At 44.0% G+C, this 144,179-nt stretch overlaps 2 protein-coding genes across 3 annotated transcripts; one reads left to right on the plus strand and one right to left on the minus strand.

Annotated features, from left to right (window-relative positions):
* Nucleotides 1-32,996: 32,996 nt before the first annotated feature.
* LOC132889864 (lithostathine-1-beta-like) lies at nt 32,997-92,466 on the minus strand. The gene is made up of 5 exons (XM_060926690.1): nt 92,414-92,466; nt 91,921-91,967; nt 55,831-56,226; nt 33,094-33,240; nt 32,997-33,001 (listed from the first exon to the last, which is right to left on the minus strand). Exons 2-5 carry the CDS (start codon nt 91,955-91,957, stop codon nt 32,997-32,999), a joined length of 585 nt encoding a protein of 194 aa, XP_060782673.1. The 5' UTR covers nt 91,958-91,967; nt 92,414-92,466.
* Nucleotides 65,936-71,483, plus strand: LOC132890504 (protein NYNRIN-like). Of its 2 annotated transcripts, none has more exons than XM_060927415.1 (2): nt 65,936-65,974; nt 68,486-71,483. In XM_060927415.1, exon 2 carries the CDS (start codon nt 69,481-69,483, stop codon nt 71,434-71,436), a length of 1,956 nt encoding a protein of 651 aa, XP_060783398.1. In that variant the 5' UTR covers nt 65,936-65,974; nt 68,486-69,480; the 3' UTR covers nt 71,437-71,483. The 2 variants fall into 2 exon arrangements, with proteins under 2 accessions (XP_060783398.1, XP_060783399.1); XM_060927416.1 differs by having other exon boundaries at nt 65,937-65,974; nt 68,752-71,483.
* Nucleotides 92,467-144,179: the final 51,713 nt, after the last annotated feature.

A 144,179-nucleotide genomic window follows, 5' to 3' on the forward strand; every position in this document is an offset into this window, starting at 1 on the left:
ACTGTCAAGTCCAAGTCAAGTCTCGAGTCAACAGCGTGCAAGTCCGAGTCGAGTTGCAAGTCATTCCTCATCTAGGGATTTCAAGTCTCAAGTCATCAAAATGGTGACTCGAGTCTGACTCGAGTCCAAGTCACATGACTCGAGTCCACATGTCTGCTATATACAATCCAGGGCAAAACAAAAAAAAACAAAAACAAAGAGTATAATTCAAAAAGAAAAAGGCAAAAATGCAAGAGCTCAGAAGATCCACAAAACACAGTACAAAGGAAACTGGAGATAAACATAACAGCACAAAGACTCCGTGACAAGAGGACTGAACTCAGGGGTATAAATACACAAACTAATTAAGGACACAGGTGAAGATAATTAGGACTAACAGGCAATTAACAAGAACACAAAACACAGGAACAGTGGCGACCTCTAGAGGCCAAAATAAACAAGACACGAAAAGGAAATAACAGCGGCCTCTAGAGGCCAAAACAGTCCAAGTCCTAACACTTAATTTACAATGCAGTGTCGTTTTGCTTAAATATTTCATAAGTTACCTTGGTTGCCAGTGAAAATAAGATGAGTAAAGAATGTAATTTTGGTCTGCAAAGAGCTCAGTGAATTTGTAGGTCCACTATACAGCTAGTGCACCAGCTAGGTTAAGATGCATGCTAATAATCAGCTTGTTCACTCATGAGGTCTGCCCTCAACATGCACAAATGCAGCTTCAGGATTAGTAAACCCTCCTTTAACCCCCTTCCCAGTTGAAACAGAAGGAGGTGAGCAGTATTTTGTTGATAATATTGTTGATAAGAGCAATCTGTGAATACAGGGCTTTGGGGTTAAGGCTCATGCAGACCAATTTTTAGTATTTATGCTGGATTAACCATGTAAGCAGCTAGCTATAGCAAGCAAGTACAATTTTAGCTAGCTAAAATTATATGAGAATGTTCATATAGACATTCCAGTAATGAAATGTACAACTGGCATATGAAATAGACAAAAACTGGCTAAAAAGATTGTTAGATAGCTTGACTTAAAATGTAAAGGGAATAATGCCATTGCCACTTTTAAGATTACCCTTTTAAGATATTTGCTTCCCTTTATGATCAAATAATGTTACTAACCAAGCATGCAGCTCATTCCATCCAAATGTTAGTAATACATTCACATAGTTCTCACAACACACTGCGTTAGTACGATTATATGACAGATTCTGAATTATGTACCTTATGGATTGGTGGTTATGGATTATGGATATGATGGTTATGGATACTTTAGAGCCAGAGCCCTCTTCAAGCCATGATGCAGCCAGAGAGAATACCCTTTTCTGTTTTGGATGCATCCATTTGCAGGCAATTTGACCAATTTGTTGAAAATTCATTATTATGTTAAAAAAAAAAAATGTTCCCCTCTGTTGCACAACAAAGCCCATAAGTCACTTTAAAACTGTATGTAGAGTATGTACAGTGGTTAACTAGCTCATTTGGGGCTGTTGAACATTGAGATGCTAAATATTTGAGGTTGAATTTATTCTCTACCATTTGACCTCTTTGCATGTTTAGATGTTTTGCCATTGCTCGCATTTATATTTGTTGTTATTGTTCAAGTCTTTATTCAATAAGTTGATGAATGTTGAGTTTTTTCCTCTGGATTGCTGATTACTGTATTTACTGTGTTTTCTATTAAACTGGCATAGCCAAAAAAGAAAAAGGAAAAAAGAACACTCAGTGAATTTCTTGCAGCACACCATGTAATCTTCTCATCTCATCTCATTATCTCTAGCTGCTTTATCCTGTTCAACAGGGTCGCAGGCAAGCTGGAGCCTATCCCAGCTGACTACGGGCGAAAGGCAGGGTACACCCTGGACAAGTCGCCAGGTTATCACAGTGCTGACACATAGACACAAACAACCATTCACACTCACATTCACACCTACGGTCAATTTAGAGTCACCAGTTAACCTAACCTGCATGTCTTTGGACTGTGGGGGAAACCAGAGCACCCGGAGGAAACCCACGCGGACACGGGGAGAACATGCAAACTCCACACAGAAAGGCCCTCACCGGCCATGGGGCTCGAACCTGGACCTTCTTGCTGTGAGGCGACAGCGCTAACCACTACACCACCGTGCCGCCCATCAATGTAATCTTCTAATATATAGATTTAGGCACTGCCTAAAAGCAGAGCTCCCGTCTGTTTCTGGGTTGTAGAATTTTCTTATATCATAGCCAGTCTCTTTTGTTTTATTTCTTTACTGGCTAGCACTGGCCACTAGGTGGTGTGTATGACTGGTAATTACTAACACTGACCACTAGGCGGTGTGTATGAGTGGTGGTACACGGACAAACCACAAAAAATCGACTCGATGGGTTTACCATTTTTTCTTAGGTATGGTGCTCCGCGGGAGCTCCGCTATCAATTAAATATTTTATTCATCAAGCTAGAAATTTAACTGCATATAATGAGTCAGGGGGCGGCACGGTGGTGTAGTGGTTAGCGCTGTCGCCTCACAGTAAGAAGGTCCGGGTTTGAGCCCCGTGGCCGGCAAGGGCCTTTCTGTGTGGAGTTTGCATGTTCTCCCCGTGTCCGCGTGGGTTTCCTCCGGGTGCTCCGGTTTCCCCCACAGTCCAAAGACATGCAGGTTAGGTTAACTGGTGACTCTAAATTGACCGTAGGTGTGAATGTGAGTGTGAATGGTTGTTTGTGTCTATGTGTCAGCCCTGTGATGACCTGGCGACTTGTCCAGGGTGTACCCCGCCTTTCGCCCGTAGTCAGCTGGGATAGGCTCCAGCTTGCCTGCGACCCTGTAGAAGGATAAAGCGGCTAGAGATAATGAGATGAGATGAGATAATGAGTCAGTACATGAAGGAGACATAAGAATGAATTTGGAAGTCTGTTTGTGACAGCAAGGCCAGTCTACACTAAGTTTGTATTTATCTACAAGTTTATCTACTAGCTACAGCCTGGGTAGGTCTAAATACTGACACCTAGTGGTGAAAAGTAATATCAGCGTATAAACAAGGTCTGTGTCTACTATGATCAGTTCAGTAGAGGTTTTCACATCCAGTGGGTCATTACTAGTGTTTGACAAACTCAGACTTTTGAATTAATGTGTTTTTTTGTTAGAAAATTACATAACCCTTCCTTTGGATAAACTAAGGGTCTTTTTTTTTGGGAGGTGGGGTGGGGTGATTATATTCTTTCAGAGGGCCCAAAATTTCTAGCGGCACCCCTGCCATTATACACTGTTCAGCCATAACATTATGACCACTGACAGGTGAAGTGAATAACATTGGGACCTGTCAAGGGTTGGGATATATTAGGCAGCAAGAGAATAGTCAGTTCTTGAAGTTGATGTGTTGGAAGCAGAAAAAATGGGCAAGCATAAGGATCTGAGTGACTTTGACAAAGACCAAATTGTGATGGCTAGAATCAGTGTTTCTCAACCAGTGGGCCATGGCCCATTAGTGTGCCGCGAAGTGCCATCTAGTGGGCCATGAATTTTTTTCCAATTTGAAGCCAAATACTAAATAGTTCTGGATGTCGTTGTGTCTCGAATCTGGTAGCTGGTTTGCCATATACTTTTCATGTGGAATAAATAAATTTGTGGGTAAATTAAGACGAGCAAGCCCTTATTTTGTCACATTCCTCCTCTACATTTAACCTGCACGTGCACACACACACAGTGCACACGTGCGTGTACACCACATAGAGAGAGAGAGAGAGAGAGAGAGAGAATAAATACGTTTTTGGGTAAATTATATGGATCTGTGATGCCTGCTGGAAGAGAATAGCAGGGAGGATTGGGAATCAAGTGGCTGTCGTTTGTTTACACCCAATACCAAAACTTGTAGCGTCCTACCAACCATCACAAAGACGCGGACAAAAAGCCCAGAAACTCCTATTTACCCGGGCAGAAACAATACAGGATTTATCTTGTAGTCTCCTGATCCCCAGATCTTTAACCCAGCCTCATATAAAAAGTTGTACTCCTCCGTGCTCTTCCAGGTTTTCATTTGTGTGTCCGTGTAGAATGATGTCTGCAGCACCAGGTAGTCTGAGATGTCGGGGAACTCAACGGATGGATAATTTTCCAACTCATAATGAATGAATAACTTTTAAACATGATAAGTTGATCAGCAGACCTGGTGGGGTCATGCATGTACTGTACATATACAAAAGACTAAAAATATACACAATCTTTAGAAAAAAATTAAAATCTGTTGACTGTCAATTATCTTCAGATTAAGTTAATTAATAGTATGCATAACTATTGTCTTTATATTTAGTTATGGCTACACTAGGATCAATTTTTATTCTACTAATGTCAAATTTAACTAGTAATTTTTTCTTTCATAGGAAAAATCCTTGTGGGATCTAATCCCACTGAGTGGTTTCTATATCCACTTCTTCTGAGTGTACTTCTTGGTTTTAATAACTTGCTTGTTTGCTGGACACAAACATGGCAATAAATTCTTGTGTTAATTGCCCAGAGTCCACTTTTGGATCATTAATCCCTTTTGACTGAGAATGTCCTGCATGCATGGTTTGGCTTCTGGCCCCGCCGTACAGTTTTAAATACAATACCTACAATCTAAAAATTTTTTTTATTGTGTTTATTTAATTCCCATCTGTAACAGGGAATAATGTTGCATCCCATGAATACACTTTACAGTAGATTATTAGATTCTAATAAAATAGATGAGCCAAAATAATTGGGGATCTTTTTTAATGGGCCCCGACTCGGTACAAGTATGAATAGGTGGGCTTCAAAGCAGAAAAGGTTGAGAACTCCTGCCTTACACCATATCATTCAACCAACCTTAACTGTAGAGGTTTGAAGTCTTGAGATATTTGCAACGGCTTACTCTGACCACGTTATTGCTAGCAACTAGTTACATAAGCAGTGTCCGTTAGCCCAGTTCAACAAAAGTCCACTTCAGAAACGTTGTTGAAAATAAAAAGATCTCCATTTTATTTTTCGGTTTCAGACTTACAAAAATGAGTGTGAGCTGGCTAATACACTTGTTCTAATGGCTAAGCAAAAAAGTAGGAATAGTAGCAGTAGCAGGTAAGAAAACCGTTTGCTTCCACAGCTCTCAAGATAGAACTCAGCTCTGAAAATCAACTTAACGTAGCTGGCATGAGCCTGTTCTGAAAGGGGCAGTACATCCCTTCACCAATATGTACCAAATCACATCACACATGAATTCTAGTATGGTTTAACTATTAATGAACTTCTAAATGAAATTATTTATCTTTTTAACACATTTTTAAATCACAGTGACGAACACTATGAATTGTACTTTGGCCTCTACATACCCGGTCCCTAATTGCTTTCTATCCTAGAAACAATTACAACTTTATCTGGTGAATGTCTTTCATCTTAAACGTCTTTCTTCTGAGTAAAACTCGGATCACTAACAGTCCTTCTCATACTGCTTCTTGAAGTAAGCAGAGTTTGGTTATCGGCCTCTCAAGTTCATTCGTCTTTGTCTTGACTCGAACCTTGCGGACCATTCCATGCTCGTCCTCCATAGTCTTAACAATTCTTCCCATCAGCCATGATCCCCTGCGTGCCGATTCATCGACAATCAAGACTACATCTCCTGGGATGAAGTTCCGTGATGGATGGTTCCATTTCTGTCTTTGCTGGAGTTGAGGCAGATACTCCTTGACCCAGTGCTTCCAGAATAGATCACTCATGTACTGGACTTGCCTCCATCTTTTACATGTGTGAGTATCATCCTTCCGGACGAGCCCTGGTGGTAAGTTGGGGTTAGTCTTGAGTAGCAGCAAGTGCTGTGGGGTGAGGGCTTCCAGATCATTAATATCATTGGAAGGCATGATAATAGGCCTGCTGTTCAGAATTGCCTCACATTTGCAGAAGAATGTCTGCAGACCTTCCTCATCTAAGCTTTGTTCTCTCAGTGTAGCACCCATGATTTTCCTGATGGAGCGAATGATTCTCTCCCACACCCCTCCATGGTGGGATCCGGATGGTGGATTGAATATCCATTTGATGTCACGTTGGAGCAAGCTGTTCTCAATCTGTGAAGTATTCCACTCCTTTATAGCCTTTCTGAGCTCACAATCAGCTCCAACAAAGTTGGTCCCATTATTGGATCGCATTTCCTTTACTTGACCTCTTCTTGCAATGAAGCGTTGCAGAGCGTAAATAAAGGAGTCTGTTTCCAAAGACGTTGCCATTTCTATGTGGACCGCACAACTTGCGAGGCAGGTAAATATCACACCATACCTTTTTACAGATGATCTTCCACATTTTATGTTGAATGGCCCAAATAGGTCCACTCCGGTTCTAGTGAATGGTGGTTCATCCGGCAAGACTCTGTTTCTTGGTAAGTCCGCCATCACTTGTGTGCCTGACGCGCCATGTTGTCTTCGACAGATAGTACACCGAGACAGCATTTTTCTGATTGAAGAGGGAGCGTTGATAATCCAGTACCTTTGACGTACATGAGACAAGACATGATTACATCCACTGTGTCCCAGCCACTCATGTACATCTTGGAGAATCAGATCAGCCAGTCCCCCCAGGATTTCGCGGGCTTTTTTCGTGATTGTTGCGGGCTAAAATGTTTGATGTTGCGGGGGATTTTCCAAAAAATTGTGATGAAAGTTGCAGTGTTTTTTTAGGTTTTTGTTGCAATTACATTGCGGGAGGAAGTGAAAGTTGCGAGAAATTGTTGCGATTTTCTCTTTTTGTGATTAAAATTGAGTGATATGTTAAATATTAAGTTATTACTGAAAAACTATTGATTAAAAAAAACAGACACTGAGAAATGGTCCTGTAAACAACTTTACCAATATAAAAGATTACCAGGACTACAAAAATGCAGAAAAAATAGGCTTTACTTATCCAAATGCATCTGTTGGTTCAAAAGTTAAAGTGCATAGAACCTCACAGCACAACATGACATTACCTTAAAATATAATATAAATGCCTCAGCTTTTATGTAAGAAAAAAAAAACTATTAATACTAGTACTGTGTGCAGGCAGTCTCTCCTGAAGACTAAATTAAACAATAATTATAAACTAATAAAATAAATGGCTCAGGCTTCATAGAAGGAAAAAAAACAATTTGAACAGAATCTCACAGTATGATGCTGAAGCTGCCTAAACAATGGAAAATAAAATACCATTTTGGCAAAAATGTTGGCATCCATTAATTTCTTGTATTAAGAAAAAAAAAAAGTAAAGTGCACACAGTCCTTCACTGTAAACATAACACACTTTCAGTAACAGAATTTAAGCCTACATAAACAATGACTTGCACATGCAGTGTTGCCAGATACTGCTGACGTTTTCCAGCCAAAATATGTTCAAAACCCGTCAAAAAGCACTTAAAACCGCCCAATTGGGTGGTAAACCGCCCAATCTGGCAACACTGCGCACATGCTACTTTTCTTGAACGTATACACAGAAGTAAGGCGGAAGGTCACCTCAAGACGACGCCAACGATTGGTCAAATTTGCGGGAAAGTTGCAGTGATTGGATATAATTGCAACACCGCCCTGAATTCGCGGGGCTTGGTTGAATTTGCGTTGAGGTTGCAAATCGCAACATCGCAAAATCCTGGAGGGTCTGATCAGCCACATGATGGTATTTAGGGAGGATCATCGGGTGCTTGGCTTCGGCTGGCATGGATGCTCGACTGAGCCTCCCTCCAACATGAAGGATTCCCTCTTGAAGTTGCGGATTCAGTCTGAAGATATGACTACTCTTCTTGATGGGGTCCTCTCGCTGAAGAGCAGAAATTTCCTCCTGGAAGCTCCTTTGCTGACAGTGGCTGATGATATCCAACTCAGCTCGTCGCAGATAGTCCACAGTCAGGTAAGTCTGTTTGAGACTCTTTTTGTAGCTCAACATCTCCATGTTCACCCGTTGTTGGTCTCCGTACAATCCATTAATCTCCTTTCTCTTCCTTAACAGGTCCACCAGGGCTCCCTTGATTCGAGTGAGCCATGCCACCGCCTTCTTGAGATGCATCCATGAAGAGTAGTATTGGATTAGTTGTTGCATTGCATCAGTGCTTTCTTCTACTATTGTAGCATTAATGAGTATGCCTTTCTTGACCTCAGGATCTTCCGCCATAAGCTCCTCCAGATGATCATGCTTCTCTGGCCATTCCTTTTCTGGTTTGCTAAGGAATACAGGCCCTGCGATCCAGACTTTGTTCTTCATGAAAACGCTCACCCTTTGCCCCCTGGAAGCATAATCAGCTGGATTCAACTGTGTATTGACATAACTCCATTGCTGCACCTTTGACGCTTGTAAGTCAAGTCAAGTCAACTTTATTGTCAAATATGCTATACATGCTCAACATACAGCACAGATGAAATTTCAGTCCTCTCTGACCCACGGTGCAAACAGGCAATGCAATAAATAAAAATAAAAATAGAATAATTGAAAAAACAAACAATATAAACAGTATAAACACACTAGATAGGAACTAGACATAAACTAAACACTCAGACAAACAATATAAACAGTATAAATAAACAGTGTAATCCTGTTCGCCACAAATGTCTTAAACCTGATGTTCTCATTTGCTATGTACTTTAGCACGGCGGTGCTGTCTGTCCAAAACTTGGAGTCTGACAGTGGCAACTGTAGTTCTTTCTGCAGCATGACATCCACCTTCACAGCTAAGGCAGCCGCCGTCAGCTCCAATCGTGGGATAGTTGTGGGCTTGAGAGGGGCAACCCTTGCCTTTCCCAGGATGAATGAGCAGTGTATTTGGTTGTTGCTGTTCTCCTGGACTAGGTAAGTGACAGTACCATAGCCTGTTTCGCTCGCGTCACAGAAGTGATGCAGCCGAGCCTGCACTGCTTTTCCAAACTCTGGTGGCTTGAAGCACCGATCCACTCCAAAGTTGGTGAGCTGTTGAAGCTCTTCCATCCACCCAGTCCATTGTTGTGCAAGATGTTCTGGCACAGCATCGTTCCAGCCTGTTCTTAATCTACACAGTTCTTGCAGGATGTTTCTGATGGGCAGTATAACTGGTGACAACATCCCCAGTGGGTCATAGACAGAACTCATAGTTGACAGGATTCCTCTTCTGGTGAGAGGCTTCTGCTGTATGTTCACTTGGAACTTGAACTGATCTGACCGGATACACCACTGTACTCCCAAAGCTCTCTTGATGGCGAGTGAATTCTGGTCAAGGTCAAGATCTTTGACTTCTGTTGCCCAGTTCTCTTGTGTAATGTTTAATAACACCTCTCGGTTGTTAGTCGTCCATTTTGTCAGTCTAAAGCCTCCTGTTTGACAGATGGCCTTCAAGTCGTGGTGTAGTTTGATTGCTTCTTGTTCAGAGGCAACTGATCTCAAACAGTCGTCAACATAAAAGTTATTTAAGACTGTATCCACTGCTGCTGCATCAAACATGTTCCTGTTGTCTTTGGCACACCTTCTCAACGCATAGCTAGCGCAGCTTGGTGAGGAGGTGGCTCCAAATAAGTGTACCTCCATTCTGTACTCTTGCAGCTCTTGTGAGACATTGCCATCCAGCCACCACAAAAACTTGAGGAGGTCAGCATCTTCTAGTGGAACTTTCACCTGGTGGAACATTGATTCCATGTCCGCCATGACTGCGACCCACTCTTGACGGAATCTTGTTAAGACACCAACCAGACTGCTTGTCATGTTCGGCCCCTGCAGTAATTGTTCGTTGAGTGTGGTTCCTTGGTATGAAGCACCACAGTCGAATACCACACGTATTTTCTGCTTCTTAGGGTGGTAGACGCCGTGATGCGGAATATACCACACTTTTCCATCACTCCGGTTTAGTTCTTGATCTGGGACTCTTACAGCGTAGCCCTTGTTTATCACATCATTCATGAAGCTGACGTAGTCCTCCCTGAATGTCTGATTTCTCAGAAGCTTCTTTTTTATGTTGAGCGCTTGCTGTTTTGTCACTGCTCTGTTGTTGGGCACTTTCACATCCTTGTTCTTTAACGGCAAACCAATAGAGTAGTGGCCGTTGACCAGCTTTGCTGATTCTGAGACTCTGTCCATAAACAGTTGGTATTCCTTAGACATTTCTGACTGCTCTCCTTGAGCATTCTCAGAAAAGTCATACTTGAATTGCTGAGTCCACAATTCTTCAAGTCGAGCCACTGAGATCCGATTTGTCTGCATTTGCAGGTACCCATTCTTTGTCCAACTTCTGATGTTCTCACGCAGTGGTCCATTTACTGTCCATCCCAAAGCTGTGCATACTGCATACGGCCCATCCTTAACACTTCGGATTACCTCTTCTGGCTCCAAAGCCTTTGCCACATCTGTCCCAATCAGAAGACCGATATCTGCATTGATTGATGGGATTCGTACGCCTTGTAGATGTGGCCACCTATCCACGTCTTCTTAAGTTGGAATGTTCTCTTTACTCGCAGGGATAGCCCTTTGTGTGAAAACCCCTGTGAGCTCAATAAAGTCATCACCTTCTAGGCTACTCACTTCTAGGTCTGGTATAGCATTGCAGGAGACTGTCCTTTGGTCTCCCATAGTGGTGAGTAGGATGTTCACATTTTTTCCTTGCAGGTGAAGGTCATTTGCCAGCTTGTTCGTGCAGAAGGAGGTGTTACTCCCTGGATCCAGGAATGCATAACAGGTCAATACCCAGTCCCCCCAAGATTTCGCGGGCCTTTTTTGTGATTGTTGCGGGCTAAAATGTCTGATGTTGTGGGGGGGGGGGGGGGGGGGGGGTTTCCAAAAAAGTTGCGATGAAAGTTGTGGTGTTTTTTAGGTTTTTGTTGCGATTACATTGCAGGAGGAAGTGAAAGTTGTGAGAAATTGTTGCGATTTTCTCTTTTTGTGATTAAAATTGAGTGATATGTTAAATATTAAGTTATTACTGAAAAACTATTGATTAAAAAAACAAAGACACTGAGAAATGGTTCTATTAACAACTTTACCAATATAAAAGATTACCAGGACTACAAAAATGCAGAAAAATAGGCTTTACTTATCCAAATGCACCTGTTGGTTCAAAAGTTGAAGTGCATAGAACCTCACAGCACAACATGAAGTTACCTTAAAATATAATATAAATGCCTCAGCTTTCATGAAAGAAAAAAAAAACTATTAATACTAGTACTGTGTGCAGGCAGTCTCTCCTGAAGACTAAATTAAACAATAATTATAAACTAATAAAATAAATGGCTCAGGCTTCATAGAAGAAAAAAAACAATTTGAACAGAATCTCACAGTATGATGCTGAAGCTGCCTAAACAATGGAAAATAAAATACCATTTTGGCAAAAATGTTGGCATCCATTAATTTCTTGTATTAAGTAAAAAAAAAAAATGTAAAGTGCACACAGTCCTTCACTGTAAACATAACACACTTTCAGTAACAGAATTTAAGCCTACATAAACACTGACTCGCACATGCAGTGTTGCCAGATACTGCTGACATTTTCCAGCCCAAAATATGTTCAAAACCCGCCAAAATGCACTTGAAACCACCCAATTGAGCAGGAAACCGCCCAATCTGGCAACACTGGAAGTAAGGCGGAAGGTAGTTTGTTGACGTCACCTCAAGACGACGCCAACGATTGGTCAAATTTGCGGGAAAGTTGCGGTGATTGGATATAATTGCAACACCGCCCTGAATTCTCAGGGATTGGTTGAATTTGCATTGAAGTTGCAAATTGCAACATCGCGAAATCCTGGAGAGTCTGAATACCTTGTTGCCTTTCTTTGCCTTTACTCTCACCAGAACGATGGCGAGGACACTACCTGTACCCCCGGCCCCAGTCTGCGAGCCTGCGTCCCCAGCATCCACGAATCCACTGACAACGGTTTGCTCTTCCCTTGGAGACTCCTCTTTTGGCTCTTCCTTTGAAGCCTCTTCATTTGGTAAGTCTTTAGGTTTCTGTCTTATGTGTAAGAGCGTCGGGTGTGTTGCTGAACATATCTGACAGCTCTTCTTTTCTTCACAGGCCTTACTCATATGTCCACCTTTAAGACAACTGAAGCAAAGTCCTTTGCTCTTAAGGAACTCAAGCTTTTCCTTGTGCAATGTTTTTTGAAGTTTCTTGCAGTGTTCCATGGTATGATCTCCCTGACAGAAGATACAGGGTTTTATGAAGGCCTTGTTCACGTTTGTTCCCTTCTCCTGAGCTTTCTTGTTCCCAGCACTAGCAGCACCTTTCTCGGCTTTCTGCGCTGTTACTTCGGTGGCTAGTGTTGTGATGTTTTTCTTTCCACTTGACTTTTCTGTCTGGCATTTTGTTTGCCCTGAGATTTCGCCGAACACAGGGTGTGATGCCATCTCAGCCTGTATGTTGACAAACGCCACTACATCTTTGAACCTCGTCCTACGATCTTGCTTTTTCTGAATGTCTATGGCGACACTCCTGAATCTCTCTCTCAGCCTGTATGGGAGCTTTGCGATGATCATGCGCATGTTAGCAGCATTTTCCATCTCTTCTAAGTACTCTAGATCTGCCATCGCATTATTACAGCTTGTTAGAAAGAGGGCGTAGGATTCAAGTGCCTTGGTGTCATCTGTTTTAATGGTGGGCCAGTTTAAAGCCTTGTCAAGGTATGCCATGGATATCTTATATTTATCACCAAATCGTTCCTTTAGAAGTCTCTTGGCTTCAGGGTAGCCCTGATCTGGGTCCATGTGAAAGCAGCTGTGCACTAAGTCATTAGGCTGTCCATTTGTGTGCTGTTCTAGGTAGTAAAGCCAGTCTTTGCTATTTTCAGTCTTGCTCTCTACACGGTGTTCGAAGGCTCTCATGAAGAGATGGAATTCTAATGGATCTCCCTTGAAAACAGGAATGTTCGGCGATGGCAATGTAGAGAGCCTTTGTTGCTTTATTAGGCTTTCAGTGATGTCATTTTGGCGTTGCATGATGATAACCAGATTCTCTGTATTCACAGAATTGTCTAATGAGTTGACGGGAGTGTTAGGGTTTTGCTGGGATTCGAACCTGGTTCGCTGGTGTGATAATCCAGCAAACCCCCACTAGGCCACCAGGGGGATGACTCAAATGCAGAGGCATGAGGCAGAAGTAGAAAAAGTATCAAAAGGTTTATTTACAATATATACAAAAATCCAAAAAGCCCAGAAGATGAAGGGGAAAAATAAGAAATATCCAAAGTACAAAAATAAAAGCCAAAAAACCAGAAAAGAAAAGGCAAAAATACCAATGCTCAGAAGATCCAAAAACACAGTAAATACTAGGTCCAAAAAGCAAAGCAAAGTGCAAAACCAAAAAGACAAGGAATACGGTACAGAGGAAACTGGAGCTAAACATAACAGCACAAAGACTCCGTGACAAGAGGACTGAACTCAGAGGTATAAATACACAAACTAAAATAGGACACAGGTGACACTAATGAGGACTAGGCGGGGCACAAGACACATGGAAAATAACAAACATAAAACACAGAAACAATGGCGGCCTCTAGAGGCCAAAACAAACATGACAAGAAAATGAAATAACAGCGGCCTCTAGAGGCCAAAACAGTCCCAGTCCTACAGGACCCCCCCCTCTAGGAGCATCTCCTGACGTTCCCAGGGCGATCCGGATGGGCCGAATGGAAGTCCCGACACAGTTCTTTATCTAAAACATCCTGAGCGGGAACCCAGCAGCGCTCCTCAGGACCATAGCCCTCCCAGTCCACAAGATATTGCAGCCCGCCGCGGACCCGGCAGGAGTCAAGCAGGCGATGCACGGTGAACACAGTCTGACCCTGGAAGATGTGGGGGGGGGGGGGTTCCTGGGGCAGGGGCATACGTGGACATCAGTACGGGCCGCAACAGGGAAACATGGAATGTGGGGTTGATCCTCAGAGTCCGGGGCAACTGGAGCCGGTAGGAGACAGGGTTCACCCTGCGCACCACCTTGAAGGGACCAATGTAGCGAGGAGCCAGCTTGTGGTTCTCCACCCGCAGCGGAAGGTCCTTAGTGGACAGCCAAACCCGCTGCCCAGGGCGGAAAGTGTATGCAGGTCTTCTATGGTTGTTGGCCTGAGTCTGGTTGGTTCTGGAGGTCTGGATGAGGGTCTTCCTGACCTTGCTCCAGGTCTTGTGACACCGTCTCACATATTGATTGACCGAGGGCACCCCCGCGTCCTCCTCCTGGTCCGGGAACAGAGGTGGCTGGAACCCGAATTGGCACTGGAATGGCGACAGCTTGGTGGCCGATGACTGCAGGGTGTTGTGGGCGTACTCTGCCCATGGCAGCCGGGTGCTCCACGATGTCAGGTTATCCATAGCCAGGCCTCGCAGGGTGGTTTCCAGGTCCTGGTTGAGCCTCTCCGTCTGGCTGTTGGACTGTGGGTGAAACCCAGAGGAGAGGCTGGCAGTGGCTCCGATGACCTTGCAGAACCCGTGCCACACTCGGGAGGAGAACTGGGGCCCTCGGTCTGAGACGATGTCCTGTGGGAGACCAAAGACTCAGAAGATATGATTAAAAATAAGTTTCGCTGTTTCAAGAGCAGAAGGGAGTTTGCACAGTGGTATGAAGCGGCAGGCCTTTGAGAATCTGTCGACTAAAACCAAAATGACAGTGTTACCTTGAGACTCAGGGAGACCCGTGATGAAGTCAACTGCCACGTGGGACCAGGGACGCCGGGGAATGGTCAGAGGATGCAGGAGACCCTGGGGACGCTGTCACGGGTTCTTGGTTCTGGTGCAGACCTCACAGGACAGGACAAATGACCTTACTTCCTTCTCCATGTTAGGCCACCAGAAGCGTCTTTTCAGGAAGTCCAGGGTCCTCCGAGCTCCCGGGTGGGTGGTGAGAGGGGAAGAGTGACCCCACTGGAGAACCTTGGCCCGGGCTTGATGTGGGACGTACAAGAGGCCCGGTGGCCCCGTCCCAGGACCGGGGTCCTGGCGTTGGGCTCGTCGGACGGCCTCCTCAATATCCCAGCGGACAGGGGCCACAATCCAGGACACAGGGATGATAGGCCCGACTTCACTCTCCCTGTTAGTGGCAGAGAACAGCCTGGACAGTGCATCAGGTTTGGTGTTCTTGGAGCCGGGGCGGTACGAGAGGGTGAAGTCAAACCGACTGAAAAACACGGCCCACCTAGCCTGTCATGGGTTCAGTCTTTTGGCTTGCTGGAGGTACTCCAGGTTCTTGTGGTCAGTCCAAACCAGGAATGGATGTTGCGCTCCCTCCAGCCAGTGCCTCCACTCCTCAAGGGCCAATTTGACCGCTAGCAGTTCTCGATCCCCCACATCGTACTGGGACTCCGCAGGACTCAGGCGGTGGGAGAAGTAAGCGCAGGGGTGCAGCTTTCCTTCCGAACGTTGAGAGAGCACCGCGCCGACACCACTGTCCGAGGCGTCCACCTCCACGATGAATGGTTGGGAGGTGTCCGGGAGGATCAGAATGGGTGCCATGCAGAAGCGATCCTTGAGGTCTTTGAATGCCTTTTCCGCCTGAGGAGACCAGACATATGATCCACCTGTCCCTTTGGTGAGGTCCGACATGGGTGCTGCTACAGAACTAAAGTTCCTGATAAACTTGCGGTAGAAGTTATCAAATCCTAAGAACCGCTGAACCTCTTTGACAGACTTGGGAGTGGGCCAGTCCCGAACGGCCAGGGTCTTGGCTGGGTCCATTTGCAGTTGGCCTGTCCGTACGATAAAACCCAGAAAGCAGACCTCGGGAACATGAAATTCGCATTTCTGGGCCTTGGCGAACAGATTGTTCTGTAGCAGCCTCTGGAGAACCTGGCGGACATGGTGGCAGTGCTCCTGCACGGTCTTGGAAAAGATAAGGATGTCATCGAGGTAGACAAAAATGTACAGGTTAATCATGTCCCCTCAAGACGTCGTTGATTAGGGCCTGAAAAACAGCTGGTGCGTTGGTGAGTCCGAAGGGCATCACCTGGTATTCATAGTGCCCAGATGGGGTGTTAAAGGCAGTCTTCCACTCGTCTCCCTGTCGGATACGGATGAGGTGGTATGCGTTCCGTAGGTCCAACTTGGTGAAGACGGTGGCGCCTTGGAGCAGGTCGAAGGCTGTGGACATCAGCGGAAGGGGATATCGGTTGCGCACAGTGATCTTGTTCAGGCCCCTGTAGTCAATACATGGTCGGAGCCCCCCATCCTTCTTGCCGACAAAGAAGAAGCCAGCACCAGCAGGTGAGGTGGAGGGTCGAATGAACCCAGAGACCAGGGCGTCTTTGAGGTATTCCTCCATGGCCTTGCGTTCTGGCTGAGAGAGGGAAAACAGTCTGCCACGAGGAGGGGTAGTCCCAGGGAGCAAGTCGATGGCACAGTCGTAGGCCTGGTGCGGAGGAAGAACAGCAGCCCTGCTCTTGCTGAATACCTCCTTGAGATCCCAGTACTCTGTGGGAACTTGAGATAACTCGGTGAGATCAGGGGGCTCGGCAGGAGACACAGGAGAGCTAGAGAGCAGACAAGAGGCATGGCATGCAGGGCCCCATTCCACAACCTGGCTTGTTACCCAGTCTATGTGAGGGTTGTGGCGAGTAAGCCAAGGAAGGCCTAGAATCACTGGGAACTCTGGTGAAGGAATCAGGTGCAGGGATATTTCTTCCTTGTGACCTTGAGACTGGAGGAAGACTGGAGAAGTTACTTGGGTGACTCTTCCATCACCTAAGGCTTGGCCATCAAGGGCAGACACAGACAGTGGGACTTCAAGAGGTGCAGTCGGGACATTGATACTTTGGGCGAAGTGAATATCCATAAAGTTCCCAGCCGCCCCTGAGTCTAACAAAGCTTGACAAGAGTGGACAGACTCACCCCAGGAGATGGAGACCGGGATGTAGATTCCTTGGCCAGGGAGTCCGGGAGAGAGGGTAGGCCCCGTCACAACCCTCCCTCGGCTGGACGGGGCGGTCCTTTTCCCAAGAGCTCGGGACATGATGCTCGGAAGTGACCAGGCTTGCCACAGTAGATGCAGCACTTGTCCCTCCTTCTGCGCTCCCTCTCAGATGCGGAGAGGCAAGTACGACCCACTTGCATGGGTTCTGGACAGTCACTGGAGGAGGTAGACGGGTTCCAGGTAGAGGTAGGGAGGCTGGGGGGGGCTCAGGACTTGGCGGCATTCTCTCATCCTGTTGTCCAGACGAGTAGAATGTGAGATGAGAGTTTCGAGGTCACTTGGGCATCCAATAGAGGCCAGGCCATCCTTGATGGGGTCAGACAGACCATGGTGGGAGGCTGACACCAGGGCAGTCTCGTTCCATCCACTTACTGCTGCGAGCGTCCAGAACGAGATGGCATAATCTGCGATGCTTCCTCCTTGCCAGATGGACATGAGCTTTCTGGCTGCGTCGGTACTGATGTCCGCCTGCTCGAAGACCCGAAGCATCTCCTCAGTAAATAGTTCAAAATCAGAGCACTCGGGTCCCCGTCTCTGCCAGATAGCTGTTGCCCAAGCTCGTGCCTTACCAGCTAACAAGGTTATCACAAAGGCGATCTTGCGGCGATCCGTAGTGTAGGTGGTAGGCTGTAGCTCAAAGGTGAGTTGGCACTGGGTAAGGAACTCCCGGCACTCACCGTGCTTGCCGTCATACCTCTGTGGTGCAGGAAGGCTGGGTTCACGAGGTGAAGGAGACAGTGTGGCGGGAGGCACTGGAGCAGGAACAGGAGTTGGATCAGGATGAGGAGATGCAGGCAGAGGTGTCAGCTGTGCTAGGGTTTTCCCAATTTGCTGAAGCAGTTCCTCGTGGCGAGCAAGGGCCTCACGTTGGCTGTTGAGCGTTCGTCCATGAGCTTCCATGGTCGCTCTGATGCGTGTCAAAGCTGCCATAATTCCCTGAAGGTTGGCTGGGTAGACAGTTGAATTAGACTCTGCTGAGTCGGTCATGACGGAGTCTTTCTGTTAGGGTTTTGCTGGGATTTGAACCTGGTTCACTGGTGTGATAATCCAGCAAACCTCCACTAGGCCACCAGGGGGATGACTCAAATGCAGAGGCGTGAGGCAGAAGTAGAAAAAGTATCAAAAGGTTTATTTACAATATATACAAAAATCCAAAAAGCTCAGAAGATGAAGGGAAAAAATAAGAAATATCCAAAGTACAAAAATAAAAGCCAAAAAACCAGAAAAGAAAAGGCAAAAATATCAACGCTCAGAAGATCCAAAAACACAGTAAATACTAGGTCCAAAAAGCAAAGCAAAGTGCAAAACCAAAAAGACAAGGAACACGGTACAGAGGAAACTGGAGCTAAACATAACAGCACAAAGACTCCGTGACAAGAGGACTGAACTCAGGGGTATAAATACACAAACTAAAATAGGACACAGGTGACACTAATGAGGACTAGGCGGGGCACAAGACACATGGAAAATAACAAACATAAAACACAGAAACAGTGGCGGCCTCTAGAGGCCAAAACAAACATGACAAGAAAATGAAATAACAGCGGCCTCTAGAGGCCAAAACAGTCCCAGTCCTAACAGGGAGCTTGTATCGCATCTGCATCTCTTCCACTAGTGTGGCTATGCTGAGTGCTACTACTGGCTACACCACTCTTACTGCGGCTGACATCACGCTTCCTTAGAGTAGACATTAGTACATCCACTCTACTGCTTCTGGTTCTGCCTGACACCTCTGAGGGCCCGTTTACACGAGGATGCTGTCGGGTAAAAACGACTAAATATTTTATCGGAAGTGCCTTTCGTCTACACGGGGACGGCGTTTCCGAGACTGAAAAACGGAAAAAATTGAAAACGCCTTCCAAAGTGGATAAGTTAAAAACGGCCCCCGTTGCATATCCGTCTAAACTACCCAATACGCGAAACTCTGCTCGGATCTGCTCACGTCGGGTACGCGTTTACGTCATACATATGTCATATACTGTACATGCCAGCCCGGGAAGTAAGAAAGTAAGTAAAAAAGTAAGAGCATGTCTGATTACATCGATCCAACGGACCTTCAAGCTGCTCTGGCAGCTTTAATAAACGTCCAGGAGTCCTTCGAACATCTATACCGAATCTGCACATATACCGTTAATGAACAGAGGCGGGTATAGTATGCTCTTACTTTTTTACTTACTTTCTTACTTACCATAGCCAGAGTAGTCAAAGTTTTCGCGGCGCAGATGTGCAGATCAGACAAGACGGAAGCCGTTGCGCATGCGTGCAGACATAGCGGAGGTCTTTCACAGCACCACCTGGCATGCACATCTGTGACAGAGCGCAATGCGTCTGTCACTAAACAGCGGTTCCTCCCGCTGGTCATGTTTCAATGGTCAAGTGCAATGGACTAAACCACAGTTGCAAAGACATTCCAAATACAATCTGTGTTGTATGTCTGTTGTGGGTTTGGTAATGGGGGCTTTACAAGTATGTTTTGTTACGGGTACATTTGTTACAACTTTTAGATATGTAAACCTGAAATGTTTGGTGCATGTGTTCATAGTAAAAGACGCAACACAGGTTTAAACAGCGCAAGCATTTATTAGTTTTCACTATAAACAATAGCGTGTAAAGATTCATTAAGTGTGCACGTTTAACATCTGAATCCTTTTCTGCTAGAGTTTATCTAACATCAGCCAGAAATGTTTGTAGCCATTTACCTGCTGTAGTCTTCCGGGTGCGGGACCAAACCAGAGTGCAGGTCTGAAAGCGCTTTTCCAGGTTTCTTCCGCGATGCGCGGGAAAGCAGCTCATTAGAGCGGAGAGAAATGGTCTAAAAATCTTACGCAAGTGTTTGTTGTAATATTTAAGGTCTGCACATTGTTGTAGGAGTGTAATGCATGCAGTGAAAATGTTTAGAACTGTTAAAATCTGTCTAGATGTGTTGATTGATTTTAATTGTGTTAAGACTGTGACGTAGTCTTTTAAATATGCGCTGCACTGTTCATTGGGGAGAGACGGCCTCTGCAGCGAGAGGACGCATGACTTGAGCTCTGTGTGAGTAATGCCAGAGTAGCCTCGCTTGCGTGGGCATTTTGTCCCAGAATTTTTTTTTGTTTGTTTGGTTTTGTCATCAGTGTTTTTTTTTTTGTTGTTGTTGTTTGTCCTGTTTGTGTTAACTGTCGGCTTAAGAATAAAAAGAAAACTATTTTTGTACAAGAATTTTCCTTGTTTTGCTCATCATTCTGACTGACTACTTCATCCACTCGGCACAGTCTATTACAACATCCAGTTGAATTCCACACATTTATGCGTCACCATATAGACGCAGATTTCCTCCTTGAAAACGGTCGTGTAGACGCGGAAAAAAGTGAGAACAAAAACGGACTTTTGCGTTTTTGTTTCAGACCGTCCCCGTGTAAAGTGGGCCTGAACCTCCATATTTTCTTAGCACAGCTAATTGTGCATCATTTGCAGCAAGCCCTGCTTGTAGCTCCAACTCTTCCTTTTCAACCTTGAGCTGTAGTTCGTGTTCTTCTAAAGTCTGTCTTCTTCTCAATGCAGCTGACTTGGCTAACAGAGCGGCTCTTTCTAATTCTACCTTTAAGCATTCGGCACGAGCTGACGATGTTGCAGAAGTAGTAGAGACAGACTGAAGGCCAATTTATGCTGACAACCCAGTCCTCGCAGATGGCATCTGCGAAGCCCCCCCCTTCGCAGACGCTCTGCGCGCACCTCCCAAAAATTGTGACCACCGCAGACAGCCTCGCAGACAGCCTCGCAGACAGTGTATCAGACAAGAGGGCTCTGATTGGTCCACTCTACATCCGCTGTACACGCACTTCCGCTTCCCTACTTTCCCGGTTTGGTTTGTTTTCACGACCGCCATTTTTAAAAACACGAGCGAAGATGGAGCAGCACGAAGAGCGGTTGATCGAGGAACTGAGGAAGTACGTACATCTATACAACTCCAGTTCTAGTCATTATAAGTAACCAGAGGATAAACACTCCACTAACCACACCCACCAACTACTCCTAGCGATTTCGCGACTTCACGCCCCCTTGCATTGTGGCAGTGAATAACATCACGCACGCCTATTACTCCCCGCTCAACGATAAATTACAACTGTCTGCGAAAAGCTATCTGCGAAAGCCTTGTCGCAAGAGCATGCAGAGCCCCTTAGACTTTCTATACTTCTTAGATGTGACTGACACACTATCTTCAGGATGTGTCTCATCACTAACCTTGTTAGCCTCTTCTCAGCGTAGTATTGCATCCTGTATCCATGTATTCACTTCTTGCACAAATTCTCTGTGCTCACTATTTCTTGGCACAAACCAATCCCTTTGATCTGTGTTCATGTTCTCTAGGCATTCAATCTGGCAGAAGAGGTCTTTAACGTGCTCATTTATTTTACTGAATTCCTTTATCAGTGTTTCATATTTGGCCAACAAGTCCCTTTCTATAATTTTCACATTTGCATCATCATCCATTAGAGCAGGGGTCACCAAACTTTTTTCTCTGGGGGCCACATTGTCGTTCCTGACTGTGATGGGGGTCGGGGTCGGGTCAGCTATATCACATAGAATTGTATAACCCAGACAAATATGACCACCAGCAGGCCTCATTGTGTAGTAGAGATTACTAGCCTGGCACAGCCATCCACACTACTATATCCATACTACTATATCAACACTTGATTCCTGGCACATATTTGTTTATCTTTACTAGTGGTTTGCAAAAGTAGTAATCAAGTCTTCACACTTTGTTTTAATTTGAAATACCACTGATATTCCATTTATTTATTTTCTAATAAAAATAATATCAAAGCTGTCAAGGTAAGAAACATCTGCCTATTTGAGGTGAGTGACACTGGCAAAGGTGAGTGGAAAATTATAAATTGTAGGTAGGCCTGTTGATATCATTAATAATATTAATAATAATTGTATGCAGCACTTAATAAAGGTCAAATAAATAGGCCTATAAAATAAATACATTTTAAAAAACAGTGAAATTATAATAATATGAGCAATAGATCAATAGATCACAGCAGTTGTGCTGTGTCCTGCACGTCATTGCTCTCATCCATGGCCAAAGCAAAAAAACTCGAATTCTGACGCTTTCTCATTCAGCTGGTCATACACGTTGTCCCCCAAATCTTCGGTTCGCCCAGTCATAGTAGGTGCAGAGAGACTCACCGCGTTGAGCGCATCCTTCTTGTCGGGACACACCTCCTCGGCCACAGCAAGCATGCATACTTTAACAAAGTCCCCATCAGTAAACGGCTTTCCATGGGTAGCTAGTAGGTGAGCTACCTTATAGCTAGCTCGGACAGCAGCCTGGTTGATCTGGGTTTGGTGAAGGAACACGTTCTGTTGTGCAGCCAGTCTGCATTTCATCCTCCGAATCCTGTCTTCTCTTGTTTGCCCTCGCAAACTAGCATACTCTTTGTGGCATAGTTCGAATTACGTGGGAGCCAATGGGAGCTGAGCTCCCATTCCCTCAGGCTCCCATGAAAGAAGCAAACTTAATTTTCTGTGGAAGTCTCTCAAATACGTCATATATCACCATAATAAGCTTGAATAGCCTATATCACCATATAAATATAAATAAAACTCATTTCATTTCCGATCACCATGCAGCCATAACTTTGTATTGAACGTGTTATTAAACCGCAACATGTACGGCTGTACTTCACCACCACACCACTATGCACGCAAACTGAAATTTGCAGCCTGCGAAATCAAATGTGAAGTTAAGTCCGAAGAAGACTTGTCCTCTATCTCACAACGATCTTCCTTTGTTTAACAATATATATAATTATATATATATACAATATATATATAATTTGTTTAACTATATATATATATATATATATATATATATATATATATATATATATATATATATATGCAACACCGTGTGTGTGTGTGTGTGCGTGCGTGCGTGCATGCGCGCGCCTGTGTGTGAAAGCTGTGCACTGCAGTGCGCAAAAGTGCGCTGGTCCAGGAGAGCGAGTATGCATTGCTTTTTCTTTTTAAATAGAGACCCCCATAGGGTCAAATTTATAATTCGAACCCTGCTTTGTGGCGGGTTTCATAGTGACGACGCAGATTATATTCTTTGAAAACCGGCACACTTTCTTTACATACAAGACAAACTGCACGGTCCTTACACTGAACGAAAAAATAATCGGTGGTCCACTGTTCTTTAAAAACTCTGCACTCTCTGTCAGCTTTTCGCTGACCGCTAGCCACTTTGCTGTCCTGAACACTGACAGTTCTCTGCGCGTGCGCTGCCCGTCACTGCTTGATCGCGAGCATATGACGAAAATTCGGAAAATATGAAGTTCATTTTATAACTAAATATCAATTTTAACTGATAAAATCAACAAAATACAAGATGCAGACATGTTATTATTTGCCAAAAAGCAATTTAAAAAAATAGGCCATGACCACTTTTGGGGATTGCCTCATAGGGCCGGTTCAAGTGATGGGGGGCAGAGGGGCTGGGGGGCCAGTCAAAGGGGGGTGGCGGGCCGGATCTGGCCCGCGGGCCGTAGTTTGGTGACCCCTGCATTAGAGCATGCATTTCGTTCTTTTTCTCAGTGAATTGGCCTAGTACTTCTCGAGCTTATTTTCATTTGCAGATTATGTTCCAGTGCTTTTCTTGTTGGTTTAACCATTCGCTTTTCCTCAGTTAGGCTTTCAGTTAGGTTTACCGTGGCTTCTGTTCCTGTCTCCATCATGATTGCTTTGATAGTCAGTCGTTCCGGTTTTTACGGGGTTCCACTTGCAACAGACACAAAGCAGTGAAGACGAGACTCGTTGGAATCGTTAGCTAACTATCCACCTGGTACTCACAAGCCACGAACACCGCGCCTAATCAGTCCCCCCAGGATTTCGCGGGCCTTTTTTGTGATTGTTACGGGCCAAAATGTCTGATGTTGTGGGGGGTTTTCCAAAAAATTGCGATGAAAGTTGCAGTGTTTTTTAGGTTTTTGTTGTGATTACATTGCAGGAGGAAGTGAAAGTTGTGAGAAACTGTTGCGATTTTCTCTTTTTGTGATTAAAATTGAGTGATATATTAAATATTAAGTTATTACTCAAAAACTATTGATTAAAAAACAAAGACACTGAGAAATGGTCCTATAAACAACTTTACCAATAAAAAAGATTACCAGGACTACAAAAATGCAGAAAAATAGGCTTTACTTATCCAAATGCACCTGTTGGTTCAAAAGTTAAAGTGCACAGAACCTCACAGCACAACATGAAGTTACCTTAAAATATAATATGAATGCCTCAGCTTTCATGTAAGAAAAAAAAACTATTAATACTAGTACTGTGTGCAGGCAGTCTCTCCTGAAGACTAAATTAAACAATAATTATAAACTAATAAAATAAATGGCTCAGGCTTCATAGAAGAAAAAAAAACAATTTGAACAGAATCTCACAGTATGATGCTGAAGCTGCCTAAACAATGGAAAATAAAATACCATTTTGGCAAAAATGTTGGCATCCATTAATTTCTTGTATAAAGTAAAAAAATAATGTAAAGTGCACACAGTCCTTCACTGTAAACATAACACATTTTCAGTAACAGAATTTAAGCCTACATAAACACTGACACGCACATGCAGTGTTGCCAGATACTGCTGACGTTTTCCAGCCCAAAATAAGTTCAAAACCCGCCAAAATACACTTAAAACTGCCCAATTGGGCGGGATACCGCCCAATCTGGCAACACTGCGCACATGCTGCTTCTCTTGAACGTATACAGGGAAGTAAGGCGGAAGGTAGTTTGTCGACGTCACCTCAAGACAACGCCAACGATTGGTCAAATTTGCGGGAAAGTTGCGGTGATTGGATATAATTGCAACACCGCCCTGAATTCGCGGGGACTGGTTGAATTTGCAAATCGCAACATCGCGAAATCCTGGAGGGTCTGACTAATAGGCTAATTGCGAAAGTCATTCAGGTCACTCGTTGAATCGTCGTTCATGTTCCACTTTCCACAAACCTCTCCAAAAGGGTTCTTGCCCAATGTCAAGCTGGTTTTCTTACTAATGTAGAGGTTTGAACTTTGAAGTTTTGAGATATTTGCAATGGCTTACTCTGACCATGTTACTGCTAGTTCCATAAGCAGTGTCCGTTAGCCCAGTTCAACAAAAGTCCACTTCAGAAACGTTGTTGAAAATAAAAAGATCTCTTTTTGATTTTTTGGTTTCAGACTTACAAAAATGAGTGTGAGCTGGCTAATACACTTGTTCTAATGGCTAAGCAAAAAAGTAGGAATAGTAGCAGTAGCAGGTAAGAAAACCGTTTGCTTCCACAGCTCTCAAGATAAAACTCAGCTCTGAAAATCAACTTAACGTAGCTGGCATGAGCCTGTTCTGAAAGGGGCAGTACATCCCTTCACCAATATGTACCAAGTCACATCACACATGAATTCTAGTATGGTTTAACTATTAATGAACTTCTAAATGAAATTATTTATCTTTTTAACACATTTTTAATCACATGGATGAACACTATGAATTGTACTTTGGCCTCTACATTAACCATCACTAACCTTACAGGTGTTGCTATTAAGTAGTTCCTGATCTAAATAAAGGAACAGAACACAAACTCCACATATACAGTATGCAGTATGTGCTGTAATTACCATTAATGAAATTATACCATCTCTTTATATGAAAATTAGATAATTCACAAAACAAATTACACACACACAAATCTCATCTTACATCATCTTGGCATGTGGTAATGTTGAAGTAATATCTGAATGTATTTTTGTATTGCTTCAATTAAAATGCTGCTTCAGTGTGTTTAGCATTTCTAGTATTTTGGTTTTAGAATTGTAAAAGCCAGATACTGATTGCATTATCGTGTATAATATTACAGATAGTGTGGGGATTTTGTCTTATAATTGATCTGAATAGAAAATGTTTTTGCCCACACCTGGTGAATGAGTGTCCCTCTCTGACCTTGAGTTAGGTATTTTTGGATATTGATGTTATGATTGGTGATTTGGATATTGATGTTATGATTGGTGATTTTGTGTTGCTATGAAGAGTTGTGACTCAGAGACTTTTGGTCTTGTGGCACTTGTTCCCAGAAGCCTGAGTAATCTTTCGAGACATGGTGTGTTCATACATTGACAAATGGAGCTCAGATGAACTGCTAGTAATATCTCTCTGGGTTCCCAACTGTCCCTCAACATGGTGCAAAGTCACATGGGACAGAACAGTAACTGGAAAACCAAGAGGAAGTGACAACATCATGAGCACTGGGACTGAGTTGGTCGAGTGCTTTATGCTGATGCATATCAACTGGATGAACTCAAATATTTGTACAGTTTTTGTTTCTTGGTGCACTGATTTTGTATTAACTATGCACACTTTTCACAGTATTATGATTTTGTATTTTGGGCACTGTGACATAGCTGTAGTCTGATTTGTCAGTCAGAAAGGGGCAATGTAAGATTGTTTTATACCTCAAACTTGCTGTTTAGAGCATCAGAATGTGTTAAGATTTCTGGTTCTTTTAGCCACAGGTATTTTAACAAGGATCAGTAGGTCAGACTCTGGAATGTACCTTTGTTAGGTCAGACTGGAATGTTGCTTTGTTAGCCAGTTTAGAAAGGCAATACTTTTACATTTCCATATTATATGGGCCTCACACACACACACACACACACACACACACACACACACACACACACACACACACACACACCTGCATTAGTTTGCTACAATTATTTTTATAAGCTCATTATTTAGCCTGAATTTATATTGTACTTAGTAGGTTTTCTGACACTAGGTTCCATTAAGCTGAGCCTAGGAGCAATTTATGAGTTTAAATGTTTAGAGAATCTTTGTGTGTGTGTGTGTGTGTGTGTGTGTGTGTGTGTGTGTGTGTGTGTGTGTGTGTGTGTAAAACAATCTTGTATTCTTCACCACTGATTGTTATCATTCTAAGGGCATTCGCATGACAAACACAGACTCATCATTAAGTTCTAAAACCTTAAAATGTCATATGGTAAGAAATATGAGCAGGTCTGTTTTCTTTTGAAGATAGTGGAAGGTATGTTTTAGCCAATGAGAAATCCACATTGGGTAGCCAGTCAGAAGTCTGTGTTCAAACAAAGAAATATCCTTTTACAATGATTTTAATAGGAGCCACCATTTTGTTTTGGGGCAGTTTTAGGGTTGGTCCCTGGTAGTGGGACAAAGGTTTAAAAACTGTTCATGGAAATTCAGAAGTCAGTCTGTTCCGGAATCACTCAGCGTCAGGATTGTTTCTATGCAATATAGGAGCTTTCAAGGTATCTTCTTTCAAGTTTGTATTTTTGGCTACTTTTGAGGTTCAGATCTCCACAACAGTTACCAAAAGTGATAAGCTTGTATATGAACCACCCCCTTGCTGGGAGGTGACTGTACTACCACCCAGGATAGGATCAGATTTGTCGATATTGATTAATTATGTAAATTACTAATTATCATTTAATTCATTTTAATTATCATTGATAATCTTATATTAATATGAAGAAAAATAAAACAGGAAAAATGAGGTGCTCCTGAATGGTGCAACAGAAAGTTGTTCACCCTATTGTTTGGCGATTCCAAGATGGGATTCTGAAGATGCCACAGTGGTTGGGAGCCCTAGAATGCAAAATTGTCTGTACTCTCAGTGTTCTGTCTACCCTGTCAATCAAAGCAACATGAGCTGATCTTGGGTGAGCAGAATTTGACACATGGCATACAGCTGTTCACCAGTGTCTATCAGTCTCCAAATCAAAGCATGTGAACCCTGAACAAATCAACAGATGACAAATTATTGCAATAAATCTTTTATTTCTTTAAATTCCCCATATTATGAGAAGATCAAGACACTAATATTAAGTCTTTTGACACAAAATAGATTGTATAGGTATTCTTTAAGTTCGTTTCTTAAGACAAGGATTTTTTAAGATGTTACCTTGTTGTTGACAGTTTCGGCGATAAACTTCCGCCTTCTTCAAAACAGTCACCAGATGTCGAGTGGTGACATGCCTTATCAGCTGATATTACTCTATGGAGGCGTGAACGTCCCGCCCAATTTGACAGGTAGTCCATGCCTCCTGCTGTCAGGTCGCTCCTCCAGGACTGCGCTCCAGGTGTGCGACAGCGCATACGCTCCCTCATCCCGGTTCAGTCCTCTGCGCCCGCTTGCGTATCTCCACTGCCTCTAAAATCCACCGCTGGTATCTATTTTCTTCAGCGCGAATGACTCTGGCCTCTTCCCAATTCGTTATATGATTTTGCCATTTACAGTGGTCTGAAATGGCTGATTTTAGGTTTTCTTGGTGTGCTTTTTCTTTTCGGATCTTGTGAGTCTTTTTGTTGTTTCTTTTTCACATTCTATTTGGTGTTCTTTTCTGCGAATATGGAAGCATCTGCCCGTTTCACCAATATAGATTTTATTACATGAACGGCAAGGGATTTCATATATAACGTTGCATTTATTGTCCAGTTGTATTTTGTCTTTGGGGTGAACTAGCAGCTGTCGGAGGTTCTTGTATGGTTTGACCGGGGTGTTGATATGGTATTTCCTCATGGATCGTTGGATGCGTTCTGTAACTCCTTTTATGTATGGTAGTGTGACAAAGCCCCGGTTTGTTTTTTCAGTGTTTTTTCTTGTTTGTTTGTTTTTTTCCTTTATTTGTGTCTGTAATTTCCCTTTTCGAATTGCCCACGGTGGATATTGGCAGTTTTTCAATGCCTGTTGGATGTGTTGTTCCTCCTCCTGTCTGTCTTTCTCCTCCGTGATGTTCTGTGTTCGGAACCGAAAAAACAAACCGGGGCTTTGTCACACTATCATACATAAAAGGAGTTACAGAACGCATCCAACGATCCATGAGGAAATACCACATCAACACCCCGGTCAAACCATACAAGAACCTCCGACAGCTGCTAGTTCACCCCAAAGACAAAATACAACTGGACAATAAATGCAATGTCATATATGAAATCCCTTGCCGTTCATGTAATAAAATCTATATTGGTGAAACGGGCAGATGCTTCCATATTCGCAGAAAAGAACACCAAATAGAATGTGAAAAAGAAACAACAAAAAGACTCACAAGATCCGAAAAAGAAAAAGCACACCAAGAAAACCTAAAATCAGCCATTTCAGACCACTGTAAATGGCAAAATCATATAATGAATTGGGAAGAGGCCAGAGTCATTCGCGCTGAAGAAAATAGATACCAGCGGTGGATTTTAGAGGCAGTGGAGATACGCAAGCGGGCGCAGAGGACTATGAACTGGGATGAGGGAGCGTATGCGCTGTCGCACACCTGGAGCGCAGTCCTGGAGGAGCGACCTGACAGTAGGAGGCGTGGACTACCTGTCAAATTGGGCGGGACGTTCACGCCTCCATAGAGTAATATCAGCTGATAAGGCACGTCACCACTCGACATCTGGTGACTGTTTTGAAGAAGGCGGAAGTTTATCGCCGAAACTGTCAACAACAAGGTAACATCTTAAAAATCCTTGTCTTAAGAAACGAACTTAAAGAATAGTTTGAATAGTTAGACATAATGAACTTTCACTACATAGATTGTATAGTTTTTTTTTTTTTTGTAGTTGAAACACTACTAGAGCATAGAAAATTTTTATTATTACCTAAATAACAACTACAAAGCTTGGACTTATTTGCCAAAAAGATAATGTTATATATTGAGTATTTATTACACTGTCATTGAAAGAATAACATTGGGCTATCAGTAATTAGTCCCTAATTAGTGCTAGAGCATTCAGAAGCAAACAAAGATTTTTGGCATTATTTAAATTTTTGATAACAAGCAACTTTTTTGAGACAAACACATTTAAAAGGACAGAATATATGAGGATGTTTGAAAAAAAGTGACAGCCTAAAATTAAATATGCAATTGCACACACAAAGGTAAATGTGAAGAAGCTACTATTTAACAGGTATTCACTGAACGTGACGTGAATATCAGTGAATAATAACCGAAACAAAGTCGAGGTTATTATTTACCGATATTCAGTGAGCCTGAGGTTTAGTATAAAAACACAGGTGATTATTAAAAAAAACATATTTAAAAAATCATTTATTTCACACTTAAAGCAACATGCAAATGTAATATACACAGACTTACAGCATGTGCGCAGACTTGTGTCACTTATCTATGCCAACTTATATAAAATACTTTGTTTGGAAATGGATAAAATAAATCACAATTCCACCTTACCTTTGAATAATTTTAGACCAAACTTTGTCGCATCTTTAGTGCTTTTAGGAACAGCATTTTCTTTCATAATTGTAATTCTTTCTCACTTATGGTGACAAAGTGATTGGCCACTATTTTGGCAAGTAACTCAAGGTGATTTTCAAGAAATAGTCCTAATTTCTCAACCAATCAGGACATGCAATTTTCTATAATCACCTGCATATTTATACTAAAATATAATATAGACATAATCAACAGGAGATAAATGATAGCCCATATTATTACCAAGAAATATTTAGTAATGAAAGAAATTCTATGATTTTCCCTTTTCCAGTGCCTCTGATACCTGATATTTATCAGAGTTTAAAGAGTGACAGATCCTTTTTTTTTCTGATGAAAAACTTGTCCATCTGACCGCACCCTCCAGGTCACGGTGGTGTTCTCCAGCATGCCATTTTCATCCAGCTTCTGCTTGATCTACAGGACAGGAACAGGATTTTTAAGCTTGTCTTGTTATCTTTATGAACAGTTCATTAACCCAGTGTTCCCACATGCTGTCATCATGATGTGAGGACGAATGACTAGCGATCTATTACACAACATTTTGGCCAATATTGGCTTTAATGTGTGTTTGGAAAATTGTCCCACTCTGTTCCCATTATCACATAGAGCCATTTTAGCCTGTAAGCTGTTTCCGGCTTTTGAATTAGGCTTTTGTGTGTGTGTGTGTGTGTGTGTGTGTGTGTGTGTGTGTGTGTGTGTGTGTGTGTGTGTAGATGACAAAGGGGGTGTTCTGCTCCCTCTAGCCAACGTCAACACTTCTCAAGTGCAAGCAGCTCCCTTCATAATTTCTTTCTGTGTGCATGAGTTATTTTGAGAAATATGCTAAGGGTTACATCTCAGCTGAGGAGCCTTGGTCCAGGAAGTCTATACCCCCACCCCTACTTCAGAAGTACCAAACTCTACTATGAATGGTAAACTTGGCTATGGGTCTTAGAATAGGTGAGGTGAGGTGAACCCTTGCTGAAAGGGCTTAACGCTGGTTGTGCCAGAGTTTCTATGAATCTCCCTTACCACTGTATTCACACTAGCATGTAAGAACATAACTATTCAATTTCTGTGCAAGTGAGCAACCAGCAATGCAATTTCAGTCGTAACAGCAAGCAACAAAGCAATGATATGACATGGACATTGGAAGTGAGATTGTCTCAGTTCATTGCATATTGGGTATGATACAGTAAAATACCAAACCCAAATGAATAATTAGATCAATTTGTCATGTGTGGGCCAACATTACTTCAAGTCCCCACTCCCAAACTTAGTTTCCACATGCAATTAATTCACATTTACTGTTTGAGTGGCGAAAATGAAAGAAGAATGCCTTCTCATCTTAACCTGTCATATACATATCACTGACAATATTCTTAAGGACAGCTGTACACCTGCTCATTCATGCAATTATCCAATTAGCCAATCTTGTAGCAGTAGTGCAATGCATAAAATCATGCAGATACAGGTCAGGAGCTTGATACTGATTTTAGTGGGTTTGGTCACAATTTCATCTGGAGTGAGAATGAAAACAGTCCCAAGTCCAGATCGATTACAGACTATTATTTTCATGCAGGTGTTGAACTTTACAAATACATAACCTAAATACTAAGCTATTAAATATATTTCAGCATATACATTATACACATTAGATCCACAACAATACCTAATCCTTCATTAGAAAGTCACACATCCCATTGATTCTTTGTAACCATAGCATTGTCATCGAAATACCATCAACATGTACTAATGTTTATAGCTAATTTAGTAAGGGAAAAACTCTATTAGAGGGTACAGGAATAGGACATGTAAATAACTATGTATATTAACAACTACATGAACTGTCTTTTATAAACATTTACTAATTTTCAAATTTGGAATAGGTTTTGTTCATATTTGTTACTGATCCACACAAAAATCTCAAAGAAGTCTCACTTATTAACATTTATTAATGTTAACATATTAACATTTCTTAAAACTTTAAATATTAACATCTTCATTTCTGATATGTAACATGGTTTAATGTTTTAGTTGACTTATTATTTGTTTATCACTCACGTTATTAGTTGATAGTGTATACACATCTGAACAAATGCATGAAGTGTCATTTATCTGCTATTGTTTAAATTCTAGTTAGTTAATAATTTGCTCGTTACTATTAAATGATTAATTCATGATATATGCACATGTTAAAAACAACATGAACTACCATTTATAAATGTTTATTAATTAGCAAATTCTGAACAACTAGTTATTGATCATTTGTGTATAATATGTATTCATGAAAATTATTATATTGTGCTACAAATTCTTGTTTTAAATCATGTAAAAATGTGGGCCTAAGTTTTGCTAGTGCTGCTGCTGGAATATTTCTGATATGTAACATGGCAAATTTTGGAAACTGTGTGACTCACCAGCTCTAAAATGGACAACTGCACATCAGAATCAAATATGCTCACGTCAGACTTCACTTGCAGTTTCATGATTTGCCTTTCCCTCACTGGATGTGCTATGGAAGCCACATACACACAAACACACCAAGAAACAGTGATAAGTGGGGGAAAAGTATCCCCTTCTTATTCTCACAAGTCACTTTTAAATCAATGTTAGAATTTATGGGTCAGTTGGTACAATGTTTATATAATTTTATTACTGTACAGTATTTGGATAACTATTGAGGAACTTAAATAATTAGTACAGGTAAGAGGAAAATTATTGTTGTCAAAATCAGTTCGAACAAATACTACTTAGTACAAAGTGCATTCTGATTTGTAAAAAGGAAAAAAAATGACTCACTGATGTGACAGATGAAATAGTGGAGCTCATTGCATTTTATGTCAGTGAACATTCCATTATCAAGAACAGCACAGTTTTCACCTCCATCAAGATTATCAGGCTGTCCAGAAAGCCATAGGAGGTTCGATGTGTTTGTCCCATCTGACCACTTCCATGTGTCCCTGTATGCGCCGATCCAACTTTTTCCGAGACCATATGCTATTTTCTGCATTTCGCTGTTTTCTGTTGTACTGGTTATAAGAGCCAAATCTGTATGAAACTCTCGGCAGTAAGCCTGAGCTGCATGCCAGCTTAATCGAGAATCGACACCGATATATCTGGCAGCATTTGTGCTATCAGCTGTGAAATAACAATAACTATGATTAGTATAGTAGAAATATCCTCTCAGAAATAAGGCATTTACTTGTTGTCTGGAGTAAATCAGACAAAACAAAAGGTACAAAACAAAAAAAAGCTTGCATGTTTTGTACCTTTATGTGCATGTACTGTACCGGAAACTTACTTTTAGATCAGTGGTCATTAAGGTCCAGTTACCGTATGTGTGTTATATTATTTTTAAATGTTTCTCTGTAAAATATACATAGTAAAGGTGCAAAACATGTTTCCTTGATCATAGCACCACCACAGCAAGGTAAAATACAGTTACAACTCAAAGTTTGTGTGCGTGTGCATGTGCGTGTGCGTTTGTTGGGGAGCGGGTATTGGCACCCATAAACAATAAAAATAAATGCAAACATATTTTCAAATTGATAACTTTTTTTTTTCAAATTGCTCTCACGCTCCAAGAAATATACTTTGACCATGAGGTTGCACACTCATACACTCAAAGAAATGAAACATGCATGTTGCTGGAGTTAAATAACTAGTTCATGTTAAATTTATTAAATATTGTCGTGTTTAACGATTAAATCAAGTGAGTTTTGTTTTAATAACCTAACAGTATTTGTTTTTATGATTATTAGACCTTATTGAGTTGGATTTATGTAATACAGCTGATTAAACTGCATTAAGGTTGTCCCAATGCGCTCCCCGTACTTTCTTGCACACGCTCAGTAAGGCAGACGGGGGAGCAACGGCCATTTTTGTAGAATTCCAGCGCATGGTTCGGCTTGATGCAGATCAGTGTGAAGACATAATGGTTTTCTTGGTTATATGCACTTAAAGATGCCCGTGCACTTTACAACAAAGGCGAAGGCTTTTTTTTTCTTTAAAGTAACTTGAATCACCTTTATTTTTTTGACATTGTAATCTGCCAAATGTTTAGTTTTTCAAATTGAAAGATGCACTTGGGCAAACAAATAAAACTGAGTTAAATAGTTATTTTGTGTTGTGTATGGTACTTTAAGTAGATATTGTTGGAACAAATGCAGACAGTACAGAACGCAGAAGTGTAAATTAAACACAAGTTTATTAAATAAATCCAACATAACGCTGTTCACCAAATGCAATGTGACGTTGTTAATTAAATCCAACATAACTCTGTTCACAAAATGCAGCATGATGTTGTTAATTAAATCCAACATAACTTTGTCAGCTAAATCCAACATGGCTTTATTTAATACCGTCCATGCAACTTTGTGTAGTAAATCTAACATAACTCTGTTGAATAAACTCAACATAACTGTATTCAATACATCTAAATTAACACAGTTTCGTGGGACCGGTTGCCATAACTCGGTTAAGTAAATCCAATGTTTTATTTTTTTGAGTAACCACTTTTAAACAGACTATCTATGTTAATCCTGCACAAGTCCAGTAATATATATATATAAAATAGACATAATCAGTTGAAATACAATTAAACATAATAAATGCCATAAAATGCTCATTTCAAATGACTGGGACAGTTGTAACCCATCAGACCCCAACTGCTAGACCAAACAAACTGTTTGGAAGGATAGTACATTGAAGCCTTTCCTGAGAGCATCACACACAATGCAGTGCCTAAACTTTACCAAGAATCACTGAAACCACATGTCATGATCCGCCCCGGACTTCCACTCCGGAGATTTACTATCTCCCAGTTCAGCACAATCCGGATCCAGGACGGGACTTCCATCTTGCTGGCATTCACTTCCTGGTCTGCTCTGCTGTGTATAAATAGGCTGTTCTCAGAAGGGGACTTTGCCAGAACATCTTGTCTGTTTCTCACGGTGTCTCTGTGCCATTTTGTGCTTCCTGGATTTTTGCTCTCCCTTTTGCCTAGTCTTAGCCACAGTTTTTTTGCACTCACGTTTTGTCAGTTTTTCATGTTTTTGCACTACATTTTTTGTCTCCAATTTTTGTCAGAACTATTTTTCATGTTTTTTCATATTAGCACTTTGTCTTTGTCTACCTCGTTGTTGTCTGGATTATTTTTGCCATTTTTGTTCATTGACTCTTTTTGGACTTTAATTAAATCTTTTTTTATTCATTGGATTTTCTGGTTTGTGTTCTGCTGTTGGATCCTAACTCGCCACATCTCACCACCCCTAACAGTATGTTCTGGCCAACGTGGATCCAGTGGAACTTAACCATCTGAGAATGGCTATGCAGCAGCAAGGAGCCCGCCTCGGGACCCACCAACAGGAACTCTGGCAGATCACTCAAAACCTGGCCAACCTGTCCGACTCACTCAACCTCCTAGCCACACAACTCCAGCACTCCTAAGCCGTGCCGACCCCTGCCCAGCCATCTCTTTCTTCACCTTCCGCCACCGCCACTCTCCACGAACTAAGACTCCCTTCGCCTCAGCCCTACAGTGGAGAACCAGGTACCTGCAGATCTTTTTTGTCAAAGTGTTCACTGATCTTGGAGCTTCAACCTCTGGCTTTCCCCACAGAACGTTCCCCGGGTAGCCTATACAATCACGCTCCTCACCAGCAAGGCCAGGGAATGGGGGATGGCAGTCTGGGATGCCAATGCACCCTGTTCGAGCTTCAAGGAATTCTCTGAGGAAATGAGGCAAACATTCAACTGTTCTCTGTCCAGCCGGGAAGCGGCAAGAGAGCTCATGGAGCTGCGGCAGGGGTCCCGATCTACCTCGGATTATGCCATCGAGTTCTGGATGTTGGCAGCGTCATGCGGTTTGAACGAGAGTGCCCTGGTTGATGCATTCCTACATTGCTTATCCGATGCCATCAAGGATGAACTCGTCTCGCGGGAACTGCTGTCGGACCTCTCTAGCCTGATGGACCTTGCCAATCATATTGACGTGTGGGTCCAACAACAGAGGAGCGAGAGGAGCCGCTGCAACTTCAACACCTCTCCACCACCTGCCTCGTCCATTGAACCCATGCAGGTAGATCGGGTACGGGTGTCAGCAGAGGAATAACTCCACCGATGGAGCATGGGGGCTTGTTTCTACTGTGGTCAGCAGGGACACATCTGCTGAGGCTGCCCGCTAAAAGGATGAGCCCACCAGTGAATCAAGGGGCCCTGGTGGGCAATGCTCGGAACCAGTCCCCTGCTGACTGACAGTTGCTCCCCATTATCATCACTCTTAACAATCGGCATCACCATCTTCAGGTGCTCATTGACTCAGGGGCAGACAGGAACCTGATCTGCTCCACCACCGCCAAGGATCTCGGAATCCCGTTACTCACCCTTGAGGTCCCGCTCACCATCCTGACACTCAATGGCACTGGCTTGACCACCATCACTCACCTCACCAATCACTCTGAAACTATACAACTTCACGTCATGAACAACCCTCACATTCCCATTATTCTTGGATTACCCTGGTTGATACAGCACAACCCCCACTTAAACTGGACTGACCACACCATCTTAGACTGGAGTCCTTCCTGCCTGGCCTCCTGCCTGAACTCTGCTCTGCCTCCCACCAAACCACCTCAGCCAGTGAGTTTCCTGACCTTTCTCTTGTGCCTCTGGAGTATCTGGACCTCAAGCCTGTCTTCAGTATGACCTGAGCAGTGTCCCTTCCCCCTCATAGGCCCTATGACTGCAGTATCAACCTCCTGCCAGGGATGGTGTCACCCAAGGGACGTCTCTACTCTCTTCCCCCACCGAGAGACAAGCCATGGAGAAATACATCACTGAGTCTCTGGCAGGTGGGATCATCTGCCCTTCCTCCTCCCCAGCAGGGGCAGGATTCTTCTTCGTGGAGAAGAAAGACAAGTCGCTCTGCCCCTGCATTGACTATCGAGGTCTCAATGCCATCACAGTCAAGAACCGCTACCCACTACTGCTCATGACTACAGCCTTCGAACTACTCCAGGGAGCTAAGGTGTTCACTAAACTGGACTTGCACAACGCCTATCACCTAGTTAGGATCAGGGAAGGGGATGAGTGGAAGACGGCCTTCAACACCACCACAGGCCACTATGAGTACCTTATAGTCCCTTTCGGCCTAACTAACACGCCCGTGGTATTCCAGGCATTGGTTATTGATGTCTTGAGGGACTTTCTTAACACCTTTGTCTTTGTTTACCTGGATGATATCTTGATTTTTTTTCTCACTCCCTGGAGGAACGTCGGGGTCACATCCGGCAGGTTCTTCAACGCCTGCTGGAGAATAAGCTGTTCGTTAAGGCAGAGAAGATCAAGTTCCACCAAGGCTCTGTCTTATTCCTGGGGTTCATCGTTTCACCAGCCAAGATCCAGATGGACCCCCTCAGGCTTGAGGCAGTCGCTGACTGGCCCACCCCTTCTTTGAGACGAGAGCTCCAGCGCTTCCTGGGGTTTGCCAACTTTTACAGGCACTTCATCCGCAACTTCAGCATGGTGGCCGGACCTCTCTCAGCCCTGACCTCGACCAAGACCAAGTTCAAGTGGGGGGAGGAAGCAGAGAAAGCCTTTTCCAGTCTCAAGCACAGGTTTACCACAGCACCCATTCTCACCATACCCAGTTCTACCAAGCAGTTTATTGTCGAGGTCAACGCCTCCGAGTCAGGGGTTGGAGCCATCCTATCCCAGAGGGCCAACGACAACAAGGTCCACCCTTGCTCCTTCTCCCACTGGCTATCCCCAGCCAAACGAAACTACGACATCGGCGACTGAGAACTACTGGCCGTGAAACTAGCCTTGGAGGAATGGAGGCACTGGCTCAAGGGGTTTGACCTCCTGTTCCTACTCTGGACTGACCATAAAAACCTGGAGTACCTCAAGTCTGCCAAACGGCTCGACTCTCGTCGAGCCTGTTGGTCTCTTTTCTTCTCCCGATTCAACTTCACGCTCTCCTACCACCCAGGCTCCAAGAACGGCAAACCTGACTCCCTGTCCAGGATGTTCTCTTCCCACCAAGAGGAGTCCAAGCCACCAGCGACTATCCTTCCTCCACGCTGTCTGGTGGGAGGCGCTATTCTAGAAGTTGAGATGCTCGTGCAGAAGGCCCTGGAGCAGGACCCCGGTGAAGGTAACTCCAACAATATTCCTTGTAACCATCTGTTTGTTCTCTGTCATGTGCAAACTCAGGTGCTGCAGTGGGGTCACGGTTCCAAGCTGGCCTGTCATCTGGGAGCTGCCCGAACCCTGGCTCTCATCCAGCAGCATTTTTGGTGGCCATCCATCAAGGAGGACATCCAGGAGTTCGTGGCAGCCTGCGACACATGCTCCTGGAACAAGACAGCCAATCAACCCCCTGCTGGCTTACTAAGACCCCTTCCTACTCTGCATCGACCTTGGTCTCACATCGCCCTGGACTTCATCACAGGACTCCCCAACTCAGGTGGCAATACATGCATCCTCACTGTCATTGACTGCTTTTCTAAGACTGTCCATTTCATTCCTCTGCCCAAGCTCCCCTCAGCCAAAGAGACCACAGAGCTACTCATCCACCACGTTTTCTGCCTACATAGTCTGCCTACTGACATAGTTTCTGACCGGGGTCCTCAGTTCACGGCACAGTTCTGGAGAGCCTTCTGCAAACTCATTGGGGCCACCTGTAGTCTCTCCTCAGGCTTCCACCCACAGACCAATGGCCAGGCAGAACGGGCTAACCAGGCTTCGGAGGTTGGCATGGCATCCAGGGATGCCAGTTCTTGGAGCAAGTACCTACCTTGGATTGAATACGCACATAACACTCTCCCTTCCTCTGCCACAGGTCTCTCTCCATTCCAGTGCTCACTAGGGTACCAATCACCACTGTTCCCCAGCCAGGAGGAGGTCACCGTACCATCAGCCCAGGCCTTTATACACCACTGCAGGAGAACGTGGGCATTGGCCCGGAGAAGACTCATTTGCTCCGCACTCGCATCCAAGAAGCAGGCCGACAAACGTCACTCCAAGGCACCCACCTACTGAGTGGGTCAACGAGTTATGCTCTCCACACGCCACCTGCCATTTAGGGCCACCTCTCACAAGCTGGCACCCAGGTTCCTTGGATGCTTCCTCATCAAGAAGGTAATCAACCCATGTTCTGTTAGACTGGCATTACCACTCACCATGTGACGTGTTCACCCTACCTTTCATGTATCACAGCTTAAACCTCTGGTTTCCAGTCCTTTGATCCACTCCGGAGATTTACTATCTCCCAGTTCAGCACAATCCGGATCAGGGACGGGACTTCTATCTTGCCGGCATTCACTTCCTGGTCTGCTCTGCTGTGTATAAATAGGCCATTCTCAGAAGGGGACTTTGCCAGAATGTCTTGTTTGTTTCTCACATTGTCTCTGTGCCATTTTTAAAAAAGTTGACACAGTTAAAGCATTTACCAATTTCTAATGTTGCCATTCCTTCTCACAACACTTATGTTTAGGGATGTTTAGGGACTAAGAACAACATTTGCTTGTGGGGACAGGTCAGTACTGAAGGCAGGCCAGTCCAGCACCCATACCCTCTTCTTCCATAGTATTTCATTTGGAATGTGGTTTTGTATTGCATTGTGTTGTTGAAATATGCATGGATGTCGCTGGAAAAGATGTCACCTTGAAGGCAGCATATGTTGCTCCAAAATCTGAATGTAGTTTTCCTCATTAAGGTTGCCATCACAGAAGTCTAAGTTACCTTTGCCAAGGGCACTGACACAGCCCCATACCATGACAGACCCTGGCGTTTGGACTTGTTGCTGGTAACAGTCTGGATGGTCCTTTTTGTCTTTGGTCTGGGTCACATGGAATCTATTTCTTACAAAAAAGACCTGAAATACTGATTTGTCTGACCACAATACATATTTCCAATGAGCCCTGCAAAGTCGATGGTGCTTCTGGACACTTTTAAAATAAGACTTCCTTTTTGCACAATATAGTTTAACTGGCATTATTTGTGGATGTAACTCCATATTGTTGTAGTGCTTGACAAAGGTTCGTCAAAGTAATTCAGAGCCCATGTTGTTATAGCAGCTATCGATGAATGACAGTTCTTGATGCAGTGCCTTCTGAGGGATCAGAAATCACGGGTGTTCAGCTTAGTCTTGTGTCCTTGCCTTTTATGCACCAGAATTCTTCTAAATTCCTTGAATTGTTTAATGATATTATGCACTGTAGAAGGTGAAATATCCAACTCTCTTTGTATTGTTCTTTGAGGAGCATTGGTTCACACACATGTATTGGCAAACTGGAGATCCTCGGTCCATCTTTGCTTCTCAAAGACTCGGCATTTCCTGGATACTGATTTTGTACCAAATCAAGATTACAGTAACCTGCTCTCATGAGCTGTTTTAAATCACATCATTATTCAATTGTTTTACCTCATTACTTGCCATAATTTGCCCCATCCATCCCTACTTTTTTTTTTTGGAATGTGTTACAGGCCTGAAATACAGGATTGGCTGTGTATTAATTAACAAATGACATGAAATATCTTGGTTTCATACTGGTTGCAATGAAAATACAAATCACTGTAAATTTAGAAATCATTGCTTCTATTTGCATTTTACATACCATCCCAACTATTTTCTGATTTGGGGTTGCTTATTTGAGCTTCAATATTTGTTTACTTTTATATATGTATTTTATATATTATTACATCTTTATAGCACCTGATGGACCATGCTGTTAGAGAAAAATAATACACACTTGGGTGGAATGATAGCATTACCACCTTATTTTCTTAAAAGAGTTTGGTCAGAAACATGTTATTTCTCTTATAACACAGTGATAAGCCAGTTATTACAGTGATGTTTACATTGTTAGTATTTGGTGCTGTTGCCTTTTAGTTGCTTAACTTCAAGATTTAAATTCTTGGAGAAGACTTTGACAAGGGTTTGTAGTCATTTAGCACAAGTCTTTTAGCACAAATCTAAACTTTAAATTTAAAACTCGCAGTGCTAGGACAATGTTAAAAATGTTCAGTATTTTCTATTTGTGGAGTAAAGCTATGGAACAGTTTGAATGTGGAGCTCATGAAATGTACAACTATAAACCAGTTCAAAAAAAGGTATAAGGAACAGACCTTTATGAGGTATAGGGAGGAGGAATTACAATAACATTCTATTGATAATACGTGTGTATATATGTGGCTATGGGTACGTACGGATATATATATTATATAAAATGTATGTATATATATGTGTGTGTGTGTGTGTGTATATATATATATATATATATATATATATATATATATATATATATATATATATATACACACAATTGTGTGTGTATATATCACGGGCGATTGGTCTAAGACAACGAGGGAGGCTCAGCCTCCTCTAAAAATGACGAACATCGTGTAGGATGAATTGCGCTAGGCTTATGTTATAGCCGACCTTATAACATTGCTATTTCAGATCCAGAATCATAGAAATATATGTGCTTGTGGCAGCGGGGGCGTGGTCAAGCGCCGGTCTGTGACAGGAGGGCGGAGTCAGGGAAGGTAAGTGGCAGAATCACTACACCTGACTGCAATTAACCTGTTTGCATGTGTCTTCCAAGTGACCGCGCCCTATTTAGGGAGGGAGAGTGAGAGCAGAGGAGCTCTCCCGAATCAGACACCTGATGTGTGTGTGCGCGTGTCTGGCTATATGTTTCTGAGAGACCACTGAAAAGTGTGTAAAATAAAAACTATTGTGAACCTGATCTCTGTCCTGCCGTCCTCTGTGCTCCACCCACTAACACTGAACTGCTACAGTGGTGCCGAAACCCGGGAGTGGAGCACCAACGCCGAACCACCCCATGGAGTCTTCCCCGTTCGCCGACCTGGTCCACGCCCTCGCCACGGCCCAGCAAAGCCAGCACCAGGCGCTAGTCATGCTCCGTAAGGAGCAGGAGCAGTGCTTCGAAGCCCTGGTGTTGGCCCAGCAAGAGGACCGACAGGCGTTCCGGCACCTCCTCGCGTTGGCGGTGACAACCGACATTTCCACCGCTGGCCCGTCCTCCCTCACCCTGACAAAGATGGGCCCGCAGGATGACCCCGAGGCTTTCATCACGCTCTTTGAGCAAGTTGCGGAGACCTCGGGGTGGCCGATGGATCAGCGCGCGGCGTGCCTCCTCCCTCTGCTAATGGGAGAGGCACAGCTGGCCCCACTACAGCTCCCTGCCGACCGCCGGCTGGCCTACGCGGACCTTCGCCGGGCCATCATCCAGCGTGTGGGGCGCACCCCCGAACAGCAGCGCCAGCGCTTCCGCGCTCTGTGCTTGGAGGAAGTCGGCCAGCCGTTCGCGTTTGGCCAGCAACTCCAGGACGCCTGCTGGCGGTGGCTGAGGGCCAACAACCGCGACGCCGAGGAGATCGTCGATCAGGTGGTGCTGGAGCAGTTCATCGCGCGCTTGCCGACAGGAACCGCGGAGTGGGTCCAGTGCCACCGCCCGGTGTCGCTGGATCAGGCCATTGAGCTGGCGGAGGACCATTTGGCGGCTGTTCCGGTGGCAGGACAGCAGACCGCCTCTTCTCTTCTCTCCTCTTCTCTCTCTCTCCCCCTCCTCCTGTGTCCCGTCCTTGCCCCATTCCCCCACCGCGGAGGCAGGGGCCGGCACCACCCCAGCCGGCCCGCCGCACCCGCGGTGCCCTCCCGTTTCTCCCTTCTGTGTCTGTCTCTCCCCCCCTCAGGTGAGTGAGCCCCAGAACACCGGTGCAGAGAGGAAGCCCGGGCCGGTTTGCTGGCGCTGTGGGGAACTGGGCCACCTCCAACAGCAGTGCACAGCAAGGGAGGTGGGCGCGGTGGTTCGGAGTTCGGATCCCCGATGCGCCAGAAGCCGCCCTCGATCGGGCCGGAGCGTATCGCATACCGGTGAGTATCCAAGGGGATACATATCAGGCGTTGGTGGATTCTGGTTGTAATCAGACCTCAATTCACCAAAGCCTGGTGCAACACGAGGCATTGGGGGGTGCACAGGGGGTGAAGGTGTTGTGTGTGCATGGGGACGTTTACAGCTACCCTTTGGTGTCAGTCCACATTTTTTTCCGAAGGGAAAAATTTATAGTGAAAGCGGTGGTTAATCCTCGCCTTACCCACTCTTTAATTTTGGGGACTGATTGGCCAGGATTTCGGGGTTTAATGACACGCTTAGTAGAGAGTGGGTCCTGCCATTTAACAGGGGGAGGTCCTGGTGTCGCTTTGGTGGGAGCAGCTGTCACAGAGCCATCTACGTCATCTCCGCATCAGAGTGAGGAGCCGCTGGCCCCTCCTCTCTCTATTGGGGAATCCCTCGCAGATTTCCCATTAGAGCAGTCGCGAGATGAGACTCTGCGACATGCGTTTGACCAAGTGAGAGTAATCGATGGTCAAATGCTCCAGCCGAACGCCACCCTGTCCTTCCCCTACTTTGCGATTATGAAGGATAGGTTATACCGAGTGACGCAGGACACTCAAACTAAAGAGCGAGTCACGCAGCTTTTAATTCCAAAGAGCCGCCGGGAATTGGTATTCCAGGTGGCTCACTTTAATCCCATGGCTGGACACCTAGGGCAGGATAAGACACTAGCCCGAATAATGGCCCGATTCTATTGGCCGGGGATTCACGGCGATGTCCGTAGGTGGTGTACGGCGTGCCGCGAATGCCAGTTAGTGAATCCAGCAGCCATTCCAAAAGCGGCTTTGCGCGCTATTCCATTAATCGAGACCCCGTTTGAAAGAGTTGGAATGGATCTCGTCGGGCCATTAGATCGGTCAGCACGAGGGTACCGCTTTATTTTAGTTCTGGTGGACTATGCAACGCGATACCTGGAAGCAGTGCCTCTGTGCAATATCTCAGCATGCAGTATTGCGGAGGCGCTCTTCCGCGTTATCTCCCGAGTTGGAATCCCGAAAGAGATTCTGACTGATCAAGGCACCACGTTTATGTCACGGACACTGCGTGAACTGTATGGGTTATTGGGGATTAAGCCGATCCACACCAGCGTGTATCACCCACAAACGGACGGTTTAGTGGAACGGTTCAATCGCACCCTCAAGAATATAACTAAAAAATTCGTAAGTGAGGACACACGTAATTGGGATAAGTGGCTCGAGCCCTTGCTGTTTTCAGTGCGAGAGGTCCCCCAAGCCTCCACGGGGTTCTCCCCGTTCGAATTATTTTATGTGCGTAAGCCGCGCGGCATTCTAGACGTGCTGCGGGAAAATTGGGAGGAGGGACCTTCACAAAGCAAAAATGAAATTCAATACGTTATGGACCTGCGCGCAAAACTCCACACCCTCACCCACCTAACCCAGGAGAATTTGCGGCAGGCCCAAGAATGGCAAGCCCGCCTGTACAACAAGGGTACGCACCTTAGAGAGTTCGCACCGGGAGATAAAGTACTCATACTGTTGCCCACATCGAGCTCCAAATTGGTCACCAAGTGGCAAGGGCCCTTTGAGGTCACACGGCGAGTCGGGGACGTCGACTACGAGGTGAGGCGAATGGACAGGGGTGGGGCGCTACAGATTTACCACCTCAACCTGCTTAAACTCTGGAATGAGGAGGTCCCCGTGGCGTTGGTGTCGGTGGTTCCAGAGAAGGCGGAGCTGGGGCTGGAGGTTCAAAAAAGGACATTGGCGTCAGGTATCCCTCCGGTCCCCTGTGGAGACCACCTCTCCCCGACCCAACTTGTGGAGGTCGCTCAGTTGCAGACCGAGTTTTCGGATGTATTCTCGCCCCTGCCCGGCCGCACTAACCTCATAGAGCACCACATAGAGACGCCCCCGGGGGTGGTAGTGCATAGCCACCCTTATAGGCTACCCGAACACAAAAAAAAGGTGGTTTGGGAAGAACTCGAGGCCATGCTCGAAATGGCCATTGTTGAGGAGTCCCACAGTGACTGGAGCAGCCCAGTGGGCTTGGTACCCAAGGCCGACGGGTCGGTCCGGTTCTGTGTGGACTATATAAAAGTCAACATGGTGTCTAAATTTGACGTGTACCCAATGCCTCGTATTGATGAGTTGCTCGATCGACTCAGCACTGCTCGCTTTTATTTGACGCTGGATTTGACGAAGGGATATTGGCAGATCCCCTTGACTCCACTATCCCGAGAAAAAACAGCCTTTTCCACACCGTTTGGTTTACACCAATTCGTCACACTTTCGTTTGGGCTGTTTGGGGCGCCCGCTACATTTCAGCGACTGATGGACAGGGTCCTCCGCCACCACGCCACCTATGCGGCCGCTTATCTCGACGACATTATCGTCAATAGCAATGACTGGCCGAGGCACCTCGAACATCTAAGGGCCGTCCTTAGGTCGCTGAGGCGAGCGGGTCTCACAGCCAACCAACCCCAAGAAGTGTGTGATTGGGCAGGTGGAAGTACGGTATCTGGGCTTCCACTTGGGCAACGGGCAGGTGCTGTTAGGACTAGGACTGTTTTGGCCTCTAGAGGCCGCTGTTATTTCCTTTTTGTGTCATGTTTATTTTGGCCTCTAGAGGCCACCACTGTTCCTGTGTTTTGTGTTTGTGTTAATTGCCTGTTTAGTCCTGATTATCTTCACCTGTGTTCAATTTAGTTTGTGTATTTATACCCCCTGAGTTCAGTCCTCTTGTCACGGAGTCTTTGTGCTGTTATGTTTATCTCCAGTTTCCTCTGTACTGTGTTCTTTGTTTTGCACTTTGCTTTGCTTTTGGATTTAGTAGTGACTGTGTTTTTGGATCTTCTGAGCTTTTGCATTTTTGCCTTTTCCTTTTTGGACTTTGAACTTTTGGATATTTTATTTTTCCCTTTGTCTTCCCAGTGTTGGATTATACTCTTTGGTTTTTTTTGTTTTTTGTTTTGCCCTGGATTGTATATAGTGTATATAGTGTAAATAAACCTTTTTGATACTTTTTCTACTTCCGCCTCATGCCTCTGCATTTGAGTCATCCCCCTGGTGGCCTAGTGGGGGTTTGCTGGATTATCACACCAACGAACCAGGTTCGAATCCCAGCAAAACCCTAACAGAAAGACTCCGTCTTGACCGACTCAGCAGAGGCTGCTTCAACTGTCTATCCGGCCAACCTTCAGGGAATTACGGCAGCTTTGACACGCTTCGGAGCGACCATGGACGCTCATGGACGTATGCTCACCAGCCAACGTGAGGCCCTTGCTCACCACGAGGAACTGCTTCAGCAAATCGGGAAAACACTGGCACAGCTGACATCTCTGCCTCCATCTCCTGATCCAGCTCCTGCTCCTGTGCCTCCTGCCATGCTGCCTTCTTCACCTCACGAACCCAGCCTTCCTGCACCACAGAGGTACGACGGCAAGCACAGTGAGTGCCGAGAGTTCCTTGCCCAGTGTCAACTCACCTTTGAGCTTCAGCCTACCACCTACACTACGGATCGCCGCAAGATTGCCTTTGTGATCACCTTATTAGCTGGTAAGGCGCGAGCCTGGGCTACTGCTATCTGGCAAAGACAGGGACCTGAGTGCCTTGATTTCCAGCTGTTTTCTGAAGAGATGCTTCGGGTCTTCGATCAGGCGGACATCAGTACCGACGCAGCCCGAAAGCTCATGTCCATCCGGCAAGGATGAAGCGTCGCAGATTACGCTATCTCGTTCCGAACGCTCGCAGCAGTAAGTGGATGGAACGAGACTGCCCTGGTGTCAGCCTTCCACCATGGTCTGTCTGACCCCACCAAGGACGGTCTGGCCTCTATTGGATGCCCAAGTGACCTCGAAACCCTCATCTCACATGTTATTCGTCTGGACAACAGGATGAGAGAACGCCACCAAGCCTTGAGCCCCCCCAGCCTCCCTACCTCTACCTGGAAACCGTCTACCTCCTTCAGTGACTGTCCAGAACCCATGCAAGTGGGTTGTACTCGCCTCTCCACATCTGAGAGGGAGCGCAGAAGGAGGGACAAGTGCTGCATCTACTGTGGCAAGCCTGGTCACTTCCGAGCATCATGTCCCAAACTCTTGGGAAAAGGACTGCCCCATCCAGCCGAGGGAGGGTTGTGACGGGGCCTACCCTCTCTCCCGGACTCCCTGGCCAAGGAATCTACATCCCGGTCTCCATCTCCTTGGGCGAGTCTGTCCACTCTTGTCAAGCTTTGTTAGACTCAGGGGCGGCTGGGAACTTTATGGACATTCACTTCGCCCAAAGCATCAATATTCCGACTGCACCTCTTGAAGTCCCACTGTCTGTGTCTGCCCTCGATGGCCAAGCGTTAGGTGATGGAAGAGTCACCCAAGTTACTTCTCCAGTCTTCCTCCAGTCTCAAGGTCACAAGGAAGAAATATCCCTGCACCTGATTCCTTCACCTGAGTTCCCAGTTATTCTAGGCCTTCCTTGGCTTATTCGCCACAACCCTCACATAGACTGGGTAACAAGCCAGGTTGTGGAATGGAGCCCTGCATGCCATGCCTCTTGTCTGCTCTCTAGCTCTCCTGTGTCTCCTGCCGAGCCCCCTGATCTCACTGAGTTATCTCAAGTTCCCACAGAGTACTGGGATCTCAAGGAGGTATTCAGCAAGAGCAGGGCTGCCGTTCTTCCTCCGCACCGGGCCTACGACTGTGCCATCGACTTGCTCCCTGGGACTACCCCTCCTCATGGCAGACTGTTTTCCCTCTCTCAGCCAGAACGCAAGGCCATGGAGGAATACCTCAAAGACGCCCTGGTCTCTGGGTTCATTCGACCCTCCACCTCACCTGCTGGTGTCGGCTTCTTCTTTGTCGGCAAGAAGGATGGGGGGCTCCGACCATGTATTGACTACAGGGGCCTGAACAAGATCACTATGCGCAACCGATATCCCCTTCCGCTGATGTCCACTGCTTTCGACCTGCTCCAAGGCGCCACCGTCTTCACCAAGTTGGACCTACGGAACGCATACCACCTCATCCGTATCCGACAGGGAGACGAGTGGAAGACTGCCTTTAACGCCCCGTCTGGGCACTACGAATACCAGGTGATGCCCTTCGGACTCACCAACGCACCAGCTGTTTTTCAGGCCCTAATCAATGACGTCTTAAGGGACATGATTAACCTGTACGTTTTTGTCTACCTCGACGACATCCTTATCTTTTCCAAGACCGTGCAGGAGCACCGCCACCATGTCCGCCAGGTTCTCCAGAGGCTGCTACAGAACAATCTGTTCGCCAAGGCCCAGAAATGCGAATTTCATGTTCCTGAGGTCTCCTTTCTGGGATTTATTGTACGGACAGGCCAACTCCAAATGGACCCTGCCAAGACCCTGGCCATCCGGGACTGGCCTACTCCCAAGTCCGTTAAGGAGGTTCAGCGGTTCTTAGGATTCGCTAACTTCTACCGCAAGTTCATCAGGAACTTCAGTTCTGTAGCAGCAGCCATGTCAGACCTCACCAAAGGGACAGGTGGATCTTATGGCTGGTCTCCTCAGGCGGAAAAGGCATTCAAAGACCTCAAGGACCGCTTCTGCACGGCACCCATTCTGGTCCTCCCGGACACCTCCCAACCATTCATCGTGGAGGTGGACGCCTCGGACAGTGGTGTCGGCGCAGTGCTCTCTCAACGTTCAGAAGGAAAGCTGCACCCCTGCGCTTACTTCTCCCACCGCCTGAGTCCTGCGGAGTCCCGGTATGATGTGGGGGATCGAGAACTGCTAGCGGTCAAACTGGCCCTTGCGGAGTGGAGGCACTGGCTGGAGGGAGCGCAACATCCATTCCTGGTTTGGACTGACCACAAGAACCTGGAGTGCCTCCAGCAAGCCAAGAGACTGAACCCTCGACAGGCTAGGTGGGCCCTGTTTTTCAGTCGGTTTGACTTCACCCTCTCGTACCGCCCCGGCTCCAAGAACACCAAACCTGACGCACTGTCCAGGCTGTTCTCTGCCACTAACAGGGAGAATGAAGTCGGGCCTATTATCCCTGTGTCCCGGATTGTGGCCCCTGTCCGCTGGGGTATTGAGGAGGCTGTCCGACGAGCCCAACGCCAGGACCCTGGTCCTGGTACGGGGCCACCGGGTCTCTTGTACGTCCCACATCAAGCCCAGGCCAAGGTTCTCCAGTGGGGTCACTCTTCCCCTCTCACCACCCACCCGGGAGCTCGGAGGACCCTGGACTTCCTGAAAAGATGCTTCTGGTGGCCTAACATGGAGAAGGAAGTAAGGTCATTTGTCCTGTCCTGTGAGGTTTGCACCAGAACCAAGAACCCATGACAGCGTCCCCAGGGTCTCCTGCATCCTCTGACCATTCCCCGGCGTCCCTGGTCCCATGTGGCAGTCGACTTCATCACGGGTCTCCCTGAGTCACAAGGTAACATGGTCATTTTGGTCATAGTTGACAGATTCTCCAAGGCCTGCCGCTTCATACCACTGTGCAAACTCCCCTCTGCTCTTGAAACAGCGAAACTTATGTTTAATCATGTCTTCCGAGTCTTTGGTCTTCCACAGGATATCGTCTCAGACCGAGGGCCCCAGTTCTCCTCCCGAGTGTGGCACGGGTTCTGCAAGGTCATTGGAGCCACTGCCAGCCTCTCCTCTGGGTTTCACCCACAGTCCAATGGTCAGACGGAGAGGCTCAACCAGGACCTGGAAACCACCCTGCGAGGCCTGGCTATGGATAACCTGACATCGTGGAGCACCTGGCTGCCATGGGCGGAGTACGCCCACAACACCCTGCAGTCATCGGCCACCAAGCTGTCGCCATTCCAGTGCCAATTCGGGTTCCAGCCACCTCTGTTCCCGGACCAGGAGGAGGACGCGGGAGTGCCCTCAGTCATCCAATATGTGAGACGGTGTCACAAGACCTGGAGCAAGGTCAGGAAGACCCTCATACAGACCTCCAGAACCAACCAGACTCAGGCCAACCGCCATAGAAGACCTGCCCACGCTTTCCGCCCTGGGCAGCGGGTTTGGCTGTCCACTAAGGACCTTCCGCTGCGGGTGGAGAACCGCAAGCTTGCTCCTCGCTACATTGGCCCCTTCAAGGTGGTGCGCAGGGTGAACCCTGTCTCCTACCGGCTCCAGTTGCCCCGGACTCTGAGGATCAACCCCACTTTCCATGTTTCCCTGTTGCGGCCCGTACTGACGTCTACGTATGCCCCTGCCCCTAGGAACCCCCCACCCCCCCATCTTCCAGGGGCAGACTGTGTTCACTGTGCATCACCTGCTTGACTCCCGCCGGGTCCGCGGCGGGTTGCAATATCTGGTGGACTGGGAGGGCTATGGTCCTGAGGAGCGCTGCTGGGTTCCTGCTCGGGATGTCCTAGATAAAGAACTGTGTCGGGACTTCCATTTGGCCCATCCGGATCGCCCTGGGAACGTCAGGAGACGCTCCTGGGGGGGGGGTCCTGTTAGGACTAGGACTGTTTTGGCCTCTAGAGGCCGCTGTTATTTCCTTTTCGTGTCATGTTTATTTTGGCCTCTAGAGGCCGCCACTGTTCCTGTGTTTTGTGTTTGTGTTAATTGCCTGTTTAGTTCTGATTATCTTCACCTGTGTTCAATTTAGTTTGTGTATTTATACCCCCTGAGTTCAGTCCTCTTGTCACGGAGTCTTTGTGCTGTTATGTTTATCTCCAGTTTCCTCTGTACTGTGTTCTTTGTTTTGCACTTTGCTTTTCTTTTGGATTTAGTAGTGACTGTGTTTTTGGATCTTCTGAGCTTTTGCATTTTTGCCTTTTCCTTTTTGGACTTTGAACTTTTGGATATTTTATTTTTCCCTTTGTCTTCCCAGTGTTGGATTATACTCTTTGGTTTTTTTTGTTTTTTGTTTTGCCCTGGATTGTATATAGTGTATATAGTGTAAATAAACCTTTTTGATACTTTTTCTACTTCCGCCTCATGCCTCTGCATTTGAGTCATCCTAGTGGGGGTTTGCTGGATTATCACACCAACGAACCAGGTTTGAATCCCAGCAAAACCCTAACAGGTGCGTCCCCAAATTAACAAGGCCGCAGCAATCGTGGCCTGCCCGAGGCCCAAGACCAAAAAGGGGGTGAGACAGTTCCTGGGGCTGGCTGGCTATTATCGTAGGTTTATACCTAATTATTCGGACGTCACCAGCCCGCTGACTGATCTCACTAAAAAGGGGGCACCAGATCCGGTCCAGTGGATGGAGCAATACCAGCGGGCTTTTTCTGAGGTAAAGGCTGCACTGTCTGGGGGGCCACTTTTACACTCCCCTGACTTTTCTCTCCCCTTTATGTTGCAGACCGATGCGTCGGACAGAGGGCTGGGGGCGGTTTTGTCCCAGGAGGTGGAGGGGGAGGACTGCCCCATCCTGTACATCAGCAGGAAGCTGTCGGTGCATGAGGGGCGCTACAGCACTATAGAGAGAGTGTCTGGCCATCAAGTGGGCAGTCCTCGCCCTCCGGTACTACCTGCTGGGGCGCCCTTTCACCCTCTGTTCAGACCACGCACCCCTCCAGTGACTCCACCGCATGAAAGATGCCAACGTGCGGATCACCCGTTGGTATCTGGCACTCCAACCCTTCAATTTTAAGGTGGTCCACAGGTCCACAGGCAGATGGTCGTGGCGGACTTCCTCTCCCGTCAAGGCGGGGGGGGAGTCGGCTGCAGGCCGGACGGCAGCCCGGTCTGAGTCGGGCAGTGGGGGTATGTGGCAGCGGGGGTGTGGTCAAGCGCCGGTCTGTGACAGGAGGGCAGAGTCAGGGAAGGTAAGTGGCAGAATCACTACACCTGACTGCAATTAACCTGTTTGCGTGTGTCTTCCCAGTGACCGAGCCCTATTTAGGGAGGGAGAGCGAGACCAGAGGAGCTCTCCCGAATCAGACACCTGATGTGTGTGTGTGTGTGTGTGTGTGTGTGCGTGTCTGGCTATATGTTTCTGAGAGACCACTGAAAAGTGTGTAAAATAAAAACTATTGTGAGCCTGATCTCTGTCCTGCCATCCTCTGTGCTCCACCCACCAACACTGAACCGCTACAGTGCTCAACCCAACTACAGTGCGAAATCATTCCATTATAACTTTCCCCAGTTCTCCTAATGTGTGCGTGAGTTTTTCCCCCTCGTGACAACGCGATGCAGCCCAGCCTCAGTGGACTTCAATGGCATTTGGGAGCTATGCGCTTTCAATATCAAAATACAAGATGATTATTGGACAAATACTGCGAAAACGCCCGCCCTATGGACTCCCAGCCTCAGTGGACTTCAATGGCATTTGGGAGCTATGCGCTTTCAATATCAAAATGCAAGATGATTATTGGACAAATACTGCGAAAGCACCCGCCCCACGGACTCCCAGCCTCAGTGGACTTCAATGGCATTTGGGAGCTATGCGCTTTCAATATCAAAATGCAAGACGATTATTGGACAAATACTGCGAAAACGCCCACCCCATGGACTTCCAGCCTCAGTGGACTTCAATGGCATTTGGGACCTATGCGCGTTTCAATATCAAAATGCAAGACGGTTATTGGACAAATACTGCGAAAATGCCCGCCCCACGGACTGTCAGTGGGAGGGACATGGCAAACCTTTCCGCGAGAAGACTGGTGATTGGTGAAAGCGGCCAGATATTTTCTTTGATTGACAGCTCGTTTCAAATATAGACAGGCAGCGGTGAATCTCAGTTCAGTCCCATGCAGATTTGCAAGTGCTGTGGTGTATTGTAAGAGATCGGCTTACATTTCGATTTCATTCATTACATACGGTTTCTACCAGCTTTTTTAGTTTGTATATATTTTCATTGTAAATAAAGTGTAAATATAGTGTTGTCAAGTTTGCTATCTTAGTTCCAGAAATTTCGTTTATTTGAGTGATTGAACTTGAGGGGGCTAGTCAGCTAGCAAGAAAGCTGCCAAGCATTGCTGATTTAATTTTGGCGAAGCCATTTACCAGTCTTCCTTTCGAGGAAAAAATTTAAATTAAAGAGCTGGGTAGACCAATGCCTCAAATTGACTTGGTGAAAAAGGTAGGGAATAATACTCGTTCCTTTCAGCTCTCCTGGTACGAGAAAGTGAATTGGCTAACAACAAGTGACCCACATCAACAACAGTAAATAGGCTACTTTAGTAATATGTCATGGATGGACCAAAAATATAGAATCTATTTAAAATGTTTATACTGAGTATATTACATTGGAATATATATATTTTTCTGGATATGAATTAAACACAGCTACAATTTGGAAAACATTTTTAAACAAAAACACAGCCGAGAACATTTCACACTACAGACCTAGAATAAAAGTGAAGGGTTATCAAAATTGTCAATAAAACATTTCTCAGTCAAAATAAGTAAAATATAGGGAAAGTGTCATCGAATGAAATGTGTGGCACCCAGCTCTATGTTTGGCTCCCCAAGGTCAGTGCTTGTGCCTATTCCAGAACACTCTGCTGTTACTGCTGAGGTTCCTGACAAAGAGCTGCTTTCAATAATAATACATTTTTAAACAACATGCCACAATTTTAAAATATAAAATGTTAAAATATACCCCCCCAACACCACCATCATGTATATTGGACAGTAGGCTAATGGGCCAAAAGAACCTGTTATTTCACAGTTTGTGACCCTGCCAACAATCACCCAGATCAGAGGCAAGAGTATGGGCAAAACTGATGTGTTTTTTTCTTTTTTCTTTTAAAATCTGGAAATATCATAACCGACCAGCCTCGCCTGTTTGAAAGACTACCAGCCGCCACTGAGATATATAATTGTATATAATATATATGCATAATTATGATATTATGGGTGTCTGTGTATGTATGGATATGTGTATAGTTATAGGTATGTGTATATGTATGTACGTATTGTATGTGTGTATATATGCATAACATATAAGTATCTGTACACATGATTTGATTTGGTCGATATTATACCATATTGGTATGTTGGTATGTTTTCTTTTTTGTTGTTGCTTTTGTTTTATTTTGTATATATAATTTATTATGGTGGAAAGTGACATTTGATTAGCGGTGGTATAGAGGGTTAGGATTTGATAAGTTATTTACTTCTTCCTAATCCTTTCCGAACATTATGTTACTGCCTTGTGGCTATGCTATTCTGTTTGTTTATGACGATGTTTTGATTATTGCATTTTTTTATTTGTTTTTTTTATATCTTCTTTACTGTTCAGAATCAATCAATCAGTAAACTCTTTTAGCATGTTCCAAAGTCTTTTAGCACAACTCTAATGTCCTTTTGCACAAGTTGTAAGAAAATATTTGATGTTTGATGGACTTTGGATTCTTGTCAGCTACTTTTCCTAACCTATAGACTCTTCAGCACTGCTTCACTTTGTGGCTTTATTCATCAAATACATACAAAAACAGTTATATGTGATATCAAATGAACTTTTAATAATTTTGAGTAGGTTTTCAGATTAGATTTCGCTCTTAGTCAGCAAAATGCACGTTGTCAAGTTGGGCAAGAGAAATAATCCCCCAGGGAGTTATTTGGGAAAAAACATGTAAAGTATTGACAGTCAGTGGAGTTTGTGATATGATCAGAAGTGACAGTGAAGTTATCTATGAAGGTGTGTACAATTCTAGGTGTCTTATGACTTAACTATGAGTATCTAAATGCACCAAAGAATTGGATTTTCAGTCCACGTTTCAGGAATAACTTGCCAACAACTGATCCATAACATGCAGAGAAGCAGAAAATGAAAGTTTAATATTTGACAGTAATTCCAGCTTCTCATCCCTAAACAGTCATAATAAACCCCTTGCTATATCTCATCTCATCTCTCATCTCATTATCTCTAGCCGCTTTATCCTTCTACAGGGTCGCAGGCAAGCTGGAGCCTATCCCAGCTGACTACGGGCGAAAGGCGGGGTACACCCTGGACAAGTCGCCAGGTCATCACAGGGCTGACACATAGACACAGACAACCATTCACGCTCACATTCACACCTACGGTCAATTTAGAGTCACCAGTTAACCTAACCTGCATGTCTTTGGACTGTGGGGGAAACCGGAGCACCCAGAGGAAACCCACGCGGACACGGGGAGAACATGCAAACTCTGCACAGAAAGGCCCTCACCGGCCACGGGGCTCGAACCCGGACCTTCTTGCTGTGAGGAGACAGCGCTAACCACTACACCACCGTGCCGCCCCCCTTGCTATATCAAGAAGAGTATTTTATTTCAATTATTGTGACCAGTTCACATGGAAATGAGAATTGTGCTAAATGACTTTAGATTTGTGCTAAAAGACTCTTCTGCTAAATGACCAGATACCTTGACAAGCTTCTCAAAATACTTTTTCAGCTCACTTCACAATTTTTCTACTGAATTCAGGTCAAAGCTTTGTGATGGCTACTCCAGTACTTTCACACTGGTGTCTTTAATCAATGTTGTTACAACTTTGAAGGAATGTCTCAGATAATTATCCTGCTGGAAGATCCATTTATGACCAATTTTAACTTTTATGACCAATTTCAATGCTGGCTGAAAATCACTTAGGTGTATGTAAAATTTAACCTACTGGATTTCTGCTAAAGTGAATTAAAGATTAAATAAATCTGTCTCTAATTGATTGTTTTAACATGGCCTCTGATGTAAACAAAGGAGATGGCAGAACTGACTTGCCCAATGAAATGTACATGAATTGTGTGGAATTGTGAAAAATGGGAATGAATATTTTTAGCCTCAGTGACATCTTGTCACAAACAATCCTTCAATATCTGGATTAATGGAGTGTTAGGAACAGTCTTTTTTAAAAGTCTGCTAAACCAACCAGCAAATAAAAACCAAGCCTCCAAAAAAACCACTGATAACTCACCATTGTAGCATATAAAGGGAAACAGATCAGTGCAGGGATCATCCCACCAATGTCCATATGGGCCCGTTGCACAACATGATTGATGCCCACCACTATTATCAGGCTGTCCCCCACCAGTGTTCCACTGATGAAATGTAGTTTTCAGTGGGAGGTCATTAGAGGACCAGCGCCAACTGTCGATATCATTGTACAAGCCGATCCAGGCAACATCTGTCAGACCTTCCCTTATCACTTCTGCCTTTAGACGTATCCAGTCGAGTTCATTTTCAATCGTAGCCAAGTCATCATATGTTTCCCTGCAGTAGTTTTGTGCATCTGGCCATGTCATCTGTGTCCTTATCAGATAATACTTGTGAGCAACAGGTCGCAGCAGAGATGGGATGGATGGAACAACACCTGTGGGAAATATTTTCTTTTATGATTCACAGTTATTACATTTTAAATCAAGGATAACATGTCTGTTTTGAGATCTTCTTAGATTTAACTAATGTTCAAAAGAAAATCTAGGGGCTCCCAGAAAAGCATTCACCCTATCACTGGAAGAAGGCAAATTCAAGTCCCAACAATGCTGTCACAGTCTGTAGCCCAGAGTCCAAGACAGCTGTGGTCACTGGGTGGTAGGGAGGATATGTGTCAGTAACAGCACCGAAAATCTGAGCAGCGTCCAAACATGGCTGCTACAGACTACATTTACCAAGTGCCACAGCAGAATATTAAGCACACACCTGTTTCCCATTCCGCCAGTAAACATCCCCTCTATATAAGTACAGCAAACACTCACACATGTTGTGAAGTATCACTCAGTGTTTAGTACCTGATCATACTGACCATTGTTTCTAGTTCCTGACTTCCCATGACTTTGACCCTGTTTTCTGTTGATTTCTGACTTTGAACTTTCTCCTGACCTCTGATAAACTCTTTGCACATCAACCAATGCTTGCTCATTCCTGACTTCATCTTTTGGCTCTCAATTTCGATTTGGCTTCAGTTTGTAACACACCCGCTCTCCCGTGCACCTGCATCCATAAGTGCCTGCACCCTGACAGGATACTTCACCATCATGGATGCAGCAGAGGAGACAAAACAAAATGCTCTCAGTGGTCAGAGATGATTGTTCACAACTAAGAGCTTTTGTCTTGCAGATCCTCCTGACACACCCCGCGTCCTCCATGAATGCAGCCACGATGGTACCTCGACCTGAGAAGCTCTCCAGGGAGGTTTCCAAGTGCAAGGGTTTTCTCCTCCAGGGTTCACTATACCTCCCAACTCTCATGGGCACTACAGAGGAACGGAAGATAGCACAATTGATCAGTCTTCTCACTGGCAAGGTTATGAAGTGGGTTAGTGCCATTTGGGATTGTGATAATGAGCACACTACTTCATATGATTATTTTATCAAACTGTTCAAATGAGTATTTGATCATCAGCCCAAGGTTGTTGAAGTAGGAGAGAGACTACTCATGAACCAGCAGGGAGAAAGGACAGTGGCCGAATCTGCCCTGGAGTTCCACATGCTAACAGCAGGCAGTGGATGGAATGAACCAGCACTAAAGGTGACCTTTCACCATGGATTAAGCCTAGATGTTCTTATGGAGCTGGCATGTCATGAAGAACAACTCGCCCTCGATTCCTTCATTGACTTTGCTATCAGATTAGATCTCTCCAAACAGCAGTCCCCAGTCTTTCCACAACCTCCACAGTCCCCTACGCCTATGGAGAGCTCCAAAACTTGTATTCCTTGTAAAACTGCTACCATTAATTTTAAAAAGTATTCAGTAAATGTAAAGCCATTGGTTTGCCCCCTCACTAACCCTAGGATTTTGCCATTGATCTCCTCCCAGGCACAACACATTCACAGAACTGCATCTATCCCCTTTCCATCACTGAACAAGTTGCCATGGAGGAATATGTCCAGAAAGCTCTGCAATCAGGATATATCCACCCACATCCCCAGCATCAGCAAGCTTCTTTTTTGTGGAAAAAAAGCCAAATACCAGATAAATGAAGGTGTTGTAAAAAGCAGTTTTAGAACTGTTTTGGAATGTGTGAAAAAACATTACCTTACCCATTGTGATTTGACCTGATGAGATTAAGAGTTGATATGATGGGATTAAGAGTTTACCTGATGGGATTAATTTCTCTACATTTATAATTTCATACATCAACTGCAGAGGACAAAATCAGATTACAGTCAAGTATCCTTACCTGCTTCCACTGGTACCCTCTGCTCTAGAACAATTAAGTTCCACCAGTATGTTCACAAAACTGGATCTTAGAAGTGTGCATAATCTGGTGAGAATTTGTGAGGACACAGCTGGAAGACAACTTTTAGTACTACTTCTGGTCATTTCGAATACCGTGTGATGCCATATGGACTTTCTTGTGCTCCCAGTGTCTTCCAATGCCTCATTAATGACATCCTCAGAGACATGCTGGAATGTTATGTTATAGGCTACATTGACAACATCTTGATTTACTCACCAGATGAGGCCACTCACCATGAGCATGTAAACTCGGTGCTGACCCGGTTCCTAGAGAAAAACCTTTATGTCAAGGTGGAAAAGTGTGAATTTCATGTGATTCATATTTCATTCTTTGGGTACATCATCAGTGCAGAGGGTGTAAGCATGGATGCCAGTGAAGTATCCACAGTTACCACCTGGCCCACATGCACCATCTGGGGTCTGAGGGTATTTTCTGGCACTCTAATGATTTTGGCATGCTCTGATTTTGTCAAGTTCAACAAATCTAAGCATTATTTTCAAAGTCATATGACTTTTTGGTATTCAGCACAAGTTCAGCTACAATAATATCTATGTAGTACATATGTCATGATTGTACTTAAAAAACAGATAAATGAAGATGTTGTAAAAAGCAGTTTTAGAACTGTGTTGGAATGTGTGAAAAAACATGACCTTACCCATTGTGACAAACCATTTTGGTCACTTGAGGTGATTCTGAGGAAGTCTTAGGAATGTATCAAGTACAAAAACTTAAATCTGCTCCATTGATTTGGACAATTAACTGTCCATCAAAAAATGTATGTCCTATTGTTTTGGGATAAAGGGTTGGCAGTGGGAAGGGTATTTGATGAGAAGGCTAAAAATTTTAATTTGATTCTATGAGAAGAGTGAAAAGCCCTCCCACTGCCATCTCTTAATCCCATCAGGTAAACTCTTAATCCCATCAGATCAACTCTTAATCCTATCAGGTCAAGTCACAATGGGTAAGGTAATGTTTTTTCACATATTCCAGCAAAGTTCTAAAACTGCTTTTTTACAACAAATTCATTTATCTGGTATTTTACTTTATTTTGGTGTTTGACTCTATTCAGTGTGTCTTGAAATTAACTCTTGTACTATTTTACTCAGTTAAAAGCCACAACCAAATCTGTTACTGTGTAATTTTGCTTCCACTCCAACTCCAAATTTTGCTCTCTAAACTCAAAATAGAGGAAAATTAACTATTTTTGAGGAAAATACTTTTAACTCTGGAAAAACTGCTCAGTCATTTTTCCTGTGTATGCACTACAGTGCACACATCAACCAATATGCTCATAACAAATAAAAGAAATATTTACACTTACTCAAGCTGATCTTTGGCTGGATTGAGTCGAAGTAAAAAAAAAAAGAAAGAAAGAAAAGGCACCGCTCATCATCAGTGTTGCAGTTCTCAAGATTGAACTGAATCACTGTCCTGAATCATGAATTGAATCATGAATTGATTCGCTGTCCTGAAATTGAATTGCTGTCCCAAATCACGAAATGAATCATGAATTGAATCACTGTCCTGAATCATCTGAAGTGCATAAAATCCATATGCCATCTCACAACAAGTTTTACCTCCAAATAATTTGAACTATGGCTGACAGATTTTATCCTGTTTACGATGGTTGTTCTCCCCATGAAAAAGAAATCAATTGAAACCCAAAGAGTGAAAGTGATTATCATGCGATTACCATGTGAATAGTCTTTTATGAATGCAGAAGTGTGTGGTCAGTGCTCTGACTCCAGTGTGACTGAGTAAGGGGATAAGTTTTGTTTCATCTAATGTAGGGAATTTAAAAGCTATAATATTATATGGCAGTGGGCACACAGCAAAGTGTAAAGTTTCTGTCAATATGTTTATCATGCTTTTATGATGAAAAACTTGAGAAAATATTTAGATTAGATTAGATTAGATTAGATTAGATTAGATTCACTTTATTCATCCCACATTGAGGAAATTCATGTGTTACAATAGCAAGAAAATGTCAAACAGATAACAAATAAAACTGAAATAAAAATTAGACAAACAAAGGATTAAATACAGAAGGCTATTTGCATTATCTACCATGAAAAAGTATAGAGAAATTGCCTTTTTGAGAGGCTCGGAAAAATTGCACATTACAGGTAGACTCTGTATATATACACACACACACACACACACACACACACACACACACACATATATATATATATATATATATATATATATATAAGTATGCATAAAAATAGTTTAAGGCCTATATTATTGCACATAATTGCATCAATGAGAGATGGCAGAGGTACTCGTGGTGAAGTAGTGCAAATATAACAACAAACAGGTTATTGGTGCTACATTACAAGTTGTGGGTGTTATACAGTCTGACAGCAGTAGGTATGAATGACCTGTGGTATCTCTCCTTCTTACACCGTGGGTGTAGCAGTCTACTACTAAAAGAGCTGCCTAAAGCCCCCACAGCCTCATGTAGGGGGTGAGAGGGCTTATCCATGATTGAGGTCAGCTTGGCTAACATCCTCCTCTCACCCACCACCTCAATGGAGTCCAGAGGACAGTCCAAGACTGAGCCAGCCCTTCTGACCAGTTTATTAAGTTTCGTCCTGTCCCTCTCTGAACTTCCACAGCCCCAGCAGACCACAGAGTAGAAAATCGCTGATGCTACCACAGAGTCATAAAAAGTCCTAAGCAGTGTCCTGCACACACCAAAAGACCTCAGTCTTCTCAAGAGGTGGAGACGACTTTGGCCCTTCTTGTACAGGACATCTGTGTTGTTAGTCCAGTCCAGTTTGTTGTTGAGGTGAACACCCAAGTATTTGTACTCCTCCATGATCTCAATATCCAAACCCTGGATGTTCACTGGTGTAATTTGAGGAACCATCCTTCTGAAATCGATCACCACCTTCTTTGTCTTGCTGGCGTTGATGCGCAGGTGGTTCATTTTGCACCAGGTGACAAAGTTGGTGATGACCTCTCTGTACTCCAGATCGTCCCCCTCTGACACATGTCCAACGATGGCTGTATCATCTGAGAACTTCTGGAGGTGGCAGCTGTCCATCTTGTAGCTGAAGTCAGATGTGTAAAGAGGAAAGGAGAGAGCACTGTACCCTGTGGAGCCCCTGTGCTGCAGACTACCACATCAGACACACAGTCACGGAGCCTCACATACTGCGGTCTGTTAATGAGGTAGTCGATGATCCATGCAGCCAGGTGGCAGTCGACACCAGCTCCCTACAGCTTCCCCCTAAGCAGTGATGGCTGGATTGTGATGAAAGCACTGGAGAAGTCAAAGAACATGATTCTCACAGTGCTCCCAGTGCCCTCCAGGTGCAAAAATGACCAGTGTAGCAGGTAAATGACAGCGTCATCCACACCAATGCCCGGTCGATATGTGAACTGCAGGGGGTCCACCTCGCTTTTCACCAGGTGTCGGAAGTGGGAGAGAACAATCCTCTCCATGATCTTCATTAGGTGAGATGTTAAAGCTACTGGCAAAAAGTGGTTGAGCTCCCTGGGGTGCGCAGTCTTGGGAACTGGAACCACACATGATGTTTTCCACAGAAGTGGAACTTTCTCCAGACTGAGGCTCAGGTTGAAAATGTACAGAAGAATTCCACAGAGCTGATCTGCACAGTCCTTAAGCAGTCTGGAGTTGATACCATCAGGGCCAGCAGCTTTCCTTGTCTTGATCCTCCTCAGCTCCTTCAATACTTGATCAGCTGTTATGGAGAGGCGAGGGGTGTAGCAGAGGTGTGAGTCCTGTAGAGTGAGGTCAGGGGTGGAGTGTGTGGATTGGTCTGGCAGGGATTGGAGGGGGGTGATGTGGTGTGAGGAGGGAGCTGTTGGTGTCAGAGGTATTATGAGGGGAGAGGGGTGGTGGTGGAGTGATATCACAGACCGGTCAGGACTATGGTGAGTGGGGGAGGGTGGGGTGGCACAGTCAAATCTGTTGTAAAAGAGATTCAACTCATTTGCCCAGTCTTGGCCCCCAGATACAGGGCCCCTCCCACTGTCCTTTGTGTGGCCAGAGATGGTTTTCAGGCCTCTCCATACCTCTCTGGTGTTGCTCCCTTTGAGGTACTCCTCCAGCTTTCTCCTGTAGCTGTCCTTGCCTCTCCTTATCCCCCTCTTCAGCTCCCTCTGCACTCTCATCTCCTCCTTGTTGCCAGATTTAAAAACCCTCTTCTTCTCATTTAATAGGGCTTTTAGTTCAGAGGTCACCCAGGGTTTATTGTTGGGAAAACACCATACCTTCCTGACTGGCACAGTGTTTTCAACACAGAAATTAATGTAATCCGTGATGCAGGTTGTCAGGCTATCAATGTCATCCCCGTGAGGTTCACACAACACATCCCGGTCCATGGTGTCAAAGCAGTCCCTCAGTGCCATACTGGTCTCCTCAGACCAGCTCCTTACATACCTCTTAGTGGGTGATTGTTTATTCACCATAGGTATGTATGTAGGGGACACGTGAACCAGATTGTGGTCAGAACGGCCCAGCGGGGGGAGGGGTGATGAACTATATGCGTCCTTGGTGTTCATATACATTAAATCCAAAGTTCTCTTGTCTCTGGTGTGGCATTTCACATACTGAGTGAAGGTTGGGAGAGTGGAGGACAGGGAAGCATGACTGAAGTCACCTGAGATTAGTAGCAGGGACTGGGGGTGCCATGTCTGAAGCTTTGACACTGTAGTGTGTAAGAGCTCACAGGCTGCAGCAGCATTGGCCGCTGGGGGGATGTACACAGTTATCGCAATAACGTGCGAGAATTCCCTCGGGAGGTAATATGGCCGAATGCTAACCGCTAGCAGTTCAATGTTTTTACTGCAATACTGCTCCTTTACCCTGATGTGCCCCGGGTTACACCATCTGTCATTCACAAACATCGCTATACCCCCTCCTTTCCTCTTACCGCTCTCCTTGGCTTTCCTGTCCACTCTCATGAGTTGAAATCCGTCCAGAGTGACGTGTGAGTCCGGTGAGAGTTCATTCAGCCAAGTCTCTGTGAAGCACATAAGGCTACACTCCTGGTACTCCCTCTGCAGCCTGGTTAGCGCTGTTAGCTCATCCATCTAATTAGGGAGAGCTCTTACGTTTCCCATGATGACAGATGGTATACATGGTTTATACCATATTTTCTTCTCCCAGCACTTCATTCCAGCTCTGCATCCCCTTCTCCTTTTCCTTAATTCCGCGGGGATCACCAGTCTTTCCACAGGGAGTACCTTGGTGTTGCGCAGTGCTAACAGCTGCTCCCGAGCGTAAACAATGGAGCCGTGGCTGAAAGGGTCCACTGATGCCGATTTAACTAGCCCCAGAAAGAAAAAGAGAAACATACAAATGCACAGTCTCACGAGTAGTACATCCCGAGGTGCACACTTCCGACTGAGACTAGTGCAGAAAGAAACACGAAAAAAGTACAAAAACATACCAAAACACATAAACATGCTCGGAGCTACTGCAACGAGCTGCCACTCTTGTGGCGCCATCTTGCACCATTATCTAAACACATGACTTACTCATTCTAAACCTGTCGAGCTTCACAGGCAAAGCTCTTGACCACAGAGGGTTAAGGAACTGCAAAACTTCTTAGGGTTCACCAATTTTTATCGCCGCTTCATCAAGGGGTTCAGCTCCATTGCCTCACCTCTCACTGTCCTGCTTAAGAATGGTCCCAAATGCCTCCAATAGAATCAGGCCATGGAGGAGGCCTTTGAAAAACTTAAAGTGACTTTCACGTCAGCACCCATTCTCAGACACCCAGATCTTCCCATACCCTTCACAGTTGAAGTAGATGCCTCAGAAACAGGAGAGGTAGGGGTGTTGTCACAGCGCTTTGGGGAGAAACCCAAACTACACCTGTTGCTTTTTTTTCTTTTATAAAAAACTCAAACCAGTGGAGCAGAATTATGACATCAGAAATTGGGAACTTCTTGCCATAAAACTGGCCCTTGAGGAGTGGAGACATTGGCTTGAGGAGGCAATGCATCCATTTACAATCCCCACTGACCATAAGAACCTTGAGTATTTGAAAACTGCGAAATGGCTAAACCCCCATCAAGCAAGGTGGGTGCTCTTCTTCACCTGGTTCTGATTCTCTATTTCCTACTGTCCAGGTTCCAAGAACACTAAGGCCAATGCCCTCTCCAGAATTCACACTGCCTCTAACAGTAACCAAGAACCCACTCCTATCATGCCACCCAAATGCTTCATCAATGTAATTACATGGGAAATTGACAAAGATATAGCTAAGGCTCAGCTATCCAACCCTCCTGAAGTTTGTCCTCCTAGTCTCATGTATATCCCTCCACAGCTCTGAGGCTGGGCGGCACGGTGGTGTAGTGGTTAGCGCTGTCGCCTCACAGCAAGAAGGTCCTGGGTTCGAGCCCCGGGGCCAGCGAGGGCCTTTCTGTGCGGAGTTTGCATGTTCTCCCCGTGTCCGCGTGGGTTTCCTCCGGGTGCTCCGGTTTCCCCCACAGTCCAAAGACATGCAGGTTAGGTTAACTGGTGACTCTAAATTGACCGTAGGTGTGAATGTGAGTGTGAATGGTTGTCTGTGTTTATGTGTCAGCCCTGTGATGACCTGGCGACTTGTCCAGGGTGTACCCCGCCTTTCGCCCGTAGTCAGCTGGGATAGGCTCCAGCTTGCCTGCGACCCTGTAGAACAGGATAAAGCAGCTAGAGATAATGAGATGAGATGAGATGAGCTCTGAGGCTGACTCATTACCTGGGCTCATTCATCCCTGGCCACAGGACACCCCAGTAGTCAATGCACCTATCAGCTCATCCGAAATAAGTATTGGTGGGAGAACATGGTCTCCAAGATTAACAAGTTTGTTTCCTCCTGCTCTACCTGTGCCCAAGCCAAAGTACCCTGGGCTCCACCCACCAGCAAGCTCTGGCCACTGCCTATACCACCCCAAAGACCCTGGTCACATATAGCCATAGATTTCATGATGGACCTACCCAAGTCTCAAGGCAATACAGTCATTCTGGTGGTAATTGATCGATTCTCAAAAGCATTAAAACTCATTCCCCTGCCCGGCCTGCCCACAGGTTTTGAAACAGCCAAGCTCCTTTTCACTAATGTCTTCTGATACTATGGGATCCCAGAGGACATTGTAAGTGATCGGGGTCCTCAATTCACATCCAGCAGGGTTTGGACCAAGTTCATGGACAAACTAGGGGTTTCAGTAAGCCTAACCTTGGCTTATCATCTTCAGTCCAACAGCCAAGTTGAACATGCCAATCAGGAGATTGGGTGTTTCCTCAGAGTGTTTTGCATGGATCAACAGAAGGATTTGGTGCAATACCTTCCTTGGGCAGGGTATGCCCAAAATTATTTGAAGTGCTTGCCCACCCAGTTAATACCGTTGCAGTGCATCCTTGGTTATCAGCCACCCCTATTCTCATTGGACGATTGTAAGAATATAATCCTGAATACTCCTAAACCTACTCTTGTAAATGCGCGGCCCAAGGGTGACTGTCGTTTAGTGTAGCAGTTTAGGGTTTACTTTAGGCCAGCTACAATACGTGCTGCTCTGTACATTTTGCACTTCCACATGTTCTGTTCCCGTTTCATATCCTGATTTTGTATATGTTTTCGTGTGAAACATCCTGTTAAAACTGTGCATAACTCTTGTGTGACCTTGACTGTGTGCAAAGCACATTCTGTAATTTTCCACTGCTGACACTCCCTGCGAGGAGTGTATATAAACGCCACGACGCAGCTGCGCATTGGGCACGGCTGAGAATAAACCAGATTGATTTAACTCGTGTGGTTTGCTCTCCTTTGTCCCAGGAGTACTCCTTTGGTAACGCATCTGAACAGCACACAGCACAATCCTAACAATTTGGTGACCTCGACGTGATACTCTCAATCAGGTAAGACATGTTTGATTGACTACCTGGTTGGCAGTAGCTCCGTAGCGCCCTAAGGAGGGCTTTGTTTTCCCTGGTTCGAGTCCAGGAAGAGCGCGCTATAGAAATTTGGATAAATATCTGCTGTTTGTTTCTGTTCAGATCCGTTTGCTTTACTGTACAATGGGGGGCTCGTATCCTAAACCTGAGGTCACAGACACCCCGGCGGAATGGATGAATAGGTGCGGTTTAGGCTATTACGTTACGCCGTGGCTGGACAATTTGGCTGGGTGGACGGAGGCAAATCCTCAGATTCCATCGTATCCCCGTGATGGGATGTTTAATCCAGGCTTCCTTGCTTCAGCGCACCGTATGATTTACGAAAGCTTAGGCGATCCGGATTGGGATCGCCCTTATATGCGCGCAGGGTATGGTAAATGGTTTGACATGAAGAAGGTATGGGATAAATCAAAGGGTGTTTACACCCCGAGACCTGTTTTAAAGGCTATTCCAAAACCAAGACCAACGCCTGTTACTAAAGAGGCGGTCCAGGCCGCCCTAGATAATGGCTGCTGTTCGACCACGACTAGTGCGCCCCCTGCTAAACCCCCTCCGTACGGTGAGCCCTTGATGGGCAGCACCTCAAAAATAAGGGCCATACCTAAGCTATATCCTTCTTTGGCGGCCGTCTCTTTACCCTCGTCGTCCGCCGATTTAGAAGCACAAACTAAAGTTCCGCCCGCCCCTGCCGTTTCCAAGAAAGGCAAGGGTCCCCAGGGGAATAATGGGGACGATCACAATGAGGAAGAGGGGGGCGACAATGACTGGGATGATCCTGATGACGTGGGCCCAGACGCGGGCTCCAGACCATTTCCCCCAGGCAACGTAGCATGTGTCTGGAAAGTGAAGCGCAGTGGCATTGATGTGGAGCCCCCATCGCCATCAGCCCTTAAAGATATAATTTCCCTGCTCCCTTCGCCCGACAAACCGCTTCTTTTTGTCGACATGTTAATTAAGGCATCCCGTAACTGTCAGTTAACTGGTGCTGACTATCGGTTTATATTACAGAATCAATTAGGGGACTCATATGATGAGGAGCGTTTGCTCGAAATAGTCGATGTGTTGCAACATAGAAATGACGTCGCTGTGAATATAAAGGAAGAAATAGTTCCGGCTCAGGAAGGTGGCCGTCCGCGTCAACGCACCGTGTCGACATTTTTTTGGAGGGACACACCGAATGCTTTGCAGCTCCTACGTGAGCAGTTAACTAGGTATTTACTGGCTATGAAACAAGCGAACCGTGATCTGTCGCAGGTTACTAACTGTAAACAGGAAAAGTCAGAAGTGACGTCGGCCTTTTGGAAACGTTTTGGTGAAGTTTGGCAGCACCTGGGTGGGTTAGAATTGGACATGACTCAACCCAATCCAATGTTCCTGTCCACCTTTTTATCTAACTGCCGCCCTGAGGTTCAGAACATTTTGAAACATCACTTGAGCGATAGGACTCATTTGGTCCTTCGCCAAGCGGGTGAACGGTTGAGGACAATGGAAAGTGATGGGTTGTTAGATTGTAAGACTAATAAAGCATGTTTATCCGTGGCCCCACAGGGCCCCGGGTTGTATCGTCATAATGATGACAAAACACGTACCGGGCCTCGCACACGGTCGGGTGGGAACCGGAAGAAAACAGGCAGGTGCCACTATTGTGGAAAGGAGGGCCACTGGATGAGGGAATGCCATGCGCGGCAGAGGGATGAGCAGAGTAGGACGGGAGAATCAGGGGATGTGTTGCACGGCCAGAATCCCGGACCTAAGGGCTATCGGCAGAATAACGGACAGGACCAGCGCTATCACGCCCCGCTATAGGGCTGCCCCCAGGGTACGGAATCCACAGCCGTTGCCATGTTAAATCTCTCTTTTAGCTCTCCTCGTAACACGGAGCTCCCTCTTGTGCCTCTGTGTCTGGCAGGAAGGGAGTATCCGTTTCTACTTGATACTGGGGCCACTATGTCCTCAGTAGGGAGGGATTATGAGGGTCCTTTATCTACACGGTTTGTTAGCTCTGTGGGGATAGAAGGGGTTCCTTTTGACTCTAGTTGTACACCACCCTTAACTGTCATCTGCACTCTGGACCCTTCATTGCGTTTTTCGCACTCTTTCATTTTTATGCCAGAGTGCCCCTTTAATCTTTTAGGTCGCGACCTCATGAGTCTCCTCGGACTCTCGATCTCCTTTAGCGGCTCACACATGATTGTTGATACCCCGGACGGTGCTCCGCCTGATGTTTTTGCCCTATCCAGTTCTGTGCTGCCACATAACATTCTGAACGCTGCTTGTACGTCCCAAGCTCCTTCCCCTGTTCTCTCTGCTCTTCCCAACACCCTGTGGGCGGATCATAAGGACGATGTGGGCTCTGTGAGCTGCTCTCCGTATGAAGCTGTTATTAAACACTCTACACCTGTTTATGTTAAACAATACCCTCTGTCTCCTAGTAAGCTCAATGGTATTGACAATATTCTAAAATCTCTTTTGCAGCAAGGTGTCGTGGTTCCTTGTGTCAGCCCGTATAACACCCCAGTGAACCCGGTCCCAAAACCGGATGGCACATGGCGCTTCACTCAAGACCTACATAAAATAAATGAACTCATCGTTCCCGTGGCTCCAGTGGTCCCTGACGTTCCTTCTCTTATGTCTTCTATTCCGTGTGACCATGCTTATTTCTCTGTGATTGATTTGTGCTCTGCCTTTTACAGTGTTCCTGTGGGCCATGAGACTCAGCCCCTGTTTGCTTTCACACACAGGGGAAGACAATACACGTGGACGCGGTTGCCACAGGGTTTCATTGACTCACCGGCGGTCTTCACTGCCGTATTGCGGGATGCGCTGGCTGATCTCTGTCTTCCCCGGGGCTCCACAGTGCTCCAGTACGCGGATGATCTCCTGGTAACGGCGGAGGATCAAGACGCTTGTGCTGCCGCCACATTGTCTCTCCTCACACTCCTGGCGCAGAAGGGTTTCAAGGTCTCCCGCATGAAGTTGCAGTTTTGCCTCACAACTGTTCACTACTTGGGACATGACCTCTCCCAGGGTTCCAGGAGGCTTAGCCCGGAACGCGTTCAAGTCATTATGGACACTCAGGTGCCTGCAACCAAGCACGCTCTCATGGCATTTCTGGGCCTCATCAATTACTGTCGTCAATGGATCCCTGACTGTTCAATCTATGACAAGTGTTTGCGTTCAGCTATAAGTCACTCAGATCCTTTGACTCAGCCCCTGGTCTGGACTGAGGACATGCTAACGGCCTTCAAGGCTCTGAAGCAAGCTTTGTGCTCCGCCCCTGCTCTCGGGCTGCCGAACTATCGTTTGCCGTTTCACCTGTATGTGTGCAATCAGAAGGGGACCGCCTCTGGGGTGCTGGCTCAGGAGCACGGGGGGGGGGCATACGACCTTGCGCGTTTCTGTCTAAAACTCTTGACGCTGTGGCACAAGGGCTTCCTGGCTGTCTTAGGGCTGTTGCTGCGTGTGCTCTCATGGTCACGGACGCTGAAAAACTTGTTTTGTCGCATCCGCTCATTTTACACACTTCACGTGACGTCGTGTACATTCTGCGGAATCTTAGCACTCAGCATTTGTCTGCTCAGCGTCGCTCTGGCTATGAGTTTATTCTTTTGGCCACAGAGCATCTCACTGTTAAGCCCTCCTCGTCGTTTGATTCTGTCGCCCACGCTCTTCAGCGTCTTCTTAACTCACAGGATGACGATGTAGCGTTTGACTCACATGACTGTCTTTCTAATATCGTTTTTGAGACTAGCATCCGCCCAGACTTACACTCCACCCCTCTTTCCACAGGCGATTCTCTTTTTGTAGATGGTTCCTGTTCCCGCCCTGCGGATGGTGTGTTCCTGTGTGGTTACTCTGTTTGTCGCCTCCCTGATGAAATTGTTGAAGCTCATTCTTTGCCTTTTTCTTCTGCTCAGGCTGCGGAGCTCTATGCTTTGACTCGCGTGTGTATTTTGGCTCAAGACACAGATGTTACTATTTACACCGACTCACGCTACGCTTTCGGCGTGGCGCACGACTTCGGCCGCATTTGGGCATCTCGGGGGTTTACGACAGCCGACGGTAAGCCCATTTCTCATTCTTCACTTGTTACTGATTTAATCACCGCCTGTCTCCTTCCGTGCACGTTGGCCATTGTTAAGACACGCGCGCACACAAGAGGGGACTCATTTGAAGTAAAGGGCAATTCATTCGCTGATCGAGTCGCTAAAGCTGCAGCCGCATCCGGTGTCCTGCCTCCAGGCTTTAACTGCGCTTTAGTTTCTACTGATCGCATGGTTAGCGCTGTCTTACCTGACATAGATCTCATTTCTATCCAGGCCTCGGCCTCTGTGGCAGATACGCAGTTCTGGGACGCCCAGGGCGCGACAGAGAAGAGTGGCGTTTTGCTTGACGCACAGGGCCGTCTTTGTTTACCTCGTCACTGTACTCCCTTTCTCGTCCGCGAGTTCCATGGTCCCACTCATCGCGGCCGAAGAGGGGTAGTGGAGGATATGAACAGAACATTCTGCATCAATAATTTGCACACAGACGCACACAACATTCTGGACAAGTGTTTAACGTGCGCCCAGAATAATCTATCTAAACCAGGCGCGGTACATCAGCACCTTCCCATACCCGACACGCCTTTCCAAGAATGGCAGATCGACTTCACTCACATGCCAAAGCAGGGCCCGTTCAAATACCTTTTGGTCATGATTGACAAATTTTCACGGTGGATTGAGGCTTTCCCGTGTAGCAAAGAGAACGCCCGAACAGCAGTGAACAAACTTACACAGGAAATTATCCCACGTTACGGTCTTCCGGTAGGAATTGACTCTGATAAGGGAACGCCGTTCACCTCTAAGGTAACGCAGGAGCTATGTAAAGACCTCAAGATCAATTGGCGTTTTCATATCCCATACCATCCACAGTCCTCTGGCATTGTGGAGCGCGCGAATAGAACAATTAAGGGTAAGTTGCGTAAGGCTATGCAAGACGCAGGCACGAAAAATTGGGTCCAAGTTTTACCGTTGGTCCTCGCTGATATGCGCATGACTGCTCAGGTCGCTCTCGACAATTTATCTCCGTACGAGCTCGTCATGGGACGCCCCTTTCCTGTCCCTTGGCGTAGAGGCATGCAGGTTATAGGAACGGGTGATCTTGAAGTACATCTCAGCGAGTACGCGGTGGGTCTCATGCGGGTGCTGGATGAGTATTGGGTGAGAGTAAATTCCAAAAAGCCTCCCATTCCAGAGGCACACACTCACCCCTTTGAGGTAGGGGACAGAGTTTTAGTAAAGAGATTTGCTAAACTAAACGCTCCCATGGAGGAGTCACCCTACAGTGGGCCCACCGATGTACTCGCTGTAACTCGCACGGCTGTGCTAACGGACCTTTTTCCACAGTGGATCCATGCCAGCAGAATAAAGAAGGCTCCAATGTAATAGAAATCTATATTGTTGATGCTTAACAGACTTTTGTGTTTCAGAAAGTTGCTGTGACAATAGCTGACGGCCTTTTCAGGGATCCCCTTCCAGCATCTGGAGCAATCCAGTTTTGGCTGATCTACAAAGAGGGGATGGTTGGTGAGTCTTGCAAAGTTCTGGGCTGAAGAGTCTGAAATGCATGGGAGCCTGTGACATTTTTCGCCGTCTGCACCCTGTGAGCATTAGAGAACAAAGTCAGTGACCAGTATGACTTTCTTCATCATCGTGCTGATCTCAACGCTTGGGGCAGGGTTACCCGCACAAGCAATACACCGGGACCCAAGGGATAACGAGTTTTGGAAATATGTAAACTTCACTGTAAAAACATCAATGAATATGAGTAAACCCTGCTATGTGTGTTCTTTGTTACCCCATGACAGCAGCGCTCCCTTTCCGGTCCGAATAGCCCCGTCTAACTACTCTGAGGTTAATATGACATGGCTCAGCCTGTGGCCCTCGTATAATCAAACTAAGGTTTTCCTGACAGACAATACAGACCCAGAGGTAAGGTTGTCAATACACTGGGATACCTCTATGAATTATTCAGTATGCTTTCATCGATATGAAGGTAACGGTACGGAAGTAGACCGAGAGGCGTTCAATCACTGTAGTCTTTCGAACCCAACCGTATGTATCCGGAAAAATGTTTCTTCCCCCTGGCAGAAAGGTCTACCTGGCTGCCGTTGTCAATATACCTTTAACCTGAAACAGGACACGGCGGGACGTACCATGTTTAATTCTGACCACCCGATCTGGCTACCAGATTGGTATTGGGATTGCGACCGGGGTAAGTTGTGGTCTTACCTTCCCTCTCTTCAACGCGGCCTGTGTGCCCTGGTTCAGGTCCAGCATGCATTTACTGTTGTGCCCGTCCCTGAGGTTCTCAATACGGGCCGAAGGCGGCGATCCGTAGACGACGATTTTTTCCCGCCTCGTGAACATCAATTAGAAAGCAAATGGAATAAATTTTGGCAATCGTTGGTCCCACAATACGGTCTAACACAGGTATGGAACCAACTAGAAGTAACTCACTATCGTCTTGCTACCTTTGTTAATGCTACTAACGCCGCTATGGAAGGCATCCGCGTCGAACTAACGGCGCTGCGCTTAATGACAACCCAGAATCGAATGGCTTTAGACATACTTCTCGCTAAAGAGGGCGGTGTTTGTGCAATGATAGGCGACTCTTGCTGTACCTTCGTTCCTAATAAGGACGACGAAAGCTTCGGGGAGATTGCAAAACAATTAGGAAAGATGCGACAGGTAGCTCACAATTTACATATGGACGAGCAAGCTAGCTCGCCCTGGGGATGGGGGTGGTTGCACGTTTTGTTCGGAGGTCTGGCTCCTTATATCTCTATGATCATTCCCGTTGTGTTTATTGGCCTTCTGGTGTGCCTGTGTGGCCCGTTTCTTTTCCGTTGTTGCATGGATCGTATATATAATATGATGATCTCGCACACAGGTTATGTCCCTGTGTCGGCCACGACTGGGGTGTGAATAATACTCTGGGCTTGCGTCAGAGTATTAAAGAGGGGATTGTAAGAATATAATCCTGAATACTCCTAAACCTACTCTTGTAAATGCGTGGCCCAAGGGTGACTGTCGTTTAGTGTAGCAGTTTAGGGTTTACTTTAGGCCAGCTACAATACGTGCTGCTCTGTACATTTTGCACTTCCACATGTTCTGTTCCCGTTTCATATCCTGATTTTGTATATGTTTTCGTGTGAAACATCCTGTTAAAACTGTGCATAACTCTTGTGTGACCTTGACTGTGTGCAAAGCACATTCTGTAATTTTCCACTGCTGACACTCCCTGCGAGGAGTGTATATAAACGCCCCGACGCAGCTGCGCGTTGGGCACGGCTGAGAATAAACCAGATTGATTTAACTCGTGTGGTTTGCTCTCCTTTGTCCCAGGAGTACTCCTTTGGTAACGCATCTGAACAGCACACAGCGCAATCCTAACAACGATTCACCCTCACAAATCCTGGCAGTAGACTCCTGGTTCAGAAGGAGTGAATAAGCATGGGAAGGTGTTCATCAAAGGCTAGAACAGGTAGCTGGCAGGTATAAGTGCTACGCTGACAAGTACAGAGAGGAAACACCCATACGCTCTCCTTGCGACAGAGTGTGGGTGTCTAGAAAGGAGCTACAAGACCCCAACTCATGCTGAAAACTCCATGCCAGATATGTTGGTCCCTTCAAGGTCCTCCACAAAATCAATGAGGTATCTTACAAACTAGAGCTCCCACCATATTGCCACATGCCACCAATGTTTCATGTGTCTTGCCTAAAACCTGCTATTCAAGGTCCCCTAGCCACCAACATGCCCAACAGTGGATCTCCCTCTACTTCTGGGGGAGAGGGAGATCCAGTCTATCAGGTTCACAAGATTCTCAACTCCCATCAGAAAGCCCCAGAAAGGAGATTTCTCCCAGAGTGAGTGCCTCAGGGGGTGGGGGGCCTGTCAATAACAGTGCCGAAATTTTGAGGTAGGAGCAGCATCCAAACATGGTCGCTACAGACTACATTTCCTAAGTGCCACAGCACCCCTCCTCTCTGGAATATTAAGGGTACACATTTCCCATTCTCCCAGTAATCAGCCCCTCTATATAAGCACAGCAAACACTCAAATACATTACAAAGTATTGCTCAGTGTTTAGTACCTGATCAAACCAAGCCGCTGTTTCTAGTTCCTGACTTCCCGTGAGTTTGAGCCTGTATTCTATTTATTTCTGCCTTTGAACTTTCACCTGACCATTGATAAACTGTTTGCACATCAACCAACCTTTCCAACCCTGACTTCATCTTTTGGCTCTCAATTTGGATTTCACTTCCAGTTTGCGATGCACCCGCTCTCCCCTGCACCTGCATCCATAAGTGCCTGCATCCTGACAGCATGACATTTACAATTACAGCATTTAGTATACACATTTATCCAGAGTGATTTACAGAACTGCTTTGTATTCCCAATCAAAAAAATGGATGGTCGATCTAGCCAATTCATGCCAGAGGTTCAAAGGAAGTGCAGTGCAGAATGGGATGTAATATGTACTTTAAGGTAGGTGGGCTGTGGTCCATTTTTGGCTTTGCTGGCAAACATTAGAGCTTTACATCTTATAATGAAGTAATAAGGTGGTATGGGAGAACTGGTCAAGGTTGAAAAGTCTTCCATCTACAAAGGTTGGATGGTGTTCAGAGGCAGAGTTGCTATAGTCCAATCTCAAGATGGCTGAGGACTGAACAAGCACCTAAGTGGCCTTTGTGAACAGGAAATGCTAGATCATCATGATGTTGTAAATGAGAAATCTGCATGACCAAGTCAGGTAAGCAGTGTAAGGCAAAAAGGATAATTGGCTGTGCAGAACAATCCCGAGGCTACATGCACTGTCAGATGGTGTGATCAAAATACTGTCCATAGAAATCACACGATCTTGACATGGAGATGAATTTCCAGGGATTTACAGCAGCTCCATATTGCTGGAATTTAGTTTCAGCTAGTGAGTTACACTCAATGATGAGATATCTACCAGACATCATGAGCTGTGGGCAAAAAAAGTGTTGAAGGGTGTGATGGATGAGTTAAGGGTCATTGGCATAACAGTAGTATAAAACCCATGTAAGGCATTCCAGCATAAGAACCTTATCCCATCTGTGAAACATGGTGGTGGTAGTATCATGGTTTGGGCCTGTTTTGCTGCATCTAGGCCAGGACAGCTTGCCATCATTGATGGAACAATGAATTCTGAATTATACCAGTGAATTCTAAAGGAAAATGTCCGGACAGCTGTCCATGAACTGAATCTCAAGAGAAGGTGGGTCATGCAGCAAGACAACGACCTTAAGCACACAAGCTGTTCTACCAAAGAATGGTTAAAGAAAAGTAAAGTTAATGTTTTGGAATGGCCAAGTCAAAGTCCTGACCTTAATCCAATCAAAATGTTGTGGAAGGATCTGAAATGAGCAGTTCATGTAAGGAAACCCACCAACATCCCAGAATTGAAGATGTTCTGTATGGAGGAATGGGCTAAAATTCCTCCAAGTTGGTGTGCAGGACTGATCAACAGTTACCGGAAACGTTTAGTTGCAGTTTTTGCTGCACAAGGGGGTCACACCAGATACTGAAAGCAAAGGTTCACATACTTTTGCCACTCATGGATATGTAATATTGGATCATTTTCCTCAATAAATAAATGACCAAGTATAATATTTTTGTCCCCTTTGTTTAACTGGGTTCTCTTTATCTACTTTTAGGACTTGTGTGAAAATCTGATGATGTTTTAGGTCATATTTATGCAGAAATATAGAAAATTCTAAAGGGTTCACAAACTTTCAAGCACCACTGTACATCCCAATTTACGCTATGCCTAAGGACCCTCCAGATCTACTCCTTTACCTAATAAAATTAACAAAAGGCTTGACTAAACAGATATGTTTTCAGCCGAGACTTAAATGCTATGGCTGTATCTGAGTCCCAAACACTACTTGGAAGGTTATTCCATAACTGTGGGGCTTTGTATGGTGGATATAAAAAAAGTGTACACACCCTGTGAAAATGATAGTTTTTTCTGATGTAAAAAAATGAGACCACAATAAATATTTTCAACACTTTTCCCACCTTTAATGTGACCTATAACCTGTACAATTCGATTGAAAAACAAACAAATCTGTTAGGGGGAAAAACAAAAAAAGTACAATAAGCTGGTTGCATAAGTGCGCACACCCTTAAACTAATACTTTGTTGAAGCACCTTTTGATTTAATTACAGCATTCAGTCTTTCTGGGTAGGAGTCTATCAGCCTGTCATATCTAGACTTAGCAATATTTGCCCACTCTTCCTTGCAAAAGCACTCCAAATCTGTCAGATTGCAAGGGCATCTCTTGTGCACAGCCCTCTTCAGGTCATCCTAGAGATTTTCAGTTGGATTTAGGTCTGGGCTCTAGGCCCAATTCTAGGCCATTCCAAAACTTTTTTTGGGGTCATTGTCAAGCTGAAAGATGAAATTCCTCTTCATCTTTCTAGCAGACACCTGAAGGTTTTGGGCCAAAATTGACTGGTATTTAGAACTGTTCATAATTCCCTCCATGTTAACTAAAGCCCCCGTTCCAGCTGAAGAAAAACAACCCCAAAACATTATGCTTCCATTGCCATGCTTCACCGTGGGTATGGTGTTCTTTTGGTGATGTGCAGTGGGTTTTTTTTTTTGCACCAAACATACCTTTTGGAATTGTGGCCAAAATGTTAAACCTTAGTTTCATCAGACCATAACTTTCATGGTACAGGCACTTACAGATCTAAATGCAGAAGAGCGTCGTAGAGAAGATGGTGACAAAGCCGAAACGTGAGACGAGAATCGGAGTCATAGAACAAACGAGGGTCGGGCAATTAGCAAACAACATTATAGGGAAGAGACAAAAGAGTAAACGAACAGGGAATCCAGAGTCAGAAGAACGAGGGTCAGTCAGAGAATTACAAGGCTCGGTATGTGCCGTGGAAGGCAGAACAATACTTCGCAATGAGATGAAGAGAGTGAGAGGCTTATATAGGCAGGGGGACTAATTGGAGTAATGATTGACAGCTGAGTCAGTAGTCAGGAGACAGAGGGTGCTGTGAATTGTGGGAGGTGTCCATATTTGTAGTTTGGGCAGGTTCAACGGGTTTACTGACAGACCCCCCCCAGGAGCTCCCACTGGGAGCTATAGTCTTTCTGGGACGCCCCATACCTCTGGGTGCAGGTTTGTCTGGATGTAGTGTGTGGAATTCTTGCTTGAGGAGTGGATCTAGGATGTCTTTGGCTGGATCCCTGCTCTGTTCCTCAGGTCCATAACCCTCCCAGGCTACCAGGTATTCGATCTGCCCTCTTTTACATCTAGAGTTGAGGATCTTGTTTACCTGGTAGATGGGTTCACCTTCCATGAGAGCTGGGTGTTCTTGATCAGGTAAGTTCTTGGAGAGGGGCCCTTGGATGGCAGGTTTGAGGTGTGATACATGAAACGTGGAAGATAGTCTACTGTGAGGGCGAAGTTCTAGTCTGTACGAGACTTCGTTGATATGGTCCAGTAACTTAAAGGACCCGATATAGTGTGGCTGAAGCTTTCTGCAAGAACTGGATTCCTTGAGATTCTTGGTTGCTATCCACACTCTGTCAACTGGGTTGAATGTAGGGGTTTCTGCCCGATGCATATCTGCATACTTCCTGTACTTTGTATTGACGGTCTCGATTTGTTGGTGGACCTCCTCCCATACGGCCTGGGTGTGAATGAACCACCCTTCAATGGCTGGAACCTGGCTGGGTGTGTTGTCCCAGGGGAACAAAGGCGACTGGTAGCTGAGTATGCACTGGAACGGTGTTAGTTGTGTTGCAGAGTGCTTGAGGGAGTTCTGTGCATACTCAGCCCATGACAGAAAGTGTGCCCAATCCCCCTGATTATGCATGAAAAAAATTCTCAAGAAGCAGCCTACTTCTTGGTTGGCTCTCTCAACTTGTCCATTGGATTGTGGGTGGTAACCAGAAGTGAGACTGAGAGATATCCCTAGTTTCTCCATGAAAACCCTCCAGAAGCGTGAGATGAACTGTCAACCTCTGTCACTTACAATGTCTTCGGGGAGACCATAATAACAAAAGATGTGTTGAAATAGTAGTTCTGCTATTTGTGCTGCGGTGGGAATGCCAGGTAAGGTAATCAACTTGAGGGCTTTTGAGAAGCAGTCAATGGTTACCATAATTGTTGTGTGATTTTGTGAGGGAGGAATGTCCGTGATGAAGTCTATGGCTATGTGGGACCATGGTCTTTGAGGCACCGGGAGGCGACAGAGCTTGCTGGCAGGTAGAGTTCTGGGTACCTTGGCTTGTGTGCAGCTTGAACATGATGCAATGAACTGGTTGATCTCAGTGAGCATGTTCTCCCACCAGTATTCATTTTGAAGCATCTGGTGGATGTGATGGCTGCCCGGGTGTCCAGTGGCGGGTGATACATGTGCCCACATGTTTGCTTCTAAACTGCTTCGGTACATAAAGTAGACATGGTGGAAGCTTCTTGGTAAGTTGTTGGGGCTGAGAGTTTCTTATTTCTCTGTCTAAGTCCCACGTGATAGACTGGATGAAGCACTGAGAAGTGATGGGGTGTGCAGAGGATTCCTGTTGAGGGGGAGCAAAGATGCATGAGAGATCATCAGCCTTTGTATTCTTTGAACCAGGGTGGAAGGAGATGGTGAAATTAGACCTCATGAAGAAGAGGGCCCATCTGGCCTGACGAGGGTTCAACCGCTTAGCCTTCCTGAGATATTCTAAGTTCTTATGGTCTGTGAAGATAATGAATGGGTAGTTGGCCCCTTCCAGCCAGTGGCACCACTCCTCGAGGGCCAGCTTGATCCCGTATAACTTTCGGTTTCCCACATCATAGTATCTTTCTGCTGGTGAGAGTTTCCTCAAAAAGAAGGGCACTGGATGAAGTTTTTGTTTTTCCTCGAGGCATTGGGAGAGAATCGCCCCCACTCCTGTGTCAGAGGCATCAACTTCCACTGTGAATGGTTTGGAAGGGTCGGGATGTTGTAGGATGGGTGCTGAAGTGAATGCTTTCTTAAGACAACAGAAGGACTCTTCTGCTGTGGGGTTCCATTGTAGTTGCTTGGGTCCCTTCTTGAGGAGTGCCATTAAAGGGGCAGTGATGGAACTGAAACCTCTGATAAACTGGCGATAGAAGTATGCAAAACCTAAAAAGCATTGAAGTTCTTTGACAGACGAGGGAGTGGGCCAAGATGCGATGGCAGAGACCTTCGATGCGTCCATACAAACCCCCTCAGCACCAGTGGTGGCTGGTAATCTTTCAAACAGGGGAGGCTGGTCGGTTACGATATTTCCAGATTTTAAAAGAAAAAACATCAATTTTGCCCATACTCTTGCCTCTGATTTGGCTGATTGTTGGCAGCATCACAAACTGTGAAATAACAGGTTCTATTGGCCCATTAGCCTACTGTCCAATATACATGATGGTGGTGTTGGGGGGGTATATTTTAATATTTTATATTTTAAAATTGTGGCATGTTGTTTAAAAATTGATCATTATTGAAAGCAGCTCTTTGTCAGGAACCTCAGCAGTAGAGCTGGGTGCCACACATTTCATTCAATGACACTTTCCCTATATTTTACTTATTTTGACTGAGAAATATTTTATTGACAATTTTAATAACCCTTCACTTTTAATCCAGGTCTGTAGTGTGAAATGTTCTCGGCTGTGTTTTTGTTTAAAAATGTTTTCCAAATTGTAGCTGTGTTTAATTCATATCCAGAAAAATATAAATTCCAATATAATATACTCAGCATAAACATTTTAAATAGATTCTATATTTTTGGTCCATCCATTACATATTACTAAAGTAGCCTATTTACTGTTGTTGATGTGGGTCACTTGCTGTTAGCCAATTCACTTTCTCGTACCAGGAGAGCTGAAAGGAACGAGTATTATTCCCTACCTTTTTCACCAAGTCAATTTGAGGCGTTGGTCTACCCTGCTCTTTAATTTTAATTTTTTCCTCGAAAGGAAGACTGGCAAATGGCTTCGCCAAAATTAAATCAGCAATGCTTGGCCTCCGTGCGCAGCTTTCTTGCTAGCTGACTAGCCCCCTCAAGTTCAAGTTCAGTCACTCAAATAAACGAAATTTCTGGAACTAAGATAGCAAACTTGACAACACTATATTTACACTTTATTTACAATGCAAATATATACAAACTAAAAAAGCTGGTAGAAACCGTATGTAATGAATGAAATTGAAATGTAAGCTGATCTCTTACAATACACCACAGCACTTGTGAATCCGCATGGGACTGAACTGAAATTCACCGCTGCCTGTCTATAGTTGAAACGAGCTGTCAATCAAAGAAAATATCCAGCCGCTTTCACCAATCACCAGTCTCCTCGCGAAAACTGCCATGTCCCTCCCATGTGAGGCTCGGAGTCCGTAGGCGGGCATTTTCGCAGTATTTGTCCAATAACCTTCTTGCATTTTGAGATTGAAAAGCACAGAGCTCCCAAATGCCATTGAAGTCCACTGAGGCTGGGAGTCCGTGAGACTCCGTGGGCGGGCGTTTTCGCAGTATTTGTCCAATAATCGTCTTGCATTTTGAGATTGAAAAGCGCAGAGCTCCCAAATGCCATTGAAGTCCACTGAGGCTGCGCTGCATCGCGCTGTCACGAGGGGGAAAAACTCACGCACGCATTAAAGTTATAAGAGAATGATTTTGCACTGTAGTTGGGTTGAGCACATATATTTCTATGATTCTGGATCTGAAATAGCAATGTTATAAGGTCGGCTATAACATAAGCCTAGCGCAATTCATCCTACACGATGTTTGTCATTTTTAGAGGAGGCTGAGCCTCCCTCATTGTCTTAGAGCAATCGCCCGTGCTCAGCACTGATGACATACCCCAGGAAGGAGATACGTGTTTGGTGGAACTCATATTTCTCTGCTTTAACATAGAGATGATTCTGGAGCAGGTGTTGTAGAACTGTTCTAACATGTACTTGATGGCTCTCTTCATCTGGGGAGTATATAAGGATGTCATCAATATAGGCTATGACATACTGACCCAGCATGTCCTGTAGCACGTCATTGATGAAGCACTGGAACACACTGGGCGCGGAAGAAAGGCCATATGGCATCACCCAGCATTCAAAGTGACCGGCAGTGGTACTGAATGCCGTTTTCCACTCATCTCCCTTCTTGATCTGAATGAGATTGTACATGCTGTGTAGACTGAGTTTAGAAAAGATCTTAGCAGAATGAAGTTGTTCCAGAGCTGCAGGAACTAGAGGAAGTGGATAGGGATATTTCACCGATACATGGTTCAGTCCTCTGTAGTCAATACAGGGGCAAAGCCCTATGCCTTGTTTCTCCAAGAAAAAGAAACCTGCTGAGGCCGGAGACCTAGAAGGGTGGATGTAACCCTGCTTGAGAGCCTCCTGAATGTAGTCCTGCATGGCTACTTGTTCCTTCTGTGACAAAGGGTAGATGCGTCCCCAAGGTGGTGACATGCCTGATAGGAGGTCAATAGTGCAGACATATGGCCTGTGAGGTGGTAGAACACAGGCCTTTCGTTTGCTAAAAATAACCTTCAGGTCGAGATAACATTCAGGGACATTGTCAAGGATATTAGGTTGGAGGCTCTCCACAGAGGTGGATGCTAGAGTGACTTGAGGTCAAATGATGCAACTCTGAAAGCATGCAGGAGACCATTGTAGAATATCCTTATTCTGCCAAGAGATGAGAGGGTTGTGAAGCTGCAGCCACTGGTAGCCCAGGATAATATCATGACTTATGGTAGCAGTGAGGTAGAGTGAAATGTGTTTGGAGTGGATGGCAACAACTTGGATGCAGAGAGGAGCCATGCATACTTCCACCCAACCAATTGCACACTTTTTTTGGGTTAGCTGTGAGACCCTCATGCCTCAGCGACTCTAGGATGGCCCTTAGGTGTTCCAGATGCTGCGGCCAATCATTACTATAAATGATTATGTTGTCCAGGTATGTGGCCGTGTAGGCAGTGTGAGGGCAGAGGATCTTGTCCGTGAGTCGCTGGAACATAGCGGGCACTCCAAATAACCCAAAAGGGACTGTGACAAATTGCTGTAATCCAAACAGTGTGGAAAAGGACATTTTCTCTCGGGATAGAGGAGTCAAGGGGATCTGCCACTATCCCTTCATTAGATCCAGTGTTGAATAAAAGCGAGCAGTGCCTAACCGATCAAGCAACTCATCAATGCAAGGCATTGGGTATGTATCAAATTTAGACACCGTGTTGACTTTTCTGTAGTCCACACAGAACCGGACTGACCCATTGGTCTTGGGAACCAGGACCACTGGGCTGCTCCAGTCACTGTGGGACTCCTCGATTATGTCCATTTTGAGCATGGCCTTCAGTTCATCCAGAACCACCTTTTTTTGTGTTCAGGCGAGCGGTAAGGGCAGCTACGCACTACCACCCCCAGGGGCGCCTCAATGTGGTGCTCTATGAGGCAGGTATGACCGGGAAAGGGTGAGAACATGTTGGAAAATTCCTTTTGCAACTTGGCCACCTCCGTGAGTTGGGCCAGTGTGAGGTGGTCTCCACAAGGGACCGGAGTGGTTCGAGGTGTTACTTTAGTTACCTCCGGCCCCAGCTCCGCCTTTTCCGGGATTACCGACGCCAACACCATGGGGACCCCCTTGCTCCAACGTTTTAACAGGTTGAGGTGGTAAATTTGCAATGCCCCACCCCTATCCATTCACCTCACCTCATAGTCGATGTCCCCGACTCGCCGTGCGACCTTGAAGGGCCCTTGCCACTTGGTGATAAATTTGGAGCTCAACATGGGCAATAATATGAGCACTTTGTCTCCCGGTGTGAACTCTCTAAGGTGCATGCGCCTGTCATACAGCTGGATTTGACATTCTTGTGCCTGCCCTAAATTCTCTTGGGTTAAGTGCATGAGTGTGTGGAGTTTTGCGCGCAGCTCGAGAACATATTGAATTTCATTCTTGCTAGGCAAAGGTCTCTCCTTCCAATTTTCCTGTAGCACGTCCAAGATGGGGGCGGCACAGTGGTGTAGTGGTTAGCACTGTCGCCTCACAGCAAGAAGGTCCGGGTTCGAGCCCCGTGGCTGGCGAGGGCCTTTCTGTGTGGAGTTTGCATGTTGTCCATGTGGGTTTCCTCCGGGTGCTCCGGTTTCCCCCACGGTCCAAAGACATGCAGGTTAGGTTAACTGGTGACTCTAAATTGACTGTAGGTGTGAATGGTTGTCTGTGTCTATGTGTCAGCCCTGTGATGACCTGGCGACTTGTCCAGGGTGTACCCCGCCTTTCGCCCGTAGTCAGCTGGGATAGGCTCCAGCTTGCCTGTGACCCTGTAGAAGGATAAAGCGGCTAGAGATAATGAGATGAGACGTCCAAGATGCCACGCGGCTTATGCCCATATAATAATTCAAATGGTGAAAACCCTGTGGAGGCTTGCAGGACCTCTCGTACTGCAAATAACAGGGGCTCAAGCCATTTATCCCAATTATGTGCATCCTCACTTACAAATTTCCAAATTATGGAATTTGTTTGATTAAAACACTCCAGTAAGATTGTGGGTGATAGACACTGGTGCGGATAGGCTTAATCCCCAATAATCCATACAGTTCGCGTAGTGTGCGTGACATAAGTTCAAACTACTAATTTAAGGTCAGACAATGTAAGTGACACTGCAGTTAACAATATAACTGTATCAGATCAGCAATTAGAATGTTTTACTCCCCTTAGAGAAATTGAAATACTTTCATTAATCTCTGCATCAAAAGCCTCAACTTGTGTACTAGATCCCTTACCCACATGTCTATTTCAAACAGATAATACCTGAAGTAATTGAACCGCTTCTAAAAATAATAAATTCTTCTCTTAGGATTGGCTATGTACCCAAATCCTTTAAACTAGCAGTTATCAAGCCCCTGATTAAAAAACCTGACCTTGATCCGTGTCAGCTGTCCAATGAAGGAGAGAGAGCAAGAGCAGAGGGAGCTCTCTCCCCAACCAGACGACTGTTCGTATGGGTGGATGGAGCACAGAAGGACGGCAGGCCAGAACTGAGTTCACAAAACTCTTTTTATTGACACACTTTTCAGCATCCCACTCTCCCAGACACATGCTCACACATCAGTTGTCTGGTTGGGGAGAGAGCTCCCTCTGCTCTCGCTCTCTCTCCTTAAATAGGGTGCGGTCACTGGGGAAGACACGCAAACACATTAATTGACATCAGGTGCAGTGATTCTGCCACTTACCTTCCCTGACTCCACCCTCCGGTCACAGACCGATGCTTGACCATGCCCCCGCTGCCACAACTACTATTGACCTTTAAAGCACTGAATGATCTTGCACCACAGTACCTGAGTGAAATTCTGGTCCTCTATTACCCCTTTTCCACCAAATCAGTTCCAGGGCTGGTTCGGGGCCAGTGCTGGTGCTGGTTCACAACTCGTTCAACTTGCGAGCCAGCTGAGAACCAGTTTGCTTTTCCATAGCTCGCGGTGCTAAGCGGTGCGTAATGTCATTACGTCGCTGTATACGTCAGTTACGTCGCTATGTTTGCATAAACCTTGGCGGGAATATCAAAGCAAAAACAACACGGAAGAAGCAGCAGCAGCAACAACAACAACAATAATAATAATAATGGATGACTTTGCATTTGTATAGCTGCTGCTTCTCGTCGCTTAAAAATGGCGATCTTTCGCGGTCTTGTTATTGTTGTTGGTCTTAACAACTCCGCCCCCCACTGACATAAGCGGTTCTTTCCTCTGGCCCAGCAGAGAGTTGGTGCTAGCCTGGAACCAGTTTTTCTGGCCCCAGAGCCAGTTCTTTGTCAGTGGAAACAGAAAACCCAGTTCCAAACTAAGCACTGGCCCCGAACCAGCCCTGGAACTGCTTTGGTGGAAAAGGGGCATATGACCCACCATGCCTACTTAGATCAAAAGGTGCAGGCTATCTGCTGGTACCTCGTATAGTGAAGGCTACATCAGGGGGCAGAGCCTTTTCTTACAAAGCCCCAAAGTTATGGAACAGCCTTCCAAGTAATGTTTGGGAATCAAACACAGTCTCAGCATTTAAGTCTAGGCTGAAAGCATATCTGTTTAGTCAAGGCTTTTGTTAATGGTGTTTATGAGGTAAAGGAGTAGATCTGGAGGGTCCTCAGACATAGAGTGTTTTGGTAAACTGGGATGTATGGATGCTGTCAGTCCCCCACTCGCTTGTTCACTCAAGTTTGTTGACAGTGTAATGGCTGGCTGCTTTATGTTCCGGGGCTCCCTCATGCCTGTGTTACCTTCTGGCTCTCCCCTTTTAGTTATGCTGTCATAGTTAGTTTTGCCAGAGTCCCTGCTTGTACTCAGTGCAATATGTATACTGTTCCGACTTATTCAGGTGACTTTGGGCATACCTAACAATCTGTGTTTTCTCTCTCTTCCCCCCCTCCATCTGTCCCTCTGAGTTACATGTCAGTCCTGGGATCAAGATGCTGACCTCTTCTGCTCCTCAGACCTGCCTGATCCATCCTGGCGCCCTGTGTCTGGTTGGAGTCTCATCGCATCGCTCCTGTGGAGGACAGCCCCATATGGACCGTTGAAAGTCGCACTTGGAAGATGCTCTGGACTCTTACAGTAATGCTTTTATGGCTGAGGACTACAGTTGACTTGCTAACTTTAGGACTGCAGTTGTCATGAACAGTTTTGCACTCAAGTTTTCATCAATGAAGAGTTTATAACATCAATGAAACTGACTTCATGTTAAAACTGTTAATGTTATAGTCATGTTGTTGCCCAAATGAGGATGGGTGCCACACACCACCGACGGACATCCCCGTGAATCTCTGGCCAATAGAACCGGGCCATTATTTAGGCTAGTGTTTTATCTTGCCCTAAGTGTCCAGCCATGGGATTAAAGTGAGCCACATGGAATACAAGTTCCCTACGGCCCTTTGGGATCAACAATTGAGTCATCTGTTCTCCAGATTGAGTGTCCTATGTTACTCGGTACAATCTATCCTTAATAATAGTGAAATAAGGGAAGGCCGGTGTCACACTCGGCTGGAGAGTTTGACCATCGATTACTCTCACTTGGTCAAACTCATGCCGCAGAGTCTCATCTTGCAATTACTCTAACGGGAAATCCCCAAGGGAATCTCTGAGAGAGGGAGGAGGGGTGGGGTTCTCCTCAATCCCAGTATCACCCTGACACGGTGCTGACGTAGACGGCTCTGTGACAGCTTCCCCAGTCAATTCCACACCAGGATCTTCCCGTGACGTATTTACACAGGACCCACCTCTCATTATGTGTTCCATCAATTCTTTAAATCTGGGCCCATCAGTTCCCAAAATTAATGAGTGGGTGAGACGAGGGTTAACCACTGCCTTAATTCTATGTGTTTGGCCCCGGAATAGAACATGGACAGCACTAGAGGGCAATTGTGAACATCCCCGTGCACACACAACACCTTCACCACTTGTGCTCTCCCCAATGCCTCACCTTGCACCAGGCTTTGGTGGATTGAGGTCTGGTTACAACCAGAATCCACCAACGTGTGATATGTATCCTCTTGAACACTTACTGGTATGCGATACATTCTGGCCTGATCGGGGGCGGTCTCTGGTATGTCAGGGATCTGGATCACAGCTCCCACCTCTTTGCGGAGCTCTGATTCTGGAGATGGTCTGACTCCCTGCCATGCCAGCACACTGGCCCAGGCTTTTCCTCTGCACCAGCGTTATGGGTGTCACTCACCTGAGGAAAATGGGAGGGCACCATGGGTGCGACAGGCCAGCTGGGGAGGAGCCGGCTGCTGCCTTCACGGTGGGGGAACGGGGTGGGGAGGGGAAAGAGAGACCGAGGGGGGAAAAGGAGAGAGAGAGGAGAAGTGAGGAGAGACGCCTCATCTGCCTGCCATCGGAACCACCTCCACATGGTCCTCCGCCAACTCGATGGCTCATTCTAGCGACACCAGGCAATGACACTGGACCCATTCTGCCATTCCTTCTGGAAGTCGAGAGATGAACTGTTCCAGTGCCACAAGATCGATGATCTCGTCAGTGTCGCAGTCTTCCTCCCTCAGCTACTGCTGGCAGGGATCCCGGAGTTGCTGGCCGAATGCAAACGGCCGGCCAACCTCCTCCAATGCCAGCATCCGGAAACGCTGGCGATGTTGTTCCAGGGAGCGGCCAACATGCTGCAGGGTGGCTTTCTTCAAGTCAGCATACACCAGTCAGCTGTCAGCAGGGAGCTGCTGCGCTGCAAGTTGCGCCTCGCCAGTCAGGAGTGGGAGGAGGTGTGTCGTGCGCTGCTCGAGCGGCCACCCCCATGTCTTGGCCGCTTGTTTGAAGAGGGTGAGGAACGCTTCCAGGTTGTCCTGCGGGCCCATCTTCATGAGGGTGCCCACTGTGGTGATGATTGACGCAGCTGCTGATGCGAGCAGATGCCGGAACGCCTGGTGATCTTCCTGCTGGGCCAGCATCAAGGCTTCAAAGCATTGCTCTTGTTCCTTTCAGAGGGCAATCAGTGCTTGATGCTGGTTCTGCTGGGTGGTAGCAAGGGCAAGGATGAGCTCTTCGAATGGGGAGGACTCCATGGGGTGGTTCCCTTCTGTACTCCCAGGTTTTCGGCACCACTGTGACAGATCCTGATATGGGTGGAGTACAGAAGCATGGCAGGCGAGTGTTGATGTTCACATATACACTTTATTTTTAGCTATTTTGTTCAGCTTTCCAGCTTTACTCATTCATTCATTCACTCACACACTCTCACACACACATGTGCATGCACGCACGCACACACACACACACACACGTGTTCTGTTCGGGAGAGACCTCTTCTCTGCTCTCCCCCTCCTTTTATGCTCCACCATCCCTGCAACAAACACACACATTAATTGACATCAGGTGTAATGATTTAACCACTCACCTTCCCCAGCCCTGCCCTGCCCTCCATTCACAAACCAATGCTTGGCCATACCCCCACTGCCACACATGTATTTGAGGAGTCTGCCACATGCTGTTGGGCAAACTCCAAACATGTTTCTTGAAGCAATTACTTTTTTTTCTGGCCATGCTTCCATAAAGCCCCACTCTGTGGAGTGTATGGCTTAAAGTGGTCCTGTGGACAAATAATCCCATCTTCGCTGTGGATCTTTGCTACTCCCTCGGTGTTATCTTTGGTGTCTTTTTTGCATCTCTGATTAATGCCCTCTGTGCCCAGTCTATGATTTTTGGTGGGTGGCCTTCTCTTGTCAGATTTGTAGAGATGACATATAATTTCCATCTTGCTATAATGGATTTAATGGTGCTCCCTGGGATATTCAAAGTTTAGGATATTTTTTATACCCCAACCCTGATCTATACTTCTTCACAACTTTGTCTCTGACCTGTTTGGAGGCTCCTTGGTTTTTATGTTGCTTGCTTAGTAGCGTTGCAGAGTCAAGGTCATTCCAGTACAGGTTGATTTATACAGACATCATGTGACAGATCATGTGGCACTTTGATTGCACACAGGTGGATCTTAATCAACTAATTATGTGACTTATGAAGTGAATTGGTCGGACCAGCTCTTATTTATTGGTGTGACGGAGTGCCTGTCACTATAGTTGAGTATGTGCTCTGAGTATCATGCCAATGAGCCTGGTGCTTTGGCATTGTGGTTAGGGTGCAGGTTTAGCACCCTGTAGACCTGGGTTCAAAGCAGGATAAAGTGATTGTTCTCTTGCTTTGTTACAATTGGTTTCATACAATTACCTATGCACATCCCAGATTTCTGTTTTTTCATCTTAATTATTGTTTGTGTCACAATAAAACAACAACTTGCCCCTTTAAAGTTTTTGGCATGTTATGTAAATCAAATGGTGCTAACCCCCCCCCCCCCCCCCCATCATATTAATTCCAGCTTGTAATGTGACAAAAACAGGACAAACACAAAGGGGGATGAATACATTTGCAATTTACATTTGGCGACAATGAACAAACAAGAAACAAAAACACATTTGAGGACTTAAGCATCTCCTGAACTTCAAAACATCATGAAATAATGGAAAATGGCCAGACAAGTGATTTGTGAATCCAAACAAAATAAATCAGAGGAATTTACAAACCTTTCATACAGCAATCACTACAAACTCAAGCCTTCTTCGACTCAGCTCCCTTCTCTCACAGCAAAAGGTTCAAGAGTCACCTTTCTCATTGTCTTTTGGTAAAATCCTTTGTTCTTTTACCCTTTGTCACTTCACAAGGAACCTGGAAGAAACTTTTATCAGTTTCATGGTTTGTTCGATTCTAGCAGCCCAAAACATCATAAGCATAGGGCATTTTGATGACTAGCAAGGTGCCCTAGCGATAATATCGTTTTGCGAACAGTGAGCTTAGCTGAACACCACTTCATGTCTTGCATGTCTGATGAGGCGGATGTGATGGATGCACTACTAAAAATTAGCTTCAATTTGAAAAAAAATTGCTGCCCAATAGATGGCACTTCTGGGCCATGGCCCAGTGGTTGAGAAACACTGATCTAGAGCTGTTTTCAAGTTTGAAGCCAAATAATAAATAGTTCAGGATGTCATAGTGTCCCAAATCTAGTAGCTGGTTTGCCATATGCTTTTCAGGTGGAATAAATGCATTTGTGGGTAAATTAAGAAGAACAAGCCTTTATTTTGTCACATTTAACCCACACATACGTGCGTGCGTGCACACACACACACACACACACAAACAGAGCATGCAGCGGGCTGAATAAATAAATACATTTGTGGGTAAATTATATGGATCTGTGATGCCTGCTGGAAGAGAATAGCAGGGATAATTGAGAATCAAGTGGCTGTGGTTTGTTTACACCCGATACTAAAACTTGTAGCATCTTAGCAACCTTCTCAAAAATGCATACAAAAAGCCCAGAAACTCCTATTTACCTGGGCAAAAATGATACAGGATTTATCTCGTAGTGTCCTGATCCCCAGATCTTTAACCTAGCCACATATAACAAGTTGTAGTCCTCCATGCTCTTCCAGGTTTTCATCAGTTTGTCCATGTAGAATGATATCTGCAGCACCAGGTAGTTTGAGACATTGGGGAACTCAACGGATGGATAATTTTCCAACTCATAATGAATTAATAACTTTATGTAAACATGATAAGTTGATCAGCAGAGCTGATGGGGTCGTGCATGTACAGATACAAATAATTATAAATATAAAAGACTATAAATATACACAATCTTTAAAAAAAACTTTAAATCTGTTGATTATCTGTTAATTATCTTAGCGTTACGTTAATTAATAGTATGCATAATGTCAGTAACGGCATTAAGAGCACAAGCTCAAGACAGCATCCAAACATGGCTGCTCCGGACTACAACACCCAAGAGTCACAGCACCCTCTATCACCTGATTACTAATTGCACCTGTCTCTCACTCCCCTGTAATCACCTCCCCTGTTTAAGCTCAGCTTTCACACACTCACATCGCAAAGTATTGTTTAGTGTCTATTCACCTAACTTTACAGAGCCGTTTACTTTCCTCCTAACTTCCAGTGTTTCAACCTTTGTTTACTTTTGCTCCAACCGCGTTCCTTTGTCTTGGCCACGTTATCCTGCTCGCCGATTGACTGACCCCAGCCCGTTACCTCGACTACGATTCATGCTTCCTGATTTGGCTCAGTCAGCTTTATGCTTCTCCCTCTCTCCCCTGCGCCTGCATTCATAAGTGCCTGCATCCTGACACATAACTATTGTCTTTGTATTTAGTTACGGCTACAATAGGATCAAAGTTTATTCTACTAATATCAAATTAAGCTAGTAAAATTTTCTTTCATTGAAAAAATCCTTCTTTTTTAGCATGTAAGGATCTATCCCATTGAGTGGTTTCTCAAGCCACTTCTTTTGAGTGTACTTCTTGGTTTTAATTACTTTCTTGTTTGCTGTACAAAATCATGGCAATAAGTTCTTGTGTTAATTAACCAGACTCCACTTTTGGATAAGTAATCCCTTTTGACTGAGAATGCCCTGCATGCATGGTTTTATGTTGTCTTCTGGCACATCCATTCAGTTTTAACTACAGTACATACAATTAAAAACCGTTTGTTTTATTGCATTTATTTAATTCCCAGGCTCCCATCTGTAACAGGGAGTGATGTTGCATGCCATTAATGCACTGTACAATAGGTTACTAGATTCTAATAGAATAGATGACTCAAAATAATTGGGGATCTTTTTTAATGGGCCCCAACTCGTTACAAGTATGAATAGGTGGGCCTCAAAGCAGAAAAGGTTGAGAACCCCTGATCTAGAATATCTTCACAATGAGAATAACCCCTGCTGTCTTGAAAACAGCAGTACATGACCAAATGTGATTATAATCATTTGTAATGGAAGTGAAGAAGGGGAGGCCTTTCGAGATGGTCTGCAGCTGGATGGAATCCAGCAGGCAAGTGGTGCGATTGCTGGACAAGCTAATCTGCAGGCTCTTTTCTGTAGAAAGAGCCAAAAAAAAATGGTCTAGGGAAAGAGGAATGAAAGCGTAATCACGAAGTGAAGGAATCAAGGTAGGAGAGAAGGATTGGCAGTAGGTGTGAGATAAAGCTTTTTCCCTGATCACAATTTTCCAATTAACAATATTGTGATACATGTCCAGAACCAGTCTTTAAAAGACTCAAAAATTAGCATTTCCACCATTTCAGGTTGAAAGAGTGTAGTGGAGGCATAATAATTAATAATTACCAGCTATGCAGCTGGGAACTGTGGCAATCGCACAGCAAACTGTGGAAAAATCCGCTGGACAGTGCATGAATTTCACTCAGTTAAAAACAAACAAACAAACAAACAAAAAAAGCCAGAAGACAGTATTCTTTCATAGACATTATTGATAAATAATTTGTGAGGTAAACATTTATAAATACACACTCACCTATGAAACATAGGAGAAAGAGATATGCCTTCATCATGGATTATTAGCTAGGGAGTAAGAAAAATTTCACATTTTAAGTGATCAGTTTAAAACTTATTTCATTGTTCAGTTTACTGTATCTCATTATTTTTTCAAAAAGAGCAGCATTGTATGCCACATAATGACAGCAACAAAATTCAGTTTCATTTAATGAATCAGCTTTTCAGGTAGTAAAATATTTAAAACACACTCGTTAAAATGATTGCCTTTAAGTAGTATTTTTTAAACTATGCAGAAATACTGTCTTTTCTGGAAGCAATGACATGTCATTAGGGACATAATTATTTCAGGTTTTGGAAAATTAGAGTATACATATATATACTCATATGCATGTGCTTTTCAGGAAGCTTTTCAACACACATATTAAAAAATGGTAAAAGAAAATGGAGACATCACCCAATAACCAGAAAAGTTGTGCAAATATTAAATACCATCATAAAACATTGAATCATACCTGTCGTCTAATAAAGTCCACTGTTGCAGTAGCTCTGCGTTTCTTCACTGCCAGCATCTGAGTTTGACTGATTACCTGGATACCAAACCCTTAAAATCCTAAATCTCTTATGTAAATCAGTCTCAAGCATCTATACAGAAAAAAAGTTTAAGACAAAAAAAAAAAAAATCCACAGAGGCTGATTTCCATTTTCACTCTCATGCAAGTCAAAACCAAAGTTTTTTTTTTTTTCTGAGCATCATATCAGTGAAAGGGGGTGAAAAAATGTGCTTGTTTTATGAGTGTTGGATTATACTGAATATTACAGAGCCACTGCATAGTAACAATAAAAGATTGTGAACTGAGAGACATTGAGAACTGGGGTTCAGTCTAAATGTGACCTAGACCTAAATTCACACATAGGGACAAAGAGTATACATTATAGTGAGACTGTTTTAGGTAATAGTTTTGTAATGTGTTAAAGTTCTATTGCCTTACCTGCTGGCTGGAATACAGTACATCAGGTAATATCTTTAGAAAACTGAGTTAATTGAAAACTGAAACGGTTTGAAGATATAAAGTTTATCTTCTCATGTTGAAAAACTCACATTTTTCATACAAAATGCATCATGGATCTAAGTGACATGTTTTCCAATATCTCTGATGACGTCACTCCCAGCATTTTCCTGCTGACTTGATGCACGTTGTCAAAATGGAGAACCGGTTCAAAATTAAATTTCTTTTGATTAACTTGTGTAAATTTTTTGTGGATGTGCCCATATAATATAAAGAATATTACATGGTGGTGCAAATATATGTTTATCTTCATGTGTTTGAAAATATTTTCATTCACTTGCTTTGCTCATTCATGATATATACATTCACCACTCAAAGATATACTTCATATCTTCACGCCACCGTGTAATATCCTCAGTATATTACTCAGTGTATACAGTATATTGTATTTAGTATATCACTTTTAGAACTTGTAAAAGAAAACGGGAAATATGTTCAGATCACAGTGCAGAAGAATTACTGGAAACATTTTATTTTAATTCAGCTAATCATAAAAAGTATCCATAATAACAGAAGCTCAGTGAGACATAAACTGGTTGGAGCTACTTTCGTACACAGTTTGTCATTGGTCTAATGTAAACAAACAGATTCAAACAATTTGAATAGATTTTCTTCGCAAACAAAATGTACAACTATTGGTTTGCTTAATACAAGTTCAAGTTCAAGTTAGCTTTATAGTCACATGTTATTAGAATACAGAGTACACCTAAAAAAAGGAAACTGGCTTGCTGTTATATTTACGTAAGTGTAACATGTATTTTCAATGAAATAAATTCATGTTTCCAAAATCATTTTCTTCTTCTTCTTTTGGCTGCTCCCGATTAGGGGTCGCCACAGCGAATCTTTTGTCTCCATTGCTCCCTGTCTTCCGCATCCTTCTCTACCACACCTACCACTTTCATGTCCTCTCTCACCACATCCATGTGTCTCCTCTTTGGCCTTCCTCGTTTTCATGTGCCTGGCAGCTTCATCCTCAACATTCTCCTTCCAACATGCTCTGCATCTCTTCTCAGGATGTGCCCATACCATCTCAGTCTCATCTCTCTTAGCTTAATTCTCAAGCTCTTCACATGTGCTGTCCCTCTGATGTGCTCATTCCTTATCCTTGGACAACCTTGTCACTCCCATTGCAAACCTTAACATCCTCAACTCTGCCACCTCCAACTTTGCCTCCTGTCTCTTCCTTAAGGGTACGGTCTCCAATCCATATATCATAGCTGGTCTCACTACTGTCTTATACATCTTATCTTTCACTTTTACTGGGACTTTCCTATCACAAATGACTCCCAAAATCCTTCTCCAACTGCTCCACCCTGCCTGCACTCTCTTTCTCACCTCACTATCACAGCCCCCATTTTCCTGCACAGTTGACCCCAGGTACTTGAATTCACCAACTTTCTTTACGTCTACTCCTTGCATCTTCACTACACTCTCATCCCCATTCTCATTGATGCACATGTATTCTGTTTTGCTACTGCTCACCTTCATTCCTCTTCATTCCAATGTGTACCTCCATCTCTCCAAACCCAACTCAACCTCCTTTCTACTTTCACCACATATCACAACATCATCTGCAAACATCATGTTCCATGCTGACTCTTGCCTCACTTTGTCCGTCAAGCTATCCATCACTATGGCAAACAAGAAAGGACTCAAAGCAGATCCTTGATGAAGTCCCACCTTCACCTTGAAGCATTTAGTCATTCCAACTGCACACCTCACTGCTGTTTCACTGTTCTCATACATGTCTTGCACCACTCTAATATACTTCTCATTCACTCCACACTTTCTCATACAATACCATAACTCATCTCTTGGCACTCTATCGTATGCCTTCTCCAGGTCTACAAACATACAATGTAGCTTCCTCTGGCCTTCCCTGTACTGCTCCATTAACATTCTTAAAGCAAAAATTGCATCCGACGTGCTCTTCCTTGGCACAAACCCGTACTGCTGTTCACAGATTGCTACCTCTCTTCTCAGTCTTGCCTCCAATACCCTTTCCCATAGCTTCATGGTGTGGCTCATTAATTTTATCCCTCTGCAATTACTGCAGCTCTGTACATCTCCCTTATTCTTGTATATTGGGACTAGCACACTCTTTCTCCATTCATTTGGCATTTTCTCATTCTCTAGGATCTTATTAAACAATCTCGTTAGGGACTCCACAGCTGTCTCACCCAAACATCTCCAAGCCTCAATCGGGAAGCCATGTGGTCCGACTGCTTTCCCAGTCTTCATTCTTTTCATGGCTGCCCTCACCTCATCCTTACTAACCAACTCTGCTTCCTGATTTGCTGTCTCCAATGAATCTGACCTTTTCTCTCTTGGATTCTCCTCATTTAATAAATCCTCAAAGTACTCTTTCCACCTTCTTAATACACTCTCTTTGTTTGTCAGCACATTTCCATTTACATCTTTCATCACTCGTACCTGCTGTACATCCCTCGCTTCCCTGTTTCTCTGTCTAGCTAGTCTGTACAGGTCTTTCTCTCCTTCTTTGGTCTCCAGTCTTTCATACAACTCCTGGTATGCATCTGCTTTCGCCTTCACTACTGCTCTTTTTGCCTTCTGTCTCATCTCTCTATATAACCGCCTGCTTTCCTCATCTCTCTGATCGTCCCAATTCTTCTTTGCTTGCCTCTTCTCTTTTATAATTTCCTGCACTTTGTTCCACCACCATGTCTCCTTGTCTTCCTTCCTCCTTCCTGATGACCACCCTAGCACCTTCCTGCTGCCTCTCTTACTAGTATAGCGGTAGTATCCCAATCATCTGGCAGACTTCCATTACCACTCAATGCTCGTCTCATTTCTTCCCTAAACTCCTTCTGATGATCATTCTCTTTTAGTTTCCACCACTTAATCTTTGGCTCCACTATTTCACGCTTCCTCTTTTTCACTTTCAAGCTCATCCTGCACATGACCACTCAATGTTGTCTGGCTACACTCTCCCCTTTCATCACTTTACAGTCTCCAATCTCCTTCAGGTTACCCCTTCTGTGGAGTATGTAGTCCAGTCCAGCTGTGTAGATCTTCCTCCACTCTTAAACATCACCCTGTGCTGCTCTTTCTTCTCGAAGTATCTACTGACTATTGCCAAATTCATCCCCTTTGAAAAATCAACCACCATTTGCCCTTCCACATTTCTCTCTCTTACACCATATCTGCCCATCACGTCCTCATCTACTCCATTCCCCTCACCAACATGTCCATTGAAATCTGCTCCTATCAGCACGTGCTCCTTCCTCGATATACTTTCTACCACTTCATCCATCTTTTCCCAGAAAAACTCTTTTTCTTCATTCTCACATCCAACCTGTGGGGCATACGCACACACAACATTGATTACCACTCCTTGAATCTCCAACTTCATGCCTATCACTCTATCTGACACCCTCTTCACATCAATCACACTGTTGACCAACTCTCCCCTCAAAACAATACCAACACCATTTCTCTTTCCATCAACTCCATAATAAAACAACTTGCATCCACCTCCAATGTTCTTGGCCTTGCTTCCTTTCCACCTCGTCTCCTGCACACACAAAATGTCCAACTTCCTTCTTTCCATCATACCCGCTAACTCTCTTGCTCTGCCAGTCAATGCTCCCACATTCAGTGTCCCTACCCTCAATTCTAAGCTCCTTCCTTTCCATCTTTCACGCTCTTTCCTAACACGCCTCCCCCCTCTCTTTCTCCTTCTCCGTTTTGATGCAACAGTAGCATATTTTCCACTGGCACCCTGTTGACCAACAGTACTGGAGGCTGTCGTTGTTAACCCAGGCCTGACCGATCCGGTATGGTATTCTTTTCAATCTGCATGTTAGATTTGGCATGGTTTTACGCCGGATGCCCTTCCTGACACAACCCTCTCCAATTTATCCGGGCTTGGGACCGGCACCAAGAGTACGCTTATGCACCCCCAGTGGCTGGATTTCATGTTTCCAAGATGAACATGATTAAATCGTGTAGCATTTGCATGAAATTCAAAAACCTCACATGAATTAGATTAATTCATTTTAAACTGAACTGAGGCTATCTAGTTTCAGCACGTAACCAAGCAAAACAAGGCAATTATCACAGAAGATATCACGAGAGGAGAAGGATAATAAAATAAGGGAAGCAGTGTGCTCAATTATTTATCAGTTTTTCATAAAAAATGGAGGCACAAACCAATGTTTTATTTTTGTGTTGTTAGCAAGGAATTGCCAGTGTTAATTATTTTTGCACTATCATTGCCTATTTTGGGAAACAATTTTATGGCAACATCTTTTGTTTGTCTTGTGTTAGGTATCTACTATTGATGCCAAACAAGCTGTAAACTTAACACTTAAATTGCAGTCATTGTTCACTGTAAATGTTGTGCAAATGTTCAAAGGAAATGTGATTACAAAGACATGGACACATTGTTACACTTAAATACAGTTACGGTTTTATTGCAAGATCTCCTGTTTGTGTTTTGTTTCCACCCTTGACACTAAGCAGGGTATAGGTTTTGTTATTTATATTCAAAAGTTAGGGTGACATGGTGGTGTAGTGGTTAGCACTGTTGCCTCACAGCAAGAAGGTCCTGGGTTTGAGCCCAGCTGTTGATGAGGGTCTTTCTGTGTGGTGTTTGCATGTTCTCCCCATTTCCTCTGGGTGCTCTGGTTTCCCCCAAAGACATGTGGGTTAAGCTAATTGGTGGCTCTAAATTGACTGTAAGTGTGAATGGTTGTCTCTATGTGTTAGCCCTGCAATGACCTGGTGACTTGTCCAGGGTGTACCCTGCCTCTTGCCCATAATCAGCTGGGATAGGCTCCAGCTTGCCTGTAATCCTGTACAGGATAAGTGGCTATGGATATTCAAAAGTTAGTCTTTAAAGTAACATAATTGAATCCATGTGATGAAATTCTTTCAGCATTAAGCAATTCTTTTGGCCCAACATATTTTATTCGGGGTAGATCAATCTAATTTAGTAGTGTAATTTTACAATTGTAAAAATTAGTTGGACTAACCCAATTAAATTAAGTTTGACTGAATCCTTATAGTTAAGTTGAATCGACCCTAATAAATTTTATCGACTGAATCCAAGTACATCAAGTCAGACCCAACCATAGTAAATAAGTTAATTCAGCTGAAATAAATTAAATTGATTCAACCCAAATACATTAAGTTGGACCGACAGAACTGCTTAATGTTCAAAGAAAGCCATCTAATTGTGTGGAAATACTTTCCATGATTTTTTTTATGTTCATTCAAGGAGTCTTTTTTTTTGAGTGTATACAAAAACAATTAAATACTTAGATTAGTCTCATGTGCTCCAAAAGCTAAAATAGCATGCATACAACAAACAGGCAACATACAAGATAATAACATAATGAGACAGTTGCATATAAGTTGTTCATCTATAATCCATCCATCAATGGAAAGAAACTGACCAGATACACAGTGTTTAAAAACAACAATGACTCTACTGTGCCTGAGTCACTCATAATCAAATCATTCTGTTACCTGAATGATTAGATGTAAATGTAAGGCTGAAGTGTATAATGTTCACAAGTGCTCACAGCATCTATGATGTTAAAGGAACAGTCCACCGTACTTCCATAATGAAATATGCTCATATCTGAATTGAGACGAGCTGCTCCGTACCTCTCCGAGCTTTGCGCGACCTCCCAGTCAGTCAGACGCAGTCAGACGCGCTGTCACTCCTGTTAGCAATGTAGCTAGGCTCAGTATGGCCAACGGTATTTTTGGGGGCTGTAGTTAGATGCGACCAAACTCTTCCGCATTTTTCCTCTTTACATAGGTTTATATGACCAGTGATATGAAACAAGTTCAGTTACACAAATTGAAACGTAGCGATTTTCTATGCTATGGAAAGTCCGCACTATAATGACAGGCGTACTAACACCTTCTGCGCGCTTCGGCAGTGCATTGATATCTGAGCTCCATATCAATATGCTGCCGAAGCGCGCAGAAGGTGTTAGTACGCCTGTCATTATAGTGCGGACTTTCCATAGCATAGAAAATCGCTACGTTTCAATTTGTGTAACTGAACTTGTTTCATATCACTGGTCATATAAACCTATGTAAACAGGAAAAACGCGGAAGAGTTTGGTCGCATCTAACTACAGCCCCAAAAAATACCGTTGGCCATACTGAGCCTAGCTACATTGCTAACAGGAGTGACAGCGCGTCTGACTGCGTCTGACTGACTGGGAGGTCGCGCAAAGCTCGGAGAGGTACGGAGCAGCTCGTCTCAATTCAGATAAGAGCATATTTCATTATGGAAGTACGGTGGACTGTTCCTTTAACAATTGAGTTGAACAACCCCAAATCAGAAAAAGTTGGGAAGGTACTGTATGTTGAAGTTAAAACTGTAAACAATGATTTGTAAATAATCTTTGACCTGTATTGCACTAAAAACAATACAACAACATATGATTTGATGTTTTACCTCATGAAATTTATTGTTTTGTTTTTTCAAAATAAACACGTTTCAATTTTGATTCTTGCAACACATTTCAAAAGAAGTTGGGACGGTAAAGCATTTACCACTTTAAGTTGGCATTCCTTCTCACGACACTCAAAAGATGTTTATTGTTTGAAGACACCAAGTGATGAAGTGTTTCAGGTGTTATTTTGTCCCATCCTTCCTGCAAACAGGTTTTAAGGTGTGAAATGGTCTGGGGTCGTCATTGTCATATTCTTTCAAAATTCACGACACATTCTCCATTAAGGACAGATGGGACAGGCACCCTCTTCATCCACAGTCATGCCTTTGTAATGTGTGCAGAATGTGGTTTTTCATTGTCCTATTGAAATATCCCTGGAAAATATGTCATCCTGAGGGCAACATATGTTGCACCGAAATCTCAGTGTACTTTTCTGCATTAATGCTGCGATCACATAAGTGTAGGTTACCTTTGTCAAGGGCACAACCCCATACCATGACAGATGCTGGCTTTTGGACTTTTTGCTGGTAAGAGTCTGGGGTGGGTTTCCCAAAAGCCTCTTAACATTAAAAGCATCTTAACTAGGAGAGAGAGAGTGTTCATTGTGGTGCTTGTTCTACCATTTAACAATGATCTTTGTGCTACGATGCTTTTGGGAAACCCACCCCTGGATGGTCCTTTTCATCTTTGGTCTGGAGCACATGGTGTCCATTTCTTACAAAAAACGCTTGGAATACTGACTTGTCTGACCAGAATACACATTTCCACTGTGTGATGGTCCATCCCAGATGCCTCTGAGCCAAGAGAAATCAATGGTGCTTCTGCACAAAGTTAACATAAGGCTTCCTTTTTGCACAGTATTTTCTTCTTCTTCAAGTGCCAACAAGGGCCATAGGAGTACCACTGATGGCATTTTAACAGTCCACCATTGGTGTGTCTAGGGCATTTAAAGTTGGTGGAGCCCATCCCTCTCCATGCTTGATCAACAGACAATTTAGGCCCTGTTTACATTATTTCGAATCAGCAGATCATCAAATTAACGTTTTTAAAACGATTCGCGTACACACAGCAACGCCAATACACGATTCGCGTGCACACAGCAACGCCAATACACGGATACGCTAATCACATGACTAATTAGACGGCACGTCACATGATCCCAGTGCATATCGGGCATGCGCAAGTCACTCACCACTTGCAAGTGGAAGGATGTCAAGCGAACACTTTCTCCAGCAAATAAACACACCTGGCTGTGATGTTCATGTTCTCACTGAGTTTAAGCGCCTGAAGGAGGTTGAAATGTGTAAATAAACCTCAGTGCGGCTCAGCGCTTCCTCCTGCGCTCCAAATCACTCCGCCCTGAACAGCGAGTGCCCTCTGGAGGTGCGCACTCCGGCCCTGCGTAGCTCACAGAGCGCGCGAGTGAAGCGCACGAGCAGTGATTCGGGACTGAGCCGCTGTGTGTGAGATCCCAATGCCAGCAAATCAGGAAGGTGGATGTCACAGTGACGTTGTCCAATGACGACATCAGCTAGAGCTCAGCACAGCGTATCTGCGTATTCTCAATGTTTACACAGCACCGGACCAGACACGAACTGGATTGAATACGTGGGCTCTGGCGGATTCCCATTTCCCGGCGTTTCCCGGCATTTTAATGTGAACGGACAGTGCATCCGCGAAGAAAACGAGACAGATACGGTCTAATGTAAACTTGGCCTTAGAGTAGCCAGTTAACCTAACTGCATGTCACTGGACTGTGGGGGAAACCGGAGCAAACCCATACAGACATGGGGAGAACAAACAAACTCCACACAGAAAGGCCCCCATCGGCCACTGGGCCCGACCCAGATTTTTTTCCTAGGTTCTAATTTACCTGAAGTAAAACAAAGAAAAAGAACGTGCCTCCAAGAACCACCATTGTAAACAATTAAAATGGCACACTCTAAGATGATGACGTTATTACATGACCTTGGGCTGCATAGAGATGCAAGTATTCAAATCTTAATGTAAATGTATTAAAATGCTGAACTGGACAAACTGCGTAAAAACAACAACAAACTAAAATGACATCTTGTACATGATATAAAAAGAAAAATTTTAAGAAAGTACATTATTGTATTGGAGGCATATTACTGCCACTGTCTTTATAAAAGAACACTGTGGGGGGAAGTATCATTAATATCAAAAGTGCATACTTTTACTGTGAGCATATAAAACATCCTTTAATACATATTTATTATTGTGGAACAGCTTATGAAATAATATACTTAATTTGTATTTAATTAATGTGTGTGTGTGTGTGTGTGTGTGTGTGTGTGTGTGTGTTCCATGTTGTGGTAGCATTTTATTGCCACTCAGTATTATTGTTACTTGTTCCGCATTGTGGTTACATTTTATTGCTAGTAAATATGATTGAATATAAGTGAATATGGCCAATTTGAAGCTTGCATCACAGACCTTATGCAATAAATACTCTGTGTACACAGATTTTTTTTTTTTGCCAAACCTGCTGCTAATTGGGCTAAAAATACTGACAACGAATACTTCCTGTTCACCTTTTGATAATAAAGATATTTGAAAATCACCCCAATTGTTCCATTTTGTGGTAATGGAAACTGGATTTTATTTGTGTTTGACACACTATGTATAAGTCCATTATACACCATTCAGCCATAACATTATGACCACTGGCAGGTGAAGTGAATAACATTGATTATCTCAGTACAATGGCACCTGTCAAGGGGTAGGATATAGTAGGCAGCAAGAGAATAGTCCAGCTAACAATTGAACGTTTTAAGAACGTTAGGAGAACGTTGCTATTAAGTTGCGAGAACATTACCCTGTAACATTCAGGGAATGTTAGGGTGTGGTGTTTTTATTTGGTTTGCAGAACGTTTGGCCAGAACGTTAGAACAGGACATACTGAGAACCTCTTTAGAACATTATTTAGGAACCAGCTTTTGATTTCTGTTTAATGGAAATAAATAATCATAATTATAATTAGGGTTTGGACTAATTGTTCTTTATTATATATTCACTACAACAGTAAGCAAAGACAGTGTCACATTAATCTGATCTACCAGAAATTAAGCCATTATGTTCATTTTAAACAAATTAGTCCCTGCATGTTCATTAGTCAATTGCTGTCTAGTCAACTGCTGTCCAGGCATCATTCTCGGTGTTGCTGTCATCTAGTTGAGGTCCTCCATTCTGGGTTTTATTCTGTAATAAACCAATAAAAAAATAACTGAATAACACACCAATTTATAACCAAATAACATATGAGTTGACAATTGATTTTAAAATGTTACACCACAAGGTATGCATGTTTGTACGTATGTGTCCTTTACTTTCCCTTTTATATTATTAATTTATTTTGGGGGTTTGTTATTCACCTTTGGCGGCTTGTACTTAGACCCTCCAGGCCTGTGGGCTGCGTACTTCATGACATCGGCGACTTCTTGAAGCACATCTTCTTTTTTCAGATTCTTCTTTTTGTATGCAAAGGTTGCAGCCTCTGAAATAATGTAAACAAAATTAAATGATTAAGGACAGTAGGCATCTTCTTATTGTCAGTATCTAAAAGTTGATTCAGCCTATGTGTGTCCTGACAATAGCAAAAAATACTTACTGACTAATACCCTGCATAACCGCAGATTCTGAAAAGGCACTTTGCCTTTCCTCCCCTTCATGCTGTACTGCTCCCACAGCCTGTTTTCTGCAATGTGGTGGCACATCAATCTTATGCCTTCTGGTATGTCACGTCCTCCCAAGGCAGCCAGGGCCTTTATCTATGTGAAATAAAACAAGAAAATAAACATTAGTCAATTATTTCAAAGAATTTTTCATCTCTACTTATTTACCCATTAGTTTGCCATTCATTTCATGGAAGTCATTTTAGAGTGAAGTGAGTACACAGTACACAGCTAAAAATATAATAAATAATACCAGCAGATTAGATCCATCTAGAGGACTCATCATTTATAGTGGATAGATTTACCATTTACAAGTATAGTTACTATTTTGCCCCTGTATGTGTCGTCCTGTTCCAACTTGTCACAGAGCTCCTGGAGCTCGTGTTTGGTACGCAGTGGCTGGGGGATGAGGTCCTCAATATCTACAGGCTCACCGCCATCAAGAGAGTTGGCCGACATCCTCCTGAGAAGGCGCAGGATTTCTCCTTGGTTTTCAAGTAGAGTTTGAACCTTCATTTTCAGCTGGACGACTGCAAAGATAAAAAATATGACAGGCCACCATGTGAAATAGACGTGTTGTTCACAAGCAAATATCACTATGGTCATGATCAATAACATCAACCTTAATGATTCGGAATATATGCAATATATGACTCACTTTCATTCTCAAGCCTCTGCTCTCTTGAGGCAGGAGTGCTTCTCTTAGGTGTCTCCATCGACGGGCTTTGCCTCCAGGGAGTTGGTGAGCGCGGCTGCCTGGTCCCTGATGTGCTCTGCCTCGGGGGGGTTGTTGAGTGGGACTGCCTGGTCCCTGATGTGCTCTGCCTCCGAGGGGTTGAGCGCGACTGCCTGTCCTCGATGTGCTCTGCCTCGGGGGGGTTGTTGAGCACAGCTGCCTGGTCCCTGATGTGCTCTGCCTCAGGGGGGTTGTTCAGCGCGACTGCCTGGTTAGGGCCAATGATATTCTGTTATTACCGGTGACGAAACGGAATTAACGGAATTTGGGATTTTGGAGGCAAATAATCAATTTCATCTTTCAAAGCCTTCTGCTGTCTCTACAGCAATTTTAACTTCTTAAAGTAACTTATACTCAGTATTTAATGTGTTTAATATGTTTTGGCAACACTACGAGGTCCCATTACTAAGATGTATCTACTTCAGATTTTGGGTGAAAATACCCGAAAGTGCCCGAAACAGAATTTTTATATGCAAATGTACTAAATGAAATGGAATTACACTTTTCTGAAACAGAAAACATAAATTTTTGAAACGGAAAGTCATTGGCCCTACCTGGTCCCTGATGTGCTCTGCCTCGGGGGGGTTGGTGAGCGCGACTGCCTGGTCCTCTGTGACCCCGATGTGCTCTACCTGATCCTGTTGGCAGATGAGTGGCGGGAAGAAGTGGTTGCCCCATCAAAAGCAGGAGGATTGGGCATGGGGACAACATAGTCCTCTTTCATTCTCTTCCTTGGTGTTGGTAGCTCATCATCTTCATCTAAAAATCAGCCAAACATCACAAAATTCAGACATTTCCAAAACAACTGAATTTTGTTGAATTGCAAGACTTGCTGCTGTCAAGGGGGGATATGTTTTCAGTTTTTGTTTACAAAAAATAATTCTTCTAGTTCATTTTAGTATTGTCCAGTCTTCAATACACATGCCTTGTAATGAAACACAAATATGATGAAAAAAAATGAAAAGCATTTGACCAGTACTCACCATCACCATCGGCATCTACTGATTCATGGTCTGTCTCTCGAGTTCGGAAACGTTCTGGTGTCCAGCGTGTCCTCTTGCCTGGGCCCGTCTCAGGATCAGACTCGATGTTTGAGGTATCCTCAGCCTGTTGCTCAAACCAGAGGGCTTTCTCATAGCTGTCTACAATAAAGTAGCCAGAATGATATACTGAATAAAATGTTCACAAAATTGAATGTTCTTGCATAGAAAATTAATGTTATTCCATCTGTACGTGTATGTACAGCAGCGAATTACTCCAGTCTATTACATTAGTCATAAAAGGAGAGACTCCTTACCAGTAAAGGTGTTCGCAAAGATCCTGACTGGCACCCTTTTCCAGCATTGCTTGTCAGGCTCCTCACATTGCCGGACTCTACTCGAGCAGCTTGCTACTGAGCCGGGTGGCCAGTAGCAGAAATGACCCTAGGTACAAAAACAAAAAGGGATCACAGCTCTTAGGTTTGTCTTGAGTAAGGGAAGTAGTGGCAGTCATTGGTTATCGTTACCGGTACTTTAGGTTAAATCCATAACAAATCTTTCCTGCATACCTCGGCTCTCGTGCCTGTCCAGATCACTGGCACAACAGAAACTGCACCACGTTCGCTCAGGAACTCCACCACAATGTACATCTTGAAAAACAAAAGCATATTACAAAAATGGAGTTGAGAGGTTCACAAATTAAGGTTATTAATGCAATAATTAAGAGACCCACAAACATTTGTCCAAGTCACTTTGTATCTATGTCATGCATTAATCGGCTAGTAGTCTAGTTTGCTATTTGTATAATTAATGCTACACTGCTATTTTCAAACAGACCTACTAGTATATGCCTATTCATGCAAGAGCCTCATGAATGTTGATTTTCCTGTGTCATCATGCTCTACTCTGATAGCACGCATGGTCAAGTGTTCTGCAGAAACAACTCTCGTGTGCATTTCTCCTATGCACACTATACACCCCAATGATGTGAGAATCACATGGCTCAGTGAAGACGGCTTCAGAATGTTCGTACACTCGACACATGAAAGAGTCCTCAGGCATGTTGACAGCATGAATCACCTCGCAGCATGAATGATTAGGCAGTACAAAGGCATTGTTTGGTGACTTTGTTGATACTGTTGGGTTGCCCTTCACTGCTAGTTCTGGCTTTGTACTCCTTTCACTTAGTCTTTTGACAATTTGTGCCATTGGCCTTCTTCCTGATCTTACAAGCTTTTTGAGCTCATGCATGTAGTTTTCAAATGGAAAAGCTGAACAGGCATCTAAATATCCATGCTCCTTCACTTCATCAGCTAGATGAAGCAGAGAGTGCACATTGCATACAAGGAACTCGTTGCCGTATAACTTGCGGCCCTGTGAAACGAAGTGCACAAGCAAATCGTTGGCATAGCCTCTGTGCGTTTGAGCAAGCTCAGGACTTACAAGGATGGAAAGGGCAACACTCAGAGTCATGAAATGATCATACAAGTCCTGCCTAAGAATTCAATGCAAGGCTATTTTTCCTGTATAGAGCAGGAATTGTCTATATTCTGTGGCTTTCCACCAGTCCACATCTGTCGAGGGGCCTGGTTTCCGTGCGAAGGTAGAGGGGATAAATTTTTTCATTCCCTCCAGCCGGAGACTTATCTGATGGATCTGGTCTGCTGAATGCCTCACATCTCGTCTACCTTGCATCCATATAAGTAATAGCCTCTTCATGCAACCCAAACACACTTGATGCATATAGTCTATAGGGAATGATTTCACCATATCAATGGGTAGCAAACATAGGAGAGATTCCCCATGGTGATGTTCTTCGTTCGAGTGGTTCCGAAATGATGAATCTGTACGAAGATCTAGGTTTTCTACTTCTGGGTAGGTTATCCGTCCAAACCACTGACCTCGCTGAGCACATTTGTCACATCCAAAATACCCAGTAAATGACTTTGTCATTTTAACCATGGCCCTTGCAGGTGCATCACAGACTATGCATCTGAGGGTGACGTGAATGGTTTCCTCGCCATCTTGCAGACCATGCTGAAGAATCATCTTCAGATCTTGAATGGTATCATTTAAGAAATCCAAATCAGTGGGCTTGGATTTTCCGCAGGTCAAGGCTACAGAGAAGACTGTCGTTGGCTTTATGTTCACTATAGCACACAGTACTGGCCACAATGACACAGCTGAGCTTCTAAACAATGGCAGGCCATCAATGTTCAATGAAAGTTCTACTATATCCACTTCTGCTCTTTTATGCAGTGGATGCATCTTCAAATGTTTCACCAGCTCACTAGCCAATCCAAAATAATAATAGTCCATTCCAGATTTGACTTCAGTTTCCACCTGGCTAGCAGTGTGCAGCAAAGTACGAGCTGTACTCGGTAGATCAGGATGGCCAGATGTCTTGAGTACTTTTAGAAGACTGTCCACAGCATTTTGTTTGACTTGGTACTCTGTCACCCAGGATGATAATTTGTCCTCAAAACTATCACTTTCACTTTCTGAATCTGCATCTGATGACACTGTTTCATGTTCGTCAGTGCAGTCCCATCCACCATCAGAATGATCATCATGATCTGGAAGCTCAGGGTAACCATCGGAAGCAGCATCTTCAAATTCTGATTCATTGGTAGCCATAGAACTTTCGTTTGTAGCTGTTGTCCTGGTTTCTGCCTGTACTTGTAATGCTGGTAGTGGTGGATGTGATGCTCCATTATTATGCAGGTCTACGCACTCTTCGTCAGACGATTTGTCACTTTTGTCAGTTTCCACAAATGTGTCTCTGCATGGCTTCTTCAAAGTTCTAGTGGCTGCAGCCCACCTACGTTTGTATTCCTGCTGTCGAATTTTCTTCATGGTGGATGGAACTAGTTTTCTCTGGAAAGCAATCAATGAAAATAAAAAATATATATATAGCATGCAGACATGCACCTGTACCATGCAAAAATGTATTTTAGAACCTTGACTGTTCAAGACTGGTCAGTATTTTAATCTAGTTTAGATATGGATGCAACTGAAGGTCCAGAGATTTCTATATATATTAGTCTTTATTAAAAATTAAACATGAATAAATAATATTTTCAGAGATGTAGCCTAGGGAATCTAGCACTAAAATGGGCGGACCTAGAAAAAATTTTATTTTTGTATGACTGGTATCTATATATAGCCTAGTACTCCAGAAAAAAAAATCTAAAGAAATCTAAGTGGGGGATCATGTTTAAATATTGACGTTTCTTACCCCCTACCCCCTGTAGGGTTGCGGATGGACGTTTCAAGATGTAGGCATATATTTATGTAGTGTATGTGATTTTTATCATCAATTACTGGTCTCCTCCCATGACGAGATATGGCAGTATGTTTATGCTGCAAAAATACCCTTTTTAAACTTTTTAAACAGTATTTGGAAACGGAAAATGTAAAAAATTGCATATTTTCACTGGGAACAAAGTCAAACGTAATAAAATATCATAAAATATTATTTTAATTGACTGGTGTGAATTGTTATACTGGTTGAGTAGAAGTATGAATCTAGTCTAGATTCATATATTTTATTAAGTCTGTTCCCAGTGAAAATACATTTTTTTTACATTTTCTGTAAATTAATAGTGTTTAAAAGTGCAAATTGGGTATTTCTGCAGCATAAACATGCTGCCATATCTCTAGCCATGGGAGGAGACCAGTAATTGATGATAAAAAACACATACACTACATAAATATAATGCCTACATCTTGAAACTTCCATCTGTGCCCTCCTGGACAAATTTTACCAGGCACATTTACGTTATGGGAATGTTCTGGGTCTAATTTAGACTGGTCTAGAAAAAGCCTGAAAGCGTGCTTTCAAGGCTTTTCGCGAACACCAGGCCCCATGTGCTCTCTACAGGACCAGTTTCTAAAGACTTAGAAACTGTGCAGGGCGGCACGGTGGTGTAGTGGTTAGCGCTGTTGCTTCACAGCAAGAAGGTCCTGGGCTCGAGCCCCGTGGCCAGCGAGGGCCTTTCTGTGTGGAGTTTGCATGTTCTCCCCGTGTCCGCGTGGGTTTCCTCTGGGTGCTCCGGTTTCCCCCACAGTCCAAAGACATGCAGGTTAGGTTAACTGGTGACTCTAAATTGACCGTAGGTGTGAATGTGTGTGAATGGTTGTTTGTGTCTATGTGTCAACCCTGCGATGACCTGGCGACTTGTCCAGGGTGTACCTCGCCTTTCGCCCGTAGTCAGCTGGGATAGGCTCCAGCTTGCCTGCGACCCTGTAGAACAGGATAAAGCGGCTAGAGATAATGAGATGAGATGAGATGAGATGAGATGAGAAACTGTGCAGAAATGTTTTCTGTGCAGAAATGTTCCTCATACTTCCTTATTCCACCTTACTTACGTTTGGTTGACGATGGAACGATGACCCACAAAACAGATGGATTTTTCTTGATAACTCTTCGATGATTCAAATCCCTCCTTGCATGCAGCAGGAGATATGCAGCAGGAGATATGCAGTGCGCATGCACATAGCCTTGACCTAATCGGTTGGAAACTCCGAATGTTCGTTCCACGTTCCCCTGACGTTCATGCGCAATGTTCTCTAAACGTTTATGGTAAACATTTCTAAGAACCTTCAAAGAACGTTCGCGGAATGTTTTCATTTAACAGAACCAAAATAGAACTTCTGTGGAACGTTAGTTTAACGTTTGGTGCTAGCTGGGGATTAAATCCAGAGTTTTGATTGATTTTAATTTTTATAGGAGTATGGGTGATTTGGAAATGTTTAAGGCACTGTGGTGTTGTAAAGAGGCTCTGTGCTCTGTAGTGGAAGAAGAACTTTGTTTTACACGAGACCTATATTAACAGAATGACTACAACAATTTACTCACACTGTGCACTATTGTATTTAGCCTAATTTATTTAAAATGCTTTTCTAAATATTTATGTATTTATTCACCCTGATTTTACTGTGTAACACAACCTTTGTAAAATAAAGGATCATAAAAAGTCTCTCTCTCTCACACACACGTGCATGTATGTCTAAACAGAAGCATCTCATCTCATTATCTCTAGCCGCTTTATCCTGTTCTACAGGGTTGCAGGCAAACTGGAGTCTATCCCAGCTGACTACGGGCAAAAGGCGGGGTACACCCTGGACAAGTCGCCAGGTCATCACAGGGCTGACACATAGACACAGACAACCATTCACACCTACGGTCAATTTAGAGTCACCAGTTAACCTAACCTGCATGTTTTTGGACTGTGGGGGAAACCGGAGCACCTGGAGGAAACCCACATGGACATGGGGAGAATATGCAAACTCCACACAGAAAGGCCCTCGCCGGCCACGGGGCTCGAACCCGGACCTTCTTGCTGTGAGGCAACAGCACTAACCACTACACCACTGTGCCGCCCTAAACAGAAGCATGCAAATCCGAAACACAGAGCAGCTGGGAAGCAGCTGAAGGTCATGTATCAAAGTGGCATTTTCTGCCAAAGCCATCTGTGTCCATGAGCCTCCCTGTTCATTCAGGGAGGAAGGGGTGGTATACTCTCTCGCCCCATCAATTACAGAGACAATAGCCAATCATGGGTGTCTGTGAGCTCATGCATACAGAAGTAGGTAGACAGCACTTTCCTCCAAGGGTGTTAAGGCCTCTGCATGCTCTTGCGACAAGGCTTTCGCAGATAGCTTTTCGCAGACAGTTGTAATTTATTGTTGAGCGGGGAGTATAGGCATGCGCGATGTTATTCACTGGCACAACGCAAGGGGGCGCGAAGTCGCTAGGAGTAGTTGGTGGGTGTGGTTAGTGGAGTGTTTATCCTCCGGTTACTTATAATGACTAGAACTTTTTTTTTATAATGACTAGAACTGGAGTCGTATAGATGTACGTACTTCCTCAATCAACCGCTCTTCATGCTGCTCCATCTTCGCTCGTGTTTTTAAAAATGCCGGTCGTGAAAACAAAACAAACCGGGAAAGTAGGGAAGCGGAAGTGCGTGTACAGCGGATGTAGAGTGGACCAATCAGAGCCCTCTTGTCTGCGACGCTGTCTGCGAGGCTTCTGCGGTGGTCACAATTTTTGGGAGGTGCGCGCAGAGCGTCTGAGAAGGTGGGGGGGCTACGCAGACGCTATCTGCGACACCGTCTGTGAGGACTGGGTTGTCAGCATAAATTGGCCTTTACACCACCCCTAACATTGCATAAGCAGCAGTTTGAAAAGATGCAGTTGGCTGGCATCATGTGTCTCAGAGGAAGCACATCATAGCCTTAGCCCTCCCTCCCTGATTGGTAGCTAACATGTAATAGGGGATAACTGTCTGCTGGGTAGGATTTGGCCATATCTAAATGAAGGAGAAAATGTTTTCTTTTTTTCCCTTTTGAGAAACAAGCTGCAGCACAAGCCAAAATAAAGCTCATGTGTGATCTTGCCCCAAGTCTGCTGTGTTGCTACGTAGAATCAGTCATTACTGCAGTAATATTGCTGGGTTTCAGTCACGTGACTTTTCTTAGCAGTTTTACTGGAAGTGAAATAGTTGGTGGTCTAAACGGCTGCCTAGTGCAAACAACTAGTGATAACTTATCAGAGTATGCTTGTAATCTAGAAGCTACTCCCCACTTTAGATATATTCAGAAGATTGCTATGTGCAATGGAATCGACCCCTACAGTCTGGGAAAGAAGGATTTGTCATACGATCTCGAAAACTACCCTTCAGTCGAGTTCCCCGACATCTCGAACTATCTGCTATTGCAGACATCCTTCTACACCACAAAACAGGTGGAAGAGTATAGAGGGTTACAACTTTTTTGTATGTGGCTGAGTAAAGGACCTCGGGATCAAGTTGCTGCCGAACGAATCCTGTATTGTTTTTGCCTGTGTAAGTATATATTTTTTTAACTTTTCATTCACGTCTTTACAACAAAGTGCTGCAAGTTGAAGTATAAACAAACAACAGTTCACTTGATTCTCACTTGTGTTCACGCTTATCTCTCAGGTAAATCATTCACAAAGATCATCAGAAACCTCTTTAAAGATCTGGATCTTAGTTAAACAAGACGGAGAAGTGAACACAGCACATTGTAACTGTATGGCTGGGTAAGAATTTTGTCATGACCTTCATGCATATGGACTTTGTGAGGAGTAAGGAGTAAACAAAGAAACAGCTGGAGACTTTAGTGCTTCATGACTAAAAAAAAGTACCATAAAATAATGACGCATAGCAAGAAAAGTACTTGAAAAACACTAATGACATAGCTGAGAGGGATATACAAACCTGTCATGAAGTGATCACTGCAAACTCGAGCAGGCTTCGACTCGGCTCCCTTTGATTTCAGCGAGAGGTTTGAAAGCCACCTTTCTTGACATCTTTTTGTGAAATCCTGTGTTCATTCACCCTTTTTTATTAGTTCACGGGGAACCCTGAAGAAACTTTTCAGTTTCACGCTTTGATCGATTCAAACAATCTAAAACAACGCAAGTGTAAGGCATTTTTCATGTGAGTAATGCACCTTCTCCATACAAATGTTGTGTCAACTGAGCTTTGGTAGACCACCAGCTAAAGTTTTGAATAACTAATGAGGCAGATGTGATGTCACGTGAAACCCAGCAATAGAGGAGTTGGTCTGTAAGCATAGACTATCTTATGGGATTTAAACCACAGCTTTTCAAATCTATAGACTGATACTATTTGAGGTCATTAAAATTATTAAAATATTTATTCATGATTAAGTCTTAACTTCCTAGCAGAGGCAACAAGGTTCTGCACTATGCTGGTTCGTAATAGACTTCCTGATGCCATCAGCGATCCTGGACTGAAAAACACTCATGAAACTTCTTTGCAAACACAAACATGCTTGCAAATCACATGCTAATGCAGTATGGTGGCATGGATGTTTTCAAAATGTGGATAGTTTTTACACTGTAAATTCTTTAGGATACTGAGAATACAGAGACTTTCCACTAACCTTAACTCATCCTAAGTTCAAGTATCAGATGAATTATTCTCGTTAGAACACTGGTATAGATTTCTGGCATTATTAGAGTTGGGTTTCCCCCACTCTTATTTGAGCCTTCACTCTTCTGAGAAGGCTTTCCATTAGACTTTGGAGCATAGCTGTGTTCATTCAGGTCATTCAGAGCATTAGTGGGGTCAGGACCTGATGTTGGGTGAGGAGACCTGGGGTGCAGTGAGCATTACAGTTCATCTCAAAGGTGTTCAGTCGGGGTTTTTCTTTTTTCTTTTTACTCCAACCTTGGCAAACTGTGTCTTCATGGACTTTGCTTTGTGCACAGGGGCATTGTCATGCTGGAACAGGTTTGGCTCGCTTAGCAACAGTGAAGAGAAAGCTTAATATGACAGCATACAATGACATTTTATACCATTTTGTGCTTACAACTTTGTGGTGACAGTTTGGGGAAGAACCACATATTGGTCTGATTGTCCAGCATCCATCTCCATCCATCACTGTTATTCAATGATTATAAGAACAGGCAAAATTGTAAAAAAAAAAAATATATATATATGCATGTAATGTAAGTTTGGATGTCAGAGTTCCAAAGGTATGTTTTCTGTAAACATGAAGATCAATAAATTTGTCTAAGATGTGTAAATAGAATGGTGCTTGAAAGTTTCTGAACCCTTTAGAATTTTCTATATTTCTGCATAAATATCACCTAAAACATCAGTTTTTCAGGAGTCCTAAAAGTAGATAAATAGAACCCAATTAAACAATTGAGACAAAATATTTACTTGGTCATTTATTTATTGAGGAAAATGGTCCAATAGTACATGTCAACAAGAGGCAAAAGTATAGGATGTGAACCTCTTGGATTAACAATTAATTTGAAGGTGAAATTAGAGCTGAGTGTTTTCCATCAATGGAATGACAATCCGGTGTGAGTGCTTGCCCTGTTTTATTTAAAGAACAGGACTCTATCAAGGTCTGATCTTCACAACACATGCTTGTTGAAGTGTATCATGGCATGAACAAAGGATATTCATGAGGACGTCAGAAAAAGAGTTACTGATGCTCATCAGATTGGAAAATGTCACAAAACCATTTTGAAAGAGTTTGGACTCCACCAATCCACACTCAGACAGATGGAAGAAATTCCCAACCACTGTTATCCTCTTCAGGAGTGGTCAACCGACAAAGATCACTCCAAGCTCAAGGTATGTAATGGTCTGCAAGGTCACAAAGGACCCCAAGGTAACATCTAAACAACTAAAGGCCTCCCTCACATTGGCTGATGTTCATGTTCACAAGTCCATCATCGGGAGAACACTGAAAAACAATGGTGTGCATGGTAAGGTTGCAAGGTGAAAGCTCTCCAAAAAACAACACTTCTACTCATCTACAGTTTGTTAAAAGTTACATGGACAAGTCAGAAGGCTATTTGAAAATATTTTGTGGACGGATGAGACCAAAATTGAACTTTTTGGTTTAAATAAGAAGCATTATGTTTGGGCCTGTTTTGCTGCATCTGGGCCAGAACAGCTTGCTGTCATTGATACAACAATGGATTCTGAATTATTCTGGTGAATTATAAAGGAAAATTTCAGGACATCTGTCAGTGAACTGAATATCAAGATTCAGTAGGTCATGCAGAAAAACAACCCTCTGTGCACAAATCATTCTACCAAAGTATGATTAAAGAAGAATAAAATTAATGTTTTGGAATGGCCAAGTCAAAGTCCTGACCTTAATCTAGTCAAAATGGTGTGCAAGCAGTTCATGTGAGGAAACATACCAGCATCCCAGAGTTCTGTAAAGACGAATGAGCTAAAAGTCCTCTAAGCTGATGTACAGCACTGATCAGTAGTTACAGGATAATTGGTTGAAGTTATTACTGCACAAAGGGGTCACACCAGATACTGAAATCAACGGTTTATATAACTGTGGGTGGTAAAAGAGAGCAACTGGACTTGCTTGAAGATTCTTGAAGACATTTCACCTCTCATCCGAAAGGCTTCTTCAGTTCTGTCTGACTAGTAGGGAGTATCAGGTATTTATCCTCTCATGGATGAAAAGCTCATCTAAGGTGTCGTTGAGTCATCCTGTTGGTGTGGGTCAATGGGGGCTGGATGTGAACGGCCTCGAGAGTCGTTAGGGTGATCAATGGATTGCCCGTTAAGGTGATCAATGGAATGCTGATTCTCTCTGTCCTCTTGTGAGTCACTGAAAACAGCTGGGTTTTGGTGTGCATTCAGTTGTCTGGGAAGTGTGCCAAGGACTGCATTGTAGGTGGCTGATAAATGATGTCTTAGACCCCCACCTCTGTTCAGTGATGGCCGTTCCAGGTTGACAAAAATGGCTTCTTTAACTCCTCGCTCATACCAACGATCCTCTCTGGCTAAAATGCGTACATTGCAATCCTGAAATGAGTGTCCTTTGTTGTTAAGATGAAGGTAGACAGCAGAGTCCTGGCCTGAGGAACTGGCTCTCCTGTGTTGAGCCATACGCCTGTGGAGCAGTTGTTTAGTTTCCCCAATATACGAGTCCGTGCATTCCTCATTGCACTGAATTGCATACACTACGTTGTCCTGTTTGTGTCTGGGTATTCTGTCCTTAGGGTGGACCAGTTTCTGCTTCAGGGTGTTACTGGGTCTGAAATGTACTGGAATGTTGTGTTTGTATAAGATCCTCCTGAGTTTCTCAGATAGACCAGAAATGTAGGGAATGACAATGTTCTTGCGTTTGTTCCTGTTATCCTCCTTGTCCGTTATGTTCCTTTTTCTACTCTTGAAGAAAGACCAGTTGGGATACCCGCAGTTCTGAAGAGCTTTCTTGATGTGATTCTGCTCCTTCTCTTTTCCCTCTACCGTTGTAGGGATGTTCTGAGCCCTGTGTTGCAAGGTCCTAATGACCCCCAATTTGTGTTCCAGTGGGTGGTGAGAGTCGAAGAGTAGGTACTGGTCTGTGTGTGTGGGTTTCCAGTAGACCTCGATGCTAAGGCTTCTGTCTTGCCTAATGTGTACATCACAATCCAAGAAGGCTAGATTATTCCCACTGACGTCCTCCCGAGTGAAATTGATGTTGATATCCACTGCATTGATGTGCTTGATGTGCTTAGAGAAGGCTTCCACTTCATGGGTTTTGATTTTAACCCAGGTGTCATCCACATATCTGAACCAGTGGTTGGGAGCAACTCCTGAAAAAATGGTCAAAGCTTTATGTTCCACTTCCTCCATGTAAAGATTGACCACAATAGGGGACACCAGTGAGCCCATGGCGCATCCATGCTTCTGTCTGTAGAAACTTTCATTAAACTGGAAATAAGTGGTAGTCAGGCAGAGGTCAAGCAGGGTGCAAATCTGGTCCGTGGTGAGGTTTGTTCTATCCAGTAAGGTGTTGTCTTGAAGCAGTCATTGTCTAACAGATTCAACTGCTTCTGTGGTGGGAATGCAGGTGAAAAGAGAAGTGACATCATAAGAAACCATGGTTTCATCTAAGTCTAGTCTGAGGTCTGCAACTTTAGTAGCAAAATCTACACAAATAGGACAACATAGTGTATGCAATTCAGTGCAGTGAGGAATGCACGGACTCATATATTGGGGAAACTAAACAACCGCTCCACAGGCGAATGGCTCAACACAGGAGAGCCAGTTCCTCAGGCCAGGACTCTGCTGTCTACCTTCATCTTAACAACAAAGGACACTCATTTCAGGATTGCAATGTACGCATTTTAGCCAGAGAGGATCGTTGGTATGAGCGAGGAGTTAAAGAAGCCATTTTTGTCAACCTGGAACGGCCATCACTGAACAGAGGTGGGGGTCTAAGACATCATTTATCAGCCACCTACAATGCAGTCCTTGGCACACTTCCCAGACAACTGAGGCCCTGTCCACACGGCAACGGATTCAGGTGACTCCAATACAATTACTTATCGTTTAGGCCTGGCGTCCACATGGCACCGGCGTTTTGGGTGCCCAAAACGCAATCTTTTTGAGAACGGGTTCCAGAGTGGAAAGATCTGGCAACGTTGCCATTGTGAAGTCGTCTGGATGAGTAGAACGGATTTGTTTATGATGACGTCACAACCACATGACTGTGAGTGGTTCACGCCGGGTAGAAGTGTAATGAACTCGATGCGAGTTGTCAACAAATCCTATAACTTGGTTCATGAAACGCGCTTAAAAAATATTTTCACTGTGAATATTTATTGTGTAATGGTGCAAAGTGAGAGAGAGAGAGAGAGAGAGAGAGAGAGAGACTCTGCCCTTAGGGCAGAGTCAATCTCGCCAGCAAAAATAGGGAAAAAAAAGGAGCGATCTCACCTCTTCAGATGTGGGTTTAAGTCCTACAATACATTCCTCAAAAAGGGCGTAGAAGAGCAAATTAATCCATCAACGTGTAGCATTCAATTTATTCCGGACCATTAAAGACGCCGCCTTCCGCGTAGACTCATACGTCATCCTCGCCGCCATATTGGATAGGTCAAAGCGGAGAATAAAGATTCATGTGCTGCGTTTAACTGTACCAACAGGTTTACCGTCCAAACGAGATCACATGGGATTACCTTTCACAGGTGAGAAACAACAAATTAATCCATCAACGTGTAGCATTCAATTTATTCCGGACCATTAAAGACGCCGCCTTCCATGTAGAATCATATGTCATCCTCGCCGCCATATTGGATAGGTCAAAGCGGAGAATAAAGATTCATGTGCTGCGTTTAACTGTACCAACAGGTTTACCGTCCAAACGAGATCATATGGGATTACCTTTCACAGGTGAGAAACAATAAATTAATCCATCAACGTGTAGCATTCACTTTATTCTGGACCATTAAAGACGCCGCCTTCCGCGTAGAATCATACGTCATCCTCGCCGCCATATTGGATAGGTCAAAGCGGAGAATAAAGATTCATGTGCTGCGTTTAACTGTACCAACAGGTTTACTGTCCAAACGAGATCATATGGGATTACCTTTCACAGGTGAGAAGCAACAAATTAATCCATCAACGTATAGCATTCAATTTATTCCTACCATTAAAGATGCCGCCTTCCGCGTAGAATCATACGTCATCCTCGCCGCCATATTGGATAGGTCAAAGCAGAGAATAAAGATTAGCTGCGTTTAACTGTACCAACAGGTTTGCCGTCCAAACGAGATCACATAGGATTACCTTTCACAGGTGAGACTGGAAAAATACTTTTCATTGTATTTGGTCATTATAATGTAATTTTACGAACAGATTTTCCTGACTTTGTGGCTAATATGAAGTCTCGCGCATAATAGTTTATGTGCATGCGTCCTTACTTCTTCTATTGTTCTGGTGTCTCCGAAGGGACCGTCTTACAGCACCCCTAGAGGTGTGGCATGTGTATTGCATCGTTTTCAGCAAGCGTTGCGTTGCCATATGGACCTGATATTTTACTGATCGTTGCCCATTTGGACGCGATATATTTTTAAATAACATCTCGTTGCCGTTGTCGTGTGGATGTAGCCTGAATGCACACCAAAACCCAGCTGTTTTCAGTGACTCACAAGAGGACAGAGAGAATCAGTATTCCATTGATCACCTTAACGGGCAATCCATTGATCACCCTAACGACTCTCGAGGCCGTTCACATCCAGCCCCCATTGACCCACACCAACAGGATGACTCAACGACACCTTAGATGAGCTTTTCATCCATGAGAGGATAAATACCTGATACTCCCTACTAGTCAGACAGAACTGAAGAAGCCTTTCGGATGAGAGGTGAAACGTCTTCAAGAATCTTCAAGCAAGTCCAGTTGCTCTCTTTTACCACCCACAGTTACTATGACCTGTATGACTGAGAATCTTCACAGAAACGGTTTATATACTTTTGCAACTCACTGATGTGTAATATTGGATTGTTTTCCTCAATAAATAAATGACCAAGTATAATGTTTGTCTTATTTGTTTAATTGGGTTCTCTTTATCTACTTTTAGGACTTGTGTGAAAATTTGATGATGTTTTAGGTCATATTTTGCAAAAATATAGAAAATTCTTGTTGCAAACATCCATCTGCTGATGCCTCAATATGGACACATTGTCAGTGATGTTCCTGGGATCAACGAATGTTTCGGGTTTTTCATACACTCTCCTCCAGGTGACCCACCAGGGTTGATCAGACCCCAGCATGTGTTCCAACAGCTGTAAGTACTCTGTCCCTGTGGCTCTCCTTTTTTTAGCCACAGCCATCTTGAGGCTCTCTCAGCTGTTTCGGTTGTGCTACAGATGGTTCTCCTCTTCCTCTCGCCCTCAATGTCCAAACTACTGAAGGCTTTGGCTAGAGAACAGACCACGAATCCCCAACAGCCAACTTCCACTGGAATACATCTGGATCTCCATCCTGACTGCTAACAATTGCTTATCAGTTCCACATACTTGGATAGCTTCCTTTCAAAGGCTTCATCCAAGCGATCTTCCCATGGGACTGTTAGCTCCAGCAGCACCACTTGCTTGGTGGATTCAGATACAAGGACAATGTCTCGTCGCAGGGCAGTGACTGTAATGTGGTTTGGGAATTACATCTGCCGTCCAAGATCCACCAATAGCTGCCAGTCTCTTGCTGAGGTCAGGATGCTGCAGCTGATGATCTCTTGGCAGGATTTGGCTGCTCTCCAGCTGTGACAAAGGTGATGGTCTTCTTGGAGGGTCAGCATCACTTTGCCCACTCAAGTCCTGTGCTGATTGCTTCGGCAATAGTCTTCAGTACCTGATCATGCCTTCATTGGTATCGTCACTCTCTAAGTGCCTTTGTACAGCTGATTGAGGGTATGTTCTAAGGTCCTTCATTTGGAACACAGTGGGCATTCTGGTGACTCTGCTTTGCCCCAAGTGTGCAGATTTGATGGGCTTGGAAGCACATAATATACTGCCTAGATGAGAAATTTGATGCGGTGAGGCTCAGCTTTCCAGAGCTCAGACCAGGTCACTTTTCTCTCAACTACATTCTCCTATCTAGTCCACACTCCCTGCTGCTTCATTCCCACTGCCTTGCAGGAGTTCATCTCCTCCACTGCTGCTCTCACCTCGTCCTGCACTAGGCGGTACCCTTCCTTACCTCTGATGGAATTTGGGGCAGTTGGAAAGGATCCTAGCCTAGCTTGGCCTCTAGTGACCACTCTGACCAGCCTCCTGTGATGTAGCCTTGTTTCTGCTTCCTGAACAGCATCCTCTGCCCTCCACTTTCTACCAGTCCTCACTTGGATCCCTGCATTGGCCACCTTTGGATCACTTGAGTCTCTGTACTGTAGCACTTCTCTGACTCTTGTTACTTTAAATTTTTCCTCCCAGGATTTGAAGGGTAGTTGCAATTTGTTGTGTCCATAGAGTGCTGTGCTACTCCAGGCCTTTGGCAGCCCCAACCATCTCCTAAGGTAGCTGCCGACCTTTCTCTCCAAGATCTCAACAGTTGAGAGTGAGAATGCATGGACAAGAAGGGCCACAGGATTCTGGGTAGAATGCCACGTTGGTAGATCCAGGCTTTAAACTTCCCAGTTAGGCCAGAATAGTCCATGGTTTTCAGCCAGCCATCCAACTCAGTGCAAGTTGACTGAATGGATGCTGTGTCCCTTAAAGAGCTGTCAAAAACCTTGCCCAAGCTCTTGACTGGCTTCTCTGGGATGGCTGTGCCTGTGACGGTAAATCTGAACTTGTCCTCCACCTTGTATTTTCTCAGCACCATGGATCTTGATTTAGCTGGTCTGAAAAGCATCGTAGCCTACTCCACCAGTTTTTACAGTTCTTCAGAATCCACTGGCCACCTGGGACTGAATCTGTGGTGACTGTGAAGTCGTCCTGAAAGGTGGTTGCCTGATATGCCCTGATGGGTGGTTGCCTTTGAGCGGATTTCAATGCAGAAGAATTACTGGAAATTTCTTTATTTTAATTCTAATAATCATACAAAACTGTTCCTACAAAGAAACTCCAACCAACTACAAAGAATCATAAGTAACAACAGAATATTTGAAATACAACCAGGTCAATGTTATTTTGTTGCACAGATTCAAACTATCTGAATAGATTTTCTTAGCAAACAAGTGTTCATGGTCTCTACAGCTATGTATACAATCAAGTTGTGATTTACTTAAAGCAAAGCATGAAGAAAAAGAAGTGCCTCCAAAAACCAGCATGCAGTGGGAACAGTTGAATATAAAATGCAAATAAAAGGTGCATAGAAAATGCAAATAAAAAAAGAAAGCACTGATTTATAAATTTACTTTGACTTGTATTTCATTGCACAGTATGTACTTAAGAAATTTCATGTTTTGTCTGGCCAACTTAATTTCATTTGTTAATATACATCCTGCATTTCAGGCCTGCAAAACGTTACAAAAATGTTGTGATTGGGAAATTTAGGGCTAGTAGTAAGGTAAACAATTAAATAATGATGTGATTTGAAACAACTGATGTCAACAGATGACTGTAATCATGATTTGGTATAAAATCAATATCCAGGAAAGGCCTAGTGTTTGAGGAGCAAAGATGGATCAAGGATCTCCAATTTGTCAACCAATGTGTGTGAAAATTAATGAAATGTTTAAAAACAATGTAGGCCAAAGAAAGATAGGAAGCAATTTGGATATTTCACCCGCTACAGTACATAATATTAAATGATTCAAAAAATCTGGAGGAATTTTAGTGCGTAAAGGGCAGGGGTACAACCCTAAGCTGAGCATTCTGATCCCTCAGAGGACACTGGATCAAGAACCATCATTCATCTATAGCTGATATAACCACATGGGCTTGGGATTACTTTGGCAAACTTTTGTCAAGCACTACAGTATGGAGTTACATCTACAAATGCCAGTTGAAACTTTACTGTGCAAAAAGGAAGCCTCATGTTAACTATATCCAGAAGTGCCTTCAATTTGTCTGGACTCGGAGGATTTTTTATTTTTATTTTTTGTAAGAAATGGACGTCATGTGGTCAGGACCAAAGATGAAAAGGACCATCCAGATTGTTACCTGCAATATATCCAAAAGCCAGGGTCTGTCATGATGGGGAAGAGCGGGGAGACTTGGGACAAGTTTTCAGCTTTTATGGATTGTGTGAAATTCTTTCAAGTAGCATCACATTCATATTGCATTTGAAAGGATTTACTATACCCTCTTACCACAACATAAGTTTCTCAGCTTGTCACATATACTGGCCTTCAGGCTTCACCATATCTGTCAATATTTTTTTTCAGGGAGACATGAGACATTGAGGGGAGATACGGGACATTATGTTGGGAGATTTGGGTCATAGTGCAGAGACATGGAACAAAAATTAAAATACCTAGCTAAACAAAAATACTATGGAATAAGAGGGTGCTGAACTGGCCTGCCTGCAGTCCTTACCTGTCTCCAATAGAGAAAGCATGATGAATTTTGAAACAAAAAATGTCAACAACAATCTCGTATTGTTGCACACCTTAAGACCTGTTTGCAGGAAGAATGGAACAAAATAATACCTGAAATGCTTCATTTCTTTGTGTCCTCAGTCCCTAAAGATCATTTAAGTGTTCTGAGAAAGAATGGCAACATTATAAAATGGTAAAAGCTTTACCATCCCAACTTTTTTTTAAATGTGTTACAAGAATCAAAATTGTGTTTAGTTTGAAAAAAAAATTAATTCATGAGGTAAAACATAAAATATTGTGCAACTGTGTTGTTTTAAGTGCAATACAAAACAAAGACTATTTACAAGTCATTGTTTTCAGTTTTGATTTCAACTTTGACATACTGTCCCAAATGTTTCTGATTTGGGGTTGGAGATGAATAATAAAACAAGGTGATTCTGATGTTTGACAGTACTATTCTTATCATAGTTTATTGTGATTATAACAGACAAATGTTGTATAGTTTGTGTCTTCGTGTAGCAGTTTGGTTCTGCAGATACAGAGTAACTCATTTCATAAATTGCACTGAACACAGCAGATCAAAACAACAGATTAAAAAAAAAAAGCTCAATTCCCAAGTTTCAGCCTCTTGATGCAACAAGCTCAAATCTTCTTCTTCTTTTGGCTGCTCCAGATTAGGAGTTGCCACAGAGGATCTTTCATCTCCATTGCTCCCTGTCTTCCGCATCCTTCTCTACCACACCTGAAACTTTCATGTCCTCTCTCACCACATCCATGTATCTCCTCTTTGGCCTTCCTCGTTTTCATTTTCCTGGCAGCTCCATCCTCAACATTCTCCTTCCAACATGCTCTGCATCTCTTCTCAGGATGTGCCCATACCAACTCAGTCTCTTCTCTCTTAGCTTAATTCCCAAGCTCTCCACGTGCTGTCCCACTGATGTGCTTGTTCCTTATCCTGTCCAACCTTGTCACTCCCATCGCAAGCCTTAACATCCTCAACTCCGCCACCTCCAACTTTGCCTCCTGTTTCTTCGTTAAGGGTACAGTCTCCAATCCATACATCACAGCTGGTCTCACTACTGTCTTATACAACTTACCTTTCACTTTTGCTGGGACTTTCCTATCACAAATGACTCCTGAAATCCTACTCCAACTGCTCCACCCTGCCTGCACTCTCTTTCTCACCTCACTATCACAGCCCCCATTTTCCTGCACAGTTGGCCCCAGGTACTTGAATTCACCAACTTTCTACGTCTACTCCTTGCATCTTCACTACACTCTCATCCCCATTCTCATTGATGCACATGTATTCTGTTTTGCTACTGCTCACCTTCATTCCTCTTGGTTCCAATGTGTACCTCCATCTCTCCAAACCCAACTCAACCTCCTTTCTACTTTCACCACATATCACAATATCATTTGCAAACATCATGTTCCATGGTGACTCTTGCCTCATGTAAAGGTTCCCCCAGCTGGAACGGCTTCTTCTCGAGACTAATGCCCTCGTGCCACCTACAGAATTCTGGAGCGAAAATACCATGAAAAAAAAACAGAGAACCAGAGATCGGTTTCACTGCTGTTTATTCACAGTTTTCTCGCCAAAGTTAAAATATTCCAAACATCCTTTTATAACATCCCAAAAAGCTGTTTTTGTGTGTTGTGTCTGTCGAATATGTGTGTGTGCACAGATGTGTGTGTGATGTGTAAATGTGTGTGTGTGTGTGTGTGTGTGTGAGACCTTGGCTATGTACGTGCGTGTAGAGGATGTGTGTGCGTTATGTGTGCGCGTATGTGAATGTGTGGATATCTTGTGCTAAGTCAGCAAATCACATCTTAATTCCAATGGAGTTCCTTAATTCCATTAATGTGTGTGTGTGTAAATGAAACCTTCAATCATCTCATCTCATTATCTCTAGCCGCTTTATCCTGTTCTACAAGGTCGCAGGCAAGCTGGAGCCTATCCCAGCTGACTACGGGCAAAAGGCGGGGTACACCCTGGACAAGTCGCCAGGTCATCACAGGGCTGACACATAGACACAGACAACCATTCACACCTACGGTCAATTTAGAGTCACCAGTTAACCTAACCTGCATGTCTTTGGACTGTGGGGGAAACCGGAGCACCCGGAGGAAACCCACGTGGACACGGGGAGAACATGCAAACTCCGCACAGAAAGGCCCTCGCTGGCTACGGGGCTTGAACCCGGACCTTCTTGCTGTGAGGCGACAGCGCTAACCACTACACCACCGTGCCGCCACCTTCAATCATAAGCAAAATAATATTTCATATCAACAGATGTTTCAGCAATTCAGCAATTTCAGCATTTACGCACATCAAAGCGCGCGAGATGTTTTTACAACAATTTTAAACAAAGACATGTTTATGTCTAGTCTAGCAAAGAAGTGTGTGTCTTCTCCACTGGAGGAAGGTCAGGTTACACAGGAATAGTTTAAAATCACTGTTATAGTATTATATAGTTATTAAAATAATAAAGGATCTTAAAAAGCTCTAAAATATTAAAATCATAAAGTCTTAACACTTTGTGCAGCAATAAGGCTAATATAAATCTATAAAACTTGGCGCTGTTCAGACACATTTCTGATCAATAATACACATTTCATATCAAAATAAGCAGAATGTTCTGATGATATGATAGCAATGTTCAGACAGAATGGAATTTTTAAACAATGTCTAGCTGAGACAGAAGGTCATTTAACTGAACAGAATAAATCCTTACAATTTTGTCACAAAATTGCACGGTGGTGTAGTGGTTAGCGCTGTCGTCTCACAGCAAGAAGTATTTATTCTTGACCTTCTTGGTCAAGAATAAATACTTGCAATTATTTATCCTTACAAAGGAATAAAACCTTACACCTCACTTCGTCCGTCAAGCTATCCATCACTATGGCAAACAAGAAAGGACTCAAAGCAGATCCTTGATGAAGTCCCACCTTCACCTTGAACCATTCAGTTGTTCCAACTGCACACCTCACTGCTGTTTCACGGTTCTCATACATGTCTTGTACCACTCTAATATACTTCTCATTCACTCCACTCTTTCTCATACAATACCATAACTCATCTCTCGGCACTCTATCGTATGCCTTCTCCAGGTCTACAAACACACAATGTAGCTTTCTCTGGCCTTCTGCTGTTCACAGATTGCTACCTCTCTTCTCAATCTTGCCTCCAATACCCTTTCTCATAGCTTCATGGTGTGGCTCATTAATTTTATCCCTCTGTAATTACTGCAGCTCTGTACATCTCCCTTATTCTTGTATATTGGGACTAGCACACTCTTTCTCCATTCATTTGGCATTTTCTCATTCTCTAGGATCTTATTAAACAATCTCGTTAGGAACTCCACAGCCGTCTCACCCAAACAGCTCCAAGCCTCAATCAGGATACTATCTGGTCCGACTGCTTTCCCAGTCTTCATTCTTTTTATGGCTGCCCTCACCTCATTCTTACTAACCAACTCTGCTTCCTGATTTGCTGTCTCCAACGAATCTGACCTTTTCTCTTTTGAATTCTCCTCATTTAATAAATCCTCAAAGTACTCTTTCCACCTTCTTAATACACTGTCAGCACATTTCCATTTACATCTTTCATCACTCTTACCTGCTGTACATCCCTGGCTTCCCTGTTTCTCTGCCTAGCTAGTCTGTACAGGTCTTTCTCTCCTTCTTTGGTCTCTAGTCTTTCATACAACTCCTGGTATGCATCTGCTTTTGCCTTCTGTATAACTGCCTGCTTTCCTCATCTCTCTGATCATCCCAATTCCTATCATTACGCAACAAGCTCAAATGTATAGCATATTTTCGACACCATTGCAGTATAGAAAAGTAAGATTGTAAGATAAATAGCAACCACCAAGCTAACACAATGGGATCTAATAAAGGATTTATTTGCTATAAAGATCAAGTTACAAATTGATGAATTGTATTGTGATCGCTGTCATTGTGAGAACAATGTGGTATTATCCTTTCAGAAATTACTCCCTAATATCTTACCTAACATAAAAAACTTACATTTGTTGCATAATGGGGCTGGAGGTGTATATGAATGTGGAACATGTTTATTAAATAAAATAGAAACAAACAATAACTGAAAACAAGAAGCAAGGGTAAGAAACGGACATTGACAACAAGAGGTAATTACAACAGTCCTTGGTGGCCATATTGTTGGCTGTGATGCACTTCAGGAAATGCAGTCCATGAAGTGAAGTCCAGAAAGCTGTTCAGCACTGGTTTCGGTGTTGATGTGACAACATTTAAAAGAACAGAATTTGCATGTAAAGAGCAAAGTAGGTCCTAAAATATACACCAATCAGCGATAACATTAAAACCAGTGACAGATGAAGTGAATAACATTGATTATCTCAGTACAATGGCACCTGTCAAGGGGTAGGATATAGTAGGCAGCAAGAGAACAGTCAGTTCTTGAAGTTGATGTGTGGGAAGCAGGAAAATGGGCAAACATAAGGGTCTGAGTGACTTTAAAAAGGGCCAATTGTGATGGCTACACTGTAAAAAATGTCCATAGAATTAACAGTGAATTTATGTAAAATCATGACATAAAAAAACTGTAAATACAAAAACAATGAAGCAGTGTGTAATTTACATCAATATACTGTAAAACTCCTAACCAAGTACCACTGTTAATTTAACAGTAAGAATATGTTGAATTGATCATATTTTTTTGTAGAATTTACAAATTGTTGTAGTTTAAACACAGACAAACTGTAATACTAAAACAGAATGTGATAGTTAAAATTACATCATTGCCCTGTTAAAAAAAATAAAAAATGTCAGTAGAGGCTCTCCGGCACATTTCGTAAAACTCTAAATCAAATAAAATATCTGTCTAGTAGATCATTGCTTGTAACCATCATTTTGGAGCCACAAAAAACAATCATCGAGAACACTCGCAATTCATTCCTAGATGCTTTTTTATTGTACAATGAATATCCGTAAAATTAACAGTTATGTATTGATTATTGTACATTGAATACCTGTAAAATTTACATTTAGTTATCATTAATTGTACATGGAATTCCAGTGAAATGTACAAGTTATTTTGTAATGTTGTTTACATTTCACTGTATTTTTAACAGGATTATTCTGGCAACCACAGCTGCCAGTATTTTTCCGTAAAAACAACGGATTTTTTTTTACAGTGTAGGTGACTGGGTCTGAGCATCTCCAAAATGGCACATCTTGTGGGGTATTCCCGGTATGCAGTGGTTAGCACCTACCAAAAGTGGTCCAAGGAAGGACAACCGGTGACAGGGTCATGGGTATCAAAGGCTCACTGATTTGCATGGGACTTGAAAGCTAACCCATATGGTCCAATCCCACAGAAGAGCTACTAGAGCACAAAGAGCTGAAAAAAATTAATGCCAGCTAAAACAGAGAGGTGTCAGCATTAACTTTTTCAATTGTTTGGCCATCCATGACCCTGTCACTGGTCCGCTGGTTGTCCTTCCTTCGACCACTTTTGGTTGGTACTAACCACAGCATACTGGGAATACCCCACAAGATGTGCTATTTTGGAGATGCTCAGACCCAGTCGTTGTTGTCATTGTTGTCTTCTTCCTCCTCCTTCTTCTTCTTCTTCTGGCTTTTCCCATTAGGGGTCGCCACAGCAGATAAATGTCCCTCCATCTCCTCCTGTCCTCTGTCTCTTTTTCAGAGATAGAGACCCAGTCATCTAGCCATCACAATTTGGTTCTTGTTAAAGTCACTCAGACTCTTACACTTGCCCATTTTTCCTGCTTCCAACACATCAACTTTGAGAATGGACTGTTCTCTTGCTGCCTAATATATCCCACCCCTTGACGGATGCCACTGTAATGAGATAATCAATGTTATTCACTTCACCTGTCAGTGGTCATAATGTTATGGTTGATCAGTGTATGAAGTACAGATTATGATAATAATAATATAATATTTATAATTTTATAGGGTGGCACAGAGTTGCAGTGCAGTGCACGGTCTCCTCACAGCAATAAGGTTCTGAGTTCAAACCTCATGGCAGACTGGGGTCTTTGTGGGTGGAGTTTGCATGTTCTCCTTGTGCTTGTATAGGTATTTTTCCTTGTGACCATCTGACTTCACCCTCCAGGTCACTGTGGTGTTCTCCAGCATCCCATTTTCCTCTAGCTCCTTCTTGATCTACAGAACAGGAACAGGACTTTTAAGCTTGTGTTTTTTAATCTGATAAAATTAATTTTGAAATTTAGAAAACCGCCCACTCTGTATCCATTGTCCCAGAGAGCCGTATCATAGCAATAATTCCACTCTGCGGTTTAAGTTTTGTAAGAAATATTAGAATATGAGAAAATTATTCCCTCCTCTCTATTTTATGGTACTGATGTCATTCTCTGTGAGTATAACCATCAGTTCCCCTTAGCAACTTGCTTGACATTAAATTTAAGGCTTTTTTTGCTTCTTGTTCCAATTTTTTTTTAAATGCTGCGGTGAACTATTTCAGATTGTGTTTGAATGATTAAGTGATGTTTTACTGTCTGCCTTAAGGACAACTGTTTGTAAAAACACAGAACAGATATTGCAGTTCCTGACTTAATCCGTATAAAAAAATACAAAACCCACACAACAACACCATTATATACAATAACAATGGGAACAATAGAAAGCTGTCGAGGACAGTTACAGTGTTAATCCATGGCGCTGCTGCTGTTGGTGATTCTCGCCTTCTGGGCATCTTATCTCAAGTGGTCAAAATTTCTTACTGTAATGTATTCTGTTATTATGTGTACTGATATCTTCAACCTGAAGCCTGAATTTAGGTCACTTGTAATGTAACTGGCTTTATGGATAACACAGTGTCTGTAGTGTGTCAGTTAAAGATCAGGTTATTGCCTAGTGTGATGCCTATATATTTTATGGATTTCCTCATTTCAACAACTTCTCCCCTGAGGCTTATGGAAACGTGGCAATGGTCCGAGGCCCATTGTTTGAGGCCCCAATGAAAATTTCTTCAGTTTTGGAGACACTGAGTTGAAGGAAATGAGCCTCTAGTTTGTGGATGCATTTTAGTTTTGCCTTTTTTTTGGCACAGTTTTCATAGAATGCACATTTTTGTCATAGGTATGATACTTTTTCCCCTAGCTGTTTAATATGGAGAATAATCCTTTTTTTTTTAAGTTTTAGTATTTTTTTTTCCATCTCCCAGTTGTCTTTGAGACAGTAGTGCTTGTAATGTAGTGGATGTAGCCAGTGATGATGGAAACATTTTTCCAGACTGTCACTGAAAATAGACTGGGAGGGAGGGGAATGGTGGGGGAATGACTTGCGGTCCCAATTACCTATAAACACTAGATGGCACTGTGGATAGTTGATTTGTGTCCTTTTCAGAACCTGTTGGAGAGACCCAGCAATTGAAGAGTTGTGCCACTGTATACATTAGTGGTATTACCACAGCACACAACTAATGTTTTACTGGACCTGGTTGCAATGTTCAGATATTGTGTGAAAGATGAAAGATGTGGCAGTAATTAAAATTGTCATTAAAAAGACGGGCATCTAGGTATTTCCTCAAGAGACAAAAAGGTACAAAAAGTGACAAAGCATTTTCATGTTGTTAATGGACCTTGATGTTTGTGTACACACCCCCACCCCTTTCCTTGTACACATTTCTGGTCCCGTCCAATCTGACGATGGAAAGCTTGTCTAAGCTCACCTCAGAGTCTTGTACGGTCTTGTTTGGCCATGTTGGGGCAATGACAAAGACTTCCATGAAGTTAGCTGACAATCGACTTTTGGTCTGACACAGAAGAATACGCCCTCTCTTGACATGTCACACAGGGCCTGCAGTTTGTGAATAATTTAAAGATTTCTTTAAACCTGTTTTGTTGCTGCTGTTATTGTTGCTGCTGTTGTCAGAAAATCATGTTTCATTTGATTTTTAGCAATGAACATGTTTTATTAACGTGAATCACGATCAGTGTACCCATTGTTGCACACTCACATAGATGAATGTGTGAACTATTTCATTAGGAAGAAGGAACTTTCTTTTAATACCATTAATCAGTAACAGATATACAACCCCGATTCCAAAAAAGTTGGGACAAAGTACAAATTGTAAATAAAAACGGAATGCAATGATGTGGAAGTTTCAAAATTCCATATTTTATTCAGAATAGAACATAGATGACATTATCAAATGTTTAAACTGAGAAAATGTATCATTTAAAGAGAAAAATTAGGTGATTTTAAATTTCATGACAACAACACATCTCAAAAAAGTTGGGACAAAGCCATGTTTACCACTGTGAGACATCCCCTTTTCTCTTTACAACAGTCTGTAAAGTCTGGGGACTGAGGAGACAAGTTGCTCAAGCTTAGGGATAGGAATGTTAACCCATTCTTGTCTAATGTAGGATTCTAGTTGCTCAACTGTCTTAGGTCTTTTTTGTCGTATCTTCCGTTTTATGATGCGCCAAATGTTTTCTATGGGTGAAAGATCTGGACTGCAGGCTGGCCAGTTCAGTACCCGGACCCTTCTTCTACGCAGCCATGATGCTGTAATTGATGCAGTATGTGGTTTGGCATTGTCATGTTGGAAAATGCAAGGTCTTCCCTGAAAGAGACGTCATCTGGATGGGAGCATATGTTGCTCTAGAACCTGGATATACCTTTCAGCATTGATGGTGTCTTTCCAGATGTGTAAGCTGCCCATACCACACGCACTAATGCAACCCCATACCATCAGAGATGCAGGCTTCTGAACTGAGCGCTGATAACAACTTGGGTCGTCCTTCTCCTCTTTAGTCCGAATGACACGGCGTCCCTGATTTCCATAAAGAACTTCAAATTTTGATTCATCTGGAGTTCCAGTTTGCGCTCGACATGTGAGGCTGCGTGGTTCTCGAGCTCAGCGGGCATCTTTTATTTAACTGTATTAATGAATGCGCAAAGTGGCCAGTGATTGTGAAATCGTGCGTCTGAATGCTTTGGGAGACTTTTGAAGGGCTGAAATTGCAGTAAGGACTGTTTTTCTCTTTTCCTCACCTTTGTTTGCAAAATGGCTAACCGACAGAAAGGTGCTACAACTAGCAAAAAAGCTAACTCCGAGGTTGACGCACAATCTCCCCCAGATTTCGTTGAGAAAATTATGGCAGCAATTGAATCGTTGGGATCGAAAATTGACACTCAAACCACTGCCCTTCGTCAAGAGATAGCCTCAGTTCATCAAGAATTGCAAACGACTGGCAGTTCTTTACAGTCTGCTAACACTCAGAACTCAACGCGCATTGATGACCTTGAGCAATCTACTACAGAGTGGAGCTCTACAGTCATGCGTCTGGAAGCTACAGTGGAAAAGCTGCAGGCCGAGGTGCATCGGCTATCTGAAAAATGTCTGGACTTGGAAGGCCGTAACCGACGTCAAAACATTCGGTTGGTGGGAATAGAGGAGGGAAAAGAAGGAAGCAATGCGCGGCAGTTCTGCGCAACAGCGCTGAAGGAGATACTGGGTCTGGAGGAAATTCCACGCTTGGACCGTTGCCACCGATCACTAGCAGAGAGACACCCCCCCCCCCGAAGCGAAGCCAAGGCCCTTCATAATCCGTGTGCATCATGGAGACGTGAAGGATCGCATCCTTCGCATCTCCAGTCAGAAGAGGCAGCTATCCTACCAGGGGAAACGCGTGCACATCTTTCCAGATTTCCCTCCAGAGGTAACCAAGAGGCGCACTGCTTTTACGGAGGCAAGGCAGCTTCTTAAGAATGTCAGAGATGTCAGGTTTGGTTTTCGTTACCCAGCTACATTCCGGATCACATTGGGAGAGGAGGAAAATTCCTTCACCGATCCTGTGCAAGCCGTCTCATACATTAAGGGGAACATTCTCCTGCACACTGTGGTATCTGAGGCTACTACAAGTCCGCATATTTAACTGCTGTTTGTCCTTCTCAGTTTATGAATGTTGACCACATATTCATACTACAATGACAATTATATTGTTAATTTTTGTTTTGTGGTTTATGCCAGGAACCTCAGAGACCGTCATTTGTTTCCTTGTAGGTTATACTTCAAGCACTAATAGCCCCTGGGGTTAATCCAACTGATTTTCCTTTCCTACATGTCCTACTTTGAACACTTTTTTCGCTTTAATTTCTCCGCGCTTGTATTAGATTCAGTCAGATCTTTTTTTTTTTTGGTAGAGCCACTCATCAGCCACTTTTTTCCTCAATATTCAATATGCCGCAGTTTGGTGACGCCAGTAATTTGATGATCTGCTGTTGATGATGATAAAGCAGGCTATATTTTGGCCCTTCTGTGTCAGCCTACTTGTTATGTTTGTTATATTTGTCCACACCCACTTGCCGTAGTTTTAGTCTGGGAATTATGGGTAACCCGGATCTTGGGGGTGTGTAGCACATATGATTCAGTAAAGCGGCACGTTCGAGCCTACTCCTGTCTCCCGGGTATTATTAATGTCTGAAAGTGAGTACATATGCAACAAGTGGCGACGAGGATATCATCACTCCACGCGAGCTGATTACGTGACAGTCACCAAGGCGGTATTTCTTTTTTAACAGGGAAGGGATGCTTGATTATGTCCAGCTCTTCTGAGGAGGAGGAAATACACTGCGCTGCGGCGGGATCCGATGGTGGGCACGCCAGTGTTAATTCGCGCCCAACGAGTCAAGCTGAACAGAGGGAACCAACCCCAACAATGGCTGGAGTTGTCGGTAATATCGGCCCTTTTGATGAGAATGTTGAACAATGGAGCTCGTACTCCGAACGTTTTGATTACTTTGTCCTGGCAAACGGCATTGCTAATCACAAAATTGTACCCACCTTCCTAGCCGTGATGGGACCTAAAACGTTCAACCTGTTACGTGACCTGCTTCAACCCACAAAGCCTGGGGAAAAGACATATGCGGAAATAGTCAAGGTCTTGTCAGAACATTATTCACCGAAACCACTGTTAATCGCTGAAAGGTTCAGATTTCATAAGCGTGACCAAGAAGAAGGAGAGTCGGTTTCTTTGTTTGTGGCAGCGCTGAGAAAATTGGCGGAACATTGTGAGTTTGGGAATGTTCTAAACGACACGTTAAGAGACAGGCTAGTGTGCGGCCTTAAAGATGAAGCAGCACAGAAAAAGTTGCTCACCACTAAAAATCTAACACTGGACAAGGCGATTAGCATTAGTCTATCCATGGAAATGGCATCAAAGGAAGCTCAACAGCTTCACGCAACCACCAAAGTGCACACAGTGAGCTCAGACAAAATGCAGGGGCCATGTTATCGTTGCGGCAGAATGGGGCACCTAGCCACGGCATGCAGATGCAAGGATATGGATTGCCGTCACTGTGGGAAATGAGGCCACATAGAGCGAGTGTGTCAAAGCAAAAGAATCGCGGGGAAAGTTACCAAAAATGAGGGTAATGACAAAATGTTTGCAAACAGGCAAGACTACCGGAAGGAAAAGAAAAAGAGGCCAGTCCACACAGTGAGACAAAATGAACAGTCTAGCGAGTCTGATGAAGAATCAGAGGTGAGTGTGCATTCTCTGAAAATATATAAAGTGGATGCAGATGATGAGGGTTACTGGGCAAAACCCCTGTTAGAAGGACACCCCATAAATATGCAGATTGACACTGGATCCAAAGCGTCCATCCTCTCTAAAAAGGTGTATAGGAGGCACCTACAACATTTGCCTTTGCGACCCTCAGACACCAGATTTAGCACTTACCTCGGTGAACCAGTGCCAATGGCTGGTATGACTGACGTCACCGTTCAAACCGAAAACCAAGTGAGGAAACTCCTCGTCTATGTGGCTATGGGTAATTGCCCCTCTATCTTGAGCAGAGTCTGGTTAGAGAACCTGCAACTAAACTGGCAAACCGTAAAGATGCTGTCTCCCAGCGCCAGAAAACTAGAAACTGTTTTACAGAGACACCAAGAGGTCTTCAAAAATGAGCTGGGCCTAATGAAAGACATTACTGTTAAACTGAGCCTCAAAACAGATGCGAGGCCAAAATTCTTGAAAGCTAGGCCTGTGCCCTACGCCATACGCTCGAAGGTCGATGCTGAACTGGATGCCCTGGTCGCCAGTGGCGTGCTGGAGCCAGTAGCAATTAGCGAGTGGGCAACGCCTATCGTCCCGGTGTCAAAGAGAAATGGGGATATCCGAATTTGTGGGGATTTCAAGGTGACGTTGAATCCTGTACTTGCTCCAGAACAATATCCTTTGCCACACATTGATGATTTGTTTGCTGGACTCAGTCACGGACAAAAGTTTAGCAAAATAGATCTAAATCAAGCCTACTTGCAGATGGCTGTCGAAGAGGAGTCTCGAGAGCTACTCACCATAACGACACAAAAGGGCCTGTTCAGATTTTGTCGACTTCCTTTTGGAATCACATCAGCCCCTGCCCATTTCCAGCGTGCCATGGACCAGATCCTCAATGGTCTCCCTGGCATACAATGCTACCTTGACGACATCCTCTGCACAGGAGCCACCGATGAAGAACACCTGCGCAACCTCGACGCGGTCCTTCAGCGCTTGCAGGATTATGGCCTTAGAGTGCGTAAGGACAAGTGCGAATTCTTCAAGCCGTCAGTCGAATATCTGGGGCATGTTATCGATGCCAGTGGGTTGCACACTGCACCATCCAAGAGCCGTGCCATTGCAGATGCACCGCCACCCGAAAATGTGGGTCAATTACGCTCCTTCCTGGGATTACTAAACTACTATGGCCGGTTTATACCCAACTTAGCATCCACACTGAAACCGTTGCACAGCTTGCTCTGTAAAGGAAAAGCCTGGAAATGGAATGAAGCATGTCAGCAGGCTTTTCAGCAAGCTAAGGATACACTGTTGAAGTCGGGGGTGCTCACACACTTTGACCCCTCTCTGCCCATACAACTCGCCTGTGATGCCTCTCCCTATGGAGTAGGAGCTGTCATTTCCCACATATTGCCGAATGGGGAAGAAAAACCTATTGCCTTCGCATCACGAACATTAAATAAAGCGGAGTCTAATTATGCACAGATAGAGAGAGAAGCCCTGAGCATTGTCTTTGGTGTTCGGCGTTTTCATCAATATCTGTATGGGCGGCGGTTCACCCTCCTCACTGATCACAGGCCTCTCACCACAATCCTGGGGCCACACTCCGGCATACCATCATTGGCAGCGAGCCGCATGCAGCGTTGGGCCATGCTGTTATCCGCCCATTCATACGAGATAAAATATCGCAAGGCAGACCGACACCAAAATGCGGATGGTTTATCTAGGCTTCCGTTGCCTGTTACCAAACCCGACAACAGTGTAGAGATTTTCTACTTTAGCCAGGTAGAGGGGGCACCGGTCACAGCTGTACAGGTGAAGAGGGCAACTCGCACTGACCCTGTGTTGGCGAGAGTCATGGATATGGTAACAAAGGGGCACTCCATTAGCAATATTCCAGGTTTTCAGCCTTACCTGTCAAGGAAGACGGAGCTGTCAATACAGTCGGGATGTTTGCTGTGGGGAAGGAGGGTGGTCATTCCACCAACACTACTCAAGACTGTTCTCCAACAACTGCATGCAGGCCATAGCGGAATTGTGCGCATGAAGGAATTGGCAAGGAGTTTCTTTTGGTGGCCAGGAGTGGACCGAGAGATCGAGAGTGTGGCTAAGTGTTGCCACACGTGCCAGAGGGTCCGGAACATTCCCCAGCTAGCGCCCTTACACCCCTGGGAGTTCCCAGAAGAACCATGGCAGCGAGTCCATGTAGATTTCGCGGGTCCAGTGGAAGGCCAGATGCTTCTGGTTGCAGTGGATGCCCATAGCAAATGGCCTGAGGTGGCAGTTATGAAATCCACCACAGCAGCTAAAACCATTGAGAAAATTGGGCAAATGTTCAGCCGTTTTGGATGTCCCGTGCAATTGGTCTCTGACAATGGGCCCCAGCTAGTGTCAGAAGAAATGAGCACCTTCTTGCAAGTGAACGGGGTGCAGCACATCAAATCAGCACCTTTTCATCCAGCCACTAACGGGTTAGCTGAAAGGTTTGTGCAAACCCTTAAACATGCACTGAAGACGTCTCAGGGCCAGGGGTCCTTTCATCAGCGGCTGCACCGATTTCTGTTAACTTACAGAAATACACCTCATGCTACAACTAAGTCTTCTCCAGCATCCCTGATGTTCAAGAGGGACCTGCGGTCTCACTTTGATCTGCTTAAACCTGCTGCTGTGAAAGACACTGTTCAAAAGCAACAAGAGAAACAGACACAGCAGCACCGACAGACCAAGGAAAGGAACTTCGCACCTGGTGACTACGTGCTGGCCAGGAATTACAGTGCAGGTTCACAGTGGGTGCAGGCGACCATAGTGGCAAAGACGGGTCCAGTCTCGTACACCCTCCAGACTGCTGATGGTCGTATGTGGAAGAGGCATGTCGACCAAATCCTACTGAGTGCAGCACCAGCACCCACACAGCCCTCCATGGTTGGCAGTGGGGATCTATTGGAGGATGACGGTACTGACACCATGGCAGCCCCTGGGGGGGCTCCCGTTCCTGAGGTAGCTGTACCTGAGCTTCCGCCAGAGACGCAGGTGGGGTTGCCACCCCCATCTCCGGCAGTGGGGTCAACGTCCCAAAAGGGCGTTACACCAGGCTTTTCCCGGGAGCACCGATATCCGGAAAGGGAGCGACGTCCACCCAAACGAATGGACTTGTGAATTTAGTACGGCATACCCAACCATCTGGGTCAGAATAATACCCAGGGATGCCGTCACGGGGTGAGGCAGTCTACCCTCACCCCGTAGGTTCTATATTGTCTGTGAGTGTGTGTTTGTATGTATGTATGTATGTGTATGTATGTATATATATGTATATATATATGTGTGTATGTGTATGTATGTATGTATATATATATATATATATATATATATATATATATATATATATATATATATATATATATATATAAGGTTCTCATTTATGGTTCAACCCCCCTTGCTGCTGTTTACTACATTTTTCTAAAATATGATTTTGGTTTTATTTGTCATTTTTGTGTATGGGGGACTTCTATTCTAAGGGGGAAGGAAATGTTATGTTTGTTATATTTGTCCACACCCACTTGCCATAGTTTTAGTCTGGGAATTATGGGTAACCCGGATCTTGGGGGTGTGTAGCACGTACGATTCAGTAAAGCGGCACGTTCGAGCCTACTCCTGTCTCCCGGGTATTATTAATGTCTGAAAGTGAGTACATATGCAACACTACTATTTCAGATTGTTAGCATAATAATTCATAAGCATTTGCCAGTTATGCGTTTAAGTTCCTGGTTTGCCCGCTGTGCTTTGGGTCAGGTTTGACTATGTTAGTGACCCAAGCTAGAGATGTGAGATGTTTTGGGTTTGCTGCCCAAGGGGTTGAGCACTTTGTTTGGGAAAGTGCTAGAGGGTGGAGGGTAAATGTGTGTTTCTCTATAGTCTTTTTATGTATTGTGTATTTGATTTCTCTTTTTTTGTGCCCACCTGTGGTTCCACCTTGTCTATTTGCCAGAGCCAATATGAAAATGTCACTTGTCAGATTGATATGTTGCTGTCATATAACCTATATTGTTCAATATAGCTAATCCACATACAGCATTTAGGGGAAGAGGTCAGTCTGTTAACTTTACTAATTGGAATGTGAAGGGACTCAACCACCCTATCAAACGCACTAAGGTCCTAGCCCATCTTAAAAGTCTGAAAACCGATATAGCGTTTTTAACTGAGACGCATATGCGCAGTTCTGACCATATTAGTTTGAGGAGAGGCTGGGTTGGACAGGTATTTCACTCTTGTTTTACGAGCAAAGCCAGGGGGGCTGGAATTTTGATAAGCAAATCAGTTTTGTTTGTAGCTACTGAAACCATCTCAGATCCAAATGGACGTTTTGTTATTGTTGTAGGTAAACTTTATAATCGGCCTGTCATATTGGCTTGTGTTTACGCTCCAAACTGGGACGATTCTGGGTTTATGAGCAACTTTCTGTCCCGTATACCTTACCTGGATACTCATCAACTTATTTTAGCTGGTGACTGCAATTGTGTAATAAATCCTATATTAGATAGATCATCAACCCGCCCAATTAGTAAGTCTAAAACAGCTGAATGTTTAGAGAATTTTCTGCAATCTTATGGCGTGTCTGACCCCTGGAGATTCCTTTACCCTACAAGGAGGGAATATTCTTTTTTTTCTCCTGTCCATCATACATATTCCCGCATAGATTATTTTTTCATACACAAGTCCTTACTCCCACTGATTCATAAATGCGATTATAACAGTATTATGATATCTGATCATGCCCCTGTAACACTCTCTTTGATCTTCCCTAACCAAAGAATTAGCAGATTTAGATGGAGACTCAACCCACTACTTTTGTCAGATGATTCATTTGTTACTTACATTAATACTCACATTGACATATTCTTGGAAACCAATGTAAATGAAACAACTTCTCCCTCCTTGCTTTGGGAGGCGCTGAAAGCTTACCTGAGGGGACATATTATTTCATATAATGCTTCAGTACGAACAGCACGACTGGCCAGACAGGCTGAACTCTCAGAGCTCATTTCTGCTGTGGACAAAATATATGCTACTGCTCCAACCCCAGAGCTGTTAAAAAAGCGAACAATGCATCAGGCTGAATTTGACATGCTTTCAACTGGTCAGGCAGAACGAGCCCTTTTGAAAAATAGGCATAGGTCATATGAACATGGAGAGAAACCTGGTAGAGCCCTTGCCTACAGCCTAAGACAGATATCTACAACTCATGTAATTGATCAAATTGAATCTGAAACAGGGTTGGTCTCAGACCCTTCAGATATCAATAGACAGTTCAGTGAATTTTATAGCAAATTATACTCATCTCAGGAGCCTTCTGACCCGATTGTGATGAGGACATTTTTTGAAGGTTTAGATCTTCCTACTGTGGATGAGAACATCAGAAAGTCACTAGATCGCCCTTTTTCTCTAGACGAAATTAATGACGCCATCACATGCATGCAGAGTGGAAAATGCCCTGGTCCTGATGGCTTTCCTACAGAATTTTATAAAAAGTTCTCACCAAAGCTTAGTCCTTTGCTGAAGGATGTATTTGATGACAGCTTTCATAGCCAGTGCCTGCCTCCAACTCTACGCCAAGCGTCAATATCTTTGCTTCTGAAAAAGGGCAAAGATCCTCTTAATTGTTCCTCGTATCGTCCTATTAGCCTCCTAAACGTTGATGTTAAGATTCTCGCTAAGATGCTGACAATCAGGTGCGAGTGGGCACCCTGTTTTATTTAAAGAACAGGGATCAATCAAAGTCTGATCTTCACAACACATGTTTGTGGAAGTGTATCATGGCACGAACAAAGGAGATTTCTGAGGACCTCAGAAAAAGCATTGTGTCGCAATGCACAAGTGAAGGCAGAACTGACTCAAGACGGAGGTCTTGAGTCAGTTCTGCCTTCACTTGTGTCTTGCGATCAAACTGGTTTTATCAAAAATAGACAATTATTTTTCAATATTAGACGTGTATTTAACATCCTTTATACACCATCCTCAAACCAGGTGCCAGAGGTACTTTTATCTCTGGATGCCGCGGCGGCTTTTGATCGTGTGAGTTGGGAATATTTATTTTATGTCCTTCAGCACTTTGGTTTTGGGAACACTTTTATTTCTTGGGTGAAGTTGCTGTACACCTCGCCTATGGCTTCAGTTAGGACTAATGACACTTACTCACCATACTTTCCCCTACAGCGTGGGACCAGACAGGGTTGCCCTCTGTCCCCATTACTTTTTGCACTGGTCATGGAACCTCTTGCAGCTACCATTAGGCAGCAGACAGATATTAAGGGAATTTTAAGGGCACACAGGGAGCACAAAATATCCCTGTATGCTGATGATGTCCTTCTTTTTGTATCTGACCCTACAACATCCATCCCACATATTCTTAACACTTTAAGTGTTTTTGGTAGCTTCCCTGGTTATAAGTTGAATATTGACAAAAGTGAGCTCCTCCCTATTAACGCAGCTGCTAGAAAAATCTCATTTCATTCATTACCATTCAAAGTTTCCAACGAACGTTTAAAATATCTGGGTGTGTATGTTACAAAATCTTTCTCTCAGCTTATTAAGGCCAATTTTAACCCACTTTTGGAGCGTACCCTACAGGACCTCAACCGCTGGTCTACATTGCCTCTATCCTTAGCTGGGCGTATCAGCATAATTAAGATGAACATCCTCCCAAAGTTTTTATTCCTCTTTCAATGTATTCCATGTTTTCTCACAAAAACCTTTTTTGCAAAAATTGATAGTATTATTTCTTCTTTTATTTGGAATAACAAAAGGCCAAGGATCAGAAAGTTGTTTCTACAAAGGCCTAAAATGACAGGTGGGATGGCACTACCAAACTTCCAAATATACTGCTGGGCAGCCAATATCAGATGTCTTTTATATTGGTTTTTAGACCCATCTCCAATGGACACTCCAGGCTGGTTACACATTGAATCTAATTCTTGTAGTCCAGTCTCACTCTCTGCTCTGTTATGTTCATCAATTCCTTTACATTCACCCCAGGATTGTCAGAACCCAGTTCTGCTTCATTCTTTGAAGATTTGGTCTCAGTTTCGTAAACATTATGGTCTTGTTTCCCTGTCAGTTTATGCTCCAGTTACGTCCAACCATCTATTTTCAGCTTCACTTTTGGACCATACATTCTATCAGTGGTTTCAAAATGGGGTGTTGAATATAAAAACGTTATATAAAAATGACATATTTATGTCTTTTGATCAAGTTAGAGAAACATTTCATTTGTCACCAAATAATTTTTTCAGATATCTGCAAGTGAGACATTTTGTACGGAGTCACTTTACCCAATTCCCCTCAATACCACAGTCATCATCTTTGGATGCAATATTAGAAGTACAGCCTGCACTTAGAGGAACCATATCAAGGCTGTATGCTAAGATATTTGATTTGGAAGCCTGTTCATTGATTATAGTAAAGGAAAACTGGGAGAATGATTTGGGTGTTAATATTACAGATGAACAATGGTCTGACATACTTGGAAGAATTCACTCCACTTCTATTTGTGCCAGGCATAGTTTAATTCAGTTTAAGATTGTGCACAGACTCCACATGTCTAAGGTTAAGTTATCCAAAATCTATCCAGAGGTTAATCCTATTTGTAACAGGTGCAAGCAAGTACCAGCTACCCTCTTCCACACATTTTGGTCCTGCTCCAGTCTTACTTCATTCTGGGCCTCTATATTTGAAGCATATTCAAATATTTCAGGTGTAAATATTGACCCATGCCCTTTTATTGGACTTTTTGGTGTACCCTCAGAAGATCTGTCTCTCCAAAAGCCTCTGTTAAATTGTATTGCCTACTCCTCACTTCTAGCACGGCGCCTCATTCTTTTGAATTGGAAAAATGATAAGTCTCCATCATTTGGTAGATGGATTTGTGATGTCATGTTTTTCCTTAAGGTAGAAAAGATTAGATACACAATGAATGGGTCAACGGACAAGTTTCATGTTATATGGCAGCCCTTCATTTCCTATGTTGAGCAGCTGACAATGCACCTAGATAATGCGTAACACATTTTGTATACTTAATTATGCACTCTGTCTATATCCTGTAAAATTACTTTGGGATTATTTTGTATCAATGGACATGTCTCCTGCAATATGGCAGTCCCCTAATTCTTTTTTTTCTTCTTTAAATACAGTGTATTCACGTGGAACAGTGGACAATAAATCTGGACTCTGAGTAATTTTCTTTTTATGTAAAATACAGTGGGCTTTTTTTTTCTTTGCGTTTTTGTTTTGTCTATTTGTTTTTTCTCATCTGTTTTTTATTCAATCCTTCATGTTGATTACCTTGTACATCTTAAAAACTCAATAAAGATACATTGACCAAAAAAAAAAATTTTGATTCGTCTGACCACAGAACAGTTTTCCACTTTGCCACAGTCCATTTTAAATGAGCCTTGGCCCAGAGAAGACGTCTGCGCTTCTTATCGTGTTTAGATACGGCTTCTTCTTTGAACTATAGAGTCTTAGCTGGCAACGGCGGATGGCACGGTGAATTGTGTTCACAGATAATGTTCTCTGGAAATATTCCTGAGCCCATTTTTTGATTTCCAATACAGAAGCATGCCTGTATGTGATGCAGTGCCGATCACGGGCACCCAGTATGGTTTTCCGGCCTTGCCCCTTACGCACAGAGATTCTTCCAGATTCTCTAAATCTTTTGATGATATTATGCACTGTAGATGATGATATGTTCAAACTCTGCAATTTTACACTGTCAAACTCCTTTCTGATATTGCTCCACTATTTGTCGGCGCAGAATTAGGGGGATTGGTGATCCTCTTCCCATCTTTACTTCTGAGAGCCGCTGCCACTCCAAGATGCTCTTTTTATACCCAGTCATGTTAATGACCTATTGCCAATTGACCTAATGAGTTGCAATTTGGTCCTCCAGCTGTTTCTTTTTTGTACATTTAACTTTTCCAGCCTCTTATTGCCCCTTCCCAACTTTTTTGAGATGTGTTGCTGTCATGAAATTTCAAATGAGCCAATATTTGGCATGAAATTTCAAAATGTCTCACTTTCGACATTTGATATGTTGTCTATGTTCTATTGTGAATACAATATCAGTTTTTGAGATTTGTAAATTATTGCATTCCGTTTTTATTTACAATTTGTACTTTGTCCCAACTTTTTTGGAATCGGGGTTGTAAATAAATTAGAATTTAACAGTTAAGAAGTGTTAAAAGGCAGTTACTGCCTTTTAGAAAGCTGTCGAGGACAGTTACAGTGTTAATCCATGGCGCTGCTGCTGTTGGTGATTCTCGCCTTCTGGGCATCTTATCTCAAGTGTTAGTGTGTACAGTGGTGCGTGAAAGTTTGTGAATCCCTTAGAATTTTCTATAATTCTGCATAAATCTGACTTAAAGCATCAGATATTCACACAAGTCATAAAAGTAGATAAAGAGAACCCAGTTAAACAAATGAGACAAAAAATTATACTTGGTCATTTATTTATTGAGGAAAATGATCCAATATTACATATTTGTGAGTGGCAAAAAATATGTTGCCACTTTAGGATTAGCAGTTAATTTGAAGGTGAAATTAGAGTCAGGTGTTTTCAATCAATGGGATGACAATCAGGTGCGAGTGGGCACCCTGTTTTATTTAAAGAACAGGGATCAATCAAAGTCTGATCTTCACAACACATGTTTGTGGAAGTGTATCATGGCACGAACAAAGGAGATTTCTGAGGACCTCAGAAAAAGCATTGTTGATACTCATCAGGCTGGAAAAGGTTATAAAACCATCTCTAAAGAGTTTGGACTCCACCAATCCACAGTCAGACAGATTGTGTACAAATGGAGGAAATTCAAGACCATTGTTACCCTCCCCAGGAGTGGTCGACCAACAAAGATCACTCCAAGAGCAAGGCGTGTAATAGTCGGCGAGGTCACAAAGGACCCCAGGGTAACTTCTAAGCAACTGAAGGCCTCTCTCACATTGGCTAATGTTAATGTTCATGAGTCCACCATCAGGGGAACACTGAACAACAATGGTGTGCATGGCAGGGTTGCAAGGAGAAAGCCACTGCTCTCCAAAAAGAACATTGCTGCTCATCTGCAGTTTGCCAAAGATCACTTGGACAAGCCAGAAGGCTATTGGAAAAATGTTATGTGGACAGATGAGACCAAAATAGAACTTTGGTTAAAATGAGAAGCATTATGTTTGGAGAAAGGTAAACACTGCACTCCAGCATAAGAACCTTATCCCATCTGTGAAACATGGTGGTGGTAGTATCATGGTTTGGGCCTGTTTTGCTGCATCTGGGCCAGGATGGCTTGCCATCATTGATGGAACAATGAATTCTGAATCATTCTGGTGAATTATAAAGGAAAATTTCAGGACATCTGTCAATGAACTGAATATCAAGATTCAGTAGGTCATGCAGAAAAACAACAACCCTCTGTGCACAAATCATTCTACCAAAGAATGGTTAAAGTAGAATAAAGTTAATGTTTTGGAGTGGCC

This window comes from Neoarius graeffei, chromosome 8 (genome assembly GCF_027579695.1).
Source record: "Neoarius graeffei isolate fNeoGra1 chromosome 8, fNeoGra1.pri, whole genome shotgun sequence".
In the NCBI taxonomy this organism is placed as follows: domain Eukaryota; kingdom Metazoa; phylum Chordata; class Actinopteri; order Siluriformes; family Ariidae; genus Neoarius; species Neoarius graeffei.

Coding starts and splice junctions, on each gene's coding strand:
- LOC132890504 (XM_060927415.1), top strand. CDS start 69,481: ATGGTCACGGACGCTGAAAAACTTGTTTTGTCGCATCCGCTCATTTTA.
- LOC132889864 (XM_060926690.1), bottom strand. CDS start 91,957: ATGATGAAGGCATATCTCTTTCTCCTATGTTTCATAG. Junction 56,227..91,920: donor CTTTCTCCTATGTTTCATAG/GTGAGTGTGTAT, acceptor TATTTCCCACAG/GTGTTGTTCCATCCATCCCA. Junction 33,241..55,830: donor TCCCTTTATATGCTACAATG/GTGAGTTATCAG, acceptor GTTATTTCACAG/CTGATAGCACAAATGCTGCC.